General features: G+C 40.6%; 1 protein-coding gene across 3 annotated transcripts; it reads right to left on the bottom strand.

The window, feature by feature from the left end:
- Nucleotides 1-103,245: 103,245 nt before the first annotated feature.
- Nucleotides 103,246-141,420, bottom strand: NSUN3 (NOP2/Sun RNA methyltransferase 3). 3 transcript variants are annotated; one of them, XM_072885182.1, is made up of 7 exons: nucleotides 141,297-141,420; nucleotides 139,717-139,826; nucleotides 137,785-138,128; nucleotides 135,980-136,134; nucleotides 135,327-135,448; nucleotides 120,546-120,624; nucleotides 103,246-104,530 (listed from the first exon to the last, which is right to left on the bottom strand). In XM_072885182.1, the coding sequence occupies exons 1-7, from the start codon at nucleotides 141,393-141,395 to the stop codon at nucleotides 104,450-104,452; spliced, it is 990 nt and encodes a 329-aa protein (XP_072741283.1). In that variant the 5' UTR covers nucleotides 141,396-141,420; the 3' UTR covers nucleotides 103,246-104,449. The 3 variants fall into 3 exon arrangements, with proteins under 3 accessions (XP_072741283.1, XP_072741291.1, XP_072741274.1); XM_072885190.1 differs by lacking the exon at nucleotides 103,246-104,530 and adding an exon at nucleotides 118,042-118,888; XM_072885173.1 differs by lacking the exon at nucleotides 103,246-104,530 and having other exon boundaries at nucleotides 119,958-120,624.
- Nucleotides 141,421-144,179: the final 2,759 nt, after the last annotated feature.

The following is a 144,179-nucleotide window of genomic DNA, read 5'->3' as shown; positions in this document are numbered from 1 at the left end:
GATTTTCTAAGTAGGAAATGCTCTCTATTGATCTATCATTAAAATTAAATTGATACCATTTTGAGTTCAGTAGCACTATTCTACTACAGCTTGGCTAGTTAAGCAGAGGAAGGCTGGGTTTCAAGAGAGAAGCACATGCTTAACTTTTTAAGCATTTCACATTTTGAAAAAAGTTTTATCTATGAGCTCCATGCATAACTGAATTCTAATCTAAAGCATCCATAATTCAGCTAGCATTCCTCTTCTCATCTCCACTATAGGAGGTGGAATGAGGATTACATGAGATTAACATATTTCCCCTCTGCGCTTGATTAATATCATTTTAACTGAGTCTTGTTAGCAATTAAAAAGAAAAAAATCTTTGAGGAGCAAGGTCCTCAAAGGTGAAAGTCTATCAAACTGTTGTGCCATCTACTGTTGCACTGTATCCTTGCTACCCTTCTGTAACCCTTCATAACTTGCACATGGCAGAGAAGCAATTGTTGCTAGACTGCATTAAGTTCAAATAAGTGAGTACCATTCTTCAAGTGTCAAAGGCGCAGAGCAAGGGGCATGAGGTGAAAACAGAAGCACTGGCAGAAAGGCCATAAGTGATGCAGAACATTTGCAGGGACTACAGACCAAGAAATATGTTCCTTAGTCTTTCAAGCAGACACTTCCCACAACAGTTTATTCTATTTCACCACCATTGTAATTGCTTGTTGCAATTGTGAATTGTCCAAACAGTATCAGAAAAAGCAACGTAAATAATAAAGTTTTATCTCCTATTTAACACCCATCAACTAATTCCTGATTTCATTCTTCTAATCAAGGCTGCCAGCCAAAATCTGCTTTTATTTGCTGTTAGCAAAAAGTGATTCATAGGGTAATTCAGATTGGAGATCTCTAGTCCAACCTCCCGCTGAGACCAGGATCAGCCATAGGATCAGAGCAGGTGGCTCAGGGCTTGATTAATTTTTATCTTGAAATCCTCCAATGCTGGAGACTGCAGAACTGCTCTGGGCAACTGCTCCAACACCTCGCTGTCCTCATGGGGAAAAAGTTTCTCCTTATATCCAGTCTGACCTTCTTGTTTCAGGTTGTGTCCATTGCCTCTCATCTTCCCACTACGATGCACTGCTGTGAAGTCTGGCTCCATCTTCTATATGGCCTCCACATAGGTAGGGGAAGGCTGCCACTATATACACCCCAAAGTCATCTCTCCCCCATGCTTAACGAGTCCAAGTCCCTCAGCCTCTCCTACAGGAAAATTACTCCAGCCATTTTGGTGGCTGTCTGCTGAACTCATTCCAGTAGCTGAGTTACACTAAGTTACACTGCTGCACAAAGCTGTGAATAAAGTATTTCAAGTTGAGAGACACACTTGAGTTTAGATAGATTGGGAGCACTTCAGAGATTTAACAGACCAAAAAAAAAACCCAAATTACAAAGAAAATTTCAACCCCCTACACTTGTTCTATGCAAGTGGTATAAAATGTTTAATGATCAGATCTCAAAGACGACATATGGTAATGCATTTCCCATTGTTAGTCCTATAGCTACTTGATGTGAGGTGAATGGATAGGAGGAGGGAGGGAAGATGCAAAAGGAAGGGAGAGAGCAAGCGCTATCAGTAACAGACACTATGGCTAAGGGACAAACCTGATGTTGATTCATGACTGGACTATGGTGCAGTATTATTGTATTTGATGACCTACCACAATGCACTTGGGGGCTCTGAATGTTATGCTCCATATTTCTCCGATTATCTGAAAGAAGGCTCTCATCTGTTAATGTTTCTCAGAAAGACCTGTAACTTCTGAGCAAATCCAGAAAAAATATGCATAGTTGTGCTGCCTCCTGTTGCACAGATAGCTGGATTTGACAAGTCACTGGTCTCAGAACCACACACAGAAGGAAGTAGGTAATAACCTTTTTTCCCAACAATTTTGTTAGAAAAATCCTGAAGATAAGTGTCTTTAACAGCAGATTGATCCACCTGCCATAAACATGGGGAGGTGAGGAGAGAGGGAAGGGAGGCTTCTGTTTCAGGCCCCAGGAGTCAAAACAAGCACACTATTTTTACTTTGGTCAGTGAAACATCAGCCTCATAATAAAACCTTGAGTAACACTGCATTTCTGCAAATAAAGGCCATTTGATAAGAACTCTGTTCAGGAGCAACTGGGTATAACTAGAATTGAAATTCATTCTAAACCCTAAAAAATTAGGCAGTCGGTTCAATACAAGAGTTTTGCCTAACTACACAAGCTCAGTCTTTGATCTGAACTGGGCGGGAAATGGTGAAACAAAGGGGAGATAAGTATAAGGATTCTTAGCCCCTAATCACTTAGCAGATACCCTCTCGGACTAGAAGTAAACTTTTGCTCACATATCCATTCCATAACCTTTTCATCAATGCTGGATGAGTCAGTCACAACAGCTATCTATAGATAAAGTATGCCCCAAATTCTAGCATGAATACAGTAGCCTCACGTAAGCATACTAGGTATTAAATGTAAACTTTAACAAGCAATAATAGGAGTCAAAAACTGATCCCTGCAGCAGCTGAAACATCAGATCATGATTTCATTTCCTCCCTAGCACAACAGCAATGGCTACTGGGGAGAGTGAGGGGAGGAATAAGTAGGAAAAAAACCTGAAGGAACATTTTTAAACTGCTCTTTTTAAAGAAAAATAGTAAGGGGTGGTGGGGAATCACTATAGCCAATAATTACAGACCACAATAGGATGTTCTTTCCTAGCTCTCTATAACAGAGAAAGTCTGAATGCAGACAGTTTTCATTCCTGAGTACAGCTTCTGTTCAGGAAGAATTAATGCAAAAGCGAAGATTATCATCACTTGTTCTAAAAGGCAAGCTTATTAAAGTTAAATGTGTAGGACAAAACATAAATATATATATACACACACACACAAAACAGCAAGACAGATTTGCTGAAAGGCAACTGAAAATTTCACAGACACCATCTAGTAATTTAAGCTTGACTAGAGAGAACAAACAGGGCAGTTTTATAATAAAATTAGGATGTCCATTTTGTAATCCAACTTTAAAGTAGTTATTAAAAGCAACTTCTTCATGGGATGACTGTGTGTATATATGCAGCAAAGCTATTACAATAACTACAGTAAGTTCTACTGCACACGCTACAACTCCTGCCTGTACACTTGTCAAAGACAAGCCAACACCTCTGCAGCTACTAGAGCTCTGCAAAGCAAAGCCAGAGAGATAAGAAAACATTCAGATTTCAGAGATTCATATTCTGAAGTTAGAAAGAGACAGAAAACTGAAGGATACCTTTAAACTCTAGAGCCTGCCCTATCCCTTCTAAACCCCTTTCTAGCTCTCTTTTCTGCCTCCTTGAAGTTCCCATCTATTTCCCCTTTCTCACCTTCACCTTTCCACCCTAGCTTCTCACTCTTGCTTCCAAGCCAGGCGTCATTTGGAAATGGTGCATACTCATGCATAAGTTGAACACAAGCCAGCATGGTTGCTAGAGGACACGCCCACCTGCGCAGTGGGGAGAACCACTTCCAGAATTCAGGCAACTAGGTCATGAGTCTATGCAAACAAAGCATTTTGCCAGATCACACAGCTTTCTGTTCCTGAAGAACTGAAAGGAATTTCTTCTTCCACAGAATTCCAGTATCCTGCTTCAGTCTTCACAAACACACAGCTGAAACAGTTGCATGAATTCCCTAAGATGGGGGGGAAATCCTTTTCTCTCTCATTCCAAAAATATTTTAACCATTTCAACCCAACCTTTCCAAATACCACCAGCTGTGGCAGACAGCATGACCAATAAGAGAAAACTGCTTTGGGGAAAGGGAGAACTGCACTTTCCACGGCTGAAGTTCTAATTTCTGTGCTTCTGTGCCGCGCTCATAACATGCATCTTGTGAAACTCAAAGCCAGACTATTTTGGAAAATGTTTTCCCTGTTTTCTGGTATGCGTAAACTACTATTGCTACGCTCTGCATGGAACAAATAATAAAGGAAGAGTATGTTGCTCAGTACAGTACTTGTGGTCAGTCCTAGAAGACATGCTAACATGCAGCTGCAGTAACCTTACATGCTTATAGTAAGCCCAGTTACCACCTTCAAGAAATTAACTGCTTGCTAGATCACAAGTGGAAGTTCCTCTTCCAACCACCTTGACAAATTTCACTTGCCTTCACAGGACATATAAGATTTTCTGTGGTTCCAAACAGAGAGACACCATTTAGTAAGTACAGCTCCAATGAGCCATAACTTCTTCCTTTAGTGATGATTTATTACATGATGTTCCCACTACCACTCAGTTTTTTTAGACCATGACTGTGCAGCCAAGATCCCCTAAATTGGAATCTATTTATTCATATAAGAGAGTGGAGTGAAGGTACACATGGTCCAGCTATACTGAATTTTTTTTTGTGAAGAGAAATCAGGGATGATAAAATTCACCCTCAGACACTTCACGCTAGTCATGAATAACTGGGCAGTCATGATGGGTGGAGTGGGGTAAGCTGTGTAGGAGCACTAACAAAAATGTTAATAAAAGCATCATTGTTCCCCAGCCCACCAAGATTTAAGACATGTCCACAACTAATTTTTAGACTATAAGTGTGGCGCTGTGCTCCACCCCCCCCCAGCTCCCTGCACAAGCAGCAACCATCAGTGGGAGTCATCCTGATAGCTGCATCCAGCCTATGCTGGACCTTGAGGATGATTGGCAACAAAGTAGCCAAGGGCTGCCTGAAGCAGGGATCTAAACCTCTTGCTAATATGCAAATATGACCATAAGTCAATCATCTTACTCCTTAAATAGTGGACAGCCCAGGGCCCTTTGAGCTCTCCTGCACAGCAGCAGGCTGCACGCCAGGATCTCCCCTTGAGCAGGGACGCCTCTCAAGGTTACTCCTCGAGGTTGAGAGATTCCTTGCCGCAACAGATCCTCGGTAAGTGACTAATAGCATGCTAAACTTTGAAATCTTAGCTAAGTGATATAAAGGATTGATTGTGCATATATAATCCTTTAGACATAAACCGTTGACCAAGTCTGGGACTAGGACTGGATCTAGCCGCACCTAGACTCCTCTCTGAGAAGGAGTTTAGAAAGCAAGGGGATCCTTTCCGAACCTCATGACTCAACAGGAGGGTCTCCCTGACAGTTCGGTCTGACCCTGTCCTCTATGCAGTAAATAATCAAGTGTGCCTCGCCATCGAATCTTGTTAAAACACTGTCGCATTGAACTTTGTTAACTCCCTATTCTGTATCAATAGACTATATTTTTACTTCTCTCTTACGAGTGAAGTGCACCCTCACTCCATCCGCGACAAACTGGCGTAGTCAGCAGGATGGCAAGTAGTATCACTGATTATTTACGGAGGCATGGAGTGAATCCGAGTCCCAAATTCTCAGCAGAATGGACTCGTGACAATTGGCATAATTGGGAAGCCATTGAAGAACACCTAAAAGTAACTAGAGGCCACACAAAAGATGGAAAAGGGAAAGGAATTATCTGCAAGATGCTAGGTGCCTGTTTAGAAGCTGCACATCAGGAAAGAGACAACAGAAATAAAAAGGAGCAGGACCTAGAGAAGGAAATAGAAGGTAGAAAGGCAACTGAGTTGTTACTATCTTTTAAAATTGAACAACTGCAGAAACAGTTACAGGACGAAAAGGAAAAAAGACAAAAGTTGGGAGAAAAGGTCGAGATGATGCTTATACAGGCTCCCCGCCCCCCCAACATCGTACAGATTAGGAAACTAATAGTATCCCCTGAAGATTGGGATGGAGACATCTGGGGTGATCCCGATGATAGTGAGCCAGAAGATGACAACCCTTTGTTCCCCACAAATCCTCCTGAGTACAAACCCAGACCCATTGTTAAAACAGAAAGAACTGTGGGTCCTCGGGGTGGTCATCTGCGACATACTACAGGAACCATCCCCTGGGATCCACTGCAATTGACAAATTTGCAAGAGAGATATAGCAGAAAACCAGGTGAAACTGAAACGGAATACCTGTGGCAAGTATGCCTCAGTGGCAGTGACCGAATAATGTTGAGTGAGGACGAAGCAAGCGGCTATTGGGGTCCGGGAGTTTTCTTAAATTTAGGGCCTGACCCGACAAATACACCTCATTCTATCACCAGCCGAGTAGCTTATTGGGCTGGAGGAATAGACAGCATGGAGCGAGGTGAACCCTCCATAATTCCCATTAAATCTTTAAGTGAGCTCTCTACAGCCGTCACAAAAGCCGCCTGTATACAAGCCATGCACAAACGAGGGTCCCATGATGTCCCACTGTCTGCTACAGTAGATTTTGCAATGTTAAAACCACTGATTAGAGGAGCCCTGGCAATTCTTAAATCCCATTTAAGAATTAATAAAATCCCAGTTGCAAAACGAGATGAGATCAAGAAAGACACAGAACACAATGAGGGACTAGGTGACAATGCTCAAAATGCCCACAAGCAGCTCCCTACCTGGGCAGAATTGATGCACGGCATTGTTAACTACAGCCGTGAGATGGGCTGGGACGATGCACCAGCTGCAAAACAAAACCTGAAGCCCCGGGGAGGAGATCACAAAGTAAGACCCATAAAACGGGGAACAGAAACTAGATCGAAGGGAAACAAATTTAAAAACCCCCAAACAGAATCTCGAGAACAGAGGAATGAATTGTGGAGGAATGCATTAGCTTTAGGCATTCCCAGAGCTGCGATTCAAGGTCAACCTACTGGCATTATTTTAAGTCTAATTGAAGCATTCCAGAAACGAGATAATGGTGAAAGGAAGGACCATATTTCAACTCCTCCTGCACCAGACCCCAGAAGGGGAGATAACCCCTTCCTCCCCATAAGGGAGGAACTGCAGAACACGAAGTCAAAAAACGAGTAGTGTCCGGAAGGCAATTGGGCCTGCCTGTCCAGAAAGTGGAGGCTTATCGGTGGATAAATGATAACGGCCCAAACATTTTAATTCCAGTTGGTCCTCAAGGACAATTGGTAAAGTTTTTAATAGATACGGGAGCACAAATTTCACTATTAACACAACAAGATGCCGAGAAGCTGGGTGTACAACCCAGACGGCAAAGAGTTAAAATTACTGGCGTGAACGGAGTGAGTGTTCAGTGCCAAACTGCCAAGGTCAATTTGCGGCTCCCGGGCGAGAAGCGCATGTCGAGTACTCGCTTTGCAATTAAAGATCACCATGAAAATATTTTAGGTTTCGATGTTTTAAACGGACGAACCTGGCGCCTGCCAAATGGCAGCGTGTGGTCCTTCGGCTCGAACATCGATCCCGACCCCAGCAGAAGCCGGGAGGCTGCAGTGCGGGCACTGCGCGCAGCCCCTGCGCTCCCCGAGTCAAAAATCACTAACGTACCGTAATATCCCATTTCTGCTGCGGCACGAAATGGAATTTCTGAAGTCATAGCTGATTTGGAGAAACGACAAATTATCTCCAGAACGCACTCCCCATATAACTCACCTGTCTGGCCCGTCCGCAAACCAGACAGGAGGTGGCGTTTAACAGTTGATTATCGGCGCCTGAACACCAATACAGCCCCACTCACAGCTGCTGTGCCAAGCATTGCCAACTCAACAGCTACTTTGCAAGCAGCTGCACACCCGTGGATGGCAGCCCTAGATGTGAAAGATATGTTCTTTATGGTTCCCTTAAAGGAGGAAGATAAAGAGAAGTTTGCTTTCACTTGGGAGGGAATACCATACACCTTTAACAGACTCCCACAGGGTTATAAACATTCACCCACGATTGCTCATGCTGCGCTTGCTGAACTTTTACAGACAGTCTCACTCCCCCAAGAAGTGAAACTGTACCAATATAGATGATATTCTGATTGGAGGAACTTCCCCTGAAAAGGTTGGGGAAGCAGCAGCAGCAGTATGGCAAGCACTAAATAAAGCAGAAATTGAGATTCCACCTGGAAAATGTCAGGGACCAAGCAAAGAAGTAAAATTTTTAGGTACTTGGTGGATAGCAGGGAGTGCAGTGATTCCTCCAGATACCTTAAGAAAAATTGAAGAGCTGTAAATGCCCCAATCAAGGAAGGAGTTACAACAATTAATGGGAACTTTAGGATATCGGAGGAAACATGTGCCTGGATTTTCTATCATTTCCCGTCCCTTATACTCACTCTTACGGAAAGGCAAACCCTGGGAGTGGAAATTAGAACATAAAGAGGCAGTCAAAACTCTAACTGAAGAGTTAAAAACATATCAGTCACTGGGACCAGTGCACCCCCACGACCCTATTATAGCTGAATGGAGTTTCGCCGAACATGCTACTTACTGTAACCTGTTCCAAACTGGGCCCGATGGGCCAAAAAGACCTTTATTGTTTAGCTCAACCGCATTTAAAGAAACAGAACAACGATACTCTGAATGGGAAAAGGGACTTTTATCTTTAGTCCGAGCAGTTAAACAAGTTGAGAAAATACATCAGGGACAACCTGTGCAAACTAGAGGACCATTTAATTTACTAGAAGCAATCCTAAAGGGGACTGCTCCGCCAGAAGAAGTTGCACAAAAACCCACTGTCCGAAAATGGTATGCCTACCTAACAGGAGTTGCAGAAAATATGCAACTAACTGAAGGACACACTAAGGTTTCCAAATTGCCGATGCCCATAAACACAGACCCTTTAGCATTACAACAACCTTTTAAACCTTCACCCATTCTGGATGCACCACCCCTCACTGAGGGTACACCAACAGAAAACATTTGGTTTACAGATGCTTCAGCAAAAAGGGTAAATGGTAAATGGCAATATAAGGCTGTTGCATTAGACATTACCACCGGCAAACAAGTAGTAGAAGAAGGTGAAGGCAGTGCACAAGTAGGAGAAATAAGAGCAGTTGTTTTGGCAGCACAGAATGGAGCAAAAATCATATATGTAGACTCCTATGCTGTGTGGGCCGGTGCCACACAGTGGCTCTGTCAATGGGAAACCTTGAATTGGGAAGTAAATAGATCCCCAGTTTGGAGAAACAAAGATTGGCAATTATTACTAGATATAGCCAGGAAAACACCTTTCAAGATGGGATGGGTAAAAGCTCATGCTAAAGAATCAACCAGCCACAAAGTGGAATCAAAAGGTAGATGAGCTAACTAAAATTAGGAAAATCACCTTAAATCCTGAGTGGTATCGACTGGGAGAATAGTTACATCAAAACCTAGGCCACACAGGTAAAGAAGCACTTTACTTTGCTGCACAGAGTAAAGGCTGGCCTATAAATAGAAAAACTTGTGAAACTATTCTTAGAGAATGTCCTCAGTGTAGACTGAAATTACAAGCAGATCATCCTGCTAAAGCACCACCTTTACATATCAATGAAGGGAAAACTTTATGGTCTACATGGCAAATTGATTATATCGGACCATTCAAATCCTCTGCAGGATATCGATACATCCTTACAGGAGTGGAAGTAGTCTCCGGCTTGCTTATGGCGACTAAATGTCGGAAAGCCAATGGGCGAAATACAGTGCGAGGGCTATCATTTTGGTTCTCAAATCTACCTACTCCTGATGTTATCCAGAGTGATAATGGCTCACACTTTTTGTGTAAGGAAGTGCAAGATTGGGCAAAACAAGAGGGAATTAGATGGATATTCAACACCCCATACTACCCTCAATCAAATGGGATGGTAGAAAGAGCTAATGGCTTGTTGAAAAGGAGTCTCAAACCACAGGAAACTCAATGGGATATGAGACTTCCCAAAGTACTCCATCAATTAAACAATCGGTATGGGCCTACTGGAAGCCCTGTAAGCCGAGCATTCTTTGTAAAAACTGAGCTTAGCGCTCCACCTACTAGGAAAAGAGAATATCCAATGACATTACAGCCAGGACAGCCTGTGATGGTCAATTTACCATCTATCGGTACTGTGCCTATGACTTTAACTAAACCTCGTGGCCCACTTGCCTGGGAAGCTACTGATAGCAGTGGTGCAAAACACAGAATTAGTTCACGATGGATTTTTCCTTCTTCTTAATGGGGTAACCTGTTCGGACTCTCCCCACCGAAACAAGTCTCTATTTTCTCTTACAGCACCCCACAGGATGGCAGACGGAAATGCTGTGTTCATGTTACTATTCCAAACCCTAACAATGCTGCTCTTCTTAGCCTGTGGTCAAAGAACCCTAGAATGGCCATGGTCCCAAGCTCGTGTTAAGTACACTGGAAGTATTGGAATACACTCTAGTAAGGGAGATTTAAAGCTTTCCACCGTGGTCATGCACGAAACTGAAACATACTTAGAAAACGAATGGAGTTGGGATAAAGATGAAGCTGATGATAGAGTTCCCCAGCTCCGAGGAACAGCAGGGAAAGAAATTAAAATAGGATGCCAGATGATCAATGGGTCTACCCATGAGAAGGCATCTCAGATTTCTGTGTACAACATTACATCAAAACCAATAGCCAAAGATACGAAACTTTGCGCCTTTGAAAGACTGGACTGTTGGTACAATTTTACCTTAGTACAACCTGTTTTTGTAGTCTGCCTCTGGGCTCACCATTGTGTGGGATTATCCTTTAAATTTAAAATAGACATTATCGAGCCTAGCACAACATCCGCCCTGACTGTAAAGGATGAGACAATTCTATCCCCACCAGGTTTCTGAAGTTGGACCATATGTGATCAAAAATACAGGCCAACAACAAGTGTTATTTAATCCATCACGGTCTCTTAAATGATTAGAACTACTGATGCAAATTAATATGTCTGCAATCAAACCGACCTGTTCACCATTCCTAGGTACGTCCTATGCAGGATGGTTAGCATGGTTACATGGGCAAACCCTCACCTCTCCAAGACGAACAAGGAGAGATGTGACCGGTATCATAGGGACAGGATTGGGAGTCTTAAATAGTATCGATGCCGAAGTCTCTATTAGCATTGGGAACTAACCAATGGCTCTTATCTGATATATTACCTCATTGGAAAAGAATTAATGAAAGGGACCACCAACTGATTGTGGATGCACTTGGTGTAGCCCAAACCAATGTTTCTCTAGCTCTTAGTTGTATCCAAGCTCAACTGTGGATGCAATCTATGGTGGCAGCAATTATAAGAGAAGGTGAAGAGGGCACCTTACCCACTGAAATTCAAAAGGTAATTTGGGATAATGCAACTACATTTGAGAAAGAATTCCAGTCCTGGTGGTATTTAGTCAATTTCACTTATGACCCCATTAGCAATAAGGCCACAGCTTTTGTCTTAACAATACACAATGCTTCGGTATACACCATATACCCAATCATTGCGTTGGGATTAAATCACAATGGAACTGTACTCTATCCATTAGAACATAGAGTATGGGCCCACCAAAATGGAAACAAATGGCAAACTGTTGATGTTAATGCATGCATTGTACGGGAACAACAAGGATTTATTTGTGAGAGTAACACCCTCAAAGCCCAAGACATCTGTCTTGACACTGAACAAAATGTTTGTCATTTTGAAATACGACCTGATGAAGCCCCTGAAACTGTACTTGTGTATACTGGAAAAGGATGTGTTTGTATGAGAACCCTTTGTGATTTTATATTTGTAGATAACATTACTGTAGATACAAGCAATCGCTCAAATATTTGTGTTTGTAACTTTACAAAACTTGTGGGATGTGACTTCAATTATTCAGCTCCTGTTAAGTCTTATCAATTGTTACAATCTAACTATACATTGAGTCAAGATTTATTGCCTACCCCCATCAGAATGAATCTTACATTGGTGAAGAAACTACTACAACATGATGACCTGTGTCAACTGCTAGGACGCATCCGAAACAATGGACACAAAACTCTGATCACCGTTCATCATGATGCAGAAGAGATACACCATGACTTGGAAAGAGTGAAGAAGGATGGAGAACACCATTGGTGGGAAACTCTTCTTGGATGGTCACTGACAGCAACAGGAGTGTTTAATCTTATGCTTCACCCAGTTGTCATTTTACTAACTCTAACATTAGTGTGTCTATTGCTTATAATTATATTGTATATAAAGGTTTGGCACATGATAAAACAGATAACCCAACTTCAACCACCCAAAACATACAAATTAACGCATAACAAACAGCAGTGCTTCACTGTATACTTACCATGGATCTATAAGCGTACAAGCTATCAATATACTATTTATGGCACAGAGGCAAGAGGTGACCGTACCACCACTCTGTGAAGGTAAGATGAATTGACTATAGTCATGGGGCGGAGTGTGGCGGTGTGCTCCCCCCCCCCCCCCAGCTCCCTGCACAAGCAGTAACCATCAGTGGGAGTCATCCTGATAGCTGCATCCAGCCTATGCTGGACCTTGAGGATGATTGGCAACAAAGTAGCCAAGGGCTGCCTGAAGCAGGGATCTAAACCTCTTGCTGATATGCAAATATGACCATAAGTCAATCATCTTACTCCTTAAATAGTGGACAGCCCAGGGCCCTTTGAGCTCTCCTGCACAGCAGCGGGCTGCACGCCAGGATCTCCCCTTGAGCAGGGACGCCTCTCAAGGTTACTCCTCGAGGTTGAGAGATTCCTTGCCGCAACAGATCCTCGGTAAGTGACTAATAGCATGCTAAACTTTGAAATCTTAGCTAAGTGATATAAAGGATTGATTGTGCATATATAATCCTTTAGACATAAACCGTTGACCAAGTCTGGGACTAGGACTGGATCTAGCTGCACCTAGACTCCTCTCTGAGAAGGAGTTTAGAAAGCAAGGGGATCCTTTCCGAACCTCATGACTCAACAGGAGGGTCTCCCTGACAGTTCGGTCTGACCCTGTCCTCTATGCAGTAAATAATCAAGTGTGCCTCGCCATCGAATCTTGTTAAAACACTGTCGCATTGAACTTTGTTAACTCCCTATTCTGTATCAATAGACTATATTTTTACTTCTCTCTTACGAGTGAAGTGCACCCTCACTCCATCCGCGACAATAGGTTAGAAGCACAGCTATTGATGATCCTTCTTCCGACAAACAGGAGGAACATATTAGAACTATTTGAACTGTGGCTCTTCACCCAAGCACTCGCTACCAGAGGATGGCTCTAAGCACATTCCTATAACATAAAAGGACTTTGGAAAGGATTCAGAGACTATGATTCCTTCATTTGCTCTCTGCGTGATTGTAAAACAACAACAGAAAAATTACTACCAGGTTACTTTTTTTTCCCCTCCCTCCTTTCTTTAGCACATCAGATAGCATATTTGCTGACATTACATGGCCTGTCTTCTACACTTAAAAGTGAAACCATTTTTTGAATCGGGTATTATATCACTGGATCTATAACAAGAAAACGTTCTAGCTGTCCAGTATACAATATGTCTGCAATATTTGCAAGAGTGAATAAAGCAAGTAAAAAATTATTTGACACTTTGTAGTTGTTCTTGCATACTTGGACAATAAAACTTGAACCTCCAAAGATGCAAACGTACCACTTTCCCTCCTTGACTGTAGAAAATTAAGAAATGGGTACCAACACACATTAGTCTCAATGAAATAGAATGCAATTACTTGGGAACTTTCTACATATTAAATTTCTCATTGCTGAGACATTTCTCATATCTGATTTTACACGTCTACTACATGAGGAGTACCTCACTGCTATGCCATCTCCCACTTGTAACCACAAACAGAAGGGGAAAAAAGGGGGGGAGGGGTGAGCCTGTGACCATTTATTATCCTTGTACAAAGAAAATGAACTCACTAACATGTGCATCCTAAAATACTGCTCTAAACACCTTAGAGAAACAGAGGAGTACACCTGCAGACACCAATTCCCTGCTGTGCCTCAGGAAGCTATTAATGCTATCTTACCCAACATCACCTACTCTAAAAAGACTACAGAGGTCTAAAAATTGCCTCTGTATAGGAATTACTGGTAGTATGCACCTTTTCCCTTTGAAGCCCATAAGAAGCAGAATTTTTACTAACTTTCCCCTTTACTGTTCATTTCCTATTTAGGGTGGGAAGCTTCATAGGCTTTCATTAGTCACAAACTTCTTTCAGATTTGGAAACACTCTGCTTTTGGTTCAAACCTAGATTTTACACCTACCAAGCTTTCAAGTTTATAATTTAGGTTCTATTCTCTGTAATACTAACTAAAACATAGCTATCGTATAGTACTTTTATCACATGTTTCTCTCATATATTAAGCATTTAGAAAGTAAGTATATAGATACAGAAAACTACAATTAGGGATTGAAGAATGCATCCAATGTTTAGAAGTTTATCAGTTTTCAAACCAGCTTTCCACAGCCTCTACAGTTTTCTTCAGTTGCACAGGGCTCAATTCCAGACTGGCGGTGTTAGAGGGAGCTTTTTCAGTAACCCTAATGTACTGGTAGTATCTGCAAAGGCCCCTGATAATTAAGCAACATAGATGTGAGTTTCCTAGTCACACAAAGTTCCCAGCAGAGCCAAACCCTTAAAACTCTCAACAGCAGAATACAGAACATCGCGCAGAGCCTCCAGCTGGCTTTGCTCTCTACCAGCTTCTGAGACAGCACAATGCACTAAAAACATTCTCTACCGCTCTATGTTTTCTCCTCCATGTCCCTTCCTGAAAGGAGAGGACTGACTACTCAGTGCGCAAAGTAGCCATTTATTGCTGTCATTGGAGATCTTTAAACAAAGCAAGAGTGAAAGGAAAACATAAGTACATTCAACACCTCTAAAATCTAGTACACAATTCAAATATTTGGGATTTTTCAGGCTTGAGATTAGATGAAGGGTTTTTTTAAGGGATACCAGGAAGCAAAAAGGACAACTTAGTCAAAAAAAAATGAAAATACAGACAATTCAGAGCAATACAAGCTAATGAACTGAATAAATCACAACAACTTCATTCTCCAGACACCACCACAGATGAGCAAATAGAAAACATCATTCAGGTCACCTGGTAAGAACAGGGCTTTAGCCAACAAAATTTAGCATTAAATCAAAACACACAACCCACCCTAGAAACATGGTTTTAGCCAAATAAGAGATGACATCTGGAGCACCTCTACAACTATTTGCTTTTACTGAGTTCCACTAAATTCTTCACTTAACCTGCCCATAATCCTACTTCACTCCAACAGCTACTCTTAAGACTCAGCTACCATATCCTCTCTGCACCAGCAGCTCTTCACATAGCCAAATACTGATTCCCTCAGGACTGGTATCACGCAGGCACAGAACAGCTTCCCTGTGCTAGAGGTAAGTAGCAAAACCCCCATAGATTCCCTCAGCAGTGCCAGGCAGAACACACATTTGACCCCATCAGCCACATCTTTGCTCTTACCTTGGACCTGGCACTGCTCTGTCTCTCTCCAGTTCTAGAAGGCAAGTCGCTGCCTGTATCTCTCTGCTTCTGTAGGGGACTCTCACAGCTCTCTCCCTAGATATTTCCCTTCCCGATCACAGCTCAACAACTTCTGTGAGCCTTTCTTTTCTATTTATAGAGGATGGTGCAGCACCTGCCACTACTCAGCTGTAGTTTAGGCACGCCTGGTCCATCACCCTATGGTAGGATACTTTACTTTGTGTTGCATAAATCTGAAACCACACAGAGCAAACAATTAGTACATGTTTGTAATGTTTCACCTGAATAAAAAAAAAAAACAACACACAAACAAAACAGCTAATACCACCTAGAGCGAGACAAATATGCAGTATTTTGGTAGTCTTGGATGCTATTTTTTGTATTGGCATAAAAAAGAGCAACTGAAGACACTAGAGATTCCTAGATAGCACAAATGAAATCAAAACCTTTTCTTTGTAAGTCCTATAGACCTCAGATTAACAAAACAGTTAATTCAAGTCAGCATGAATCCGGGATAGATTTGTCTCTGTCCTTTAAAATACAATTCTACAATTAGTTTGAAGAAAAGAAAAGGAGTCTGTCTTTCTTGGCTTTCAACTCATTTGCCACTAGGAACAAAAGGTAGTCAGACTCCCTTGTGACACTCCGTAACTCCAACTCCTAGCATGGCTAAAGGCTGAAAGGTTGAGGAAGATGCATAAAGGAACATAAATAAAACAAAAAAGCAGAAGTTAAACAGTGAAAGAAAGAACATCTTAAAGAAGTATAATTGCTGAAGACTCTGTAATACTTTGTAAATACCCTACCACTTTCTCTGTGTCTTTTTGACAACAGAAAAGCAGAGTGGCAACCTAATGATGGGGTTACATTAGTCTTAGTATTGATAAATCTCTTTGCAACAAAGAAAGCACCTGTTCTTAGGTTTTCAGCTGTATAAACCCTGAGGGGACAGACTTCATAATGTTTGGCTGAATTTTTGTCATGGTTTAGCCCCAGCTGGCAACTAAGCACCACGCAGCCGCTCGCTTACTCCCCCCTGGTGGGATGGGGGAGAGAATCGGAAGAGCAAAAGTAAGAAAACTCGAGGGTTGAGATAAAACAGTTCAATAGGTAAAGCAAAAGCCGCGCACGCAAGCAAAGCAAAGCAAGGAATTCATTCACTGCTTCCCATGGGCAGGCAGGTGTTCAGCCATCTCCAGGAAAGCAGGGCTCCATCACGTGTAGTGGTTACTTGGGAAGACAAACGCCATCACTCCAAATGTACCCCCCTTCCTTCTTCTTCCCCAGCTTTATATACTGAGCATGACATCATGTGGTACGGAATAGCCCTTTGGTCAGTTTGGATCAACTATTCTGGCTGTGTCCCCTCCCAGCTTCTTCTGCACCTGGCAGAGCATGGGAAGCTGAAAAGTCCTTGACTAGTGCAGCAACAACTAAAACATCTCTGTACTATCAACACTGTTCTCAGCACAAATCCAAAACATAGCCCCATACCAGCCACTATAAAGAAAATTAACTCTATCTCATCTGAAACCAGGACAATTTTCTTAGGTAACTTTCCCTTTAGTAAAAACATAACTTGCAGACTAATTCAGTAGAGGGAAATAAGAGGAAGAGGGGAGACGTCCCTGCTTTGCTAGGTACAAACGACACGAGGGGTGGGAGTTCTTCCTTCTGCCTTTTTCACCTGCACCCAATTTTGTTCTCACCTAGGGATGCTTGTGCCTGCCCTGTAAGAAGCTGCATGGAAAGCCAGGTCAGCTTCAGACTGTGAGAAATGTGATGCTAAACATGCATAAATCTCCAAACCAGGATCTCTTAACAACACTGAAGAGAAGCAAATTGCCTGTAGATTTCTTAAATGTTTGAAGAAGCTTGCTGAATGCACGTTATATTAGGAGTGATCATGTGGAAAGATTACCACATTTTTATGATGAAAAAGTTGCTTGTCTGGTGCATGCACGATATAAGTGCTCCAGGAGTACACCATGAACTCTCTCTCTATTCAAACTTCTGTAGAGTCATGGTTGCCACCAAAGTGCCTAAAACCACTGTATTTGTGCAAGAGTCCCCAGTTAGCTCAAACAGGAGTTAACAGATGATCAGTATAGATAAAGGAGGGTAATGGAAAGGTGGAGACATGAGTAGAGCACCACCCAGCAGCTAGAAAGAAGTCAGCAGCACAGGAATGAAGAGGCTAAGGCAGAGTTGCCTGACATGTCCTAATATAATGATGACCAGTAACAACAGTCACACTGACAGGCTGCATTTTTTGGAATTTTATTGAAGTTAAAAGCAACACGTCTTAGGAAAACTGACAGAAGAGTAGAGTCAACGACATCTTTTAACATCCATTTTCTACTAACTTAAAACAGAGAAAGGGAGAAAAAAAATTCCTTTGCCTTCACAGAACAGTATCTCTGAACAAAACAGACATGAAGCAGCCAGTTGTCTGTCTGACTGCTGTCATCCTGGGCATTGATTTGCTACAGATGACACCCTATCTGGCAGATAGCTGCAGAGAACTGGGGCTTCAGCCACTGCCAGACACTATGAAACACACACTGTTCTTGAAGGTGTTTAAAGTGCACTGCAGTCTTACTTCCCATGCTTGTTAACAAAGTCATGGGTGGCAAAGCATCTGACTTCAGGATACTGTGTACCTGTGAGATAGCATATTATGCTTAAAAAGAGACGATCTCCCTCAGGACACAAGGAATCATGAGATTATGGACCTTTACAGCCTTTAGCTTGAAGACTCCAAGTAAGTTTCAGGCCAGAAGCCAGGTATTGCAGTCCCTCTGAAGGCTGCAGATGCTGGATTTATGCCTACCTTACGTCACCACAATAGCCACTAACAGCTGTAAGGTACCAGTGAATTTGGTCTTGAAGAGTTGTTTAATGTACTTACTTCCTAAATCATAGCAAAATGTGGGGTAAAGGAAATCTTGCAAGTTCCCCCAGCCCCTACCATACTATCCCCAGTTATTTGGTATATCTGGAAAGAAGTAAATGTCAAAAAAAACCCCAAAAATCACAGGGCAAATTTCCTCCTCCTTCACTACCATTTACACCTCTTCGTAGTAACTATATCCTGGATGTCCATGTGATTTTGCAGTGTTTGTATGCAACTATAAATCAGATTGCATTTACTACTGGGAACGAGAAAGGCAGAGGAGAAGTGAGCATTCAGATATAGAAGAAGCCATCCATTTTAATAATAAAGGCAATTACACCAAATTTTCTAAGAACAACAATATACAGCACCTTCTGTTCAGGTACTCTATTGACTTACATCCTGCTTAATAGGTACCGCAAATACTTTGCTTAGTGGAGTATGCCCCAGCAGCATCTGATATTTCTGCATTCATCTTATTCGCATTTCATTAAGATGATTGCCTAATCTGCCTCTTGTAATAATGGCAGCACATCACACATGACATGGAAGACCAGTCTTTGAAATGAAAACAAGGCTGCGGGATATTTGTTAGTTTCGATTTACCCTTCCTGCCTGTAAAGACAATTTAAGGTTAGTTCAATGTAGGTAGGAACTTCTGAAACGTCTGATAATGTGTTGGAACTTCCTAATTTTCTAGCAATAAATGATAAATTATTTTTAATTGAACACATGCCTACAGCAAAAGAAACCTTTTAAATATTCCTAAGTAATATTTTGTTTCAAGGGTATCTTGTTAATTATGAAGACAAAGAGAAAAACATAGCACTGGACAAAAGCTTTATATTTATTCTCAGTAAAGCAGAGCTTTGAAGATGGTATAATCTTCCACTCGAATTGTCTCTGTGTTTTTGACAGAAAAACATAAATTATTACATCAACATCAGCACTCTCTAATATCAGAACTGAGCCACTCTCTAGATACAACTCACAGGACTACTCAGATTGCATGTATTTCTTGCACCTGCTTTAAAGTCCACTGAAAGAAATCATGCTTCAAGTGATTTCATTGGGTTTAAGATCAGACTTTAAACTTTTCATCTCAATTAAGACAACACGTGCAGGAAGCAAACCAAACTGATGTACTTACTTCAATGGCATGCACCACACTCCCAACAGACAGTGGGCTGAACTTATCAACTCAGTTCCACACCACGTCCTGTACAACCAACAGAGTAAAGACTATTGATCTTTGCCAGCTTGGGCCTGATTTAAATTGATGGCCTAGAGCTTACAGACTCTGCATTCTTTAACATATTTCATGGTGCAGATAAATGTTTACATATGCATGTGAGAGTAAATGACTAATTTGATGAAGATACTGTCTTACCCCCTGCTGATGTTGATTCCTTCAACTATGCAGAAGGAATTCTGTTGCCTGCTCATGAAAGATAATATATAAACCAACAGAAGAAAGAAAAAAAAAATCCCATTGGCACAGACTCTCAACTCACCGCATGGTGCTTTATGGTCACAAATCATATTAGCATTAATCAAAGTAAGATGATGGGCTTTCTAACATGTTTGGTCTGGAAGACAGAACCCACACAAATCTGAGAATTGGAACTTCACAGAGCAGGGAAAGGGAAGGAGGGTGGGTGAAGACCTCCCCTATCTACCAAAATACTGATCCACATGGCATAATGAGGGAAAGATTGGAGGGCTAATTTCCTATACCGACTTCCCTAAAGAACTGCACACTAATAAGCAGCTGTCACCAAGGTGGGTAGAGCAATAAAATCCCAACAGTCAAGCTGAACTGATACAGTCCATTACCTATTGAATCATGCCCATACACGTCTCTCAATTGAATGATTACAGCAGTACCAATGGGCTGTGCACTGCAGTGTTGTATTACAGCTCTGGTTCATAAAATTTTACAATGTATAAGTAATAAATTAAATGCTACTGAAGACATAAGCATTGCTCTTTCATACGTGCACCAGACATATCCAACGATGGCTGAGGTTTAAAATGTATACATGATGAATTTCTAGGAAACTGACCAAAATCTAACACAATATGGCCACATGGATCTCCTAAACAGACATCCAGCAAAAGTCTTGCTTTTGAGTATTTGCAGCTGATATTACAATTATATGGCTATCACTGAACTACTGTTTATCCTTATTCTTTATTTTGGAAATAGTTCAATGAGCTTATTGGCAGATGAGCCAGAACCAAAATACATGCTTGCTGGCATATATTTTGAGGCAATCAACTTTAAAAAGAATATTCCAGCCAGAGCTGCATAACTGGAAAACTATACAGTATATCTAATTCTGAATGTGCACAAAATCTAAATGCCTGCCTTATTGACACACTATATCTTTTCTGAAAACTACACTTTTGTTCAAATAATATCATTGATTTTTAGAGCTGCTCAAATAGTATTCTCCAAATACTGATTCTGGTAAATTTGGGTATGCTTTTGTGTTGTGAAATATTCACAGACCATCCCCATTATTTGCACATCTTCTTGGAAATACGTGAAGACAATTACAAGCAAACAGTCTTATCTGTTGACTATGCACAAAGTATTGAGCAGTGGTATTTGCTCCTTGACACGCAAGGCTCAAAATCAGTTATGTGATTAATCTGCCTGCTAAAATAAGCACACCATATCAAAATACCTAGATTTGTTCAGTTTATGCTCTTTAGTCTTGAGGCTTTTTTTGAAAGAGCAAGCATGGTCAAATAACATCGCACCTCTACCCTTGTTGTGGTATTTATGCTTTCCTACCATTAGGCAGCAATGCTAGGCCAGTTTTGTAAAATGAACTTCAGCATATACCCGTATTTGCTCATCATGGCAAATCCCAGACCAGATTTCCTGCCGTTATAAGTGGGCTTAACCTAACAATTTTCACTCATTTATATCAGCAGATAATTTGGGCTGTGGCATGCACAAAAACCATGAATGTACACTTAAAACTGATTTCTGGAAGTGTTCCCGTTGAGAAGAACATTTACCAAATGTTGAGATCCCACTGAAATTTCTGAAGTCAGTGAGATTTAAGCACCTGCTTTAATCAACTGATCCTTTGAACAACAAGGAATTAATTGATAACTTTTGCTGAACAGGATGATGATGATGATGACAACAACAACAATAATAATAATATTCAAAATTTAATAAACTCTAATTCCATCATCATTATTATTGTTATTATTATTATGGCCTTATACCAGTAATAAATAGTGATATTAACCAATTAATTTTCTGTTGTTGTATCTACATAAATGTAAAACAAGAGCTGGGCAATAAGAAATCATACTCCTGAAAATTAAACAAGCATCTACTCTTGTATCAATCCTGTTGCTAGGTTGTAATACCCAGATATGCATATAACAATTGAATTATTATGATCAAACATTTTCTAACTGCCACAAAACTTATTGGGAATAGACGGATCAGTTCTCGCTTCACCTAAATACCCTTGCCCTAGTTCATTAAACCAGCTGTACTTGAAAGCGACAGTCTGCACAGACTTCAGAATATGCTGTAAGCAACCAAGCTGTGTAAACTAAGTCTTACAAAGAGGCAAACTCTGTAGCTACAACTTTAGTCAATTGTTCTCCGAGTCTAAGAAACCCAGCTACAGCTTTTTGGCAGTTTTGGCAGGATGCTGACACTTGCACCCTCTTCAAGTCTTTCCATACACTGCTGGAAATGGTGTTCCTGTTTGTCCTCAAGTTTTCAAACTATGGGAATCTCTGACCACTTTGGATAAAGTCGCTTCACACACAAAAGCAAATATTCACTCCAAAATAAGTTGTGTTCATCACTCATAGACTGCACACGTTTATTCCTAATATCTTCTGAGTACATTACCTGTATGTCCTTATGTAATTTCACTGCCTTTATGGCTTACACCAGTTCAGGGCAGAAGTGCTGTTGACTTAATTCTGCTTGAACTGGTATCAGTTGTGGAAATTCAGCATTAGCCTATGGTTAATTCCATATGAAAGTCAGGCTATAATTGTTTAGAAACTGTTTCAGAAACTACTTTGCATTAAAAAAATTAAAAGCTGTAGCCACTTACAACTGAACCATTTGTTTCTGCTTTTTTAACACTCTATTTAAACTTAGTAAATGGTACACATGACCAACAAGGAAGTAAATATAAATGTTGACAAATAAATATATGACAAGGGATCGTCAAGTAAGGAAAATATCTCATTCAATACAGTGATCACCAATTCAATAGCTTTAATAAAAAGACACAGACTTTCTATCTCTGGGTCCAAAGAATTCAGGAAATCTTACTAGCACTTACCGGGCCTTAAGAAGTTTGGAGGCCTCTATTATATAAACATCCATGTCACTGGACAGATATACTGCTGCTTGTTTTCAAAATTGTCTGCTCAAATTCCAGCCCTACAAAACACAAAATCAACAGAAAGCACTGGGAGAAAATTAGGGACAGAGTGACTAGTGATTTTTCACATGCTTGCATCCATGCAGACAGGTCCTTGCTTTTACAACTGCTTTCAGTCACTCAGTGATTTTCTGAGGTGCAGCAAACTCTAACCAGTCCCCTCTGGTTCCATTGGAGCCAGGACTAAAGTCAGATGAAAAGAAAGAAATGCAGCAGGTTTCAGCACACTGTTCTGGCACAAGTAGTCCTGACTAGACGGGAACAAAAATAACAAAACCAGAACAAAAGCACAATTGAAACAGGCTGACAGTTGTCTGATAGGACTAAACTGTCTATGTAAATGTAGAAACAACACCGAACAGCTGTGTTTCCAGAGAAGTACCTGCAAGGACTGCTCTAATACTAATTAACTTTATCAGTAGTGACTTTCTTTTCTTCTGGATCACTGATAACAAACTTGGCAAAGGAGAAAGATTGTGAATAGATACTGAGAAGGTGAAGACAGGATTCACAGTAACTGAGATTGCTTTGTAAACTGGGACACAACCAAAGGGTATGTTACAGCAAAACGTCAGGTTAAATATCTGGGTACTAAGAGAAAGCCTTTTACGAGGCTACCTTTAGCTTAGGAGACTACTGCACACTTTACTTCTACAGCTAGCAGAGGAAGATACTTCCACAGAGGAGGATTCAGAATAACTGCGCAGCCTACCTAAAGCTAAATTGACCTATGCTACATCTTAGTTTCACATATATGCTAAACTATTACTGATATTTGTATTCTATACTTTATGGTTCTCATGCACTACTTCCTATATAATCCTACATATATAAGCATTCTGAAAGAGTTGGGATTAAATGGTAGGTCAACTGTCATCACGCCTTCAAGAAGGATGATGAAAAACTGGAGGAGGTTCAGAGCGCCATGAAAAGAAACATACATTAAAAAGATGAGGATAGGTTAATTCAATTTATTTTGCTTTTCAAAGAGAAAGTTAGAAGCAGAGATGATTACAGTAACTTTTATGTTACTATTACCTAATCTGATAGCACAGTCCTCTTCAGTCTAAAAGACAAAAGGATGAACAATGTCCAAGGCTTTGAGTTCAAACCAGATAAATATAGATCAGAAATAAGGCTCAAATCTCAAGCTGCAAGCAAAATCAATCACAACAAATTACTCTTTAAAGCAGCTTCTCTTTCATTGCAAATCTTTGAATCAATATCAGGTTTTTCAGGTTTTGAGGGGGCTCTGTTATTTTTTGTCGTTTTTTGGTTTGTTTTTAAAGATCACCTAATTTAGCCACAGTTCCTAGGCTCAAAGCAGGCCACAAGACTTCAATGACTTCAGTTGCTAAGGTACAGAGAAAGTCAGACCAGCTAGTTTTGGGAAACTTGAAATATATAAACCTACCAATGTGCTGGCTATGTATTCTGCTTATGGTGATAGACCCCCCCAAGCAAGATCAGAGCCATACCTGGTAATCTGCATAAACTTTGGAAAGAAAGCCCCTGTCTCAAACAACTTACTATCTCCACAGATAAAACAGGTTTCATGTTGCAGGGAGGAAGATGCACAGATGAGAGATGACTTTGACCAAGGTGAGTCCCAGCTTTCCCAAAGACACAATCTGCCCCAAAATATGAATCAATTCACTGTTAACACTGGTGTCGCATTAACTCTTATTTTATCAGAACTAATTAGACGACCTTTGGTTGTGGTTAACTGAATCAATGCTGTGCAAGGACAACAGAACCTTCAATGTCCCTTTTGTATCAAAGCCTTACCTATACAGCAAAGAAGAAAAGAAACCAACACATGCTACATACAGCACACACATAGAAAGAATTCCCTTCAACTCAGATTTTTGGTCTATGTGTTAGTAGCTGAAGTTTTTCCCAAATGCTCGTATTGCAACAGCTATCGTTTTCAGACATCACGTTCCAGAAGCTTTCCCAGAATTCAACTGACAATACTGAAATATGCTACATGCATCCACTTTACTGTCTGGACAATTAAAAATACAAAAAAACCAAAAAACCCCACACACCTTTTTACAGAGCTCTACAATTTTTGAGCCTCAGTTCAGAAAACCCATATCCAATATTTTAAAAAGTAGAATTAATTGAACATAAAGTATAGTTTTAGAAGTATCTTTTAACCAATAATCCTAAACTGTCACAAGTCTTATCTCCACCCTTCTGCAGGGACTAGAACAGTCTGCAAATATCATTTGAGATATCCTGTTGCACTGGGATGTCAAAGGACAGTGGATCAATTGTCTTTTAGGCCAAGAGTCTACATATTTCCTACTCTTGAGTCAAGAGTCAAGAAATTCATTATTTATTTCTCTTCCAAAGCATTTTTTTTCACAGTCAAGGAAATAAGATTTGTGGTGCCAAAATCCCAATAGCATAGTATAAATATATTTATATGTTCTTGTAATTATATTTATACTATACCTGAGGGATTCCAACTCTGCAAGTAAATCTTGTTATTTTCTACACTATGCAAACAAACATTCTATAGTAGAAATAAATCATCACTACAGAATCCTTTTCCTCAAAAACAGTAAATTATTCTACCAATACCAATGGCCTGTCAGCCAGCAATGGTCAAGTCCCACCTAACTGTGGCAAGTTGTAGCTTCCCGTTAGCTGGTTACCGTAGCTTACTGCAGGGAGAAAGAACAGGAAAAGAAAAAGCACCCAGTGAGCAGTGGGACTGGTGAGCTGCGCGTACGCTCATTAACAGTAGTCTGCTGGGACATGCACAGGGAATTGCCAACATTGTGCACTGCAGCTTACGAACCCTGCAGCTGACTCTGCCCAGGCTGGTTTTCCTCCACTGCACAGTGAAAATTCATCCCTGCTCCTGAAGGAACAAGACATACAGCATCATATCTGTAGCTAAACAGAGGAGGGGTAAACAAGGCAGTTTACCTCTACCTGAATTTGGGGGCAAACAAGTTTGGGAAGTGTTGATTTTCTGCTACACAGTATTAATCTTAATAAATTCAGCAAGGCAACTCTCAATTTAAACATATATAACTGTGAGAAGAATTAATACTGAGTTTAATTTAGTTTACTTTCTTTAGCGGCATCACTTCAATAGCATTCGGGCATCCTGCATTATTTAATTGCATTTATCCTCACAACAGCCTTGCGAAGAGGAAAACACTATTATAGCTGTTTGACAAGTGGGGATCTGAAGCACAGAGAAACTAAATGACCTATTCAAGGTCACAAAGAAGTCTGTTTCAGCATAAGCACTAAATCCCAGATTTGCTGAGTCCTTTGACAGCACAATCCAATAGGACTACCTGCCTGTGTCGTCTGCTTACTGGTACTGGTGATTCTTCCTGAAAGGACAAACAGTATTTGCCTTATAATTGCCATAAACTATTTATTTGTAGACAAAAGAAATCAGGCAAATGGGACAAATAAAAAATAGACTAGAAAAAGAATGTGACCTGGGATATTCTACCTAGGACTATAGATACAAACAAAAATGAAAAGAAATCACTTTTCTACTTCATAAAGGCAGTATTTTCTTCTTTCAAAATATAAACTTCCTGATGACAGCAGTGCAGCATAAACAAAGAGATAAAACACAGCATGCCTCACATACTGAAGAAAAAGGATTTCCTCCCTTTGCTTTTTTTTCTTTACACATATTTCATCTTCCCTCTCCTTGCTTCTCCTCTTCCTTTCATTAAGGAAGATAAGTCACAGCAATGAAGTTACAGACACCTGTTTCCCAGTTAATTGCTAGTAAAGGCATTTTTACCATTTCCCTAAGGATGACGCAGCTTAGACTAAAAATATTTCATGCTCAAATAGGTAAGCCTAGCTCTAGAGCTGCTGGGACATGCTTTGCTCAGAGCTAACCTGTCTTCAGAAGGATCTCTGTTCACAAAGTAGTATGGACTCAAGGGAGGATTCTGGGAGACACCTGAATTACACATTTTAGGAAAAATAATGTGAATAGCAAAGAAGGTAATTGAAAAAGTAACCAGATACGTGTCTCAGGGAAGGCAAACACATACAGAGGTAAGTTAATTTACTGAAAGGTCAGAACAGAATCAGACTTTTGCTCTCCTTGTGCTTGCACAAGGAGAGCAGGTACTGGGAGAAACATACAATGCCAAGCAAATAATTTGCATGATAACTGCCATAAAGAATTGGCAACTTGTACAAAAATGGCTGCAAAGGGAGCACGGAGGGCAAAGGCGAGATGTGAGTTAATGAATGAAGCATCAATTTGAACTGAGGAGCTAGAGACTATATGCTAGTTTGCCAATGCCCGTCAAGCTATTCTGAACACATTGTTTCCCTCCCATCCTTCAATTTTCCTACTTGTAAAATTCAGCACAATTATTATCAATGCAATCACAAAATAATAATGACGGCATGGCTGTGGAGCTCCATGCTGTGGAGCACTTGGATTTCTGTCAGCAAAAAAGCTAAATATTATTACTTATGAAGGAATATCTCTAGACATCTTAAATTTCACTCTAATGGCAGAGAAGAAAAAATCTGTTGAAGAATAAGAAAGTCAGTAACTCCCCCTTTAATGCTGCATAATTAGCGCTCCTGCTTTCTATGACCCTTGCATATCCCAACACCATAAAGTCAGTGTGCTTTTGCTGCAGCACGAGACATTGGTTTTATACAGACCCTCCCTAGGAAGGGAGTTTCTGAGCATGAACCCCATAGCAGAGCAGGTGCAGCTTGAAAACTAGCTTCAAATCCCTGCTTCAGCCCAGGTTTGTCATCAACTGTCAAGGCTGCAGCCACAACCCAAGTTCACTCAGCCAGCTGTCTTTTGACAAATGGCCTCTTCAGGACAACTGGCAGCTGCTACTGCTTAGCATTTTGGGACTGCTCTAGTCACTAAGGTCACTGCTCAAAGAATTGGCCATAGGGTCAGAAAGCTGCAGCCTGTTCTCCAACTTCCCCAGCAGGGGCCAGGATACAATGGAAAATGGTATCTTACTGGGTAGCGCGTATTTTTCTGAAGACATTTCAAACTGCTGTAACACAGAGGTCGGTTACAAAATTGCCTGTTTCATTCAACAGAGAGAATGCTCAGTTTAGCAAGATTAGGGAAAAGGTCTGACAGTTTATAAGTTTTTACTATGATACTCTAAGTATCAAATGATGTTCTGTAGTCTAGGAGTACCTTACAGAGTGACAGCCCATCTGCAACAGCTCAGGTCAGTCCTCCTCAATCTTTTTTCAATGCCTAATCACTTTTAGTGCAACTGTACAAATCTCCCCTACCAGTTCTTCTGATCTCAGTAGCATCCCTCACATAAGTAGGGCCCACAAATGCTGCATCTTCATATGGGCTACAATGGATGACTTTCTTGACATTACTGAGCACTACAGGCCATCTAAAACCAGCTGAAACAGAGGTATTGCCTACACCACCTTATGATCTTGGTCAGTAATGACCAAGGCTTTTTGATTTTCAGACTTCTAAAAGTTTTCTGGTAGAGGTATGAAACCAGAATAGTGGATTTCAACTTTCTGTCTAAAAACTAAATCTGCCTGATTTGCTATACCTCTTTTGTGAATGGCTTTGAAATAGCTCACAGAATTGAGGAATCCATAAATAACAGATTTAAAAATTAAGAAATCCTAAAACACACCCCCACAGTATCTAGATTAGCTTTATTAGAAGAGTAGAGCAAATAATCTTTCCCAAGGTCATTGCTACAAATTAAACTGGCAATTTGTTAGAATGATTAAACTCCCCAAGGGAAGAATATAAATCTCTCCAGTATACGGGACATCCATGTTAGCTCATTTCACACTGCATATTTTCATTAGCTGGCACTGTGGAATGCACTCCCTGTCTCCACATGCTCCAATTTTCAAACTGTCTGCAGATTTATGCAACTTTGGCAGGTGAGCGAGTCAGACCCAAATTTGGCAAATCTTCCCCCTAATGTGACATCTTGGTGTCAATTCTTCTTCATTGCTTTTGCCAGCAGACGTCCCTCTGGGGCCAACAGGAGACCACCCTGCTGTTGCATAACACCGTGGGATGTGATTTTTACCTTAAATTGTGTAGAAGCCAGTTTATGCATAGGTGAGAATATTACAGTTGTTATTGCATTCATCTTTGTGTTGACCTTTAAGCTTCTCTTGTTGCAGTATGCACACTATGCTCACTGAGCCTTCCTTTTGAATCAAGAGGTGAAACCTTATGATAGAGGTTGCCTATGTATGGCAGCTTTTGTGAAAAGAAAACATAACTTTTATTTTTTGTATTGAAGCAATGCACTTGGGAAACGGCCGTCACGCTCTTTAAGTATGAAATTCCTTTTTCCCAAAATTGCTGTTGCTGCTCTCCAACATACACTCATTTTCTTATGGGGTTTCTTTCCAGATCCTGCTGGAAGGATAACTGAACTGTGCTTGCAAAAAAAGAAACCTAACCCAACAAGGAGTAGCAAATGCTGCTTAATAAGAAAAACAGCTGATCAGGTAAAATGGTACAGAAGAACTTTTCTTTCTAAGCCTGAAAAGAATGCCAAACAATTAAAAGAGCAGGCAATAATAAATGTTTTGTGATCTAATTTTTATGAATCAAAATTATGATGGACAAAGTACATTTGAGGGAAAAAAAGAGACAGAACAATATAGATGCCAGGTCATGGTATCTTTCACTTTAAAATTGGTAATCCAGACCAAAACCGGGTAATTACATTTAATTTTAAGCTAATTCTTAGAATAACACTCCATTTAATAGACAGGAATGACCAAGCTTGATTAGCCTATGGGTCAATCAGGGAAGAGGAAGCTCAGCAGTAAGTCAACAGAATACGTGAGAGGCCCCACCAGCAGGGACCACATGGAAAGGGCAGCACTTACACATGGATTGGTCGCTGTCAGGAGTTAACCACAGTTCCAGGGCTGAAAGCCACTTAACAGGGCCTTGTCAAGAATTGGCCACTGAAATATCTTTGTTAGAAATCTGACTAGAGCAAAAACATTGTCTATTTCTACTTTGCTTTGAAATCACACATTTTTGCAAAGGGGGAGTAAAAAATCTTGCCAGCACTACCTTTCGCACCAGATGTACCTTACTAGCTTGCAACACGAAGTGAATTTGTAAAAATCTATCCATTTGTGAGTTATGAGTGAAACAGTTGGAACTCATTTATGTTTTCTTGTTGTTTTTGGTTGGCTGAGGGCAGATGGGGAGAGGTGTCATTTTATCCCTTCAAAGCCTTGAATGTCTTTGATCCATTCCTGTGCAGTACAGTTTTCCAGTAAAGTAAGACTGTATGGCACAGGATGTAGGATTAGTTTCCCACAAAAATCTAGGAACATATTAGCATAAAGCAATGCTGCATTAGAAGAGTCTGGTGCTAAAGAAACAAAAAAGCTTTTCCAAAATCCCACAATATCACATGGGGCTTAAAAACTTCTGAAGGGAGAGACTGGCGCATCTCTCTTTCAGTAGCACTGATGTTTCCCCACCCAAATACCAGGGAAGCAGCCTCCAGGACACTGAGCTTACTCCTTACAAGGTTATCTCTTCATTTCTGGTACTTTCTCTGCTAAATTCAGGCGAAAGCTGGATCAATCTAACCACCAATTCCATAAGTAACAGATGCCACAGCTTCTCTTCACATATGATGTGGATGCCCTCAATCATCCTGAAGCTAAGGGAAGGGGACGGAACTTGTACACTCCCAGGGTGTTCCAGTATCCAGCCTCAGCAATTTGCAGTACAGGACACTGGTTGGCAGCATGTGCTTTCAGTTACTTCACCTAATGTTTTTACATTGAGGCAGGGATTCTTGTTCTTCCAAGCTCTTCACTGCTAACATTAGTTTGATGTCAATATTCATCATGTGCTCCATATATAACTTTCTCAATACAATTCTCCAATTGTTATTTGGACAGGCAAAAGGGGGGGGGGGGGGGGCACAGAAAAGATGGCAGAAAAGCAACTAACAAAACGCCAGAATCTGGCTGGCACCTTATTAATGCCTCCTTCAAGTAGCCAAATGCATGTCTCAATAAATCTCATCCGTTCTGGAGTACAGTATTTTTCAGCCTTATTATATCCAATATTTTGCCTGTCATTTCTGAACGGTTTCTCAGAAATAAAAGCTTGTCCTTGAAAAGGAAGAAAAAGTTACTATCTTTTCAGTTTGAATCACCTCATAATATAAGCACTGAAATGCTAGGAATAATGTAAACTCTACAGTAAAATACAATGATATAGTATACCTAGGCATACCTCAGCTTAATAGGTGTTGTGCCATTAACAGTGAATTTTATGGAAGCTAGTAGATGTAAATCTGTCAGGTAGACAATGATTTACAGTAATATCCCCAGCAGTGGACGATTTTCATCATGTTTAGGACTGTCAGGCAACTAGCGTGTTTTCTTCAGTCCCTTTAGGCATGAAGGCCCTTTCATTTTATTTAAAGGCTGGTACTTTCACCTTCAGACATTCTGCACTGACCACGGAAGCTCTCCAATGCCCTATCCCTTTTTATAGCTATAACCCAGAGCTCAGGTGACTTCGCACATTCATGCCACTCTTTTGCAGAGAAAAGACATATCGTATGCATTGGATAATAGACAGGCAAGACCCAAATCCATGGCATATGCATTTACAAGGTTAAAGCAACGTTTGCAGTAGAGTGTCCGCATATTCCCAGGAAGCTGAGTGAACGAGCTCTCCTTTTCTCCCAGGCATCTCCCAGGGGGTACAGCGGTGGGGTAAGGGGCCTGAAAACCTTTTTGGCAGCTAAGAAATGAGTCTGGAAAGTACGTATCCACACGGGCTGCATAGCTGGCCGTGAGGGTGATAGAGGGAACAAGCACTTAAGAGGCAGTACACGCTTTTGAAATGCAAATAGTAAAACATATGTCATATCCATTACTGTTTTCCTTTAAAAAAAAAAAATCACAGACTTTTAAAACGTAAGTTCAAAAAAAAATTTCATACAAATTCAAGGCTTGCATGAAACAAACGTTATGAATTTGAATCAGACATAACAGTGAAGGTAAACAAGTAAAAGACTAAACTCAACCCAGTAGTGTGACTAAACACACACAGTGCTAGAGGCAAAGGCAGGCTATGTGACACTGCAGGCAGTCCGAGGGGTTGTTTTGATTTAGCTACATATTTTCTTTTACCTTTCCTACGTGCTCAAAGATTTGTTTCAGGCTTCCGTGGGAGTGCTGCTAACACCAGAGAAGAGGCTTCGGCATTACGGACAGGAAAGGGTTTACAGAAACACGGGGTAAGGGTGCGGGTGCCGAGGCGCTGGCAGGCGGCTGCGGGGCGGCCTCTGTGAGGAGCGGCCGGGGCTGCCCCGTGCCGGACACAGCCGGTTCCAGCCGGCTCCAACCGACCCGGCGCAGGGCACGGCCGAGCCCCGCAGCCACGATGGTGGCGCCTCGGTGTGACTGACTGAAAGGCCCCTGCGATGGGGGAAGGCTCGGAGGAGCAGGGCAAGGGCGATGTGCCGGGGTGCTCAGGGGATAACGCAGGCTGGGACTAACCGCAGCTGTTGCGAAGAAGATTTTACCTCCACCGAGAGTGCCGGAGAGTGGACTTTGTTTTAAATGGACAGCTATCAATAGCTGAGTAGATCAACTGGTGGTGTAAATGTTTCTCCCTGAGTTCATTAAAAGAGGGTGACTGTCTCTCCCGTCAGCCAGACCGGCATGAGGGTGGGGGGGGGGGGAATACCTGGCTCAGAGTATAAAAATTGGGCAACTAGCAAAAGTATTTTGAAGAGAGCAAGGGGCTTGAGCTGGCCTCAACCCACGTGTGCCTCCCTGGTGCTTGGGGTGCCCCACATCTTGACAGTGAGTATATTAGAGAGACCGGTAATGGGAATCATCTTGGTGGTGGGACTGAACTCTATACTCCAGTTGCTGTGTTTTGCTAAGGGTAACTTACATTTCTGTGGTGTTACGCAGTACATTTTGTATCACTCTGGTAAATCAGAAATCCCGTGTAACATCAACTGTCTTCAAATAAGTAAATTCAACATTAAACAGTACACCCTCCACACGTGGAATAGCTAAAGGAAGCTGGTCAGAGAGAATTGCACTCTGGCACCCTAGGAAAGCGTACTTAAGAAAAGGCAAAATACTGCCCGGCAGTAAGGGGAAGAAAATCTGTGAGGAACAGCCCCGCAAGCACGAAGGAGAAGACAGAGGAGAGGAGATGCGCCAGTGCCTGGGCACAGATCCCCCTGTAAGCCTCTGGAGAGACCACGCTGGAGCAGGAATCCACACTGCAGCCATGGAGGACCCCACACCTAAGCAGGTGGATGTGCCCTGAAGGAGCTGTGGAGAGCCCATGCCAGAGCAGGGGGCAGAGAGGAGCTGTTACGGATGGACCACAACCTGCGTTCTCCATCCCCTGCACCGCTTGAGGAGAGGAGGTAGAGCGGTCTGTAACGAAGGCATGAAGTTGAGTCTGGAAAGAAGGGGCAGGGGTGGAGGTGTTTTATGTTTGCCTTTGTTTCTCACCATCCAAATCTATTTTTAATTGGCAACAAAATAAATTAAGGGTTTGGGCCACATCTGCAATAAAGACAGTTCCTTAAAAGTTTCCTGACAATACACAGGTCTCCAAAGTGAGTATGGAAAAAAAAAAAAAACAAACCATCAACAAAACCCTTAAAAAGAAAAAAAAGACCTTAAGTGGTTGCATTTCTGAGAACAATGATCAGCTTCATACCTTAACATTTATTATGTTCCTTTATTCAGGAACTGGCCCATGTCTGCCATGCAGCCAGTCTTCATCACAGCCAGAAACAGAGGTAGCTGGGACCCTACCATTTTAAACTTGATTTTATGGGAGAAGAAATTGATGAAAAAGACAACGCTATTGAAAGGTTTAATTCCTTCTGTGGTGGCACACCTTTTACCCAAGTATCCATATAAACGCATCAGAATTTTTGAAGCTTTCTCAAGCACAGTGAGAGATGCTCTTCCTGTGATGAAAGAGAAGTTTCACAGGAATCAAACTAGAATAACAAAGCATACTGTACTTTAATTATATCTTACTATTTCTGCTCTCTTACCTGTCATCAGTGCTACAAGAGCACAATTATATGATACACCATAGGCAACCTAACTATTCGGTACTCGCAGTGCGTATTCCAAAAGATGAAGACCTCTGGCAATCACTGCTAAACACAGAGCCTAGCTGTGCTAATAACTGAGGTAAAATATCTTCGTACCACAACACTCCAAATGCAGGAAATCTTGAGCCAACAAACTCCTCAAAAGCTGAGCAATTACAAGCTTAAATCTACTTCTGATCAAGAACTCCAAAAGCACCTGATATCCAAAAGGAAGCTTGCCGTTTACTTCCTGCAGAGAACCCCTTATCTTCTTCAGTTCTAATTAATCTTTCAAGCTGCTTCATTTCCAGCTGGAAAAAACAACAGCAGCAAAATACCTGCATCTTACAGGCTTATTCATGAAACAGCATTTTCCCAAACCAGTCAGCATTGCTGCCATTCCTACAAACTCAGAGTTTTGGCAGAAAAGCCCATAAATTATTCCCTAGCAACACATCCTAAAAAATGCTTACCAATTACCAGTGAAACATATAGCACATTCAATTGTATCCTGTGGTACTGAAACTAATAACTGTGCAATTTCCTTGTTAAAACTTATCTGGAAGATAAATTCGAATACATGGAAGCAGTAGCATTTAAAGTAAATTAAAATACTTTGCAGTTCTACTTTTCACCACACACTCTAATGTGCATTCCATTTAAAGGCTTTTTCTCTATTAAAGTTTCACTATTTAAAATTCTGCTTTGACCACAGTCTGTCAGGTGTCTCCTGTCACCTTCACAGTGTGTTTCAATGGTATTAAGCTAGGACTTACAGATTGCAAGACCAGAAGAGTTCATTACAATCTTTAGTCTTACTTTCTGCACAAGATGGCTGAATGTAAAGACAACAAATGACAACAGCTCTGCCACATCCCTAGATGGGTAGCTCCAGTAGTTAATTACATTTACAATTAAAAGTCTGTCCTTTATTTTGATTTTTCTAAGTGTCCTAATTGCATTGCTAGAATCCTGTAATGTCTGTGTCATCCAACAGGCTTCCGGAGAAGGGCAGCTTCTTTTTATAGCCTTACCAACTTTGCTTCCTCTTTCTTCCCTGAAAATAGTTTTATGAAAATGTTGACAATGGGAAATGGAGCCCTCCGACTCCTTCACTTTTGAAGGTACAGTGGCTCAGGAAGCTTTAGTTCCCTTTCCACTGTTTTGCATGTTTATTTTGTTCCATGTATAGTGAATAACAATTTTTCAATTAATACTTTGTCAAATATATTCACAATTACACACACAAATTAGATTGATTCCCTAACTCTGACTGGCTCCTATCTGTATTTAAAAACCTGTTTGGACAAATAGTTTGTGATTCTTCTTGCAAACTCTTGTGGGAGGAATTAGCAAATAAAAATTTCCCCATTTTTCTTGCTTCAGGAACACAATTCCAAATGCAGCATCAGATGTCCTAGAAAATAACTGTATAGCATGTATTTGAGATTTCCTGGAGTAGTGGGATTCATTACAAAAGGAAGAATTTTTTGACACATGCTTATATGACAGAGGCAATTGGGGTCACTTACCCAAATCAATGAAAAAATACATAGCTACTCAAAAACAATCAAACATGGATATTCCATAACCATTATTCACATTCTATGTCCATTCTTCAGCATTTTTCCTGGGATGCTGTTTAAAGCCTCCTGAGATGGAATATTTTTGCAATTAGGGCCATTTTATTGCTAGGAAAAGGACACCAAAATATGAATAAGACTATCCGGTAACTAAAAACTTTTCTTAGAGCCTTTTGAAATAAAATCAGATCAGGAATAAAGCAAAGATAGGACATTTCATTTCAACTATAAAGGAGACTGTTTCCAAGGGCTTTAGAGAAAACCTCTGAAGACAGAATTACAGTAATATTCCCTACATAGGGCCAGAAATCCACACTGAGCTTTGCTTTCCATAACAGCACCACTGAAATCAGCAGATCCATCCATAATTAAGGTGCAGATCCAAGATTAAGCCCCAGTGGGATGAACTGGTAGTCAGCATTTTCTGAACTATATGTATTTTTTAAAAAATTTTTTTTAATGTCTTTGAAAAGTAATATATAAATTAATTTGAAGTTGTGCACTACAAGTTCTGCTCACTATCCATCTCCACACATCTGCAATATTTTATATGACCCTGCCTGGATTTCCACACAATATGTAGGTGTGGAATCCCCTCAACTCTGTATATTTATTTGCAGAATCTGTTCCTGCAGGTATTGATGTCACGTAACAATTTCCTGAACTGCAGTGTACTTAAATTGCTTGCTTTATTGCTCTGAAAAACTCCTACAGATGTGGGGAAAAGAAAGCAGGCACAAGGAAACCATAAGGAAAAAACCCAGCCCATTCTACACCTCTGTATTAACCGCTCATAGAAATAAAGGCTGTTGCTCTGTTAAGGCTGAACTTTGCAGGGAAACTTCTCTTAAGGAATTTTCTTCTGTGATTATATCCCCTGGAGCATAAATTACAGAGTAAATACAGGGTAGCTGCTGGGATTTCGCATCATTTGTTGTGCTGACTGGGTGGCTCAGTCCGTTGGAAAACTACAGCAACATGTCGCCCTGTGTACTGCCCTTCAGGAATTGCAATTTCACAGTTTGATTCCCAGCACTGCCTTGCAGGGCTGCTACCGTAATGAGTTTCTGGATCTTCACACACCATGTGAAAGACTCTCTTTGCTGTAGTTTCCCAATAGGGAGTGCAGAAAACACTAGCAGAAAAGGTAGTTAAGGCAAAGTATATCAACACCGGGAAGACAGGAGAAAGCACTCTGAACACTTCACCAGAGACAAACGTGGACTTGTCTTTTTTTCTGCTGCGCTGTCATTGTCTTTTTCTCATCTGTGTTCTTATTTCAAAGCACCGACACAGTTGCTCTTACACAGCTGAAGTGCAGGGATCACCTGGGGAAATGGGGAATGTTGTCTTTTTGCATGGGTCGTGAGTACTAATTGCAAACCGTGACTTTATGCACGAGGAAGAGCAACTAAATTGGAAGAACCAGGGATAAGTGAACCAGGAAATTTCAGCTCAGGAAAAAAAAAACAATTTCATACACACAAGCTTTACAATAACTTTGTTATAAAACCATTCATATTTCTTTTCAGAGCACTCCAAACACTATTCCTATCACTGTCTTTTGGTAAGAGAAAGAAACTTCATACTTGGTGCAACCTCTTTCATTAACTACTTGTCTTTTACATAACTGAGTTTGTGGATGTTAGAGTGACACCTTAATAAAGCTGGGCTGTAAACCTCAGTCACCTTTCTCAATGGCTACTAAAATCTCAAGAGCATTTGTCCAGGACAGCTACATTTTTATGTAGGCAGGAGTAAGAATATAGCTGTATATTTGGCTTCAAATCATATACTTTCCAGGGGAAAAAAAAAAAAAAATAAAGAAAAATAAACCTATGGATAAACATAAGGAAGATGGTGGTGGCCATTTCATTCTTATACTCTGAGATTTGCTGTAAGCTGCTGTTTCAAAAGCACTTTCATTATTTTGGGAAAGAAAAATCCATTTTAGGACTTGTCTACAAATGACAGCTGAAGAGCATGAGCAATTCAATACTGTTAAAATATAAAGGTGGATCCACAAAAGGGTGAATGCAGTTACAGCATGCAAAACTGCCTGCAAAAGATTCCTCACACACAGGAAAGGCAGAATATTAGCACAAGGCATGTTATAATCATATCTCCAGTAGGGATTATTATAAAAACAGTTCAACTGTTCTGCTATGACTTGAACAGGTGGGAGAGAAGAGGATCACACTCCTCACAGAAATAACGATACCAGTAGAAAACACATACGTAGATCCAGATTAAGATCCCAAACCAAAACACTCTTCCCAGGGAACGTTTTTGGAAATGGAATTTAAAAAAAAAAAAAAAACAAACCACAACAAAAGAACTTCAAAAAAGACTGGGTTCAAAGTGTGCCCTGCACAATTACTGCAGTCTTTTAGAGAGTAAAATGATAAAACAAATGTCATATATTTGAAAGGGAGGCCAGGATGGGAAAATAGAGGTCTAAGCCAATCTTAATAACTGGAAAATTCCAGAAATATGGATGTATGTAGACTATACAGTGTATGTATAGTATGTATGTATGTAACTGTACAATGTATGTAGACTATCCAGAAGTATCCAAATGAAGAGAGATGCATTTCTAACCCAGTTGCTGGCTCTGTCAAGCAGAAACAAAAGCAAAAGAAGAACTAACAGCCAGGATAGGGAATGAGCATATAAACCTGCTACAGCCAGGATTTTTCCTCATATCCAACTGAAGCTTCCCATGTTACAACTTGTGCTACTGCCTCTTGTGCTATCACTGTACACCAGGCTGGCTCTGTCTCCCCCACACCCTCCCAGCAGGCAGCTGCAGGCAGCAATAAGGGCTCCCTCCCTTCAGCCTTCCCTTCTCCAGCCTGATCAAGCCCAGCTCTTGCAGCCTCTCCTCATACACCCTGTGCTCCAGCCCTGACCAGCACAGTGGCCCACTGCTGGGCTCCATGCAGTACCTCAGTGGCTCTTTTGTACTGGAGAGCCCCAAACTGGGCACAGTGCTCCAGATGCGGTCTCACCGGTGCCAAATAAAGGGAAAGATAATAGCCTGGTGGCTCTACTCCTGCTGACAGCCCAGGATGTGACTGGCCTTTGCAGAAAGTCATGCTTGCCCTTGCTGAGCTCCAGGAGGCTCCTGCCAGCCCATTCCAGCTTGTTCAGGCCCCTCCAAAAGGCTGCCCTGCCATCCTGCATGTCAAACAGTCCCGTAGTTTAGTATCCTACATGTATGTGCTGAGTGAACCGTATCTCATCATCCAGGTTGCAAATAAAGAGGTTAACAATATTGGCATCAGTATTGATCCTTTAGGGAAACCACTCGTACCCAGCAACTATTTCAACTTCAGGTGACTGATCACCACCCTTTGAGCCTGATGATACAGCCACATTTCACCCACTTCACTATCTACTTGTCCAGCCCATATCTCACCAATTTAGCTACAGTGGTACTATGGGAGACCATCTCAGTTCATTGCAAGAGGTACTTGGTGCAGACATGATTTGCCTTGGTAAATCTGCACTGGCTGTTTCTAGTTACCTTCTCATTCTTCATATGCCTGGAAATGGCTTCCAAGAGGATTTGCTCCATAATCTTCTCAGTGCCTGAAGAGAGGGTGACCAGCCTGTAGCTCCCCAGATCCTCCTTCTTCTTGCCCTTTCTGACAACAGGTATGAAGTTTACTTTCCTCCAGCAAACTCCCAATCACCATGATCATCCCAAGATAATAAACAGCATCCTCGCAGTGACATTGGCCAGCTCCCTCAGCAAGCCTGAATACATCCCTTTTGTGCCCAGGCGCTTGTGTATGACCAATATTCTCCTCATAGGTATCACTATTAGGACAGTAGATAGCACCTCCAGAGGAAGAGGGGTCTGCAGTGTGAGCTAATCTTCCACCACTGGCCATTCTGGAAAACAACTGAGCTGTCCTGGAAGTGAAGTATCACCATCTTTCTTTAAATTGCTCTTCAGTTTGTTCAAATTGATAGAGCAGGGCAGGTAAATGGGGACAACGCAGAATGGATTAAATTCTTCACTTAGCCAGAAAAGCAATTACATTTATTTCTCCCTGAATTTGTTGTGAAGAAGATCCAGAGGACTTGAAGCTAACACTGCCACTTTAGAAACATTGGTGTGCCAAAATAAAGGCATGAAGAGCTCCCTAAGGAATATATTAGGGTCTTGTTCAAAACCTGGATTTCCATTGCTCTGCTTCTTCAAAGGATCATCTCATTCCCACTCCAACCTCCAACAAGAGCAACAGATTTGGGATTCAAAACAGTGGGAACAGCACTGGGGTGGGGGGAAAGATAGGGAAGAAAATGGTGAAAATAGAGCTGTTCTCCCACTACACGCAGGTTAACACTCTGCCACCTTCTCCAACCATAATGTCATATAAACAGCATTCTGAATTCACTTCAGACATTTTTAATTCTGATTTCAAATTAAACCTCCTCTAAATGCCCACCTGAAGAAAGACATTTAATTAGTTCCCTGAATATATATTTGAAGAGACATGACAGCCACCCCTTTAAGGATAGGTAGTAAGTGTGCTGTCCAAAAGAGGAGACTAGGGGAAAACAAAACAATAGGGATGTTAAAGCCTATTTTGTGGCTACTTTGTGTCATCTGAGGTGAACAAAGCAGCTAAGAATGAAACTGTTCCATCAGCTTTAATGGCTGTTAAGGGATCACCATATTTTGTTTTCTCTTAATATCACTCCTAACTGTCTCAGTGTCTCTGAAATTCACAATTCTATTCACAGTAATGCTATTTTTACCAATGTTTCCAACTTCACAGGGAAGATTCCTGATTTTCTTTAGCCCAAAACCCAGAACTAGATAGAAGTTTTGGAAAAGTTTTGGTATTACAAGAGGCCAAACGAAGAAATCTCCAGGCATCTGGACACCTTCAGCACATCCCTTGCATTTGAAGGACATGTCATTTGCCAGACCAGTCTGGACATCAGTCTTGAGCATAAGAAATCCTACCTGCCTAATTCTGGGCATCACATAACTCACACTCTGCAGTTCACTGTTGCTTAATTTTTCACATCTGATCTGGATTTTGCTACTCCAGAACCATTAAAGCACCTCATTAATATGCAAAGGATCACTAAGCCATCATTCTACAGTAGGAGCCAAAACTGCATTTACTTTCTTTTCTTTAATCTCCCAGACCTTAATTGCCATATTGACAAAAAAGAAACAGTTGTTTACCTTCTAAAGTCTCAGGAGTGCCTGCCAAATTAATCCTTTTAAGCAGTGTTTCTTCAGCTCCAGAAACAACTAAGTAGCATGCAAAGCAGCGAGATACTCCCTTAAGAGGCAGTAAACATACACACTGCTTCAAAATTAACCTTGACTATTATAACTTGTCAAAGATTTGTTCTTTCATATTTCATATAGTCCAGAGGTTCCAAAAGGTGGGTGGTTTCTTAAAGCAGTCAGGAGACTTTGAAACTCTTACTCAAAAGAGTTTTGTTACCTAGATGTGTGCAGTGGCCAAAACACCCACGGGTGGTGGTGGAGCAGTGTTATCTAAAGAATGAGCTCGCAGAAACTTAAAGCACAAAGCAATCAAAATTATTTGGAATCAGACTCCTGGCAAACATGAAAGTGGCCTGCACATTGCAAAGCCAAGCAATGCTCTGAAGGCTATGAAATAGTGCATAATACTAATAAAGTCTGTGACACTATGTCCTAAAGTCAGTACTGTACATTTTAGAGCATAATTATTTTTCCTCCCCAAGACTGACTTGTCACCCACTCTGTTGATAAATTGGAAAGAGTTGGAATTTTGTATATGAACTGATTCTTGTCTTATAACTGAAACATTAAAAAAAGAATTGTTTCATCTTAGATGATGCTTACACTTCAGTTGCAAAGGAAATGAAATCTGCTGCAAAAACCGGGACAAGTGATTCATGTTTCAGTACCAAACCAGGAGCATGTTGATGGGCTTTAGTTACAATCAGCAGTACGACTGAAGTACCCTGAATGATTTGCAACTGTTCTCCTCACATTGCCCTCTACCTGCTCTGAGGTAAGCCCAGGTTCCCTTGAGACAGTCTTTCCCATTGTGTTTGCAGCAGGAAATACACCCAAAATAGTTCTGCCAGAACTGAAACAGCTGGTTAATGGAAGGAAGTTTAAATCAAGAAGCAGCTGCATGTTTAGATGCAATTCAGCATATGGGATGTAATACAGCCACTTTCTTTGTATCTCAAGGCCTCACCTTTTTTTAAGGATCTCAACGGAGCCTTTATATGGTCCCCTACTGCCACCTCTAAATCTCACTGACTCCCAGTTGTTCTCCCCAGCATGACTTCAGTCTAGGAAATTTAAGAGCTTGTTTGCTATAAGGAGGCTGTAACCAAGGCAAAAGGAAAACAAATCTGAGAGGAAGTACGTGAGAAAGGAGGCTCTTGGTGCTACCTAAGTTCTGAGCAAGATCAATGGGAATAAAAGGATGCCAGACTGATATTTTTTCCCAAGTGCCACAAGATTTTACATAGTTGCAGCCAACACAACAGAGTTTCTGCTCAGTTCCAGTAATACTGCTGCCCTTTTGTTACTGGTATTAGGGTTATTAAACAATGCTAAACATAGCATTGGTTTAGGCCTCGCAGGAGCACTTGCAGCAGAAGTGAAATCAGGAGTGCAAAAGGACACATTTTGTCAGTGCCCTGCTTTGTTTAGATATATATACTCGGGCACAGATTATGCTATTGAACGGCTGGAAGGCAGCCTTCCCATAATTCTCAACCCAATATTTGAAAGCTTCTTAAAATACACAAGAATATGCAACACTGAACTTACAAAAGGAGTCTCATATTCTTCTCACAATGAAAATCTAAGCAACATCTTACCTATATATCTCTTCAGGCAGGTAATAGTACAGAAGGTTGCTACAACCTCACTGTTTAGGATAGAGTGCCAAAGGAACAGGGTTCTTTTCATTTTGCCAATTCATTATGTCACTCCTCAAGATTATTAAAAGAAAAATGAGCTGTTTTTGAAAAACAATTTAGGATAGTCTTTCACTTCAGATCTGCTCTCTAGCCATTAATTGGTCATTCCATTATGAAAAAGGTTGACATTTTTACCCCACTACTCAAGATTGATCTTTACTTGAGGGACAATCTGTCTGTTGGCAAACAGTAGCGTTTGTCCCATTAGTTCTACTTTGGATGCACCAGTGTTTACAAGGAGATTGTCTAACTGTATTAATATAAAAATATCAGCAGTAGCCAAAAGCCTGTGTGCTTCAAATATTGTAACAGCAAATAGGTTGAACATGGGGCAGTAACGAAGGGAAAAATTTCTAAAACTCTTCAGTGAGGACAGACACCAGAGGGATGGTACGATTTCCCCCCTGGAATGTTACTATTTTCTGTCTTTATAGACTTCTGCAGCTTCAGAGTGCACACAGCTATTTGCATTCTAACCCAGCAAGCAATAAGCTAAAAATAGTGTTGAAAATCCACTCTGTGGATACTGAACAGTGCTCTAGGAACTTTACATTTAAGCCTATTTTTTTCCTAGCAATTATAGGCAGTGTTGCAGAAAAAAAAAAACCCCAAGGCTTATCACTCTTTGCAGAGGAGGTGTTTCTGTTTGCAAGAGAAACCATGTGTCTTTCATACATATTAATGCAGCAGCATGTCTGTACATGTTCACTTCAGATTCTTGGTAGCCTTCTTGCCTTGATGTATATCCCTTCACTGGGGCTGGAAACAAAAGAATATACAGAAAGTGGAACTGCATTTGCCTTCCAGACACCATCAGTGAAGATTGTTCTTCAGCATTTCTAAAGTCCCAGGCATCACAACTTTTAAATTTGATTCCTTGTACAACAACCCCTGCTCTGCATAGTCCACTGTGCTAACTATGCATTGAGAAGTCTGTTTTAGATAAGCACTGAGAAATCTACAGGCCTGAGTGCAAGGTGTAGACCAACAAAAGATAAGGTCAGATTGGCAAAAAATTGCTAATACTGGAAAGTCTACCAGAAAGCAAGATGGGCATGGAAGCTAGTGACACCAGTCAGAACTGAGGACTACTCAGAGAGTGGGCTCTTCAGGTGACTGGTGCTCATTAGAAATACTTATATTTTAATGTACGGGGCAAAATGGTGGCTAGAGCACACTGTGGCATAGCAGTTATGGATAAGCTCTCTGACAGAAATCAGAAATATTCCCTCATTCATTCATTCATTCTTTTTTTCTTTTCAGTGCATCCCACTGACCCCTGAAAATAAGGCTGGTCTCCCCACCAGCTGTCGAAACAGGAGTGCTTTCCGAGGAGATCAAGATCCATGCCACAACAGGCCATTTACATCTCCCATCACACATACAGAGGAACACAACACTGAGGATACCATCAACACAGCTCTGTGGTAAAGGAGCTGCTGTTGAAAGTGTGGGTCCTACAGAGAGTCAGTTTCTTTCACCGGGAGTTTTTGTTTCTAATTATTGAGAGGGAGAAAAATACATGTTAGAGAAAAGCTTTTAAGGAAAGGTTTCCACTCAGCTTTTCAAAAAGAAGCCTTCTGGTTGGAGGCTTTGAGCAATGCAGAGGATCCCTGATGAGTTCCCAGGCTGTGGGAGCCTTCATGGGATTTGTCTGCCAAACTTGGGCTACCCAAGTATTAGCTTGATAAAATATATGACTCCCACCAAAAAATATGTTTAGACCCCAGCTCCCACGCACCCCCAGCTACTACTGTCTTTCTTACAGAAAAACAAAAGCGGGAAACCCTCAACTCGGGAGTCAGCAGCAGCAAAGTGCAGCTTTTGTTTGTTTCGCTGGATCCTGCTTCCAGGGAACCTGAGGAGGACAACCTCCCACCATTACTGTGGCAGAGGCTGACAAGGCAAGCGGCTCTCACAGTCTCCGAGTTTCAGAGCAGATCATAGGAAGTACCTTACCTCACAGAAAGAAGAGGTGCTTTTGTATCGCTTACTGAACGCTTTCAAAAGGTCAGTTAGAAGCAAAATCAACAAACAAAACCAGAAAACCCTCACATCATTATGGTACCAGCCAGACAATAGCTAGGGCTAGTTCGCATTGCATGCAACTGAAGGAGCAACAGCCACATCACACCAGCTAGAAGATCCTATGATGGTCTCTGTAAAAAGCAATGAAGAGTGTGGACACCCTGACGGCAGAACCAGTTTGAGTAGTACAGCTGTTCAAAATTGTGTTTTGTGCAATTTTCTGTACAGGAGAAGTTTTGTTTGACCACCTGGATGCTACTCTACAGGCACTTAACTAGCTGCTCTGTAAATGCTTTGGATTTGCAAGCCTCAGGCACCAAATGCAAGCCTCAGGCACCAAAAGCACTTGACCAACCCAATTATTATTCCATCCATAGCCTGTTATTCTGCACCACCACACTGCTGTATCACCATATTCCTACCTTTGGCTGTGCTTCCAAAAACCAACTCCCTCGCAAGACTCGTTCTGTACCTAGCTATGTCAAAGAAGCCATCTGCTTTACCCAGACTATTGCATTTCCAGCTCAACAGTTAAGTTCACTTTCAGCAACCTGGCATCCGTTCTCTCTACCTTTTCATCATAAAGTGTTAGAAAAAAACAACAAAAACCCCAAACATCCAAAAAGCAAACAAAAAAACCCAACCCCAAACAACCCCCACACCCACATGCCCTCAAAATGCCTTTTCCCATTTCCTGATCCATTGAGTGTGCTGCTCTTACCCTCTCCTTTTCAAAAGGAAAGCAACCATTTATGAGCACATTGTTAGATCTATTGCCTCGCAAACAATCAAGCCCCTCATAGCCGACAGTTCTCCTTTGGAAAGTTTGTTGCTAATGTCATTCGAACAACAGTGCAATATTTGGTTCAAAAATACTGCCCTTTTCTGAGATTTGACACCTATTCTGATTTCAGTGACCCTCTAAGTCAAGCCATCATACCAGCACTGAAATGTTTCTCTTTTCTGTAGCTCTTGGCTATAAACATTGTTGTAGTTACTTTTATTTAAATACATTATTAAACCTGATTGCAAACTGACTGAGAGGATAAAAAAAAAAAAGAATTCTTAAGAAAAAAACTATATAAGCTAATCAGTGGACTTTATACTGGAGGTCTTCTCTCCTGGGAAGGTTGGTTCAGGTATGTCAAAGTGGAGACTGACATACCGCTGTACCCCTTTCCAACCTGACCAAGTTACCATGTTAGCATCTCTTCTGAGTGGTACTAGCTTTCCGCTAAACAGCTGATAGTGATAAAATCCTCAGGACTAGTTGGACTGCTAGTTCCAATGATCATCAGTTTTTCTTGCTGTGCGTTTTCCCTCTGTAGCAGCTGAATCCGTGTACCTCAGCTGAACATTTAAAGTTATGGGCAGCAAACCCACTAAGTATGTCAAGTTGCCAGTGCTAGCACAAAGTACTAACATAGTGCCACAAGAGTCATTCTTGCAGTGAAAAAAGAGAACTGTGGTAGAAGAAGGCTTGTTTGGTCTTTTTCTTCCATGCTGGCTATTTTTTAACCTACCTGCTACTGACACTAAATAGAAATGTCTTAGCTCTTTCCGAGAAGAAGAACGATGTCTATACCAGTGTCCTGAGTTGTGCCATAAAGAACACAACAATAGGAGATGTCTACAATACATGGGATATGTCAGCAATACATGAAATATCATGCCTTTGTTTTCTGCATGCTCCGAAGTTACACCTCTAGGATTTTTGTCACCAACAGTGACAGGCAGCCACTTCATTTCTTTTCATCTCCACTGGGATTTGTACTATACTATTTTCTCCAAAGTCTTGCCTACCTTTGGTAACAGCAGGGCAAAAGCATGCAAAGAGAATAAACAAGTTGTGTCTCCTTGAATCTCTTGAAAAAGATTTATGCCCCAACTAGGATGAAGGTATGCAAGACCCAAAGAGTAAGGTAAGGAGGGAGTCAAGCTCAACAAATACAATTTCATGAAGACTGGCTTCAGGTTTTGCCTGTGTGCTATAAGCCATTTCCAGAATCAGGAAGGAGGGCACGTGGCCATGAAGGCAAAATAGAAATTTCCCCACAAAAGAAACATTAATATGAGAGAGGAGGTGTTATGCAAATTAACAGCTGCATAACTGATTTCCTAACATGAGTCCCATCAAACTGTGCAAACTTGCAGTTTTGTAACTGTTTGTACCAAAATCAGCAGGCTAAGAGACCACACACAAGAGCACTTTTTAGAGTAGCATAACTTAGTTCACTGATCTTGACTGAAATAATTAAAATCTTCATTAAGCTATAGGCACTCAGCTAACCCTGCAAATTTGAGACAACTAATTTAGAAGACTTGCAGATACCTGGCAAATCATACTGTTTGATTAGCTCATCTGTCATAACCTGATGATCTTTAGAAAAGCAGAAGTACAGCATGTAATGATTTTGCTTTGAATCTGTCTCACTAGAAACTGTTGCCATATAAACTATTTGATGTAAAATAAAATGTAGTTTATTGTGGCCTTTTATTCCTCTGTCCACACAGTCCACAAGTCACTTTTAAAGTGGTCCCCTATCAGAAACATACTCTGCCTATGTTTTGATCAGAAGAGATTTAAAAAAAAAAGGAGCTAAGAAATTCCTTTTCTTTTTAAAAGCAGGGTGGCAGTTGTATAAGCATTCCCAACAACAGTTTTTCTGCAAACCAGAATAAAAAAGAGCAAAGCTATAAACACTCAAACAGCATGTATAGCATTAATGTCTTCCTCTGTCCTTGTAAAGATTTATTGTCTTTGAAGATAGTGCCTCTCAACAGTTCACCACAATAATGCTGCATAATGCTGACAACCCAGCCAAGGCTCACAGGAGAAATAAATAATGAGAGTAAGTTCTTGAAACAGAGTTGACATGAACCAAGTTTCCCTTGACTTTACAGTTCCTCCACCTGAGTCCTTATTTCTCTGCCTGTAAGTAGTGAGATGTTGGAACACGTTGTTGGACCTGTTAACTGACTGACCTGTGGCCACTGCAATGGATATATCTCCTTGTTCCACTTATTATGCAATTCATGAGCTTGCTGGTCCAAACATTCCCACACATCAAACATTCCACTAGATAATTAAGAGCAAAGTACTGTTGCATTACACCTCTTCTTAAAAGGATAATCTTAATTTTGATAGATTGTTATATTTCAAGTTATTAAAATTGTCGGAATTAAGACAGCTTGTAATATCAGTATGAAATAACTTTCTGCTGAAAACACATTGTGAAGGTGGCAACATTGGAACAGGCAAGAGGACCAACTGTCAGTAAGGCATTGCTTCTTCCACTTACAATACGATTAAGGAAGTGGTATTTGTATTCCCTGTTCCAAAACATTCCAAAATCCAAACCAGATCTCCAGGGGGATTGAAGTGTGTTACTGGTGCTTCAATATCGAGCTAATTTTGTCCTAAAATATTCAAGGCATCTGGGTAAGAAATGGAAAATGAAGCAAAGAAGCATGCATGCCTGAAAGACAGAAATACTAACCCAGCCTACATCCCAAATGGGACTTCCAGGCAAGGTTTTTGCTCCCCCAGTTTTTTTTCCTACATGTGTTCCTGAAAAGTTAGATGGAAAAATCAGAATGCAAGAACAACCTCCTAACGGAATAAAAATATTAGCTACTTCCCAATACTTTCCCCCGGCTTCACTGCTGCACGTAGAATACCAGAATAGGATTGATTTTGTGGCTAAAGGTATCTCTTCAGTCTTTTCTCAGGTCTGCCACAGACTTTCTCTTTGACCTAGAAGAAGATACAGTTAGTAGGACAGATCACCTGCTGTATGCTCCAGTTCCTCAAGAAAAGGAAAAAAAAAAAAAGGGAGGGGGGGGGCAAGGGGAGAGAAACTGATTATATACCTATGATATGAAGGAAATTTGAAGCTGAATCAAGCAATATTTGTTTATAAGGCACTCTGGAAATCTCTGGAATAAAAATTCTTAATATAAGAAAAACTCCAGATGAATCGTTGCTTAGGCAGGTGTTAAAATCAATAGCATCTGCACAGTACCCATTGGAAAAAATTATACTACACAGATACAGGAAAAAGCAGTAGTATAATGGCTTGTGAGGGAGATAGGGGGAGAGAGAAATAAATATTGAAGTGGCTACCACAACTGGCTCAAGATCTTCCTTTCGTCTTTTGTCCTCAGAGGTCTCAGGGGGTTGACCAATGCTTTTCCCAGAGGTGTCCGCTTCTGGGAAGTAAACAGTATGGTAGCAGGCTGTGCTGGTTTTGGCTGGGGTAGAGTTAATTTTCTTCACAGTAGCTAGTATGGGGCTATGTTTTGGATTTGTGCTGAAAACAGTGTTGATAATACAGGGATGTTTTTGTTACTGCTGAGCAGTGCCTACACAGAGTCAAGGCCTTTTCTGCTTCTCACCCCACCCCACCAGCGAGGAGGCTGGGGGTGCACAAGGAGCTGGGAGGGGGCACAGCTGGGACAGCTGACCCCAACTGACCAAAGGGCTATTCCATACCATATGGCGTCATGCTCAGCATGTAAAGCTGGGGAAGAAGGAGGAAGTGGGGGAATGTTTGGAGTGATGGTGTTTCTCTTCCCAAGTAACCATTACGTGTGATGGAGCCCTGCTTTCCTGGAGATGGCAGAACACCTGCCTGCCCATGGGAAGGAGTGAATGAGTTCCTTGTTTTGCTTTGCTTGCATGCGTGGCTTTTGCTTTCCCTACTAAACTGTCTTTATCTCAACCCACGAGTTTTCTCACTTCTACCCTTCTGATTCTCTCCCCCATCCCACCGGGGAGCAGTGAGCGAGCGGCTGGGTGGGGTTAAGTTGCCAGCTGGGGTTAAACCACAACACAGGCCCTCTTACACGCTCTTCAGCCTATGGCATGTAAGTGCAATGACATATTACAAACAATGTAAAGAAAGGTTTTTGGTCAGCATGTGCTAGTTCATAAGCAAGAGCAGGTGGGGTACCTGAGCTGCGGAGGACCAGCCTTCCTGAACAAAAAGAGGGGAAGGGCAGAACAACACTCTGAAAATTAGTTGAATGTCTTAACTAATTCACAAGGAAAATTTTAGCTGGCTTTGTAATGTTTCTCAAAGTCTTAATTGGCCTGCTGCAACTTCATTTAGGAAAGAATAAATGATGCATACTCTGCCTTTGTGCTAATGGGGGGGGGAACAAACAAACAAACAAAACCAAGCAAAGGATCACCAGTAGAGTGGAATGATTAAGGGGAGCAGCAATGAGGAGGAAAAAAATTTCCTTGGATACAACCTTGCTTGCAACTGCCTGCACATATTTTTGGAAAGACTATCCCCAGTTTATCTTACCTTCACTTAAGAATAAGGTGATTCACATTTATTACAGGCAAAAAGCCTACATGCAATAAGTTAACTTACAATAGCTTCTGCCATTCTAGCTTACCTCAGTAGCAATCAGTTCATGTAGCCATGTCCTTAAATACATTTCATTATTATCACCATCCAAGGCAGCACAGCATTGCAAAATTTCTTTGACTGTAATTAAACAGATCATTTCCTTTTATTTAATACTGAAAAGTAATAAGATGTTATTAGCAGGTGGAAGTTTTAATGCCAGTTTATTAGTAGCACTGACTTGGTGCCTGCTGATAGTTACTGTGAAGGCCAAAAGGTTAACAAGAGTTGGCTGGGACCAAGCATCTTGCCAGGTGTTTTCCTTGGGGTTGATGGAGTAAAGCCAATTGAAATTATCAGTTTAAAGACTAGCCACTAGCAGCGCTTCATTTCAACATGGAAACATCATTTGCATGAAAAAAAAATTAAAAAAAAAATTTTTTCCTGTCTGTTGCTGCAACAACTGTCACATAATTTGTAATAATTACAGCCAGCAGCAGCCAGCTTTCGATTTGACTTCAACAGCTTCCTCACAAAACAGAAGTGCAAAGAAAGCGTAGCGCTTTAAAATAATAATGATCTGTTTGGTAAAATAAAGTTTCACAGCTTTCTGAATTTTGTAAGCAATATTTAAGGCACAGAACAGGTGTTAAAAATTTTCCAGAGGACTTTTAATTACCTAATTCATATCTGTAAAGAGTTGTAATAAAATAACAAAAATATGATTAAATATGAGGCAGGCAGCGTGGATAATAAAAGAAATGCACACTGTTGTTTTGGACCGAATACACAAGTATTCGGTCCAAAATAAAGCAGATGGCAAACCAGACACGTAAGCATCCACTTTATCTTGCGGATCCTGCGGTTCTCTGATTACTTTTATTTATTTGGGGTATTTCAGCACGTCTGTAAAATTAGGCAGATAAAAGACAGAGTTGACAGATTCATGTTCCACAAATTCATTGTCAGAGGAAAAAAAAACCCCAAAATTATCATATGCACAGCAGTGCCCTTAAAAACACATCCATCAAAAACAAGTAAATTATATTACTTGAGTAACCAGGTTATTCCCTTGTACTTCCTCCTATTTAGGACTATACCCTAACCAGAGAGTTCACCAAAGCATGCCTCCAGTCTTTTAGGGCTGTCCTTTTGAACATGTATGTGTATATACATCTGTATGTGCATGTGGGCATGCACGTATCTATGTACACATAGCATATACACACAGATACACATTTTCATCAGTCTTTAGCATCAAAGGCCTTTTGCCATGAAGACATAAACATGAAAAAGACATAATTATGGTATGTTTTGATTGTTTATATCTTCAGTTCATTTTTTAAAGTATTTCAAAGGGTCCCAAAAGCCAGAGTGAAGTTCTCACTATACTGATACCAAAAGCAGCTTTGACGAAGTCAGGATTTTACACTCAGATAGCTAACTCCAAACAGAAAGAATAACCATTGTGTGCAGGGAGAACAGGGGGATTTCTGTGCAATAGAAGCATTTGAAAACTATTTTCCAGATGAATTCTGCTTCCCAAGGAGAGGCTTGTGTCTTTAGGGGCTTGCCTTGCCAGAGTTGTAAAGCATTTCAGGAAATTTATTGGAAAATCCTTATATTAAACTGCTCAGCCTCATTCCCTGCCTGTCCATTGTACTGCATTTTCTGTTCAGAGCCCTATCATTCTCATAGTGCTGCTAATGACAACAAAACACTCGGTTCCCTGTAGAAATTTTGGAAAGATAAAATTGAAGTATCCTGCAAGGACAAAGTGTACATTAGAATAAGCCTTCTAGTATATGATAATCATGACGTGAAGAAAGCAACCTTTCTGGGCAACTTGTTCCAGTGTTTGTCCTTCTTCACGAAAAAAAATTCCTTAATATCAAGTTTGAGTTGTCCACCTTCTGTCCATTGTCCTTCATCCCATCACCGTGCCCCTCTGAAGAGAGTTTGTGGCTCTGTCTCCCCCACAGCCTCCCAGCAGGCAGCTGCAGGCAGCAATAAGGGCTCCCTCCCTTCAGCCTTCCCTTCTCCAGCCTGATCAAGCCCAGCTCTTGCAGCCTCTCCTCATACACCCTGTGCTCCAGCCCTGACCAGCACAGTGGCCCACTGCTGGGCTCCATGCAGTACCTCAGTGGCTCTTTTGTACTGGAGAGCCCCAAACTGGGCACAGTGCTCCAGGTGTGGTCTCACCAGTGCCAAATAGAGGGGAAGGATCACTGCCCCCAGCCTGGTGGCTGCACTCCTGCTAACAGCCCAGGATGTGGTGGTTGTTTTTTTGCTGCAAGGGCACACTGCTAACGTGTTAACTTGCTGTCCATTGGGACCCCAGGTCTTTTTCTCCAAAGCTGTTTTCTCTGCTGTGGGCCCAGCCCATGCTTTAGCACAGGGTCACCCCAGCACAGGGGCTGAACTCCTTGTGCTGAACTCCTGGAGGTATCAGTCAGCCCAATTATCCAGCCTGTTGAGGTCCCTCGGAAAGGCAGCCCTACCCTCCAGCACAGCAAACGCTCCCTCCAACTTAGTATCATACATTTGCTGAGAGTTCACTGTATCTCATCATCCAGGCTGTAAATAGAGAGGTTAAAGAGCATTAGCATCAGTGTCAACCTCTGAGATGCCACTAGCAATCAGTCATCCATTTGTGTCATTGATCACAGTATTTTGAGTCCAGCAGTCCTTCTGGTTTTCATCCACCTTATCATCCACTTGTGCAGTCCATATCTCACCAGTTTATTCACAACAACAATACTACCAGAGACTGTGCCAAAGACCTTGCTAATAAGGTAAACAATGCAACCACTCATCTCACTGTAGCAGGCAATCAGAACATACATGATTTGCCCTGGTAAATCTGCACTGGCTGTTTCCAGTCACCTTCTTGATGTGCCTGGAAATGGCTTCCAGAAGGATTTGCTCCATTATCTACCCAGGGTCTGAAGTGAAGCTGAGCAGCCTGTAGCTCCCCAAATCCTCCTTCTTCTTGCCCTTCCTGACAACAGATGTGAAGTTTGCTTTCCTCCAGCAAACAGTAACCTCCCCTGATCCATGACCTTTCCAAGATGATAGACAGCATCCTTGCAATGACATTGACCAGCTCCCCCAGCAACCTTGGATGCAATCTGTCTGGTCCTATGGACTTCTGCATAACCAGTTGGCTTGTGTTCCCTAGCTCTGTCTTCTCCTGGACATAATACTTCTTTCCAGCACACTAGCAGGCTCTGTGAGCTGAGAAAGCAGAGGGCAAACCTTACCAGTAAAAATGGATGCAAAAAAACCCCTCATATTTTTCCCCTGTCCTTCATCACTAGGTCTTCTGCCCCACTGAGCAGTGGGTTTGTGTTTTCTTTCCTTCACCTTCCTTTTGCAGCCACTGCAGTTATACCACCCTGTCCTGTTGCCCTTCACATCCCTTACTAGTTTCAGCTGCAGCTAAACTTGGGCTTTCCTAGATCTTGTCCTTGCACTCTTCAGGCAGCATCTCTGTATTCCTCCTGGGCAGCCCATCCCCACTTCTACCTTGTGTACACTGCCTTTGTGCATTTTTGCTCAGTGAGGAGTTACCTGTTCACTCACGATGACCTTCTGCCATGCCTACTTGAATTCCTGCCCGTTGCAGAGGACTGTTCTGCTTCAAGGACATCGTCCTTGACAATTCTTTTTGCAAACCAAGACACCATGTCTTCTAGTCTGCTTAAGTGACTTTGGAGGTTATATTTGCATTCTTAGGTGCAATTTAGGCACCATGAATCCTAATTTCCATTGATTACAAATTTCCATTGAGGAAACTGAAATCCCCCCAATGCCAAAAATCTTTTTCAGAGTTTCCTCTTGCTATTTAGGTCTGGTAGTAAATTTAAGTACTGTCCATACCTAAGTACTGTCCATACCATACTTTAAGTCAAGAGGTAATTGCCTCCTAAATGCTTAACTCACCCCTAAAATCAGTAAAGCTTTTGTAATGTTTCTTTCTGTTTAGCAAATATAAGCAAGGCCCAGTCCATTGCCATCATAATTACTATCATATATCCATCTTCTGAAGGAACCCCTCTTGTTCCTCAGTAAGCAACTTTTTGTTATTAAATTGTTTGAAATTCAGCAATAGCACTATACAATGCATTTTTATTAGCGCGCAAGCCAAGAAATGATTCAAGAACATAACAGCTTTTCTGAACTGGATTTAAATTACCATCAATCATTCAATAAACTATAACAAAATTTCCCCTTCCTGCACATTTTGTCAAACACCACTGCATGTTTTCCTGACTAAGGCTTATGGTGGCCAAGAGGCATCTCTGAGAAGACTACACTGTCGAACTTGGATATGCAGGACACAGTATATACTTTAAAAGACAAGATTGTGTTTGGAGTTTATCCCCCTCTCCCATTATTTCATTTTTCTTCAACATTGCAGTCTTCACAAGAATCGCATATCATCATTTTTCAAAATGTGTTTTGACACACTGCTCAAGTAATCACAGCAACCAGTTTTAGCAATTTACTGGCATATATATTTATTTTTCTCACTATTCCTATGTGTTCCTCTGCTCAGTTTTATCCATGGCTTTTTGCTTTTCCCTTTAATGTAATCCAGCCCCATAACAGCCTTCTTTCCATGCATATACAATTTTTGTTTGAATTGTCCAGGAATACAATTGGCTGAGCAGGAATCCTACAGTTACTTGACAGAGACACACCACTCTTCCCTAGCTAATCCAGAAAGCATTCTGGTGCCATAAAATGATCAATATCCAAAGCACAGCTAAATGTGGTTTGCAACAGCCTCACTTCAGGTAGATACTAAAATGGCCAAGCCTGTACCTATTCTGCAGCTAAGCAGAGGGCAGTGCAGTCCAAGACAGCTAGTCTGCAGCCTTTGACAAGGATTATCCTGATTTAAAGTAATTCTAGCTAATCTTAATATAATGTCAAGTCAGGACAAATGCAGTAATCCTACTGTGTCATTTCAGGGCAAGGTACAGTCTTGTTTCATCCTCTTCACGTGAAAAAATGAAAAGCAAATAATTTATCATTTGGAATTATTCATGATCATATTATCACAACTTGAGATTTTAAGTATATATAATTCACTCAGTTTCCCTGGGTATTTAAATTTAGCACATGGACCTGTTTCTATTTGACAATAATCAAGTAATGCTTCCAGCTTAGTACAGACTCACAAAGTAACAGAAATGATGCTAAATAATATGGTACAAGTCATCGAGGCTAGAAGAATGCTTTCCAAAAAGTAACATTTGTGTATTTATGTCCTTTGACTAGAAGCTGTCCAACTACTTCATGTGTAAGCAGCTACACAAAGGCAGAGTCCTGGTCATATCAGTGAAGGAAATCTTCTCTGTTCCCAGGTCAGTAGGAGGCTGTACTTTGTTTTAGTGCATTTTGGGGTTTGGCTGTGCCATTCAACTTACCAGATGTCTGCTGGACATACAATACAGCAGAGAAGAAACAGTCCAGGAGGCTCCTGGAGTGTGTGGCAGATAACTCCCTGACACAGCTGGTGAGTGAGCCAACTAGGGAAGGCGCCCGCTGGACCTCTTGTTTGTGAACAGAGAAGGACTTGTGGGCGATGTGACAGTTGGAGGCCATCTTGGGCAGAGTGATCACAAAATGACAGAGCTTTTGATTCTTGGAGGAGTAAGGAGGGGGGTCCGCAGAACTGCTACCATGGACTTCTGGAGGGCAGACTTTGGCCTGTTTAGGAGCCTGGTTGACAGAGTCCCTTGGGAGGCAGTCCTGAAGGGCAAAGGAGTCCAGGAAGGCTGGACATTCTTCAGGAAGGAAATCTTAAAGGCGCAGGAGCAGGCCGTCCCCATGTGCCAAAACATGAGCCAGCAGGGAAAAAGGCTGGCCTGGCTGGACAGAGAGTTTTGGCTGGAACTCAGGAAAAAAAGGAGAGTTTATGACCTTTGGAAGAAAGGGCAGGCAACTCAGGAGGACTACAAGGATGTCATGAGGTTATGCAGGGACAAAATGAGAAGGGCCAAAGCCCAGCTAGAATTTAATCTGGCTACTACTGTAAAAGACAATAAAAAATGTTTCTATAACTACATTAGCAACGAAAGGAGGGCTAAGAAAAAAACATAGTGGCAAAGGATGAGGAAAAGGCTGAGGTACTTAATGCCGCCTTTGCCTCAGTTTTTAATAGTAAGACCAGTTGTTCTCTGGGTACCCAGCCCCTTGAGCTGGAAGACAGGCACAGGCAGCAGAATGAAGCCCCTTTAATCCAACGGGAAATGGTTACGACCTGCTGCACCACTTAGACACACACAAGATGGGATGGGATCCACCCAAGGGTACTGAGGGAGCTGACATAAGTGCACACCAAGCTGCTTTCAATCCTTTGCCAGCAGTCCTGGCTAACTGGGGAGGTCCCAGCTGACTGGAAGTTAGCAAGTGTGACGCCCATCCACAAGAAGGGCTGGAAGAAGGATCTAGGGACCTACAGGCCTGTCAGTCTGGCCTTAGTGACAGGGAAGGTTATGGAGCAGATCATCTTGAGTGCCATCACGCAGAACATACAGGACAACCAGGGGATCAGGCCCAGTCAGCATGGGTTTATGAAAGGCAGGTCCTGCTTGACCAACCTGATCTCCTTCTGTGACAAGGTGACCCACCTAGTGGATGAGGGAAAGGCTGTGGATGTTGTCTGTCTACACTTTAGTAAAGCCTTTGACACGGTTTCCCACAGCATTCTCCTGGAGAAACTGGCTGCTCAGGACTTGGACGGGCGTATGCTTTGCTGGGTAAAGAACTGGCTGGATGGCTGAGCCCAAAGAGTGGTGGTGAATGGAGTTAACTCCAGTTGGTGGCTGGTCACAAGTGGTGTTCCCCAGGGCTCAGGATTGGGGCCAGTTCTGTTTGATATCTTTATCAATGATTTGGATGAGGGGATGGAGTGCACCCTCAGTAAGTTTGCAGATGACACCAAATTGGGTGGGAGTGTTGATCTGCTTGAGGGTAGGAAGGCTCTGCAGAAGGATCTGGACAGGCTGGATCGATGGGCCCAGGCCAGCTGTATGAGGTTCAACAAGGCCAAGTGCTGGGTCCTGCACTTGGGTCACAACAACCCCATGCAACGCTACAGGCCTGGGGAAGAGTGGCTGGAAAGCTGCCTGGCAGAAAAGGACCTGGGAGTGTTGGTCGGTACCTGGCTGAATATGAGCCAGCAGTGTGCCCAGGTGGCCAAGGCGGCCAATAGCATCCTGGCTTGTATCAGGAATAGCATGGCCAGCAGGAGTAGGGAAGTGATCATCCCCCTGTACTCAGCACTGGGGAGGCCGCACCTCTAATACTGCATTCAGTTTTGGGCCCCTCGGCACCAGAAGGACATTGAGGTGCTGGAGCTTGTCCAAAGAAGAGCAATGAAGCTGGTGAAGGGTCTAGAGCACAAGTCTGATGAGGAGCGGCTGAGGGAACTGCGGTTGTTTAGCCTGGAGAAAAGGAAGCTCAAGGGGAGATGTTATTGCTCTCTCCAACTACCTGAAAGGAGGTTGTAGTGAGGTGGGTGTCGGTCTCTTCTCCCAAGTAACAAGCGATAGGACAAGAGGAAATGGCCTCAAGTTGCACCAAAGGAGGTTTAGATTGGATAGTAGGAAAAAATTCTTCACTGAAAGGGTTGTCAAGCATTGGAACAGGCTGCCCAGGGAAGTGGTGGAGTCACCGTCCCTGGAGGTGTTTAAAAGATGTGTAGATGTGGTGCTTAAGGACATGGTTCAGTGGTGGACTTGGCAGTGCTAGGTTAACGATTGGACTTGATGATCTTAAAGGTTTTTTCCAACCTAAACAGTTCTATGATTCTGTGATTCAGGCATGTTATGCACAATTTTTAGTCTAGTCAGCCTTCCTTGAAAGGGGCTAATTACACAGAGGCATTGGTTTGACTGTGGACATTTTAATTTCCAGCTCTGATGTGGTTCTCCTCAGTGTCTGGACACTGCACATTCTCATTGCATCTTCCAAGACAGTCAGGACTGGACATGAACAACTTGAAGGCAATGTGGTAGGCAGGTCAAACACTGCCTGAGTAAGGAGCAGAGCACATGCCAGTAGAGCTCATTCAGCTCCAAGAGCTTGGGGAGAACCCAAGATTCCCAAGTCAGAGATACTGCAGCAAACAATATCACGGGACCATGTAACTGAACATTGTGTCATAATATACATGGGGTACAGGGAAACAAATTAAGCTTTTATACAGGGCCTTGATGTAGGGATTTCCAGGATTGTGGCTTTAGAGCCCCAATGTTCTTTTAACATGTTTGTTAGTATCTGCATGTACATGAGCATATATGCACAAAGTTTCTCTATGTGATAAAAAGTACTTTTAAAAAATATCTTATTAAGGCGTGTCTCTTTTTTTTTTTTAACATATTTGTATCACTGTACAACCAGTCAAATGCAAAAGCAGTGAACAGAATACTCTACTCATCTCGAAATAAGAGGTCTAAGTTTGCTTTTATTAAAATTCGTGGCACTGGTCTCCCAGAGAAAATAGTTAGACCAGTTAGCTGAGTGATTTAAAATCCCTTCCCTGCAGGACACAGGGAACCATCAACAGTAGCAAGGATGAGTCAGTTGAAAAGAAAAGAAAATATTTACAGACAAGCCCAATTACAATTGTGAAAACATTACAAAGTAAGGAATGGGAGGGAAAGTAGCAGATTCAATACAGTTGGATCTAAGTAAAGAATTTGACAGACTGCTTCACAAGTATGTTACATAGGAGAACTCATTCAAGTAAGCTTGAGTATGGATGCTGAGGTACAGAAAGCCAACTAAAAGAGTGTGGTCCAAAGGCAATAATAAAGTGTCATGGGGAATTTCCTGGACAGCTTCATTTTTTCAATATTGTCTAAACTTTGCCAGCAAAAACTGAGGTTTAAATCTGTTTGACAGCACAGGTAAAGATGATGAAAGTGGAAAGGGCTGAGCAAGATCCAGAATCAACATGGCAGATCAACCATGCAAGAAAATTAAGCAGCACACAGGGTCTGTAGAGCTCTATAAAGATGCAACTGTCATTTATATCATTCTGCTCCTTGTCTTTTCTGTTTGTCTCCTTCAACTGGTACAGCTTGTATTTTAGACAGTCTTGTCTTCAGTACAAGACTTGTTATTTTGCTATGTGCTTTATTCAGTTCCTAACAAAATAGGTTCCCGAATGGCTGAGATTCCTCATGGTATTACTTCAATATAAATGTTAAACAACAATATTATTGTTATGCTATATAGCTGATCCACATCAAGGGATTTGGAGTTGATTCATTCATCATTGTCAAGCAGGCAGTTTAAATTCCATTCGAACCCATATGCAACAACCCAAGAATAATGTGATCACTTTTTAAGGGTATGAAGGGAAAAGGAGTCTTGGGAACAATTTGAAATGAAGGAAGTTCACTTAATAACTGAAGTCAAACTGGAACTCAACAATTTAATCCATATTACTGTACCTTATTGGCTGCATCTGTGGGTTAGTCTGCGGCTCCATGAGACTTGTCTGCAGGACCATCATCAAGCTGGTGTAGCGCATGTGTCTGGCATTCCCAGGAGTGAAACACGGGGACAGTGCACCCTGTGGTCTCCTGGACCTACTGCCACATGCCTAGGTCATGATGCCATGGACTGGTTCTAGGCAAAAGAGATGAGAGTCCTTCCCAAAGGGACATAGTGCTTCTTACCACAGCAGTCAGTGAGATTTTGTAGGCAGCTGGTGCTTGCAGACATTAGGTGTTGGATTTTGGATTCTTCACAGCCTGCTCCTGAGACCTTCTTGCCTTGCAACTCAGCAACAGCCAGCAGGCCCAACACAGCAACAGAAGTATTGCCTTGCCAGAGAGGACATCAGGAGACAACATCTAATTCAAACATATCTGTCTGGGAAACAAAATATTGAGCTCTGTAGCGGAATCCCTGATTCCTCAGCCATGCGGCAGATTAAAACTGAAAGATTTCATAGAGCACTTCCTAGAGACCAAAGACTTTCTTTGGTGCATGGATGTCCTTTCTACACTCGCAGTAAAGCTTCTGTGCTTTTCTGATCTCAGCACTCCCTTTCCTCCCCTGTAAGAATGTGTATAACTAAACTTTTCTTTTGCTTCTTTGTATCATTTCCAACTCAAGTAATCTTTCAGGAAGTCCTTCTGCTTTACCAAGTCATCGTACTTCTATCTGAAGTGGCATGCCTACAATCAATATCAAATGCATCTAACTGCATTAGGCTCCAACACAACCACCAGACCTGAAATGGAATTACAGGTTACAGGTAATCTGAAGCAAAAACACAGAACTTGATCTGGCTCCAATTTCACTCAGGGCCTCTTACCTATATATTCATTATGGCACACAAGCAACACAATGCAAACCTCAGAATATATTACCCAATGACAACCACCACAGTGAATCTTAGTTCCTCTCCTTGACAGCGTACTTCAAAAAGGGTATGAGAGAGAAGCAAATTAGGAATATATCTTTTCTTTGGATACAGATTAGTGGAGTACCTTTGTATGGCAGTCAGGAACCCAAGACAGTTTAATTGGATAAGATACAAACCAAGGTCTTGACCATCTGTGTTCAGTGAAAAACCCAAGGGATTTTTGCAAGTCTGAGCATTTAGCCTGTGTTTTCTCTTAATGGCAAATTAGATGGAATTCTGAGCATCTGATTTGCACCGCGCTTCTCATTTGGAAAACTGTGTTGACTGTATTCCAGGCCAAAAAATAACTATGCAAAAGCTGGTGGATTGTTTATGAAATTCTTCACGAGGTAATTCTTCACAAGGAAAGGCATGACGAATACAGCTTGAGATACCACTAGGAGTTAGGATGTCATTTTCAAAATTCATTTTTTAATGATAGTTTACTATAAAAGATACAGCTAAAAAAGTTACATTTAAAAGCATGAGTTAAAAATGCAGTGTTTTCTCTGGATGGTACAATGAATTTGATGTCGTAAAGCATTTTTGCCTCTTAAAAAAAAAAAAAAAGAATTCTCCTGTCTCTACAGAGAGTTTCATCACTCTTTTTTCCATTTTAACTAACAGCTGTGGGGTCAACAAACATTCCCCACAGAAAAATATTTCCTTTTATTTCTAATTGCTGTACTTGCTCGCTAGTTGCCTTCACTTAGGAAAGTGCAGCAGCTAAGCACTCAGCAGTCTGTGAACTCCTGCATCTTTCACATTGCGTGCCAGGGTACCCAAGGGCAGGAAAGCAACCCTCTCAAATGCCTAACAAATGCACTCAACTTGAAAGAGACACGGGTGTTGTCATTGGCCTCTGGAGCAGCTTGCCAGCAATGGGGGCGGGAGGAGGAGAAGAGAGAAAAGCACAAGGAAAGGGAGAGAGAGGGAGGCAGAACATGCTGTACCATAACTCAGTGTCACAAGAAATGCAACTGCACTGTGTTTGTTTACTAACAAAGATGTCAAATGCTTGTTTGATGCTTGGGAATTTTCATATTCACTTCAGGGATCTGGCTGCGTTTTGTCTTGTGAGTGAGGAGTTTGCTGAGGGCTTAAGGGTGCGGGTTTTTCTTTTTTTTTCTTTTTTTTTTTTTTGGTTTGTCTTTCATTTTGCTGACATGCTTAAAGCCAGAAGTACACCCACAAAATTATTGTTAATAAAGGCACAATATCTTTCAAAGTGGCCTGACAGACTTCTCCTGACAGCTATGCACAACCTCTGCATGTTTCAGATGGCAATACAGAAACTGAGCCCCCACAAGACAGGCAGTGGGGCTGGGATATCACCCTCCTTCCCCATTACAAGGAGTGCACTGGAAGGGAAGTGGTTCAATCGTTCTGCTGAGGCACGCATTTAGGGCAGGGTTTTAAAGCTATTTGGTGATGAGGGGAGGTGGAGAACAACAATATTAAGATAATCCATTCCCAGCAGTTAGCCTAACCTTTGAAAATCTCTGTCCAAATCTTTATTCAGATTCATGTGTCCTTCCTTATCTTTTTTCAGCCAGGTACCACTTACCACAGAGGAACTCTGAATGGAAAAAGGAGTGCTACCTTGGAGTCACTGCTGCAAATGTCCTGACAACTATTTTCTATACTCCTTTCATTATCCTTAGTATTTGCATCATAGTAAAATGCAAGAGCCCACAGAGGTTTCTACAGCCCCTGCATTTATTTTCTACATCCCCATGGATGTTTGGTCTTTAACTCAAATGCTGCATATGTTTATGCAGCATTGCTACATGGGCTGCTGGTCTTTCGCTGCTCCCATTAGAATTAATATGAAATATACTTCCACATTTTCCGTTCAACTGGGAGTTCTCCTTCATGCAAGTTGTGCTAAAAAAAAGGACATTAACTGGTGAGAGCTATGGTACCAACAAGCTTTTGCTGTTTTATTAGTAATTATAGGTAGTAGAAATAAATGCAGGATGCAGGAACTAACACCACTGAAACTGTAATAAAGTATAAATTTCATAGTAACTTCTGAGGCTGGTTTTCATTAAACACTATTTGACTTATTGATAACATGCTAGACCACTTTGATCCTATAGTACACTTAGGTGTTTTCACCAGCCATCTCCCTATCACTGGGGAGGCAAAGACCATTATTTACTAGAAGACCATTTGCCAAAAAAATTCCCCCACCTCACAAAGGAAGTACCACACATCGTTTCTTTTCTATATCCTGGAAAAATAAAAAGGCTTTCCTGATTCCTAGGTGTTTACTGATCCTTTGAAGAGAAACCCAAAACAACGCAAAACAATGCAACCAGAAAAAGAACAGTTTTCTTGCTATCAGCCCCTTTTAAAGGCTGACTTTTTTGCCAGACATGCTTTTCACTCCTGCTTCAGACCCTTTTTTTTCTTTTTTTTTTTTGCAGTATTTTTTCAGCTTGTGGCTGAAACACCACCACTGTCCCTCACTGTAATCACGGTAAATTGCAGATCAAAACAGCAGCTAGGGAGGATAAACCCTGACCACCACAGCCCTGAACAGGAGCCTTAATTCCTCTCCATTCGCAGGAGTTCCTCGGATAGTATTATAATGTTCATTTGACTGATGTGTGCCATCATGTGGCCAAACGCAGTAACACCCAAACATCAAAAACCTTCGTTCCGTTCTGCAATTTTAAACACGAGATGGAAGTGAGATAGAAAGAGAGCTGACTGCAGAAATGCATTCATTCGGGCCTGTCTCTCCAGCAAGAGCTCAGGATTCCTCAAGTGACATTGCCCTTCCTATTCCTTCATGGCTGCTAGCAAGCTGAATAAGGTTATAATCTTTGTACCCCTGGTAAGTATATTGCTGCCACAAAAATAAAACCTTAATGCGTCTTCAGAAAGTTCTGCATTTCTAGTAGATGCCATTATATCCTCGCAAATCAGAGAAGAGCTCAATCCTGCTTTACTGCTGCAGAGAAGGTGCTGACTGACCACCCCACCGAATGAATCAAGCTGATTAGCTGTCTGGAGCAAACTGCCAAGGGCCCAACACAGAGCGGTCACCTTTACACATAACAGCACAAGAAAATTACCATTTCAAAAACATTTAGACACTTACTTACACTAAAATAGCAAATCCAGTCATTTTCATGAGTGTTGCTTAACACAATTTCATGGCCTCGCAGCCTTGCTGAGTGGCATTTTCTGCTCCTTTCTCTGGGCAAGGCTAAGGTGAGTGATTAAAGCTGGCAGAGCTGACTCCCCCTAAACACAGGGGGTTGGGCTGCATGGTACTTAAAGGCACAGCACTGGGTGTTACTAAACACTGACGGGCACAAGTCACTCCTTGAGCAGGCAGTCACAGGTCAGGCTGGCCCGATCACAAACACAAACCACACCGTGGTTCGGGGATGAGCAACTGCAGAGTCACCTCTCCTCAATTCATGTATATAAATATTGGAGGCTGTAAAGTAAGGCTTGTACGAGAGAATAAAATGAAATACAAACAGCCTATCATACCCTACAGAATGAAGGAGCCGAGCTTAACTTCAACATTTATTCATAGAGCTTAAAGGCAGACAAGACCATTACAATCATTTTGAATGACCTCCTGTGTACCACACGCCACTAAGTTTTACCCAGTTACCAATGAAACAAACCCAATAACTTTTGTACAGCTAAAGGATGTCTTCCAGAGAGACACTGAGTCTTGCTTTCAAAAAACAGCAACTCAGAGCCCAATTGCTTCCCCTGTGAGATTGTACCAGTGACGTTACAACACACACTTAAAACTGCGTCTCATGACTACGTTCGAGTTTGTCTGGTGTCAGCTTCCAGCCACTGATCTGCTGTGTCTTTCTATGTTGGTTTGAAGAGCCCATTACTACCCAGTATTTTCTCTCCTCAAAGGCACTTACATTTTGCAATCAAGTCATCTCAAAGTCATCTTTTTGATACCTACACAGACTGAACTGGTTTTGCATTTCTCATTGCTAAAAGTCTCCTCCAGTCTCTGGATGGCTTTGGAGCCTGCTTTCTACGCTGGCCATAATTTTTAACATCGTATCGTAAAATACAGTTTTTCTGGAACTAAGGAAAGTGGTTCGACAGAGTTTTGCCAATACACTACATAGAGATAAAATCCTTTTTTTCCTCCTTCTCCTTAATTCCTTATCAACAGCCCCAGATCTCAGCAGGCCTTTTTGACACAACCTTGCATCGAAGGCTTAAGATTCTTGTCTAATGCCAACACCCAAGCCCTTTCCTACTTATGAGGATATAATTCCCCATTTCAAAGCTACCACCTCCATCTACAGTTTCTAAATCTGTGGTACTGTACACTTGACGGAATCGAAATCCATATTGTTTGAATGTGACTTTTGTGTGTGTGGAGCCCAGCTTGTCAGTGCTCTAGATCTGCAAGGCTGCCATTTGTCCTCGACATTATTTAACATTTTAATGCCCTTTGTGTCAGCTACAAGTTTTATGAGCCTTAAGGTGCATTTACATCCAAATGATGGGGGGGGTTGAATACCATGGACCTTGTATGGGCCATTAAGATGCACCAGTAGTGCCACTCTGGTTTTGGGTAATGGCATTGACAACTACTTCCACATCTGGCAAGTTCCCAATAAATTAAAGGCACGTTGACAAACCCAAAGGGTGCTACATCTTTAAGCAACCATGATATTACATCAGACTCTATATCAATGTCTAAGTCTATTATATCTTCATGGATATCAATGAAGTCCTTAATCAAAAAGCCATAAATCTGACTGACATTCTTAAAAAACTCACCTCTACTAGCATTTACTTTTATTTAAATCTGTCAATTCTCTATTAAATCAAGTCTGGATCATTTGCCTGATACTGAGTTGGAGACAGACATCATGCTAACATGAATTTTACTTGTCCATATCACCAAATTCATCTTGAAATAGGAATTCTGCAATTTCCCCAGTAATCCAAAACATACAGAGAATAGAAAATATGATTTCATTTAACTCCTTTGCATCCTTGATAAAAGGCACCTTAAATCACCCAGCCTGGGTGTTAATCTTGCAGATAAACTGTTCAACAACTTCCTCAAAATTACCATCATGGCTGCAGGGCTCAGCCGTGTTCTGCGCCGGGTCGGTTGGAGCCGGCTGGAACCGGCTGGAACCGGCTGTGTCTGGCACGGGGCAGCCCCGGCCGCTCCTCACAGAGGCCGCCCCACAGCCGCCTGCCAGCGCCTCGGCACCCGGCACAACAGGTCTCTACCGTTTCCCTAATTTTATTTCTGACAGTCTTTAAATATCTGTAGACGTTAACCTGTAAAACACTTTTGTCATGGCATGGATTTCTCCTGGGAAGCACTTTCCCATCTTTTCCACTTCTTAACGTCTTTGATTGCTTTGACCGCCATGTCTCCTTCTTCCATCTGTTCTACATTAGTAATTCCTCTTATTCCAGAATGGGCTTTTGCCTGAAATTATTATGTTTTATTGTAGAATTGAGGGATCTTAACTGTTTAAGAAAGTCTTTTTAACAGCACGTGTTGATTCACGGTTTTCTATTACATTTTCCTTTCAAATTTCCATCTATTTCTCCTCAGCTTCGGGAAATCAGCCCTCTCGGAAGGCCAGGGCAGATGCTACCATTCAAACAGCTCCTCTTCCCTTTCTGAGTTTCCATAGGCAATAATTAGTAGTGCCTATGTATTCACCATCTAACAGGCTAAAGATTAATATTTCTTAATGTATCATCCTGAAGTACAAAAATGCAGTTACTGGGTCCTGAGTGCAATACATATGATATAGGAAAATTTAAAATTCTAGTATTTCAGAAATTCTTACAAAATTTCACTACTGGCTGCATGAAACAGTCAGTATATCTCTCAAATTGAAGTTCCCCATAAACTGTCTGTATTGCAGAAAGATGCTTAGATGGTCATGCATGGTACTCTGTGACATGACTTAGTAACCTGAAGGGGAGAATATCCTCTTCCTCATTTCAGATTTTGCTAGTGAGAACACTGGTGAATAAGCATTCAAGAAGACTACAATTCCAGCTTATCAGCCACACTACAAAAATTACATCAACTCCATACTATTTCTGAACAGGCCATAGTCAGTCATTTTAACATGCATTATCCCAGTTTTCAGCAATGCTGGATAGATCAGATTCCAGTTCCCACTTATTACACACCATCAGGGCTTCAACAACTGGGCACAGCAAATATAAACCACACCTAACAGCAGCAGTCCAGGACTTTGGGTTTAGCTCAGCTGCAGTAAGTCCCCAGAGGAAGACAAGGTGTGGTTTATGCACCCTCTCCAACATTCAGACCTTTGAAGCTGCTCTGAGTTACGGTTGTAGCTTGTCTCTCCTGACTGCCTGTGCTCCAGGCATTCCTGAGACCCAGTGACATAAAACAGCTGGATGGATTCTAGTGCCTGAAGTTTCCTCCATCTGAGAGGACCTTGAGCCAGGCAGTTAGACAGCCTTTACAGCCTCCTCCCACCTCTACTGGAGGATAGAGACCACGCCAACATCACAGAGAATTTATCTCCCCTAGCACATAAACCCTTTTTCTCACATACAAAAAATAAAATCTACACAAACCACTGACCAACAGGGCTATGAGCCATACAGCACTGGCCACCAGATATAGACTTGGTCAAAAGAAAGTGAGATTCAGAGAAAAGGAATTCCAGAGCTGGAGACTTTATCTTCCCAATGAAAATCCATGCAAACCTCAGCTGAGCTCAGTTGTTGAAGTGGTGCATGGCAAGGCAAACTGCTTCTGCTCAGTGAAAACCCAAGATGTTTTGTAAAATATTGACTTGCTATCTTGAATTTCTTCTAAAAGCGATTTGTAATTTGATGCTGTTGTCAGAGACAAGATACAATATGATCCTTGGGATTAGCATTAACAAGCTGCTGAAAATTGGCAGAAAGTGCATGTCTTACATTATTTTCAAGAAAAGTACTTTGAGAGGGGATAATAACAATTAATTCTGCAGGTCAAATAATAATAATAAATCACCAACAGCCATTGATTTACCAGATACAGAATTAAAAACAAACAAACAATAAACAATAAATAAGCATTTAGTGAACCAGACTATGCTTAAGGAGCAGCTGGAGAACCCAACCATAGCTCAGTCACAAGCTCCTTGGACGAGATGAGTAAAATTGCCTCAACTTTATCTTTAAACTACCCTATCCTTTCATTCTCTTCAAAAAAATCACTCACCTGCCCCCAAAATTTAAACAACATCTAAGTGGAATGATAAGAAGGGGGAAGAACTGAACTGATGCCATTGTTGTTCCAACCATGTTTGACAGAAATGATCTATACCACAGCACCAGAGAGACCTATCCCAGAGCCATCTGGGACATCAACAATAAAACAAATGCTGGATTTACATGGAGAGGAAAGAACAGCATCAGTTTAAGGAAAGAATCTGCCTAACCCACACTGAGTTTGAAAGCAGCACATAAAAATAAGAACATGCTAACCAAGAAATATGCCCTGCCCATAAGTAACTGTAAGCAATACTTCAACTACAGAGAAAGGGCTACAAAACTCAGGGACTACAATTAATGTGTACTACTTTTGTTTTATTCAAGTGCTCCTAAAAAAATGGCAGGTTGCCACCAGATTAATGTACTGCAAAAGAATAAAAGGTGGCCTCACAAGGAAGGACTTGTTATCTATTCAGTGAAGGAGCAGAACGTTACCTCACATGGAGAAAAATGCAACTGGTAGCAAATTTAATATGTGCCCAGCTCCAATGGCGGCACAGGTTTATAGAACAATATAGCTAGAAGGGACCTTCAGAAGTCATTGACTCCATCCCTCCCAGTCCCAACATAGGACCATTATATTTAGGCCATTCATGACAGACTTTCCAAACTGTTTTTTACAAACCTCCTACCATGGAAGAGTGAAAACCTCCTTATACATTTTGCTCCATACATAAACCTCATCATTAAAAAAATAACAATGCCCCCCCAGTCCCCCAAAGAACAACCCACACAAACAAGCTTTGGCCTAGTGTGTAAATCAATCTTTCTTGATGCAGTATAAATCCCATCACTTCCTGTGCTATCCACCATGAGTAAAAAGAACAGACTACTACTTTCCTCTTCATAGATGCTTTTTATGTATTTGAAGACTTAATGTGGCCCCACCCTTTCCTCTTCACTTTCCTTTCTTTAAGATAAAGAAACTTAGCACCATTCCATGACAGGGTAACATTCAAGCTTTTGTTTAAGTTCTGTTCTAAATAAAGATGCTGTTGCAACCTGGGCTTAAGAGAGGCAAGCATCCAACTTCTACCCTGAAGATCAAAACTTGAAATATCTCCAAAACCTCAGGGAATGAAACACGAAAGCCAGGAAGATTATACTATGTTTATTGCAGTATTGAGTCTGATCTGCCGTCACATATTTAACCAGTCAGTTCCTGCTGCTGTTACCTTCCATACAAAGTCACAGAAACCAATCTTTCAATCAGAAAAGTCTAACACAATGAAGACTCATCCTACACTTAATTGGATCAACTACCTGGAAACTTGTCTTAGACTGAAGAAAAAATTATTTTGCATTTCTGTTAAGCTTCAGCATAGCAGGTTACAATACGCTCACAATATATCCCATTTTGAGTGTGATTTTTGTCCATGAACTATCCTATATTTGTAATCTGTCACAGGTCATTTAGCTCAGACAGTATGATAATAATAGGAGGAAGATGCAGAGAAAAAGAACGCTTACAAGTTATCATGTTGACAGTGAAGGACAGAATACATGTTGTTTTGTTTCATCTTTTACCATAAGGTACTTCTCCAGACTTTGTGCTTTGTGAGGTTTAGGATATTTCAGTGCACTTTCCTTACAGATAGGGGAGGTGGCACCATGGCTATTCCCACACCATATTCCCCTCAAGTTTATATCATATATAGCTATGCCTGACCACTGAATCTATATAAAACTTATTCATAAAAATAATGGACAGCCTTCTCCATGCTCTAGTACATTTAATCTTATAAAGGAATACATTTCAAATTGTTATGTACAAATATTGAGTGTTTAATCTGATTTATTGTGAAGCATTAAGACTTAAAAGAAAGCAGTGAACCGTAAATGAGGAGTCTCCAAGAACAGAACTCTGTAGCATTTGTATTTTCTATTTTCCTTTTCTGTAACTATTTTTTGTCTCTAGATCCCCTTTCTAGGCAATCAGTAAAAGGCTTTCATATATGTTTTAATGTCTTCCTCCAAACTTTATAGTGTGTATTACCTTACAGTATGCTGTTGTCTGCATTATTGTCATAACTTACTCTGCTTTAGTAGATGGCAAATTATCCCTCAATGTCTTGTGTGAAGAATTGAAAAAACTGATCAACTACCAATGAGTAGCTCTCCTGTACCTGGGGAGGAATTTCCTGCAAGTGGGGAGGAACAACCCCATGCACCAGCTTATGCTGGGGGCCAACCAACTGGAAAGCAGCTTGGCAGAAAAGAACCTGGGGGTCCTGGTGGACACCAAATTGAACATGAGCCAGCAACATGCCCTTGAAGCAAAGAAAGCTAATGATATCCTGGGCTGCATTAGGAAGAGTGTTGTCAGCAGGTTGAGGGAGGTGATCCTTCCCCTCTACTCAGCACTGGTGAGGCCGCACCTGGAGTACTGTGTCCAGTGCGGGGCTCTCCAGTACAAGAGAGATATGGAGCGACTGGAGAGAGTCCAGTGAAGGTCCACTAAGATGATTAAGGGACTGGAGCATCTGGAGCATTATGACAAAAAGCTGAGAGATCTGGAACTGCCCAACCTGGAGAAGAGAAGGCTCAGGGGAGATCTTATCAATGTATATAAATACTTGAATCATAGAATCATTTAGGTTGGAAAAGACCTTTAAGACCATCAAGTCCAAACGTTAACCTAACACTGTCAAGTCCACTACTAAACCATGACTCTAAGTGCCACGTCTTTTAAATACCTCTAGGGATGGTAACTCCACCACTTCCCTGGGCAGCCTGTTCCAATGATTGATAACCCTTTCAGTGAAGAAATTTTTCCTAACATCCAATCTAAACCTCCCCTGGTACAACTTGAGGCCATTTCCTCTTGTCCTATAGCTTGCTGTTTACACCACCCTGAAGGGAGGATGTAAACAAGACCGAGCCAGGCTCTTGTTAGTGGTGCCCAGGGACAGGACAAGAGGCGATGCGCACAAAGTGAAACACAGGAGGTACTGTCTGAACATCAGGAAACACCTTTTTACTGAGAAGGTGACCAAGCACTGGCACAGGTTGCCCAAAGAGGTTGTGGAGCGTCCCACCTTGGAGACATTCAACAGGCACCTGGACATGGTTCTGGGCAGCCTGCTATAGGTGGTCCTGCTTGAGCAGGGGCATTGAACTAGATGACCTTCAGAGGTCCCTTCCAACCTCAACCATTCTGAGCTAATGTTCTTTTATTGCTGAATTATTTGGAATGCCATGGCAGTCCTTTTATAAAAGGGCAGAAAGCTGCTAACTCTGGTAACTGTCCTGTAACAATCAGCAGAGTGTGGATGTTGATGTTCTAGTTGAAATAATAACAACACAAGCCTAGAGATCCAAGGAGATAACAAGACGACCATTTCCAGCTAAATCAGGAAGCACAATATTTGATTCACCTCACTGGGTGTGTCACTATAATCTCCCATCTTGCTTAGGAGCTGAGTGCAGGAACAATTGTCAGGACAAAAGTATTGCCCTAGTAGCAGAACTGCCGTATCAGACCCATACCTCATCTCTGAAGACAGTCACTCCCAAAAGGCACAAAAAGTTCCATAACAAACATAATTTTGCAATACTATAAACCTGTGGGAACATTTCTTCCTAAACACAGGCTGTTGCAAATTGACTTATGATCTAAAGTATGAGGGTTTATATCCTTTATAGTCCTACCTCACTGCAAACTGTTGCCCTTTCTTGTCAATGATGAGGCCAGAATAGAGCCTCAAGTCAATTAGCAGACTCCCTCCACCTGGTTGCTGGATTCAGCATGCATTATTTTTGGAAAATACAAAAGATATATACAAATGGAGATGCTTGTGCATCTTCGTCAGCTCTGCATGTCTGGGGACATGTACCTTTTCTGATACAAGTCTAAGCAAAGAGAAGCAAAGCATTGGCTGGTATTATTTCAAAATTGCCAAGACTCTCCCTTATCTTAATCCTTGGTTTTATACTGCAATTTCCATGACTGGGATCAACTCCCATGCATATTTATATACGCATATATTTTATTAATCTTTTTTCTCATTGAATGATCAGTGATATTTTAAGAACTACTTCAGTTAAGAGTATAGCTACTTTGCCTGTTGTAAAGCTGTTGAGATATTTGTTTTGGTTGTCAAAATTGGCCAGCTTTACAGGTTACCTCATACAGAGCATTTTGAGGTAAGGGTAAGAACTAGCCTGTATGAATCCCTTAAGGTCTTACACTAAGTCATATCTGACATCCCATTTGTCATCCTGAAATCCTGAGAACAGAAGACAAATGGCCCTCAAAGTTGAAGGGAATCCTTCAGACAGAAATCACTTAAAAAGTAATAAGTTAATAAAGCGTAGAGATGCTTATGCAGAGTAGTCATCAGGCTCATGGGCTGGGATTTTGCTCAGACCTCTTTAAATAACTTCTTAGATAAAGAAGAGAATTTAATTTTCCTGATAAAATTAGACCGATTAATCAGACAGCACAGCAAAGGATATATTTCCCTTCTATAAGGGGAAAACCAGCTAAGTTATGATAAAGAATTTATTAGCAAGAAGAGTTCTCCTTAGACTTCCTTGGGAAATGAAGGGCAAGCCAATAGTAAAATATTTTAAAGCTCATTGTGGGCTTTTGGAGCACTGGTGAAATGTGCACCATCTATCAAGATTATTAAGATGAAACTATTAACCCTCTGACAGTTTAATAACCATTCTTTATGTTATAATAACACAGGGCCCCTTTGGGATCAGAGTTCCAATTTTAGAGGCAGTGTCCATCATTTGTCAAGGAAATTGAACCTTTGTGTTGAGCAACAGGACCAGCCTCCTCCACCTTTTCCTCCCTAAACTATACAACCTTGTAGCTTCAGGTCCAGGCTTCTCTCTTTTTATAGGCCTTTTCCCATAAATAGAGCCATTTGGTCTGCACACTTCTTGGGCAATGTGCTGGTTTTGGCTGGGGTAGAGTTAATTTTCTTTATAGTAGCTAGTATGGGGCTATATTTTGGATTTCTGCTGGAAACAGTGTTGATAATACAGGGATGTTTTAGTTACTTCTGAGCAGTGCCTACACAGAGTCAAGGCCTTTTCTGCTTCTCACCCCACCCCACCAGCGAGGAGGCTGGGGGTGCACAAGAAGCTGGGAGGGGACACAGCTGGGACAGCTGACCCCAACTGACCAAAGGGATATTCCATGCCATATGGCATCATGCTCAGCATAGAAAGCTGGGGAAGAAGAAGGAAGGGGGGGATGTTTGGAGTGATGGCATTTCTCTTCCCAAGTAACCGCTACGCATGATGGAGCCCTGCTTTCCTGGAGATGGCTGAACACCTGCCTGCCCATGGGAAGCAGTGAGTGAATACCTTGTTTTGCTTTGCTTGCGCGTGCGGCTTTTGCTTTCCCTACTAAACTGTCTTTATCTCAACCCACAAGTTTTCTCACTTTACCCTTCTGATTCTCTCCCCCATCTCACCAGGGAGCAGTGAATGAGCGGCTGGGTGGGGCTTCGTTGCTGGCTGGGGTTAAACCACGACAGGGATCACAAATCACTGAACTATAGGAACAAATCAGAAAATAGGATTAATGAAGTTTGGTCTCACAAATCTGAACACTCCTGCAGCTCGTGAGGCTTTAGACCTTTTATAGCATTGACATGTTACAGTACCAGACAAATGCCAAATCCCAGGTGACTTGTATCAGTTAACCTTTTCAGTTACCCCATAACCAGGTACGGCATGCAAAACAACACCTTAGTGCAGCAGGTGGAAAAAGAACTTGCACCTCCCTTCACACACACTTTATGTAAAAAGTAGAAACTAGGAGTATTACTATTCATACCAAGCATAGCTAGTGGTGCGCATACTTTTGTTCCTAATCCATCAGATTTAACGTTCACACACTTGCTGGCACACACTGATGTTCTGGAGTTTATAGGAAAACACTTTTTTAATCTTTACTAGGCAGCACTACAGCCCAGCGCTCAGCACAGAGGACTAGAAGCCCCAAGCACTGCAGATGCTAGTGTAAGTGGTTACCTAGGGAGAAACCTGTCTGAGTTCTTTTTCTTTCCTCATGATTTTCCAGCTGTCCACTTCCAATAACCTTACCTCCATGGACTTACTCCTACATCACATATAACGAATCCTCACCTTTAGAATGCTGACTATCGACTCCCTAAAGGAAAAGGAGCGAGAGCTCTGTAGATGAGGACAAAAATCACAATACAACTCTGTCAAGTAATATTGGAGCAAATAACTGAGGAACCTATGCCCCACTCATACATACAGCAAAAGCGCAAACACAGTCCATCTTATGTACATACATATAACCCTGACCAAATAACTTACTCGAATTGGAAATGGAAGGGAAATTGGAGACAGGACAGGCTTGGAGAACGTGACAAGAGGACCGGTGGAACACTCTACGACAGGATACTTGACAAGACAACAAGGCCTGTGAGCATCCTCATATGCTACTGCCATTGAACTGTAGCCCAGGAAAGGGGCAGGGGTAAAGATCCAGGGAGTGGGAGGGCTGGCAGGTAACTGTGCGTACATGAAACTTTCACCAAGTACCTTATTTGCTGCAGATTTGCTCAATTCTAAACAATAAGGGTCAAGAGAAGTTCTTGGTTCATCCAGCACAGCCGTCTCCAGAGTATGGGAGTATGCCAGTACTCCCCAAAACCTTGCTATCATATAACGCAGAGGAAAACAATTCCTCCAGAAAGTAACTAATCCTGACATAATAAGAACATTCCACATAAATCTCTCTTACAATCTCATTCTTGTCTTTTATAGCTATTCCACACCCATATTATATTCTATATTGTTTGCATTATCCTTGTGAGTATCAAGGTTCATAATGTAGCCAAGAATTCTGCTTCCCTAAGAAATGGCAATGCATGATTGCTCAGGAAGGAATCTTTTGTAGAAATATCATTGTAGCCATGTCAAAGGTTTTAGCTAGATTTAATTCCAAGCTGTTCACGTAGTAAAGCGAAGTGCTTTCTGGTCAGCATGGTTTCCTTATCCAATTCATCCTCTGCTGTCATACCCCAGCATTTCTCATATAACATTTTAAAGGGACAATGGCTCAGATTCTTCTTGGATTTGGATCTGAGGTTTACCAGAGCTCACAATAAAGACAGTGTTCAGTTCTGAAGGCTGTGCCATATACCTTGCTTCCCCAAAACGTGCAGATGCTCAGATCTGGGTTTTGGGTCACGCCCATCTCTAGCTCCATACACTTCTGCGGTGATGAATTGCAGTGCTGTAAACAACTGACCATATCACCAAGCTAAGGTTAATTAGTGAGGAGGAACAGGTTAGATCATGCTGTTTTAGTTTCAAAGACTATTTCAAACACAGTCTGAGGACTGAGACAAGGAGAAAGAAAAAAAAAAAACAAACCAAAAAAACCCCCCCATAACAAAAACACCTGTAGTTTTGCTCAAAGACTATACTCCAGCATTTAGATCATAGCTTTGTTTTTCTCTTACCTCTTCGGATTTCATTTTCTGTGTCACATTGTACCAGGGAGCAGGTTGATTTATTTGTTTGTCCATTCAATGTTCCATAAAGGTCTGTTCTTGAAACACTTTCTGCCCCATTTTGCAAACCAGCCGGCAGGTTCTGCCCCATTTTGAAAACCAGCCGGCAAACCAGTTCCTAGACAGGCAGGTTTTCAGCTGGTATAAGAAAATACTACCATGCACTGAAGTCAGTGTAGCAATGGACAAAGTAAGAATACCCCCTGTATTTTTTAATACATTAGCAACTTTTAGGTGTTTTCCCAATCTCAATCACCAAAATTCACCAGCAAGCTATCAGCAAAGCCTGTACTAGCAGTCAGGAAAAAAGGAAGACAAATAGTGAGAAACAAAATAAATCATGCCCACAGACTGAGTACTCCTGAATACAGAAAATGGAGGGGGAGAGGACACACACAACACACACACAGGGGAGGAGGGATAAAATCAGACAGTATCCTAAAAACAGAGGTTCCAATAAACAGAGGTGATTATATTCACTGTTTGCTGGAGACACCTAATCAACATAGCCCTCAATACGTACCATTTTTTTTCTCCTGTAAATTTTGCTGACTTGGTGTATGCTTAAATTCAGAAATTATACAAACTTTTATAAGCGTTTGTGCATACCAGTGTTTCTAACATGTACTTTTGGCCCTATGCCTAATTTGATGTAGTTCACATCTGTAACCTTGTTACTTTTTGAGAATTCAACTCCGACCTCCATCTATTCCTTCTCCAGTGCAGCTCAATTTTCTGTCCTACCCTACACTTGGCAAAATTACCATCGTGTTACTGACTGACAGTCCTACCAGATGTCTTTGGGTGACCTCGGTACCCTTCTACAACTGTCAACTCTTCCCAAGTTTCTAATTTAAAACATCTCCCCCAAATCTCATCAGTGTTTTGTGTCAGCAGTCTAAGAAAAAAAAAAAAAAAAAAGGGACTCATTTGCATAACCTTTCCCTTCTACAAGTATCCAAGTGCCTAATAAGACACGTTTAGGCAAGGTCAAGCTGAGCTTTCCTACTGAACTGGAACCATTTCAAAGAAAGGTACTGATGTTTCCTCTCCTCCCTTCCACCCCTGGGAATTAAGTGCAGCTCCCCAAAACCCTCACTGTCTCCCCAGCTCACCTCACTAATTCTAGTCAGGGTTCCTTAGGATCCTTGCAAATGTAGGGATTTTTTTTCTCACTGTAATTATTGAAATCACTCACAGAAAAATACCATATCCCAAACTTGATGTCATGTGGGAAGTCATCTACATCACCTAACTAGTTTCCTCAATGTTTTCATATTTAATTTGAATATTAATTTTGTGAGCTTTTGAAGACTGCTGTATTTTGATCTGAATCATTAGGCTTCAACCAAAGAACACAAACGTAAAACATGTGCCATTGCATCCCACATTGGATGATGATGCTAAAAAACCCCTCCCTGTGCAGTCCTATGCTTCCTTACATCAGAAGCAAAGTAATCTGTTGCAATCACTGCCTCTCTCACACGAGCCTTTTCTTCTCTTCCAGTCCTTGAGAATATTTGGTGTTTTGCCCCCAGGATGTCTAATCCTCCTAAGGAAGGAAAGTTTTCTAGTGTTTAAAACTTTGACAGTGCTAGTTGTTTTTGTAATTCTTTTCTTCAGCATGGTCTCTAAGAGTTCGTGCTTTGTGCTATTCTCATTAACCAGCTTGCTCTCAGTTAAGCTGCATGAGAGCTTTGACTGTGAGGAACTCGGGTACTTATTTCAAATTTCTTTCTATTCAAAGCTTTTAAGAACATGTTTAACTTCAGGCATGCATTTAAGTCGCACGAAACTCAATGGCTCTTAAGAACATACTTTGTTGAATACAAAAGGATTTGAAGGCATGTTTAATTATTCTGATGAAATTGGAGCTGGAAAGAACATATTATGTTACTTTAATCTGCAGTCCTCCAAGTGCATTTGTAATTAGCAGAGTGTACATTTTCCATGAGAGGCACAGAAAAAACTGCAGAATCCCTTAACATTTGCTATCATAGTGTCTTTTAAACTGTCATGGTGTAAGAAGTATTCTTGGAATAGAAATATAGAAATGGCTTTTAGAAAGGAAAAAATTTATTTTGCAGAGTACAAAACATTAGGGCAAGAAGCAGCATACACTTAATAAAGACACCATGAGTCAGAGTGCAAACAATTCATTTTCATTATTAGTTAAGTGCTGGCAATGGCTATAGTCAAGAGTCACAAAGTGATACCATGTTAAAAGTGCTTCCTTGGTCACTTACAACTTACTGCAAATTTATGTTCTCGTTTTAGGACTATGCTGAAAACCTGGCATTTCCATGAAGCTTGGGAAAATTATTTCCAGCCTTTTTGAGAATAAGGACAGAGAAAGATGGGGGCTGGCAGCAGAAGAAAATTGCACATACCAAACAGATCAAGGGCCTAAGTTTTGTCTACTTAATGGGTTCTTACCAACCCCTGGAATGCCATAGTTCCAAATTAACAGTTTATTCTTACAGCATCACTCTGAGAAAAAGACAAACAGCTTCCCTGTCTCTTCAGTCAATGGATGACTAAAGCACTCATGTTCAGACAGAAAATCAGCAGATGAAGTTGCAGCTAGATTGTCTGAGTCCTAAATCTATGCTCTGTGGACTAGGCCAACCTTCTTCTCCTTAGACAAACAGCTAGTATTAGGCAGTAAGATAGTCTTATAGTGATAAATAACCTTTTCAGTGTCCCAACAAAAAATTACTGCTTATGAGCTGGCTATAGAGGAAAAGATGGACAACTAGCATCTAAGAAGCAGAACAGTGGTCAAGAAACCAGCAGGAGGGAGGTAGCCAGGAATAGAGTGCAGGCAGAAGGACACCATGGGCACAAATGAGAACACGTGCAACAGTCAAGAGCATTAAGCTTTGGTCAGGAGAACTAAAGGCTAACATACCATTTCCTCCAGGGAGGAGCAGGCCAGAAGGATATCCCAGGGTCACAAAGACAGCTATCATCAAACTGGCTTGCCCCTTCTTGCACCTGTACTAGACTAAACCAAATATGCTGCCGACAGCACCAGGCCTCCAGCAAGGTATGTGTACCTTTCCCTCTGTCACGATCAAGTATTCAGTTGCGGTAACACACACATCTTTGTACAAACCCACTGAAGCCTCAATCTGGGGGGGCTGTCTGAAGTATCTACAGTACTTTTATACTGTATCACGGTGCAGGGATTTCACCAACAAACCCTAGTTTAATCACATCACTGACAAAGCAATGCCACACAAAAGTGTTGCTGTTATACCATTTCATGTACTGTGTTTTCCTTAAAAAACAAAAGATTCACACCCACCCACCTAGCTTCAAGAACAATAATTCCAAGTTGGCATGTTGGCCTCTGGATTATGCACATCCTGACTCTCCACAGCTGTTTGAATGAACATTTGAAAAAGAAATGTTGCAGCTATGGAGAATTTCTGTCATGCTTTTCTGAAATGTGTGTAATACTTTTAATCTTACTTTCCTTTTTAGACAATTTCAAAGTCTGACTTCTTTCCAAAGATATTCACTGGTCAAAGGGGGACAAGCACCTAGAAGACCTGGCATATGTACATGCATCTGAGTGAATGAAACATGCATCTACAATTGAGCTAGGTAAACTGAGTATCAAGAATTTGTATAGGTCCATCTGGACTGTGCAACTGATACTCTTAACACATACACACACTTCACAAGAAAATTACCAGCTCTTCTCATAAATCCTTGCAAGAAATTGGAATGTTACTAACAGGTGAACATTTGAAGCCCAATGAGAAAAGTTTAAAATGAAAGTTCCCTTAAACAAAACACACACACACACAAAGAAAGAAGCCTCACAAAAACACAGGAGATAAGAGAGAGGGAGAAGGTCTTGGCCACCAGTTTTCTGATGAAACTTTGGGTTGTTGGGGGGTCTGCTCAAGGTGAGAGAAGACAAACCATGAGCTGCCTGGACACAGACGAATTTTGAAAGGTAAGCTGTGGTAAAAAATGAAGGGCATTGCTTTAGTTGATTTGTTTTAGGCTTTTTTCTTAAGCCTATATTCTCTTGTGCTTTGAACTAAGGTATAATGTTGTATTATGAATTCAGAGCATCCATATGATTTCTAAAACTTTAATCTACAGATCTAAAGACTGGAAACAGGAATGTGTCATAGAGGCGAGACAATCCTTGGACTGGTAAGAGAACTATCAAGACCAACCTCTGAATTACTTAGAAGCAGATAAGATGCTGCTTTTGGAAAAGGAGAGGGGCACATTAAATCTGTTTGGAGCCCCACAAAGACTCCAAAAAGCTATAAAAGTTACCATACCGTGTTCCTTCTCTCTGAGAAATGCAACCTGAGACATAAAGTACATGAGAAAAGACAATCTCTAGCAAGTTTTATTACAACACTACTTACAACAAGTGAAAGGGATACATGGAAGGAAAGAAAACATTTTTTTATTTAATTTTAGCATAAGTAGATTTAGCACATTTTCTTTTTTCACTTCTTTACCCAAGTCTTCCATGACTACTAGTAACATATCATCTCTTTTGGCTGTTGTAAATACAGACTTTTACCAGCTTACATTATAAATAACATGAAGGTAACTGTATAAAGTGAAGGTAACCAAATAACATCCAAGCAACCCTTGCCCAGGTGTGGAGAATCTCACACTCCTCTAGTACCTCAGTTGTCAGAAGTGCACAGCTTCCCAGCACATTCTCCAGTGCATTCTAGGCTAAGAGGATACATCCAAATGAAATTGTGTTGACTAGACTGAAAGGTAATCACAAAGAGTGAGGAGGAAAAGAACCATCCTTCAGTAGCCAGCAGCAATAACCTGGAAAACTTTCTGGAATGCAGCAAAGTAGTCAGAAGACCACCTGAATCAGAGGATTAAGCAGATTTGGCCATGCTTCTTTTGCCCTCATGCTCTCTGTTTAACTGCAGGGAGTCAGCGTATCCTTTTCATACTATTTCTCTGGCTTCCTGCTGCAGATTAAAAGATATTGTATATATGCATCCTGGGATGTGGAAAAAAAAATAATCCACCCCTTTTTAAAAAAATACTCAGAAGTTTACTGTATATAGTTCATAAAAAGGAATAAGAGAGGCAAATTGAATAGAACAGGCAAAGATCTGAAATTAGCAGTCTAAAAAGAAGACTGTCAAAATTAGCCTGATTTTATAAAACTGTGTTTTGCAGCAAACTCCATCAAACCATTTCATTTCCTGTGGAAACTTTCAGATAGCCTAAAGGCATTCTTTGACCAGTTGTACAATGTATCAGCTAAATGTCCTCTGAGTGAATAGATTCCCACAGCAGAGGCACCTGCAGGATGTGTAACAACACACTTCCACTTCACGTTTTTGTTCAAGGCAACCATGCAGTTCCACTGGCTCATCATTTACATTCACGATGGACATCTGGCATCATCTAAATGAAACATTAAACTTGCTTGTGCTGTCATTAAATAAATAAATAAATTAAAAACCCACCAGAAAACAAGAACAACAAAAACAACAAAACGGAAAGGAATGTCTTCAAAAGTTCTTTCAGATTCTGAAATGTTTAATTGCACTTTCAACTGCCAACCAATCAAAATATGCTGCTTTTCATGTATGATGAGCACTAAGGAAACAAAAAATAATCCCCCAGAATACTGATAGATCAGCTTGCCAAATCAGGGAGTTTGGAAAAGGAACTATAATTATCGCAAGTGTCTGCTTCATTAACAGACCACAATCCAACAGAAAAGTTAACCATATGTTGCACTTTACCAAGGGAATGGAGAGAACAAAACAGAAAGCCTTGTAGTTAAGCCTTCTAACAACATATGCATCTGCTGAGTTCTGCAGGGTAAAATCCTATCCTTGCTTATGTTAGCTGAAACATTTCCACTGATTTTAGATGTAGCCCTGGACTTGTGACAACCCAGGTCATGGTCTCCTGTCTAAGCTTACCCAATTACAATGGTTCAGATTCCATGGATCCCCATTTTTTTAAAGTTCTGTTAGCCTGTGAGACTTCACATTGATATGATAATTTTCATCATCCTCACTGGCAAATCTATTGGGCACAGAAATTCTGTTTCTTCACAAAATGGCTTTGTGATTCAACTGCCTCTAGCCCCTCAAAAGTTGAGCACATTGTTCCCCAAAGTCATGGTCACTGTGTTTTACCTCATCAGGCTGCGGTGAAGCCACTGCTCTACCAGGGAAGTGGAGTCGGGTGCTAAGAGCAAACCAAGGGCCCAGGCCCACAGTAGCCTAACAAGAAGAGCAGAGCAGGTCCAGCAGCTGTAACCAGGATCAGCTGAGTCAGGTTATTAACAGGCAAGTCTGTAGTGATAAGGCAAGCCCAAGGTCAAGCTGGAACGTCAAGTCAACAAGGCAAGGTTGGGATAAGCGAAGTACATGGCTAGACACAGACATACCTATAATGTAGCTCAGGCAAGGGCAAGAGCCCAAGTTAAATGCAGCTCCCAGGCAAGGTACAGGAGGCCCCTTACAATGCCTTTCCCAGCTGTCTCCCAACTCTTTGCACCTGAGCATAGCTCAACTACTCTTCCTTCATAAAGCTCAAGAAACAGCCACAGTCAGGTAGGATTACCACAACACCTGAACACCCTTCTCTGTCTTAGGTTTCCCACAGTTCTTGCAAATCTGGGATTTGGAGTGCTTTGTGGTACACCTCTTCTACATTGCACTTCTCAGTTTCTCTCTCCAGTCCCCTCAGAGCTTATAGCCAGCTGGCCCGACTCCCTGCCTGCTGAGAGGAGTTCTCAACCAGCAAGCTTCTGATCGACCCATTTTGGTGGTCATCATCCTCCACAATGCTCAGCTACCAACCCACCAGAGCAGTCAAAGTCTTCTGGGCAGGTCTTTGGAGAGAGGGCCCCTTAGCTTAATCAACTTTTTTGTTAATCCTGAACTTACTACCCTGAATGAGTGAACTGGAGATGAAAAGATGGCTGGGAAGTCTGCCTTCACCATCATAGAGATTTTGTGAGTCTGAGGCAGGTATGTTATGAAATTCTTTAGTAGCACATATACATGACAAACTAATAATTTGGAGAATTATATACAAATGGGATGTGAGAAGTCCCACTAGTTCCAGTGTCATCACTTCCAGGGCTCACTTTACAATAAGAAAATTTGCAGCAAGAGGGATCTCAGTCAGCAGTTCTGACTTATCTCGAGTCATTTCTTTTCTGCCAGACAACTGCTGCCTGACAAATTTCAACTCTAAACCTTCTGGAGTGATTTTGATGTTGTAGAATATTTCTCAAGTGGGAAGCATCAGAGAGTTCTTTAGGAGGTCTCCAAGGATGAATCTTCATTTCTGTAGTAAATTAGGTCTCCTATATGTAAGATACTCCTTTGTATCTTACATACTCTTTTGTGTGTTCAAAAACGCTCTTTTGAATGTTCAAAAAATAAGAATGGCCAAATTTTGAACAATAGAATACGCAGCTTGAGTAAATTTAGCATTAAACATAGGTTCTAAAAAAGGTCATTTACAATTTGCAGTGCAAACATTAGTTTATCTATCATGCCTACACATAATTTTGCTGCTCTGTGTTGAAAGAGCTGCCATAACAGGATACCTTAGTTTGCCACTCCACTAAATTCCTTCTTTGCCTTTGTGCCAATAAAAAGAAAAAAACTTTTCTCCAAGATACTGTGACGGAAGAATGCCATATGAATATAAAGCATTGTACAAGCTTAATTGATTACACAAGCAATGCAGCTTTCATACAGTGGAGATATTATCATTCTCTTTGATGGAGAGGGACAGGGAAACATCAAGAGATTTAAAAGACTTGCTTGAAGTTACGCATTCATTTTGAGAAATAAGGAGGAGAAAAATGACCCTTGAACCCATGAATTCCATAACTGCTTTTACTAGTTTATCTTTCACACAACTGTGATGGTATTGCATGTGATTTGGATATTGATCCTCAAAGAAATGGACTCAAGCTTCTTAATGCTGGAGTGGATGATGAGCAATGGGGAGCTTATCCAGTGGATTTACTGCTTTGATGTTTCTGTTGTTCAGAGTGACTCTATAAATTTTGTCTCTGCTCAGCATTATAGATCACACCTATTTCGAAAACCCATCACAATACACGACCTCCCTCAGAACTATTTCTTAGTTATTCATTCAGACGTTTAATATTCTCACTGTATGAATAGTAGCCCAAATCATGGAATGACTTAACTGGATGAGTGTGCAAGAGAAAGCATCCTTAAATAGGTGGCCTGACAAAATGCATAATCACATCCATAGTGAACCCAGGACACAGTCAAACTAGTTCTTGTTCAGGTGTTTCCAGTGCTTTTATTTTTCTTACCTTTTTGCTATAACACTTTAAATGCAGAAGTGAATCAAAGAGGAAAGTGAATCTACAATCTTATTCAAATAAATATTTGTGAACATTTCTTGCTGTATTTCCCTTGCTTTGCTCATTATTATTTGATAGCTCTTCACTAGGCCACTTTTAGTGATCTGAGCTTGACTTGAATCTAGAACTTGGAGCTAAACGCTGTTTTGTTCTCCAATACTGATCCCTTGAACCTCATATTTACCCCTCTGACCTAAAGCACATCAAAAACAATGAGGGAGGGGGATGCGGGAAACAGGACTGAGTCTAACATTTAAGAATAACTACTGAAGGCAAGCTTAGCGATATGATGCTCTCAGGAAAAAAGGAAACTTCACCTTTTTTTTTTTTAACTTCTGACAAGGTTTTTTTTAAGCACCTTTGGAATTAGTGAGAGGCACATACTGGAAATATTTAACAGCCTAGTGATAGTTATACTTCTTTGCTCTGAATTTTCAATGGAGTATAGAATCTAAATCCATTTTGTGTCTTGAATACAAACCTCTTCAGTATTATTCAATATGCTGAGATCAGTGGAAATCTTTGTGCCTTCTTTCTTTCACCTCTTATGACTACATTTGTCAGTGGGTAAACAGACTTGTGGTTGCATGGAACCAGCAATTGTCAGTCAGTTAATGCAAATGTTATTTCTTGATATTGTGAAGAACTGCTAATTGTTATTATCTTTCCCTTTGGTGCTGTTAACAAAAGGTTTAAACTGTTTTAAACTTCTGGACTAGTGAATCTCTTTTAAAAGCCACTTATTTAATCCTGGAAACATCAGGGAATGCTACCAGTGATAAAGTCCTGCTGTTAAAATAAATATTGTATTACAGTTTGCATCTGTATTTATTTTTAATGCAAACTGCTAAGGACTTGTTCAACAGTGGGAGTCTATTTATCTGCACAATGCATACTCTTGTTTACACATTATCACTTGTTAAGTGTTATGTCTGCATAAACAGACAAAAGAATAAGCTGGACTGAAACTGCATGGATCTAACAGGGGAACACTCTTGACAGAACAGACTACAGGTTATGGGTTTTTAACACATCATTTTATGAATTGCCAAGTGACAACAATCGTCAGAATTTTAATAAGGTGTATAACAGGGTCTGCTGCACTCTGCTTTTAATAAATATGGTGCAATTGTTTGCATAAATAATACAGAATCCTAGACAGGTTAATTCTCAGAATAATTCAGTTAGGCCAGAAGAGAGAGAGAAAAACTGGAGCTCCCCTCCAGTAAGAGAGGAACCACTGCAAATAAAGAACACATTTTAACAGGAATTGCTAAACCCTTGTCAACCCTTTCTTGGTCATCACATTTTTGGGATAGGGTTTCCTAACATGTGTACTATTGACATGCTGCTTTTGAAATCCCTGTTCAACTTGTTTGACTCAGCCAACATTTCACCCATATTCAACAACATACTTTTTAATTTCTCTGGAGGCCACTTATACCCGGATGCAGGCACAGTGCCATCATTACCTTTCATCCCTGTGATACTGATTCATTCCACTGGCACCTTTAACTGGATGATTGTGGTGACTTCTAGTAAGGTGTAATTCCTCATTTCATACAAATTGCACAGCTAAAATTCTGGCTTAAGATTAAAGATCTGATCTTGAGCTCAAAGGAAGAAATTTAATTGATGACAGTTCTTCTGCAGCTGGAAAACAGACATTTTAATGCATATATAGCATCAGTTTTCATCATGTATTCTACATAATGTATTGCTGTGTTATTTAGGCAGTCCAGCAAACCAAAAACCATAGGATTAAATACTCTGTTAGGCTTTGCTGATCATATGGTAAACACTGATTGTCCCTTTTCATGCATGATTTTTTCATCACCACTAAAACCAAACCCAAGTCTGAAATGAGCAGTAGTGAAATTTCTTTTTAATTAGCTAACACTGTTTCAAATTTTACATAAAATACAGATTTATTTTTTTTTTTACTTTTTATGTGTAGCTTTTTTTTTTATATTGCAATAAGTCTGAAAACAAGTCTTCTGTTTGCCAATAGGATTTTTTTACTATGCCAGGGAAAAATATACATAATCTTCTGATCTTGCTCTAAGCAAGAACTATGTAGCCCAGTTTTGTATGATACAGTAAATATATCTTGAAAGAAGCATCTGAATGAATTTGTATAAATGGCCAGCCTCACCATGAACTGTAATGTGACAGGGTTATGATCTTCAAATCTTGTACTTCCTTTCCTTCAAGCACTGCTAGCCTGAGCTCCTTGTCATGTCCGAAGTGATAGATAGAGCTGGAAAACAAGACCAGAGTAATTTCTGCATCAGCTATCCCATTTAACATAGAAAGAGACTCTCTTATATGACAAAGAAAGAAATGTGTATCAAATTTATGTCCCTCAGATACTAGTTCAGTCAATGACATCTAGTAGACTCTTTCTGTATATATGGGGAGGGCATTTACTATTTTAAGCTATTCTTAGAGGAGGCTGGAGTCTGTTAAACAGCAGATCTTTTGCTTTCTGCCTTAAAAAACCAACAACCATGCTTTGTTGAAAATCATCACTATTTATTTTTTGGTCAGTTCTCCCAGAGGATTTATTAATAAGTGGATTTATTTCTGTGTAGAAATCCTATGTTAACAATTACATCATGTTAAGCAGATAAGTGCCTATTAAAAACAACTACCACCATCCTGCGGTCATTGGCCCATCCATTACAGTTTTCAGCTGTGTTAATACAGCATTACAGCACATTACCGTAGAGCAGAACATTTCTGTGTAAGGGAGCAGATGGGAGCTCAGTGCCGCGTATTTTCTGTTCTCAAGTGGATTTTTAAAATTGATCTGCTATCTCTGGGGGAAATCGACAAATGGCCTGTATAAATGCAAAGCCTGTACCCAGCAGGACTCTGTGCCAAGAACAGAGGCTGGAGGGGCTGATCTTCCCTCCTCAACTTTCAAGCTCCCTGCAGATAAGATAGATGCTTTTAGTTCTCCAACGTGGAGCCTTGGTGGGTGCTCTCCCGACCTCCTGTGTCAGCACTCCTCACCACCTAATGAGCTGAGCTTTACATGCTGTTACTCTTTTCTCTCCTGTATTGGGTGGACTAGCTTTGGTTGCCAGGGGAGAGAAATGATGAAGATCTGCTAGTTGCTACACTCCCAGACTGCCTTAGGTATTTTCATCATTTTCATTTTCTTCCCTCATAAGCAGATCTGATCCTAATCTCTTCCAATGCTGATCTCTCCATAGAACAAAGAGCAGGGAAACATCTAGCAAAGTCTCCATCTCACCTAATAACCACTTTCTCCCTAACTTTAGCAACATATGAACCAGTGATGCTGAAATGAAAAACTTGTCATTCTTCTCAATTCATCCCACATTCCTAGATTCTTTGCCAGTTTTATTAATTGAAAAGATTTTTTGATTTGGATTAACTGGAAGATATGTTTGCTTTACTGTTTCTTCTGCCTTGATTAGCATTTGGGAGACATTTGATGATAAAGTATTATTATATCCATCACAGAAAATTCAAAATCTGGCATTTTCTAGATCGTCAATGAGATGGGAATTAACTTTGGAGTATATTGTAATAGACAATGTATTGTCATATCTAATGTTAACATGATATGCCTGTATATACAAGATCCCCTTCTGGCACAGATCTGTATACCTCTCGTGATGCCAGTGAAGTAACCTGAATTTAACCAGCCCAAAATTTGTCCTTTACCAGATATCTGATTAAGGAGGCAAGAGCCGAGGCTCTTTCCAGACTGCCATTTCAAGTATGGAAAGCGTGCTCAGGCCATCCCCTCACACCTCCCTGGCACTGTGCTTCATGTGTGCAGCGGGTTGCCACCACCTCGCTGCCTTCCGTGGTTCCCTGTGTGCAGAGACAGCTGGTCTGCTCACCTGTGACCAAATAGGCACCCTGCCCCAAGGACACAAAGGACTGAAACAGGCAGCAGCTAGAAGTCCCAATTCCCAAAGAAGAGCCTAGCTATACACAAGGGCTCTGCGAGGTCTGAGGACCTTGCACAGCCTGCAAATCCACACCAAGCAGAGCTTGCGTAGCTCTTACCCTCTTGCAGAACGTGGCTATGAACATTTCAAGTATTCCTGCTGTCTGCAGTGCCCTTGAACAGCATCCCAAGATGGCAGTGAAACTCGTCTGCTTTGTGTTTCAGTCTCTGCTTTAAGAATTGCCAGTGGACTTCACACCTGCTTTTTCTCTATAAATATTTTACTTCCAGGAAAGCCAAGCTGTTTGTTTTTCTTGATTATAGCAGTGTTCTTCTAGTACCTTGTTGAGCAAAAATACATAGTTACAGAAAGCTACTTTGGATGATCACAGCAATATAAATATTATCGATTCAGAAAAGCTATGCAAGAAATGCTAGTGCAATGCTTTGCTGGATCATGCAAGTGTGCTCTATCAGTTGTTTGTATCTTTTATGCTTTAAAAAACCACTACAGATAAAAATAAGTCAGTGCAAACACAAAAAGCATTAAAGCAGTTACCATAGCAGAGAACAAAGGAAAAGCAAAAAAGCAATTATCAGGTTGTTTGTTTTGGCACATGTTTGAGAAATGTCTAATGCCATCACATCTCAAAATTACAAGTAGCAAAACCCTACACCAAATGAAAACACCAGAAATATGTAGCATCAGTTCCAATAACTGCTGTTGCTGTGCAAACATGTATATACAGAAGCACACAAATTATTTAAGCATCATTACCTTTGAGTTTAAGATGTTCTTATTTCTCATCCCACAAGACTGATGTCATTAAATATCCCGCACCTATCAATTCCTTCTTACCAGTTGGGCAGTTTCTTGAACCCGTGTTATGTAGGCAGCCTTCATTTTGAGGGCGCTACTCATTTCTGCCTTATGATTTTATGTTTCTGCCTATACATGAGCAGCAAAAAATCTTCCACCATAAACTGTGCTTACTCCACACTGGACAAACATAGTACTTCCCTCTTCTACAGGTCAAAATTTTGTTTATTTTATTATTTAACATATATGCTGGTGGTAGTTTAAGATATCATTTTAGTCCTAAAGTTGCTTCTACAGTTGAAAACTGTTACATTGGTGCTAAAAATTCATGAAACAGCAGCTACAGAATTGACTACAATAAATGCAGAAGCCAATGGCACTTTAATTACGTTCATGAATTATCTGTATATGCCTTGTGATTATTTTTTTTTATATGCAGATTCTCTAAATCTGTTATGCTACACATTTGGGACTGGAAAGTTGATACACATATTTGAACTCTGCCAAAGCACTCTGGCAAACCAAATGAGAATTAATAGTAACTAGCTTCCAAGCACCCAAAGTCACTGGGCTCAGTTGGCAGGATTCCCCTGCCTCTGCCTCTTTTCCACACTTGCTAGGTAGTCTCCAGAGGAAAACAAAGACAGCCAAGAAAGGGCAAGCACTAAAACATTACAGTTACGAATTACTCCTCCAATCCTGCTTCTTCTGCTTTCTGTAAACTACAGAGGAATGGGACACAGGCTGGATAGTAGGAGTAGTCAAAAATCAGGACTGAGGGGAAAGAGATGGAGAAAGATGGGAAGTCCAAATATGTAAGAATAGAATCAAGTAATAATTAAAGAAGAATCAAGCAATTAAGAGCATGGGAAGGTTTTACATATATTTATCTCATTTATTATAGATCAATCATACTGAAGAAAAAGTGCCAGGAAAAAACCCCAAACATCAGTGACCACCTTTAAAACTGACAACATGTGAAAGTGCACAGAATTACCAAGTTTGTACAAATTCTTCTTAAAAATATGTCCATGAACAAGCCAAAGTGGATCGCTATTTGGTGATCACTGTATTTATAGATAATATAGGGAATTCTTCAAGTTTCTCATTTACCTGTGAGGAAAAAAGGAAATCTACCAAATGAAATGCCAGCATAAATGAATGTCATGGTCCTTTCATTACTCCTTGTCCTGAGCTATGTAGAGAAAACAGGCAGACCATCTCTTCTATGTATATACTGAGGAAAAAATGGAAAAGGAGTATCCGACAGAAAGTGCTACCAAAAGATGGAAAGTACTGGTAGCAGACCTGTTCGTTTGGGGAGTGCCTGAGGATGGCACTGCAGGCTTAGGCGAATATTTAAATACATAGGTATTAAAAAATAATGCAACTGCGTTGAGGCTCTGGTCAGTAGTATTTTAAAAGGACTTAAAATTCACCAGGTTATACACCCACAACCTTCACCAGCTTGCCTAGAGTTGCCCAGGACCCACAATTTTTCCATGGATTGTTTCCAGAAGCATTTTTCCAAATGCTGCAGACTACGTATGTATCCATTCTTGTCATCTTAGAAGTTTTGGAGTTCCTCTACCTTGATCCCAAGTGAGCAATTTCAACAGAACAATCTAAATTTCTAATGATTAATTCCTGACCTTTCTTTGGCAGGAATAAAGGCAACATGATGAAAAAAAAAAACCACAAACCCACACCCCAACAGCCAGTGGCATTAGTTGCACCACTAACTAATGGAAGAGACAAACCTGAAACACTCCTGAAGATTGATAGGGCTACCACAAACCTGCAGAACATTTCTCTTGTTCTCTTTTTGTCCAAGAACACATTGCTCCCACTCCCCAGGAGTCTCGGAGCCATTGAACAGGGTGAAAAGGAGAAAAAAAAATAAAATTAGGCAGTGTTGTATAAAACAATGAATGGAATTTCAGACTTTTGTGTCTAACAATGCTATATGTCTTTCCATGTTCTTAAGAAATGCTTTTAGGTAGCAATTGAAGTTATAGGTTTTATTGAAATAGCTTGCTTGGTTCCTAAATAGAAAGGGCTCTGAGAATGTAAAATTAGCCTTCACTTGATCTCAAACAGCCAAAGCACTCTATGGAAACATGGCAATGAAGCCATTGCTCACAAGCATAACATTTAGCGTCAGGCAAAAGCTGCTATGCCTGGAAGTTTAAGTTTGCAAGATCAGGAACGAGTTCTTTGAAAAAGTCCCTACTGATTTAAAAAAAAAAAAAAAAAAAAAAAGTAGTGATAAAATCAAGTCAGTGATAATCCCTTATAAGTTAAAGGGAAAAAAACCCTAAAACATTTTGAAAGATTTACTGCTATATATAATTAGAAATGGATGTTAGATACAGCTTTAGGCCTTGAGGCCTTGCAGCTCACACACTAACCTTGGCCAAATCACTTCATTCCTTTCTTCCTCAATTTGTTTAAGTAGGAAATAAGAATAAAGACTCTCCCTTCTCAACAGCTTAGTCAAAAGGTTTACAAAGTGTTTGGAGATCTCAGGGGATAAGTCAGCACGTAAAAGCATAATATTTTTATTGCAACAGACAGGTATATTTTATCACCAGCTGGATGAGTCAGAGTGCAGAGGATTAAAGAAAGTGCATCAAAAGAAGAGTCTTCATGTCCATAAGCTGCAGTCTATGTAAATATATCAAGCCACAGTCTCCTCACGCCTCAGCTACTTAATAAAAGGTACGCAACCAAGCCACCACTCTGAGCTGAATGCCTTTAACTTATTAATTCCTCATGGACAAGATAAGGAGATAGGAAACCTCTGAAGCATGTAAATTCCATTGTTTTAAAGTGTAAGCTGTTTTAAAGTGTAAGGTCTTTTAACCCTGCATAGTCATGCCAGACATTTGAAGCACTCTGTCAACTTCTGAATGTCAGACAGCTGTCTCCTAATTTTGTTGTTTTATTTCAATTCAATTTGTCTTGAGCTGAGGAACAGCTCCCCTCAGAGTCAGCTAAACAACTTGGTGGTGAAGAAAGAGAAGAAAACACACTTCAGTAATGAGAAAACTGGAAAGAGAAACTGGAAAGAGCAGTGGGCAGGAAAGAGCTGTGAGTAACAGGACAGGGATTTAGAATAATGAGACCATTTTAACCTTTGCCAGAAACAAGCATGCAAAGGCACCCAGCTTTCAGAATTAACTGGAAGTGGAGGGTGTCTGTGATCCCGTTACCAGCAACCTGTTTCCAAAGGTACACTGGAGCCCTCTCCAAGGCAGGAGAAACTGTTCCTTTCCCCCCACACAATATCTTCAGAGAAACTCCAACAGTCTGAGGCAATCTCTATCTCAACAAAGCTTGCTAATTAGAAAGGTATGGAAAGAAATTCTCGTCTAAGTTGCAGCTCAATTCTGAGGACTTATATGACAGAACTCCAGAAACAACAGAAGATTTGTTTCCCTGAGCAATTTTACCTGGATACTTCTCTCTCTGGGCTTTACCTAAAGCAGCATCCAACCCACTCATAGATTATAAGTACGGGAGCAGGAATTCATCCAGAAATAGGAATTTGTTGCTGACAGCCAAAAAGACTGTGTAACAGGCAGAATTCTTTCCTTATGTGCACTGGTATTACACAACTCAAGAAACAAGTTCAGTGAAACAGTTTCTGATTTACAGCAACTGGGAACAGAACCGGGAAAACATATTTACAGGGTACCCCACAGACCACTAAGTGCAGTTAACAGAGCAGCTTGGCTGTACAGAAGCAAAGCAGGGATAAATCATACTCAGGTTCTGGATCTCAACAGAAAAACATCCTGCTCTGCTCCATGACTTCTACCCATTGGGTGCAGATGTAGATGAATTCCACTGATACTCACCAACTCCCGTGCGCTGCTCCATGTAAAGGTAATGCCAATTCTTTGAGAGTTGCTGCATTTTTTTTTTCAGATTAGCTCCTTATGTCTCCCTACTTTTCAGCAGCAGCTACCTTAGCAGTTCAACCGCTACTGCTAAGACGAAGGGGTGGTTGAGTAGAGAGACTGAAGAGGAAATAGGTGTACTGCTTACCAAAATGCAAGCAGTTCTAGTGAATCAATGCTACCAAAATAAAATATTGAGTTGTTACTAGACAGTCTTGCTTCAGAATGGCAGATCAAGATTATGCTTTTTAGGTTCATTGTTTGGATAATCAGACCATTTTAACTTGTGCCAGAAGTGAGTATATAAAGCCACTCACCTGCCAGAATTAACTCAAAGTGGAGGGGATGTGAAACCTGACTGAAATCCCCTCACTATAAACAGCCAAATTCGTAAGTGTATTACAGTCCCCAGAAAGGAAGGGAAAGGGCTAGAAAGGGAAAACAACGCATGTTTCCAGGCACACCATAAGTTGTTGAAAACATAATAATGCTTCTCTGATACCACTGCATCCTGGAAGGATTTGGTATTTCTATCGTTCAGTCAAATACGAATCAAATGCTCACCTTGTTTTGGTGTAAAACACAGTTCAGTGCTCCAATAGGCAAAATTTTAATATAGAAAAATTCAGTAAAAACACAGATGAATACAGAGAAGGAAGCAGCTGCTTGACAAGATAACTAAAGGGTGCCAAAACATAGACAAAGTCTTGCGGACAGAGTAACTGGGGCACATATTGAATAAGCTCTTCAGTGGATTTTTGTCAGCATAGCTTCACTAGTCTTACCTTCCAGCTGCACAGTCCCATCCGCCAGCTGATCATCGGTTTCGTGTAATTGTGAGAGCCAGAGGTTACTGATTCAGCTGTCACATTCTCAGAACAGACATCTTTCTTTCCCATAAGTGGGGGATATGTGAATACTTAAAAATAGGTAGCAGAATGACATACCATTGCATATGGCCTTTCTTCAAGCAACATTTCCCTCTGTAGATGAAACATAAGGGAAACAGCAGTATCTTTTGTCTTACAGGAAGCATCCTGTAAGTTTCACTTTCTAAAGTTTTTTAAGTTTCACGTAAAAAAAAGCCAGGTCTCTTAAACAGCAAAGCTACTTTTGGAAAGCTAGCCTTTTACATCTTGTAAGTATTATTTAAAAAAAAAAAGAAAAAGAAAAAAGCAGCTAGCATCTTATTGTAGGGAAATTATATATATACAACTTATATAGAAGTGTGAGAGTGCAGGCAGGGTCAGCAGAGAACAATATTGGAAAGCTTTCTGAAATCAGACAGAGCAGATGTTGCAACAGGAGAAATTCACAAAACAGAACCCAGAAAGACTATCAGGAGCCTCAGGACTATTCTCCCTACCAAATATTCACTGCCACGGGTGATGAAAGCCACACAGCCTGCTTTCTCTGCTGAGTAAAAGAGTCCAAGAGGTCAAGGAGCACCCCAAAAGAGACTGAAGCAATACTCTCCAGCTCCCAAGTTGTTCCCGCTGATAAGGCCCAAGTACTCAGTGTGAACACAGCATCTTTAAATCTTTTTTTGCTGGTACAGTATAAATGTCTGAACCCTCTTCTTTGCTTGTGTCCTAAAGATGAACCTGACCAGGATAATTGACTCTCAATCTTCCTGATATAGCTACTGAAAATAACTTCATCTAATGTAATCTCTTTATTACTACTGTAAAACACTTTCCTCTTTCTTCAGGTCACAGGCAGAAGGGTAAGCTCTTTGAATGCCTAAGATGGTCCTAGGAACACAAAACTCCAGCAAACATTATTAGAGCTTCATATATAATCAGCACTGTTCTCAGCTGCAAGGAAATCTGATTTACATCAGACTACCACTGCAGCAAAGCCATGAAAGGTCCTGCAGAGATGCATAGCTCCAATAAATTCAGAAGCCATTTCAGAAATTAAACTGAGGGTCACATTCTGCTCCTGGTTATGCTGGAGTAATGGCCCTGCAATCAACAGAGTTTTTCTTGATTTATATCATACCTGGTAGCACAGTCTGGCCATCAGCCTCCAGAACCAGGCTCCATTCTCTAGAGAACTTTGAAATATTTCTAAGCTTGTTATTTTTAAACTTGCAGTAACAAACAACAGAATGCAGGCTTTTGGAAGCAAAATATTTCCTCCTCCCTAATGAGGGTGTTAAAAGCACATCTCCCTTGTGTGGTTCTCAAGAACATCCAAAAGCATGCTGAAAATAAGGAAACAAAAGCAAAATCTCCAGAAGTTTGAAGGGTCATAAACCATCCCTTTTCAGATAATTAGACAACCTTGATTACTGAAGTTAGGAGAAAAAAAAAAAGCAACAAAAAACCCCCACAAACCAAAAAAACCACACACTTTCTATATCAGTTTATCACCAACACAGACACTTTGGAGTGTTTATGAAGTGTCCAGGGTCAAAGGAGCGTAAGGAGACGGAATACTGGAGTATCTGAAATGCTGATCTAATCTTGTACTTTAATTCCTACACTCATTTTATAGTCTGAAGTAACAAAGGAGAGTTGCATACAAAAATACCAAGACTCATCTCTTCTCTAGCAGCAACACTCTGTTGGTTGCCTTCTGTCTGTTTATTACAATAGCTAGCACCTTACAAACAGATTAGTTAGATTCAGGTAAATCACTAGGCACGGCTATTTAAAAAAACCCAAACAAACACAAAGCAAAAAACCCCTGTCTAACCTATACTTCCTTGTGGAACATGCAAAACAAAAGAAGAAAACCAGATTGCTGTCTGGAGAGCAGTGGCATAGAGAAGAGGAGTTTTTATGTCAGCATCCCAGCCTGACCTCATGCTTTCCAGGAAAAGCGAGACAGGTATGTTTTCTCCACTGGTCCTGAGAACTGAAACAATCTCACAGGATCTGCCTGCAGCAAAACAAGGTGAAGTTGCATTAAGATTGATTCAGGCCATTTTGACTATTTAACTGGTACAACCACTTCTTGTTTCTTAGCTTGAGCCAAGCTAAAAGAGCCATTACAGGTTGCTCTGGTTACATCCATCCCTTCGTTGGAAAGACAAACCTCCTTGTCTTCAGCCACTGTAATCTGCTAAATTCTACCCTGAGGGGTTACCCATCTTTAGACCTTTAGGGTTTATGACTGTAAGCTCTACTTTCTAATCATAGATAAAACAATCACAAAGTCAAACAAACAAGCAAGCAAACACCACCACCTCCTCTGAGGTCAGAGCTCTTCAAATACACAAGGAGAAAGAAAGCCACAGAAAGAGTTACTCATTTTATGTTGACTTTTCTAGTCCAGTGCATATCTACAGGTGATGTTGGACTGTATCTAATATTGATTTGTGCTGGATATTTTGATCTTACCCCATTACTCAGTGGAACAAATGCCTACATTTCTTTCAGAGACTGCAGAGCAAGAGACCTCCATTTGCATGTGGGCTTTAAAGCAATGCTGTGTTACAAATCGTGCTGCAATTAAAAATGATTCATCGTAAGTGACCATCAGGATTTCATTGCAGAAGACTGCAAAGAAAAAAATAGAACTACCTACACGCAGGCACTAGAAAATTGCTGTGCCAGGACACGCACACTTCAGACAGTAGTGTGCTTTAATCAATATTTAATATTAACATTTTTATGGTAAATACGCATTATGAAAATCTAGGCCTAGTGCTGAGAAGAGATATATGAAACCCACTAGATACTACAGCAGGGGTTCAAACAGAAAGGGACAAAGCTCATACTAAACATCTTTATTCCTATAATAAGACATTAGTAGATGCCATATAAAGCAAAAGAAAATTCAACGTATTCAAAATACAGACTGCATGTAGAGTGAAAAAGCAAAGACCTAGGTATACTCTAAAAGAAATGAAAAAAATTTATCCTAAAGACATCCCCACCACAACAACAACAACCCCAACCCAAACCAAACCAACAAAAAAAAGCAATGATGAAACAAAGCATGGGACAATAAAGCCATAAAGCAAGATCAATTATAATGGCTGTAGCCTGAAATAATAGTCTAAGAAAGATCATCCAGGAGAATCACGTCCTGACAATGGCACTTTCGCAGGGGATATACCCCAAAAGACTAAACGGCAAATTTGGGCTTTAGTGACCAGCTTTATGCACCAGTACAGATTGAAAGTGACAAGACTGACTCCTTTGCAGTTGTTCTGCATTTACCACCATGTAAATGGAGGCAAAGCCTAAGCCCTACAGAACAGGGTTTCTTTTCAGGTGCTGTGGAAAGGAGGAAGTGCTATTTCTTGGAAGCCCTCTCTTGTGACAGAACAGTGCAAAGGCAGGAATGAGAGCCTAATGGATCCCTTGTCGTAAGGGTGAAAAGAGTAGGAAAATTATTAAACTACAGGCTAATTCTAATGAGGAAACAGACTGTTAGAGATTTTTTTCACTTCCACAAAACAGATGCAAATGGGGAAGAGATGGATACTTCAGCTGACATTCAGTAAAATCTGTCTTCCCACTTTTATGTTCCCAATTCCAAGGAGATTACTGCAAAAATATCAGTAACTCTGAGCATGCCCAGATGTGCTGGCTGGTAAAAACAAAAAGATTTTAGAACCAAGCAACTGTGCTATAATTGGTCATTAACAAAACATGAAGAGAGAAAGTGGCTACAGACTGAAAATGAAAACAATACAAAAGAAGAAAGATAGATAAAAACCAGGAGTAGAGAATATCAAAAGAAAACCTAATAGGAAAACTACCTGTGTGGGTAGAAATCTTCTCTCACTTCAACAATCAGGTTTCAAGAACCACCTGGCATCTGCAAATGGGAACCTCTCCAACCACAGAGTTTCAAGGACAAAGAAGTACCATCATGATGCCAAACCTGTCTTTTATTATCTTAATAATATCCAATATCTTAATCCATCTAAGGTAATCAGATATGAACACATGACCTTATATTGATCCACACAAGGCAAAATTTATGTTTATTGGCTACCTGGCTGACAAGCTCTTTCTTCTGACCTTTTTGTTCATGGAAAGGTACAACTGTCTCTCACATCCAGTATTTCCTTATCCTGCAACTTCCACATAGCCTACAGATAAATTGATTTAAGATGCCTAAACCAGTTGCTTATAGCAACCAAGCTACTACTTATAATCTTATGCCTTCTCTTCCCACTGAAAGAGTTAGGATTAAATGGGGGGAGTCATTGATGCTAAGTAAGTTTCTCCTTACCACGTTGGAGATTATAAACTGCATGGAACCCTTTCAAACCAATCTGTCAGAGTGCAATAGGCATGGATTTTATTTCCCTCCAGCACGTAAGTACTTGCTGTACTTACAGCCATCTGTCTTATGTTCCTTGCAGAAGCAATTTCCCCATTCTGCCTTTGAAAACAGTATAGGGAGCTCATGTCAGCATTGGGGTGACATTGTCCTATGGGCTTGAGACAAGCAGTTTTTCTGCAGTTATTTCTTTGAGCAGCAGTGTGCAGTCTTACACTACACTAAGACTTTGTACAGGAAAAGTGAGGGAGCATTGAAAACCAGCAGATGTTAATGGGAAGAACGGGTTAAATAAGAGTGGCAGGGAGCATGAGGTTTAGGAAAGGAGCAATGAGTAATTTGCGAAAGAACACTGTAAGTGTTGGTGAGGGACGTAGCCACCTGACCTCGAAGGAGAAGGTAAATTTTCCACAGGTGACCATAAGAGAAGACAAGGTCACAGGCAGAGGGGATACAGACAAGAGAAGGAAGAGCACTGGGAAGACTGCTAGGCTGTGTGGGGCAAAATGCCCATGGTAATTCCTCTACTCCAGCTCCTGCCCTTGCGCATCTCTTTCAGAGCAGAGCTGTAGCCAGCAGGGGAAGAGAGGAGGACATCATGTTGCTCCCTTCTCACAGGCTCCAGGAGGCAATTACAGGTACTTGGTATTCCAATTACTATTAAAGTGAATCTAGTTCAGTGCAAGTGAGGCTACTATCTCCCGATTTGGATTTAGTCCAATGTTTCTAAGACAGAAAGCAGATGGTTTTTAGCTTAATTCTCTGACAAAAGCAGAACCTTTAAAATGATGCTGTGTAAGAGTCCTGCAAGACATTTGTTTATAAGCACTTTCCTAAATAGCACCGCTTACTGTTTGAAGAAAACAGCATTTGTGGACTGTTCTCACCTTTCAAAGATAGGGCATGTACTTCAGTCAAGATTCTGATTATTATTGTTTCATTATTTCTGCAGACATAGGACAGAACGTTGACTAGTAGACTATGAAGCATCATACATAATTAAAGATATGCTAACACTGACAGAAAAGAGAAACAGAATATGTTTACTGAAGTGGTAGCCATCTTTGTAAAATGGTTTACTTGCTAGTGCACAAAATTCATTAATGTACACGTTTTTTCATTCACCACTGCAAATCGGCACAGACTTATTGTTCTGATGAAGGGAATGAAAATCACGGAGTACCAAAAGGCAAAGGAAAAGTTTTTATTTTCAAAAGTGCCAAACCCCCACATTTATACATTTAAGTAGATGCCTAAAGTCAATGTAGTTGTTTCCTTGATTCAGCCATTTCTGGATCACACATTATGTGTTTGATTTTCCAAAAGGCAAAGCACATATGTTTAATCACAGATTGTATATGAAGCATATACATATGTATATATAAAATGAAGTGAAGAGCTTCAGCTCAGATAGAAATCATATCTCCAGTTGTGGTCTGTATATGTGATGCAACACATTCAAAATACAGTTAATTATACAGAATAACTAGTTGTAAAGATTCATGAGGTAAGATCTATAACTTGTATTGCAAATTCCTATATTAAAGGGTGATTCCTTCAGTGACGGACTTTTCTACCATTTTGAATGTTTCCATTTACACATTTATGCTCAGGAGTTTTAAAAGCAGGATGTGCACACATATCTTTCATTAGACATACATGACTGCTTTCATTGTCTTTTGACTTCATGGCCTCAATTTACAAATTTTCTGACAAGATGTTTCAGTAGTAAAATCTTATTCTAGTTTAGCAAATGAATTATCCATTATCACACTTGAGTACAGCAGACTGAGATCGAAAATACCTAAAAGCCTGTAAGCAACTCTTCCTCAAAACTAATTATCCTGTTTCCTAATTTGGTTTTTCATGGTTAGTTCATAATACAGTAGAAAATTACATGCAAGAGATCTTGATGTGGGGAATAGCTATGCATATTCATGCTCTCTCCATTTCATGCCATGGACACTGTACTAAAAATCTGTGTTCATAAGCTTTTGTGGTCAGTTTACAAAATTGGAGTCTCAGAGAAAAGCAACAGCTATTCTAAGTGATCACACAGAACACCATTTTCCATAGTTCTTGCTATAAAATATAGACCAGGGGGCCTCTTTGTCTTCTCCTTTATGTCAGGGTGGATCAAGAACAATGCACTATGAACTGTTGGATTACCTTGACGTAGAATTAGTGGAAAGCGTGAGCTGAGCCAAGGGACATTAATGACTACACACCATTAAATATCTTCCAACATCAGTTACCAAGACACATAAGGTTTAGTCGTTGGAATGAATTTTGCAGTATCTCCATATCCTTTAGTTAGTGGTACACGTAACAATCCAACAGACTCACGTGGTTCAGGCCAGTTGGCAGCCCCAGAAAGAGGATGGGATTCTTGCTGGAAATGTTCTTTAAAGGGACTGTATATTTATGTATGTTCCAATGTAATAGTTACCCTTTGGGTTTTCTAAAGTATGCTCTCCTTAAAAAAAAACAAACAAAAACCAAACCAACACCCCCTCTTCCCCAAAAAAACAACCAAACAAAACCAACAAAAAACCCAAACCAACAGCTAAAGGACTAAAACAGCCTCACAGACTCCATGTTTATGCCAATTACCAGAAACGTCACCTATCCTTTATTGATAATGTGCCTAAGCATTGGTTTTCAAGAGCATGTGAAATAAGCTGCAGAACTGAAGTGTATTCATCATACTGCTATTAAACTTTAATTTGTTACCTATGTAAAATCAATTGTTCAAATCTCTAGGAGGTGTGTGGGGAGGGAAAAAAGGTTAATTCTTTCTATGCCCTTACTTAAAAGGCTTCCCTATATTTAGAGAACAACCATTTAGCTAATTACTTTCATCATCTTAAACTTGAAGGATCAGAGATCCACAGAAAATGCTGGTGGAATTTGTATTAGAACAAGTGCAGTGTAAAGCTTGAAAACATGAACTTTGAAGATCTGAAAATCCACCAAGAAACCAATATTCAAGTGTTTTTTTATAAAACATGTAAGAAGGCTTAACTCACTCTTTTCTTTTTGAAGTCCAACTAACTCAAAATACTGACAGCTTGAGGCTAAGGAAGGGAGCAAAGGGCAGGCAGAAGTGAACTGAGATTACGCAGTTGGGAAGACCAGGCAGTCTGCCTGCCACCTAGCAGAGTTTAGCACTGCTAAACTCATCCAGCATGGGGTGGCTTTTCATTAAATGGAAGGAGGATCACACAATAGCTGTCTTTCTCAGCCGCTCGGTTCCCTGTGTATTCATGGGCTAGGTATGAAATGCACGTACATTAGTATTTTGCTTTGGATCAGGATCGTGCTTTTGGAGCAACTCTGTCTCACTTACCACACTTTTGTTTCACATTATGGGGTGGTTTTGGAGTGTGAAAACTGTATTCCTTTTGGATAAAACTCAACCAGATGGTGCGTTCCAAGAGTCCACCTAATGTTCTCTGCTGCAGCTCCATATCGGATTGGAATCCATCCACCCACCCAACCGTATTTATGACGCCAAAGGTTCAAAGCCTGTGCATCAGCAGAGAGCTCTAGTTTCCCAGAACACTTCAAGTTTTCTTTTCCCTGACACACAGAAGTGCTGCACGGCATCATATAATAGGGTGAGACCCTCTGGCTTGCTAAGTCACAAAATCTGTAGAAGAGTCTCGCACTATGCCACAAAAGCCTAAGACATGATCCTACCTCAAGGGAAGGTAGAATGCAGCCATTTGCATGAGTCTCTCCTAAAACAGTGTCTCTTTCCCAAAAAGATTTTACCTTATGGTCTTGACTTATGATAGGACAGGCTACTTGAATAAAAATGGTGGGGAAGATAAGGTAAGGTGGAGAAAAATACACTGCTCCTAGGAATAAGCTGGAGATACCAGTTTGAAGCCTGCCTATTTCTGTTAAGCCTTGCATCATCAACAACAAACTCAACGACAATGTGTCAACCCATTATACAACAGGTCTGGCTTATGGCTAACAGCTGTAAAAAGGACAAGGATATTTAATCAAAGCCATAGATGTGCAGAACTGGGCATGGGAGAAACTTTATCCTTTACAAGGCAGAATGGACAGTCTTGCAGATAAATATTTCTTTAGCATGACAAATTATACACCTTAGTCTGCATTTTTCCATTTTTGGAGTCATAATCTGTATTAGGTCATTCTCTCAAGATTAAAATTCTACTTGCTCTCTGCTCTCTTAAATGGAAATTCTCATCTCTCTTTCCTTGTTTATCCTCTTGCTGCTCAAAACTCTTCCCTACCTCTCACAGTAGCTTTTAACTGCAAGGTCATCTCTTCCTTGTCTCAATCCTAACGACTGGACTCCAAATTCTCCTATTTTTACCCCTTGCTGAAGCTCCTTTCTAACACCTTTTGCACTTGCTTGATGTAGACAAAATATTTAAAATGGAAACAACAAATCAAATATTCATGAAAATGTGTGTTACTTCAAGTGTTGGCAAATGGCCTTTCTTGTGCGGGAAGTCAGATCAGACTACCGTAATGGTTTCTTTCTGGCCTTTGAACATAACAGAAAACATTTGGTTCTTTCCTACTCACCCATGTAATTAGGAAGCAGAGCATCAATCAGTAGCTTATACATATAGAGGGCTTGGTGTTCAACAGAAGCTGAGTTCCTAGCTGTGCTGAATTCAGATATGCCTAGAAGAAAGCATGATTTTAAGCCACATCAAAAAAAACCTTTATTAAAAAAATAACTTTATGAAATCACACCTTGCTTTGAGCTTCAAAACCTGTTTCATATATTCAGAATTTAAAATCCTGGAAGGCTCTCCTTTCCTTTAGGAAAAATAATAGCACCACCTTTGAAAGGAAAGGGAAATCTATTAGGCTGATGGTTGCCACAGTATGAAAAATTGCCTTGTCTAACTGAAATCTGATTCAAATGGCTTGGATATCAGGATTTGATATGTTGCATTCTTAACTACAGGCATAAAGAATTTTTTCTACGCAAATTCACCTGAGCAATGTGATTGTTTGGGTGCTGATTCAAGAAAAAAAAATGAAGCTGGTTACAGCAATGCTCACCTAGCTCCACGTTAACATGAATCTATTATGTGTATTTCACTACATGTATATTTCACAATATATATTTAGGTGTGTAGCTGTGGACCAGAACCTGATGATGTTAGACCTTGCAGAAACAAAAGAAAAGGAGAACAAGATAGTTATTGCCATAGAAAGCCCTCTGTACAGTAAATGGTTTGACCTCAAAACCTGCTTGCTCACACTGAAGAGTACACAATTTTACTAGGTATGAAGGTTTTCAGGTGCTGCAGCCTCCCATGGGAATACAAAGGCAGCTATCCTTTTGTATGGAGAAAGCAGAATGGTTTTCCTCAACACTGCAACACATCCAGACTGTCCTGTGGGCTGCACTGACTTCACTTCATGCCCTGTAGTTTTATCCTGTGCAGTCTTCGATGCCATAATCTAGGCTACAGAATGCCTCTCCCCGACCCTGCTTGGATTGCTTGCCTGATAAACCTGAGCCAGGATGGAAGATGGAAATCTGTAGCCATTTTGTGGTCAGTCATCGCAGCAAGAGAATGAGAACAATGAAATACATCTCAGGAAATAAGGCAGATAAACCATATCTGAGTGCTTGGGTTTTCCCCCACACCGCCACCTCTAACTCTCCTCTATGTATCTCTATGTTCGTATGTCGGAGAACTTGCGTTGAACCTGAAAGGAGCTTACCTGGGACTGAGGCTCAACATGTTTCCAGATTTTCGCCGGTGTTTCCCTTTTGGCTTAGATTTATTAACAGCCCCTTTGCTGCAAAATTCTTGGATGATGGTAAATAATGCTATTACTCAAAATACTCTGCACAGCAATCTGCTGTGAAAAAAAATTGTGGATTTCTGATGTAAAGAGTGAATGTAATAATAACGATTTTTATTTTTTTATTCATATCCAGAATGCACAAGAGTTTTTATAACTTTAGTGAACAGAATTCACAAACATGAGAAGATAGAAAAGAGACTACAGAAATTCAGCACCAATAGCAATTTTGTATTAAAATGAAGACTGTTACAGGTTAACCACTGAGTTAGAAAAAATCCAGTTCACATGTCTCAGCCTCGTCAAAACAAATAAACACCAACAATAAACAGCACATCTCTGACCCTCTACACCTTTCAGATTTCTCTAATTAGTGCCATTTTGTACCGATCAATATATTGGTATTATCTGACAAGCAGGCCTACTATAATTACAGAAAACAACCTGTGCCACCAAAAATACTACATCACTGTATATTCATTTGTGAGTGTAAATACCAATTCAAGCACTGCTTATATTACATTGGCCTAATCATTACTGGAGGAATCTATTAAAAGTACGCTGTCAGTCACAGAGATTTGTTTTGGCCAAGTAAATCAGAATCACACATCATTTCACCTGTTCAAAATAAACAAACAAACAAATAATAAAAAATAAATTGATCTGGTCAACAAATAAACCTTGTGGTCAACAAATAAAAGAGCCAGTAGCAAGTCATCTGATCTGCCATCCCCTCCAGAGCCCGTTACTCACCTTTCCTTCCACAGCAGATGGAAGGAAAAAATCCCGAGAAATGGTGTTGAAATTTTATGGTCAAGCAAGAGGTCAGCTCTTCAGAAAAATTGCTCTCTTGCCAGTAAGTTCTGAACCTAGTATCCACAGATATAATGCAGTGAGTAATGTCACCATCACCGGAAAAACCCCTCAAGACCTCGTGGCCATGTGAATGATGAAGCGTACCAGAAGGGCTCCAGACTAGTGAGAACAGAAATGGAGTGAAACGAAGTGGAGATAATGCAATGCCCCAAGATCTGCCAACTCTCCCGCTGGCCCATGCTCCTCCAAAAATAGACAGGAGAGTGAGAGAAGAGGAAAAAGATTTGTGAATTAGCAGCAGTAGTCTCACTAAAAAGAACTCACAGCACTCATCGACTTTCCCATCGCTCCATTTCACCATGCTTTCTTTTTTGAAGCTCAAACCCACTAGTAGGCTGTACATCATTACCCTCTTGATGTTTTTAGCGACAGACCAGGAAAGGCATTCAACATACAAATACCATAACCAGTAGAAGAGCTTTCTTGAATTAATATGCACACGTGATCTTTTCACTTAATCAGCAACGCTCAATAAACACAGACCTGTTCTTGTCAAGAGCATATTACTTTTGCATTTTATACCACAGGTTGCTCTAGGACTTCAGCAAACCACAAGTAGAAGATACTGTACTTCTTTATGGGAAGGTTTTGTGCAACCTAAAAAAAAAAAGAATAATTGAAACAATAAAATGCCATAGAAATGCCATGGATTTATACAGAAATTATTGTGAAAACCTGTGGAATTTGTTAGATAGAATCTTGTTTTAAAATTGTGTTAAAGTATCCTATAGAAATTAATGTCACAGATAACATTTTTTTAAACACTACAGCATGGTCTAATTTAAGATTGGAGCTTTTCCATTAATAAGACTCCTCCAGAAGACTTACCTGCAGTTGTCCTAGACCATATGCATGCCATATGCAATATTATATTTTTTACTCATATATTTAACATATATAATATATTATAATTTTTTATGATATATATGCACTAAATAATGTTTATATTTCTATTCCCATATTTTGGGCTGTTTTACAACACAATGTCCAACAGCAACTACCACTATGCAAACAGCTTTAAATCAGAAAACAACAGGTAATTAAACTATTACCTACAGCAGCTGAAACAGTATTGAACAGTCATAAATTTTGGCTGATTCAAAGCACACTGGGGAAAGAAAAAAAAAAAAAAAAAAAAAAAAGGAATCCCTATTCTAGGAAAAGCTACAGCAATTTGAGGTTCCAGTCTGTGATACAGATTGACATCCAGAGACCAGTAGGAAGGTGGAAAGGAGGTAAGAGTGAGGAACATTATCATCAATGGCAGAGAGAACAAACAGCAACAGTAAAGCATTGAATCGTATCTGAAGAAATAAATCAAAACCTCTTAAATAGTAATGAAAAAATACAGAAATACAGTACCAGAACTTAAACAAAGTCATTTATAAGAGAATATTTGTAGCATATTTCCAACCTACTGCAGTAGGAAAATTCATGAATAATATTAGTGGCATTTATGTGATCCACTTTCTTCCTGTACAGTGTTTGTCTAATGTAATGAGATCTGGAATGGTGGAATATAATACAAATTTTAGAGTGTTATACCTGAACCTGATCATGCATGTTAGGAGGAGGGGAGGAAAAAAAAAAAAAAAAAGGCAAATGGAGCATTTTTTTTAATGCATATAAATACTGTGTGTTAATATTGACACTCAGCTGCACTAATATAGGAGGTTATAGCTACTGAATGAACAATGCTCACAAATTAACAGCCCTAGAAGCCCCACAGATTACACGGGCATCTTCTATATAAATATTTTTTTTTATTCTTGTTTCTATTCAGGTCAAGGCCATGACATTCTAATTTCGTTTGAACAATTCAAATCCCATTCTCTGAGGCAGACAATGTGGGAGAAGTATGACCGACAGAAGATGGATTTGCTTTATTCTCTGAAATTGAAGTGAAAATTACTTTTGTGTCACTACATTTTAAAACACTCTTCCCAGGAATATACATACCAGTAGACATATATCTATCTATCTATCTATATATATAGATGCAACTTATTACCATTCTAGACACTAAAAGTTGAGTCTCATCTACAGCTCCAGGAATTCAAATAGGACTAGACAGAAAACTTTCATTTTTGTTTGCAAGCGCTGCATAAACTACGTATGTTTTCACCAAGCAGATAGTATGCAAGTCTCTTCTACTCTGAGAATAAAGCCAGAAAATTTTAGGTAGGATAGGACAGGGCTTGCCTACAGTATAAGTTAGAGAGAACTCTATGTTTAAAAAGAGAAGCAAGTCAGTAGCTTGTTAATTGTGGTCTTATGTCTCTCTTCCTTTCTTTGAGCCCTGTTTTCCAGGTTCTTACTTTTTGTGTACTACCATTCCAGCCACCTTTTGAATACCCAGACAAATCCATAGTAGCTACAATCCCTAGTAGTTCATGTCTTCAGAAAGTTTACGTTTGTGAGGGAAGCCAAGGGACACCACTCCCTTTCCTCTGAGAACGAAGCGACCTTCAGAATCTTTTTTTGGTTGAAAGCACACTGCTTACTTGATTAGGCTTGCACCCCCAGACCATCTAGGGATTATAGTCCTAAACTAATTGCTAAGCCAAGGCGATGTGAAAGCCTGGATCTTGCAAGTGAGAACTTCCAGAAAGCCTTTCCCTCTCAACAGATGGAGCAGATTCCTAGCTGGTATTGCCTACCACTGCTCTGCTGAAACTGTGAGAATTTACACCAGTGGAGCATCTGTCCCCAGAGACAATTTATACCTATTAAGGATTTGCTCCAGAGTTTTGCTGTCATGTCAGGGTCCCAGTGGCTACAATCCCAGGAAGGCTTGTCTCTCTTAACATATAAACGAGCTATGTATTTTCCTCCATTTTTCAAGCACTGCCTTTATGCCATCTCCTTTGTAACAGGAAAACTGCAGCTGACTTGTTTATATTTCCATCAGACACAAGGGTCTCAAGATAATTTCTTAACAAGTCCTTTATAAGCCTGCAAGCATACCTGCCAACCTTGATAGGGGAAATATGGCACGCAAAGTACCATGGGTCTGTAGAGAAAGAATACAGAGCAAAGGACGTCCTGACACAGACAGGAGATAATGTTTTCAGTGTGTAGATTCAGAACAACAGGGACTGCTACAAGGTAAGAGCAGTTAGGAAGTCTTTAAGTCTAACATATGTATTGACATCCTTTAATGGAGTAGGTTTGTGAGATAAATGTGTTATAATATTGGTCCTGGGAAATAGCTACGCGTTGAAATGAGTTGACAGGCCTGTATGCAAGACTCAACAGACTCATCCTTCTTGGAATTACAAAAGTGAAACTGAGATTAGAGCTGACTCTATATCCAAATGTGATAATAGCCAAGACAGCTCTTCTACAGCAAAGGTTGCAATAGCTCAGATCCAATATAAATTAAGCCAATGAACTGATGCCTAACTTCACTTTTACGCCAGTTTGCATGGATTCTTGAAAGAAAACAACCACTTTTACTGTTTTCCCACCCTCTGGCAAACTTACTAGATTGGCATTCATTATAGACTTTGCATTTTAGTGTAAGCATAACCAGACCTTTTGGAAGAGGTGAGAAAATCAGTTGTTCAACTGAATAATATTTAGATATTACAGAAGAGAAAAATACTCCTACCTGAAGCCCCTGAGAGACAAAATGTTAACATTGATTATGCATGTCCCGATCTGAGTACGAGAGCAAAAGTTCAAAGAAATCATCATAGACTTGTCATTACAGAATATGAGTTAAAGACAAAAAGGGGAAAGAATCGGATCTCACTCTCACATCATTAGGCTCACTGAACCAACCTACTGCATAAATGTTAGGAGGCATTAACACAGTGATATTCTAGTATCACTTGTTACATTTGTTAATTTCTTCCTCCAGGATAGGCCACTGCCAAACTGGCTGTGCTTAGGGCTGGCTTTTTCAGATTTATCAATGCTCTAAAACAATTATTTCAAAAAGGGAGTACACCAAAGAAAGAAGAGCAAAGACCAGGTATACATTTTGCTGATTTGGAAGTACCATTGACATTGGTAATTTTGAAGGAAAATCTTCACATTTACTGCTTACAGAAATTTGAAAACCAAAAGCAGCCTGTGATCGTGATATTACTATGAACTCAGTAATAAGACTAGTTTATAAGGATCATTTCATTTTCTTTAAATACTACCTTTTTTGGGGGGGGGAGCTTGTGAAGTGAGCCATCCCACTGAGAACTCCTAAAGCCAGCCATATGTTATCAGACCAGACACATAGCTGGTCCAATACCTTGGCCCCCAGTACAGCAAAAAAATGACTGCTGGGAGAGAAACTGCAAGAGAGATCCACTTAATATGCTTTCCAGCTTCCCTAAAGTCATAGGAGTAATCCTTGCCAGTGCTTCTGATTGAATGAATTTATTTTGGATACTAATGTAACTGCCTTAAGCACTCATTCTCTCCTCCCTCCCACCAAACCATCCTGCTCACCTCCATCCAGAGTTGCTTTTGCCTCTCCTACAGTTCTTACAGGTTTACTTTTTACCTCCTCTAAAACTTCGGGTAGAAACAAACGAAACAGTTCTCTTTACAAACGCGGAGGGTACTGTACAAGAGCAAAGTCCTGCAGTGCAGTAGGATGCAGCAGCAAAGGGAGCGAGGTGACTCAGGACAGCGGAGCTTCCCCATGTGCTCACCCAGGGAGAGCAGTGGAGATGCCCTGGAGGAGGGAGTGACCATTCTGCTGGGCTGCGCTTCGCTTGGCAGCAGAGCACAAGGAGAAAGTTGCTATCCAAACGGATGGGGCTTTTCTTACGGATCTTACATTCTTTTGAAGGTGAAATCTATTTGTGTGCCTGTATGGGCTTAGCTGCACCCAGGCCTAAACATTAATCTTCTTGGGGAGTGGGCTGTCAGGGTCCAAAAACATTTTGGAGCCTGAATGCAGAAATCAACTGGATTATTTGAAACATACTTAGCCCAAGCAATGGTTTGCGTTCTGAAATTATCTTTGTTACACCAACATCAGGCATTTGCATGCTGTCCTCTCTTCCTAAAGGTATCCTCTTTGCAACACCCTGTCACATAATTTGAGTTAAACATGGACATACAGGCTGTTAGAGATGAGCTGGTATGATGGCGTTTCTAAGTTCTGCCCGTACCACCATTGCTACTGCAAAATTTCACACCCATTCATGCCTGTTCCTGCTTTATTCATCATAACAATGATCAATTAAATGGTGTAAACCAGTTGCAGGTATTCCAACAAAACTTCACCTTTTCTTTTCCAAAACAAGTCTACACAATGTTTTCATTAAAATCTCCTATGGCAGATCAAACGCACTTTCCCATTCACCATCAGCAATAGCAGTTGTGTACCTGAAGTAACCAAGATAGCAGGAGGAAGAGCTGCCTTATAGGACTACCTGAAATTCTGTCCATTTTGAGCTTTAAGTTAACATTTTCAAAGTGCTGAAATGATTTTGAAAGCCTAAGTGTCCATGGAAGTGAATATGACTTTGACACATAGGTCACTTAGCCACTGATAACGTTACTCTATTTCAGACAGACTAAAGGTATCATGTAAGGAGTGAAAGAGTTCTTGTTTTCCTTTTAATGTGGGATTCAACAGAGGATGTGCTTTCTTAGAAAGCTTTTTATATTCTCCTTGTTTTATAGCCTATTTCAGAAATAGCAATTTTGCCACCCTCTTTTCTTTAACAAAAAAAAAAAAAAGTGAAAGAAGAAACTTTGGAAGGCTTAAGATTTTTAAGACATTTCTCCCTAGCATGAGGTGGTTTTTTTTCCTTCTAAATGTTCTGCTCATTCAAAATATATTAAAAAAATCAATAATCCAACAGGCTCAATAAAACAGACAAAACAAAACACACCCCAATGCATTTAATCAGCTTTCACTTCCTTATCTCTGATCCCATGATCTTAATCACACTCTAGCTATTTGTAAGTATCTTTCAGGCAGAAGAGTCTAAACTAAAAGGCTCTGCATGTGTGTATGTGTTATGTAGGGGGAAGCTTTTTTTTTTTTAAAATACTTTTTGAACCATTTTTCACAGAAACACATATATTTCCTTCTGGCATCAAACAAAGCCTATATAGTCCAATCTTGAATCTCTACAAAGAGTCACTGTCAAATGCTTCAGAGGAAAACATGGATCTGTTCAGTAGAGCTGGCAAAGAGCAACTCTGCCATGTCATCTTCCATACAGCTCTCCAAGAGACTGCCCAACACATGAGGTTAAAACAACTCATCCAAAATTGGTCACCAGTAATGATAATTTTGTCTGTTCTGAGTCACAGCTTATTATGCCTTCAATCTCAGAAACATCTTGTGAAAATGAGCTTCCAGTTGAAACGCAGGCATTGCATTTCAACTTCCTGAACCTGGAGTTTCACAAGTTTTAATGATAAAGATCTTGCTGCTTGCATAGTACGAGAAGCTCCATATCTACAAATTTATGCAAACCAGACCATAGAAAGGGGACAAACACAGCAGTTCAGAGTTCTGTTTCGTTCCTGAGACTCTTTTTTTCACTTTAAGCCAGTGAGTCAAGTTTTCTGTCACTTGAAAACACCTGGAAATAACTGACAAATTGGTATTCCAGTCATTATGATAATTATCTTAATTTTCTTTTTACTCGTTCTTCCAAGTAGCTGGTGCACTCTACAGTATTTTGGTTCCAGCATGGGAAATTTGGGGCTCAAAATCCATCTTATACATATTTTTCTGTTTACCAGTATGTGTAATACTCATTCCAATCATAGCCCCTGTGTACTTCTTTAACTATAGTAATTAAATCTAGCATAAAGTCTAGTAACTTTATTTTTCTCTTTAGTTCAACACATCCCTTCTTGTCAGAACCAGTATTTATTTCTCCCTTCCAAAAAACCACTTCTGCTTCAAATCAACTCCAAAAGCCACAAAACGTTGCGTTCCTTTAAGCAGCAGAGTAGCCTTCAGAGAGTGAACTTTGATAATGTCCCCTTTCGACATCCCCTGCCTTTGCAACCCCACAACTGTAAATGCTTTTCCAAAACACTTTCTCTTCTGCATTGGGAGCCAATTTGTATGATGCAACTTCAAGAAAAATAAAACATGCCCTTTGTGTTTCTTGGGTCAAGCATCAATAATTTAAAAAAGCAGCCACATATCTCAGACTAAAGCAAAGCTGAGTTCAGAACTTAGAGCATTTTGTATTCTGCAAAAAGAAAATGTAAGGGAGACAGGCTTTGTCAGAAGCCCAGACATTTATGGTTTTTTGTCTAAGAAAGAACATTTTATACCTTTTTTGTTTAACAACCTTCACTTATTTTAAACTTTGACATCTCTGGAGTTCACAGTATACTGCCAACTGCCACTGCGACATCTGCTAGGGAGGGCAGAAATAATTTGCAGGCTACCAACAGCTGCTGTGGGTTGCAAGACTGTCTTTTAAGAGAGAACATGGGAAGAAAATTTGTGGCAAAAAGCTTTCCTCATCCCCACCCTCTGCTATTAAAGCATTGTACACTCTCAGCAAAAATAATGAATCCTCTCATTAAAAAGTAGCCTCATATTTTAAAAATTAAATTCCCAGGTTAGTCAGCTTCTGGAAATTGGTGGAGTCAGTCAGACCTTTACAAAGTAACCAAGTGCTACTCGGCCAAGCTTGGCTTTTGTTGCTCTGTGTGGCTGACACGTATCCGTGAATTTATCCTCGCATCATTTCTAGAAGTAAAACACATAATTCTCAGCAGACAGATGGAACAATGAGACCTGGAGACTTTGAGGACAAAATAGCAATTGTGCTTCAATAAGTCTTAACTCTGTTTTCAGATAAGTCAATAGGAATTTTTTATTTTGATAGCAGAGTTAGGCCTACACTAAGTGCTTCTAAAAATCACATCAGAAGCAAATTGCCCAAAGGAAAGCAATAGAAAAACTAGGACCTCCTGAACTTCAGGCTAGTGCAACAGCCACAACGCCGTCCTCTCCAGAAAGCCATAGTGGTGGTTTATAGGTGCTTTACAATGAATGGCATTATGGTGCACAGTTCAGCACTTGAGACATAGCTCTAGGTGAAACTGTTTTCAGCACTTACTCTGTGTTTTCAGCACTTTAATTCAAGGTCTGCATTCTCTTGAGAACCACATAGGAATATAAATCCCAGGCTAACAGTTCAAATCAACTTTGTATCTATAATTTAAAAAAAAAACCAAAAACTTACATATTAAAAAAAACCCCAAACAAACCTCTGAAAATACCAAGATGATGAAAACCAGCCAACCAAAATCAGTTAATTCATATGTGTCTTAGATAACTACTGTTTTCCAAGAGGGGCTGTAAGAGACTGGATGCAAGTGGACTCCTTGTACATTTAGATGATACTAATGTTCTCCAGAATGGTGGTGTTTGCCTGTTCAATTACTGTCACCCCAACACAGCACAGCTACTTAAATCAACACATTCATAAAGAGATACTCTTCAATATCATGGCACTAACTAAAGGCAAGCATACTTCAACAAGCTGGATATACTCTTGCGTACATCCAGTCAAGGAAAAAGGTCATAAGTCTTTGTATAATCCAATTCCAGGACCTGTGGCTGCAGCAAGCACTAAGTGGAAGAGTGTCTTGTACAGTACGGCCTGGTGATCCATCACCTGCAGTGTAGTCTGCTGAATTCTTTAGTTTCTACTGGTACATAACTCACAACTATATTCTAATAGTTTTAGTTAAACTGCAAACTTCCTATTTAAATCCCACAAACCCTGTCTTCTCTTTAAGCCGGGAATGTGACTGCTCTCCAGCATACATTACTGTGAAGAAAGGAGGCTTTTCAAGTGAAGACATCAGCCTGTCAAGCAATTCCATTTCCAGTATGCACATGCTGAATGCTGCAATGAATCAGATCTTTCAATGCCTAACCAACAGGGTTTACAGCTACTAAAATATGGCTCATACATTGTACATTTTCTTTAAATAGGGTCAAGGATGATGGCTTCTGGAGGGAACAGACACCTTACCACTGTTTAAAATGTTTCTCAATAAGAACACTAGCTAAAATATCCAAAGAATCCATAGTTAAAAATGGTTTTTTGGTTTGTACCTTGCTAATTGAGTGAGTCGCTATCCAAGCAGATGCATTCCAAAAGGGACCTTTCTTAGCCTCTGGTGCTGCAGATTGCTGTGTAATGTACTAACCCACTGATACATGCTACCTTCAATTTTCTTTGATGCTTCCTATTTTTCAAACATTGAAGCATAATGTTAACCTTGCAAGTGTAACATCTATTTCTAACGTAGTTACCTCCTGCAATTTATTCTGGGCAAATTTTCCAAAGACAGTACTTTACACATGGAGACCTTCTTTGTGCATACCGTGCCTAAAATAAACAAACAAACAAATAGATAGATAAATAAATGTCAACCTTTAAATCTTGTTTAGAAGACAGATCACGTTATCTCATCAGATGGAGACTACATCAATGGTTGTGACTTAGCTGCTTTATAAAACATTATCTGAACCTCAGATGAGAGGCACGTTATACACGAAAAATAGTGTGTGCAGGAAATATACATTGTATATCTACAAAATGGGCCATATCCCACTGCCATTAAAATTGATGGGAGTTTTGCCATTCACTTCAATGGGATCAGCAGCAGTATATAAAGATGAATTGGCTATAAGCGCACACACTGGCGCTTTATGGGCGTGACAATATAAAAGCCCTGTGTGAAGTAATGAAATGAATTATAACAGTGCTGGGTATGTCAATCTTCCTTCTTCTACCTTCAGTTGCTGTATCAGGAACATTAAACATTTCCCTGGTTAGCCATAGAATCATAAAAATTAGAGATAAAAAAGTACTACTAAGTCTACTTCCTGCCAACACAAAATTATTCCTCCCTGTACCTTTTCTAATCCTCTCTGCAGTCCAGTTTTACACCACTCAAATGTTCTGGCATCTTCTCCTCCCTGTAAAGAATTATTCCATCAGCTACGTAATCACACACTCAGCCAAGCTAGATTTTTCCTAGAAAATAAATCAACAAAACAAAAAAACCCTACCCAAAACCCATGATATATAGCTCTGAATTTCCTCTTATTGTCTTATTTCATGTTGGGACAATTAGGAAAATACTTTTTGCGAACTCTATCAGTTACATATTTCCCTGCTTTTCATAACCCACAACATCCAAATGCAGGCAGTAGTAGCTGCTCATTTGTTACTGGTGTGATGGTGAACACCAGAAGCAGGCAGGGAGGTGAACTGATCATTTAGTTCTCTGAATTTTGAGTAACATAATTCCAGAACTGCGTTCCAGTGGAAACAAGAAAGCTGAAATCTTTGAGGTAAAGTTTTAGCAGTTTATGGCAGGCATATTGGAGACCTACCAAGCGGGGAACTGGAACTGGCGATACAGGAGACCCTTTTCAATCCTATGTTCATAAGGCACACATAATGCCAGTCCCTTGGTACAGGCACTCCTTATTTTGTCAGCCAGACTGAATGAAGAGTTTGGGGCCACAGTTATTTCTGGGCAAAATCTAATGAAATGTTCAGTCTAGAAACCACCATTTAATTCTCAGTAATACACACATGCTTGTCTCACAGTTCTCAAGAAGGCTGAAATCATTAAAAAAATGAAGCTATCATTCTGTTGTTACTTTCATGTTGCTCCTGCCCATCCACTACTCCCTACACTTCTGGGCTTTACCCTGTTTTAGTTAGGGCAGAGAGCACCAGCCTCCTTCCTCTTTTAGGGTAGGATGTTTAATAAGGATTGATAATAAGGATGTTTAATAAGGATGATTAACAAGGATATTTAAATAGGATGTTTAATAGGATGTTTAATGTATTAAAGAAAGGGAAAAAGTGCATCTAAAATATATGCTACTTTTTTATGCACCTTCAAATCAAGGGACCTCGAGCAGGTTAAGATGCTACAAGAACACCTATTCAGAGATGGAAGGTTTGCCTTATTAGTCTGTGCCATACTAAAGTACATGGAAAGATGGTTTGAAAGCCATTCATTCACAGATTCTCACTGAAGCAAGACTTCTCACTGAAGCCTCCAGGGATCTCCCCCATAGCAAAGAAAGTTACTTGATACAAAGTGAGAACCAGGAGGAGCTGTGTCAGGGCCCATACCTGACGCAGGTGCTGCTATACAGGTATTACACCAGAATAGCATGGGGGGCTGAGACACGGCAATAGTTAACCCAAATCTCTTTTGGATTGCTGTGAGAGCTACTCTGATGCTGCACGTAAACCAGCCTCTTGCCTATTTTGACTGCTTTATTTGATTAGCTTTGTCAGCAGTAAGGTCAGGCCAAGCTGTTATGGTTATTAAAGATGAAAGCCATACATCAGAGAAGCATCATTTTGTAAAGAACAAGGTAAGAATGTCACTAATCAGCTGAAGTGCTAGCCTCGTTCAAATTTGGGTAGATGTGCTGCCTTCTAGTGCTTCTGTCTTCTTTAACAAAAGACTTGGTTCTGCAACAACTTTTGGAGCACTTCTTACTATAGAATTATTGCCTGTGATTTTAGGGTAGCAGATCTGTTTCCTTTTCCTCTGTGACCATGAAGGGTTACATCACCATGACACACTGGAAAGTGACCCCAGTACTGCCATGTCCATACTGCCATGCTATCACCAAGTGAAACAGCGAGGAAGCATTTATGTAAGTGACCACCTTTAACACAGCTGTAGGGAGTGGAAATTCTTCAGTGAAATACAAAGACTGGCACAAAACCTAGGTTTATGTTCCCTTTCTCTCAAGAGTAGCTGTGAATTTTTGATCGAGGCATTTTATTTTGGTACCACCTGAAACATTTTTTAAATGGAGCCATGAGAGCTTTATGATGCTTGCCTCTGTTGAAAACTATGTACAACTACTAAGAAAATAAAACCTTCCAAGGCCATTAGGCCTTGACCTCAAATCTCAGGAGGCAGCCAGGAGGATCAGCCAATGAAAGCATTTTCTGACAAATGTTTCATGATTGCTATGATCTGTCTTATAAAAACCTATCTTTAGTAAAAAATCATGTGGTGGGGACACAGCTGCACCATCTAAAAGCTAAGACTAGTGATTGCATATGCCCTGTGCTCTCTGATCCAAGTTTGACAAACTGATAACTTAAAGTTTCACTTTTACCTGAGTTTTTACCTCGAAGTTAAAAGACTACACCAATATGTGCTGTTCAAGCTTCCCCTGGAGGAAAGAGTCTCACTTATAGCCAATACTGAATAAAGTTAAATCAGCTTACCAGCAGGCCATATTCTATGACAGAACAGACTTAAATTAAGACTGTTAATTTCTGTCTGACAGAACAGGCTTAAATTAAGCCAGATCAGATTCTCAAAATTTCCTCCCACCAAACCAACTTTTCTGATAGGGGAACACTGCACTGATACAGCCATTCATTTGGCAAGAAACAGGTGGCCATGCTCTATTTAAGTGCTCATAGCTAATTTAAAGACCCCGCAAATTTCAAGCAAGCCCCCCGCAGTTTTCATGATTGATGTCCTCAAAAGACATTTTTCTTCTAAGACAGCTAGATGAACTAAGGGGATCCTCCCACCCCAGCACAGGTAACTGTGGCTCTCCCCAGACTCTCCCCCAAAGGAACTCCCCTCTTCCCACCACCCAGACACTCACAGACCTTTTCCTGTGCAGGGTGCAGCATTGCTGCTCTTCCGTGCTAAAAGCCATGGCATCTCTTCTCCAGTATTTCACATTTTCCTTCCACTGCTGTAGTCTTGATCTTTTAATTTTACCCCTCCTTCTGTGTGCTTCACCTTCTCTTTGCACATCTTACTAAGAAAGCCAAGAGTTCGTTAGTCCCCTAGTTGACTGTAACAGTCCACAGCCATTTGTGTATAACCGGTTTTTCCACTCTGTTCCACAGTGGAGAATGCTTTTGACAAGACATAATTGAATTGTGTCAGATGTCACTGAATAAAAGATAAAATTTGGCAAATGCTGAAGTCGCCTTTATACAAGGCCTTCATTTCTTATTGTGCCAACCTCCTCTGAAACTAACAGGGAAATTACTTTGTGTATGTTTGAAAAGCGAATGGCAGAAAAGCATGATAGTATTTGAGCTCCAGTTAGCTCTGCTGCCTCTGAGGTATACTGGCACTGATGTGTGCTATGCGTAATATGATTGTGAGTAGTTGCACAAACACTCTCTTAATTGCCTTCATTGGAGATTATGCAGATTTCTCTGGCTACTCCACAATACAACAAAAATGGTCATTTTCTTGCCCTCATCTTGCTCACCTGCCTTTTTCCTGCAGCTGCAATTTTCTCTAAGTTAGAGAGGCTGACTTGTTTGCTACCCCATTTCCATCAGTGTTGTTCGTGAAAGAGGAGGCAGGACGCAGTAGAGGAATTAAATTACAATTCCCTGGGAAAAAGTGGTAAGGAGGGAAAATGTTGCAACCTTGTCCTGAAGGTGAGCAGAAGTCATCTGAGGACATCAGAAGTATCTAAGAGGTACCTGAATGGACACGAAACTTTTTCAACAAGTACCCTTCAGTGGAAGCTGCTTTCCCACATGTGCAAACCTTGCCCATTACCACCACAGGCATGCCTCCCATCCTTTCTGCTTTTCCCCTCTCACCCCCTCTCCCTCCACATGTGCTTTCCAAATCCCTGTCACCAGCCAGAACTGATTAGAACAGAACAAAAAAACTCCACAGCACTCTGGACTAGCATTCATCTGCTATGAAGCAAAATAAGTAACACTTACTAATTAGCCTCGGTATTTCCTCCCTTTTTGGTGCATTTTCAGACTAGTTGAAAAGAAACTTTAGGAAATCAGCAAAGGGTTATGCATAACTCAGTGCAGCTTTTACATACATCAGGAGGCCTTGCTGCAGAATTTAGGTCTAACGCAATGCAGTTCACAGGGACTCACCCATATGCTGAGATTGAACAAAGTTCAGTTTTCAAGGATCCCTTTGTTCTTTCTGTGATTACCTAGCCCATGTTCTCCTCAACCATTCAGTTTAACCACATATTTTAATTCCATCCCTCAGTAAGTTACATTCTTGGCTTTCCATTTCAATTTCCACAGGGCAAATAAAACTGATGGAAAGCGTTTTGACAAGGGTATTGTTATTGCATCCAGTAGCCTGAGATGACTCCAAATCTGGATATTACATTTAATGTTTCTGGGACAGATGCTGTTAGGTCTTTTCATAGGAACACAGTATCATCTGCATACATTAGTAACTTCTGTGCCTCAAGTTGCATACGCTTTATATCCTCTTAAGTTTTCAGAGACACTGCTGACAATTTAATACTACAGGGGCACCTCAAACATTTTTCATCACAAAGTAGTGGGAAGGATAACTGTGGAAGCTCATGCACCAAAGGGGCAGAGTACCTTATGCATTTATTTCCTTCAGCAGAAGGTGTAGCAGTGAGACGCTATTCTGAGGGCAAACTGCCCAACCCATCCTCCTCTTAGTCACAGAAGCCTGAAGAACCAAAGCTACCGCTCATGATCAACATCTGCTTTCAGGCAACTAAGATTTTCTTCAGTTCTGGTGCCGTGGTTCTGAACACTGCCCTCTCACTGCTCTAGATACTATGGACAGGACCTTCCCAGCAGCCACGATGCTCAGAGCGGGGACGAATGTTGAGTGCTCCATGACCATGGGTGTGCTGACAGAGAATTGGTGTGAATGCAGAGTCGAGGCTCATCAGTGTAACAAGGTGAGCAGAGAATAAAGGTAGTGAAAAGTCAACTCAATTTTCCAGAGACAAAAGGCAGTTCAGGTACAGTTGTAACAAGTATTTCTGAGCTCACAGCAACAGAAGGACTGGAGAATCTCATGTAGAACTACTGCATTTCCAGCATGGTTACATGGAGCTCCTTACAGAAGACCTCAGGCAATCAACTGTATTCCTGCCTTTTTTAACAAGCTGCAGAATCACCAATTTGGTAGTCTTCCCAGTATTTACAAGTTGATATTCTTTTGTATTCAGAAAAAAAATAACATCTGCATTAACAAGTCATGTTTGTGATTGCAAAAAACTTGTAATTACATATATACACAGATATGCACACACAAAACATATGAAATACATAAATGTACACAGTCTCACACACACATTTCCACACGAGCAACTCATCTACCAGAAAAAAAATCTCTGTTCTTTAAAACACCATTCCTTAAAAAGCAATTATTATAAGCTTCAATCAGGGAAAGGACTCCTCTTTGCTTGGAGAGGGATGAAAGGGCTCCATTCTACTTTAAGACAAGCATTCGACCTAATATATACACCGTTACAGGATCCACTCACAGGCATAATTCAAGCACTGCTGGGTCAGAAGTTTTTACACCTAACCCACAGGCAGTACATAGGAAGACACAGTTTGCATGTGCGTACCCATGAACATGTTCACGTAGGTCTTTACATTTATCCAATAGCATTGTGGAGCAGAATTGAGGGAACCTAAAGACAGCATCGATACATATTCTCACTGGGACCCTCTTTCCTTACACACCACAGATATGACATCACGAATTCATGTAACATTTCTTAACTTGGTGGATAAGCCACTTCTGCAGATTGTCTGTTTTGCTCGTCATGACTGTAATTATATAAGAAAACTCTCTGAATACTGTGCCATTATTGCAGTTATTAATCATTCTGCTTCTGTTTCAAATATGTGCTCTAGAGCCTGCTGGATATACTGCATTATGCCACAAACTGAGTACCAAAGCTAAACACATCTAAATCTACTGTTTTAAGGACATTTCAACATAATTTACTCTTTCAGTTTATATTTTTGTAAGCTGAAAAATATAAAAAAAATGAAAACAGAAAAAGCTGGTGTTGATATAGCTGCTGACCTTTGCCACTGTAAACAAAAGACAGTTTTTAACCAGTAAACAACTTGGCAAATATGAAACCTGTTTTGCCAGTGCTTGGAATAGTCGGCGCTTAAGATGACAGACTCTGCATACAAATCAGTTCTTACAGGAAAACAGATCTCTAGATGTGTTTGAGAGAGAATGCAGTATTTCCATGACTTCGGACCATTGAAACCATTTATTTTAAAATATGCGGTATTAAAACCAAATTAGTAAATAAAACAAACAAACCAACCAACCAAAAAATAGTGCAAAAACCCACCGCGTTAGGCCTCTATTCTAGGATACAAATCCATTTAAGAGCATCACCTTGAAATAATACAAAGCTCCCTTGACTTTCTAAGGACTTCACAGAGGCCCACAAGTCCCCATTAGAAGGCACATTCTGTATTTTCAGCTAAACTAAGTTAAGTGTCTAGCTTCCTGTTTATTAGGCAGCAGCTGATACAAAACTGCAATGCTCTAAGTTCAGTTGCCTTGGACATGTTCATATACACATACTATGTTAGAAATAAATATTAATTTATCACATATCCCTTATAAAAAAAAATAACAGAGATCCAATGGACTACATTTTCTTTAATTTAGCTACGTACATTGGACCCCACGCTCTCCCTTTCTCCGGGAGAACCAGAAGTTCGTGCTGTTGCATACCACTGAGAAAAGTGAATTCCTGAGAAACAGCTTTGGCCATTTCACTTATGTCTACAGGCATAACATTACTGCAGGAATTTAGAATGAGATTTATTACATTGCTGTTTTCTGCCTTTGAGAGAGTGCATGTAGAATACACCAAGGATCCACCAGGACGCAATGCTTTAATAGCAGACCTGCAAATAACGAAAAAAAATTTCAACACAAGAAGTGACATACTGGGGGTGGGGGAACATGTAAAGACTTACAAATCTGGAGTTATAAATAGGTATAAATAAATATGAGAAAAATAACATCATGAAAACGTCTTAACAGTATATAACTGACAGTTCAGGAAACTACCTGCAACACAGTTTTGCTTTCTCATTTATTAATGTATTCTCAGTTAACTGAAGGTTTTTAATACAACAGTGACAAGTAGAAAGCAGCATCCATTCAGAGTTGCAGAATATACTTCAAACATTTATATGTGCAGCACAACTGTGAAAATGCTGCAACCGTGCATACAAAATGGGCTACACCACATCAAAAGTGCTAGTTAGATACTTAGCTAGCTGCTTGCATGAACAAATATCAGAATGTGCAGTTGCAGTAATAGCCTGAACTAATTACTGGGCTGTAATTTTACAAACATTTCTGCAAAGTCTGCAACTTATTTAGCCGGTAGGAGGACTCACGGGTTTCACTGAGCCACTACTTTTCAACCTGATTTTCTAAGGAAATAGGACTTATCGGATCATATTGTCTGTTTATGTGCCCTTCACCTATTAACCTGTTGACAAATTTTGACTCAACAAAGGCAAAATAGCGGCTTAAGAGTTCAAGTATCCTGAAAGCTTCATGACTACTGGTAGATGGACAGAACAGAGCTTTTTTCGCTTCCCCACTGAAACTGAGTTTAAACAGACTGTTTACTTTCCATTAAAGCAGATCTGCAAGGTCCTTTTTCAGACAGATGAAATATAACCTATGAGAGTACACAAATGAGATATGCAATCTATATTCACCTATTGCAAATTAAAAGAATAAGGAGAAAAACCCCAAATCTTGCACCACAGAAGAGCATTCTTCAAATCTGGTGCCACTACATAACTGAAAGAGGAAGCTACACTAAAAGCTCATTTGCTATTAAAATGCTCTCTTAAGGTAATCCCTTTTAATCATACACGTCGGAGCCTTCAAGGACATAATGGCTCAAAGACTGAGTTTTAAGTTAGTATTCAAACAGATCACCTCACTGCTTCTGGAAAACAGATATGATTGGGCTGAAGCAAATACCACATTAAAATACAATTGTTCCCTAAACAAAACTTATTTTGTTTAAAAACAAGAGAATCTGAAGAGGTGAATGCTGTTACTCCACTTACGAATATCAGACAGACAACAAGGTAGGTGCTCAGGGGACTCCAAGTGTCTCACTGGGAATTTAGCAGGTGCACATGGGCAGGGCAGATACTGGAAGCATGGACTCGTAGAGCACAATAACCCACAGAGCCATGCTGTATGGGAAGACACTGAATAATCTTAGATTGGTAGATATTACTGACAATACTGCACTGACTTCCCCCCCCAGATCTACAGGGAAAAATAAAAAGAAGAAAAAACCCCAAGAAAAAAACTCATATCCTCAAACCAGATGAGGTGAGCAGCCCCCAAATGCAGTGAGCCTGATCCCAAGCCCAGATAAACAAACACAATGCCATTGAAACAGCAATTCCTCCAGAGACAAGCTGAGGACTTGCTAAGGGTGATAACTGAACAGAAACAGTTGAGAAAGGAAAGAAGAAAATATAAGGGGAAAAAGACAAGTCCTTTTAACGGGATTGGGTCTTTTCAGGAAAAGAATTGATAAAGAAAAGCCTCATCACAAGCAGGATCAAAGCAGATCACAGATCAAAGCTACTCTGAAAGTCCTGTCTGAAATAAGGAAGCACGAGGACAAATGACTGTTTCAGACATAGATAATACAACTCTGGTCCCCTTCCCAGGTGAAAACTCCTGCATATTATACCCAATCTCTTTCTCTGGGCAGTGTACATGTTATCTTGCTCATCTCTTCTGTGAGTCTTGGTTATGTTAATCAGCAAACCAAGTACATATTTTTACTGGAGTCTATACTACTCCAATTTTAGTTAGCATAAAAGAACAGAGCTCTCTCAACTGAAGATGCTCAAAGAAAAATCAGTGGTTAATGCCATTGTTGTATCAGTCTTCAGTAAAAAGATGGAGAGTGAGCAGATGGCTAGCACATTTAGCCTGAGTGAGCAGTTCAAGTTCAGCCTGTTATAGGTAAAGAACAGGTTACAGCATACTTAGGTAGTCTAAATACTTTCAAATTAACTGGGCCTGATGGACTCATTCTAGGATACTTCCAAAACTAGCTAAAGCTATCACAAAACGGCAAGCTTATCTCACACCTCCGAGTAGCTTTTCAGAGTCTGCAAAAATATTTAAGAATGTTTTAGACACAGGCTGATGCAGGACGACATTTACAACGCCACCTTGAGACAGTAAAACAGAGCAGGTGTCATCCCAACGTCCCTTTGAGATCTTATTTTCTAAAATTCTGCAGTTACCAGCATGCATTTGAACTGCCCAGCTCCAGATATTCATCCTTCTAGCCCTCTGCATCCCAACACACATATGCTCCTTAGTAGGCTACAAAAGCACCAGTAGTGGACCCGAGGCCCTAAGCCGTCTCCACTGTCTCTCCAGCTACCTTCCTTGCTTGTAGCCATCCTGCCGTAGCTGCAGCTGTGCATTTAAAAGGGCAGGGCTTATGCTGCTGCTCTCTGGCCTGGCTAAGCAACCACAGTGCGCCCAGATGTACGGAACGTAAGTACCATAAAGCAGAGCAGGAATGTACAGCCTTCCCTTCTCATGAACAACAAGCCAGCAAGAGAACCACACACTGATCCATTATCTCCTTGGCCTCATACCAGTTCTGGAAAACATAAAAGGATTTTCCCCCATGTAAGAGTTGCTTGCTTTCTAGCTTTCACATTAGGACTCAAAGAGAACAGGGCTGAAGTCTAAATGGGCTCTCAAAGTTGAACAGATCTTCACAGTACTATTAGAAACCACCTACTTTACTCATTTTCACAGAATTTTCCCCTCCAGCTACATCTTTTCCATGCATACAGGAATGCCAAGCCATGAGAGGGCAGCTAGTTGGCTTGGAAATGTGAAAGTGTTTTTTGCATGACAATCAAGATGTACTTTTAGCATACCTGATAACTTTACTCATAGAAGCAGATAACAGCAACTGCTTTCCTACCTATAAGATGCATATTACATGAACATTTAAACAAGTGAGAAAATATTTTTACCATGTAAAGGCAGAAAAGGTAAAAGGTAAAGGTAAATACCAAAGGTAAAGGTAAATACCAAAAAAGTAGATAAGCTACAGCTTACAGGGTTAAAAGCCTGGACACTTGCTAACCGTCCTTTTCTTACCATATATAAGGTAACCCATTCAAGACAACACTTTCAAAGGCACCATGCTCCTACAACTGAGTCACTGGGACAGTGATTCAGAGGGAAGAGCAGCACAGGCTTCTGCACAAAATCCTGACAATCTCACATCAACCCCCCCCTAACTCTAAGCCTCCTCAGCTTGGGAATCTTCACTAGCCCATGACCCAAAAAGGTCACGCTGCTCAGTGCGGTTATCTTTATTCTGAACCTAAGTCATGAATTAAAGTATCTAAGGAGGATTACGTTACACTGCAAGGTTAATCAATGTATCTATCCATCTTGACAAGTTCAGCAACAATTGTTTCAGTGGCTCTGTTCAAAGTCAACCGACCGCCATCCCCGATTAAGCCGTGCTTGGCTTTTGATAAACCTGCACTGAGCTGCAAAATTCAAAGTGAAGAAGTGCCGGGCTCAAAGTCACAGGGTGATACTGTGCTGGGCTAAGCAGATTCAGGGAGTTTGGTCCCCTCGTCATCAGTGTGACAGAGAATTCATTCATAAGAAAATTTCTTCAAATAAATTTAAGAAACTACTTTTCCTCTATAATCAATGGAGGGAAACAAGCTTATCCAAGGGATAGGTCAGAGCTGGAGCATAACTCAGACATCTGGCAGAACCCCCACTGCTACTATGACTCCACCATCTAAGAATGTAAGATTCCTCCTACGTTAGGCATCTTGATTATCCCCCAAATCCTTACCGAAAGCTCAACTCTTAGCTGAAGGAATTTGGTGCCTGTTATAAGGTACTTTGTAACTTCCAAAAATGGGCTCCAAATCTGGAATGATTAAAAAGGATGCTAGGGCAGAAGACCCTAAAATATTTTTTCACCACCTTCTTATTGTAATACATTGTTAAAAAATAAAATACATTACTTAAAGGTGATTAATCTGCAGTTATTTTTCTCTTAGTGGTACAGATGACCTTCATGTTTATTAAAGAACTAAAACTTTCAGTTTAAATATAGATCTAGTTATACTTAATTTCGTAATTTTAAATTCAGATATATACATTTACCATAATGAATTTTACATGTTACAGGCACTAATACTGCAAAGTGTCAAGCTTCATATGGAGAAACATAAGAATACACATTAAAAGCACAGGAAACTTTTCCTGGAGCCTCATGACTTGTTCACCTTTCCCTACAGACATTTTTGGTTTAATAACATGACAACCCCTTAGTACTTGCAATTAAGACCCTCAAGAAGAAGCACCACTGTTGCAGGCGATGTGTAACTCCAGCTTTTACGTTGCATGCTATCATACCACACCACTGCAGAAGTGTGAGGTTATTGTTTTAGTACCATAAGATAGTCAAGGCATAGCAGAAAAGACTAAAATTGGTGAAATGCACAACAATCCATTAACGTGCCCTATTTACCATGTAAGGCCTGTATACAAGATCGCCAAGGTTAGTTCTTCCAGGAGATGATATAAAAACAGTATGAAAAAGAAGTAATTACATTCTAGAACTGCAAGTACTATTGCATGTTTGTTACAAGACGACATACATGCTAAACTAAAGAAAAAAAAAGTCAGCTCTTTTCTGGGGTTCTGAACACAACTTTAGTACATATCAGCATATCACAATTTAGGAGACTTTAGTGATATCAAATAGTCCAAAATTTTAATGATATTTTCAAATCATCAATAGCTTGGAATTACAATAGCTGGAAAACTGCAGGATACAGTGAGATCCGCTGGCACATCATTCTGTAGAAACTTGCCTGATGCTTCTCCACACTTGCTTTAAACTCCTGACATTATCACTTTATAGCCACTGAATCAGCACTTAAATCTTTCTGGCACTTAAGTGCAAGACACATCTGTAATCCAAACAAAAGAGTGGTTGATGTCCATCCCATTCAGGAAGTACTCTAAAACAATTTAACACATGCAGATTGCTCCCCTCCTCATTCTAAATGAATTAGGTTTTTTTTTTTAAAAAAATAATTTTAGAAAGTATTAGCAATACTTCATATTTTTGCAGGATCTGTCTTTGGATACAGGTTCAATAGCATGTATTGTACTATGGAAGTAAGAGGTACAGAAGATGCATTAATCTATCCTAACCCCTCGTATTACAGGAGTATTGGATAAGATTTTTTTTAAAGAAATATATTATTTCAAAGCAGTTTTATTTAGTTTATTTCTCTAGATTTACTTTAAATCTAACAATGGAGAAGACGTTAACAATAAATTAGGGAAAACATAGCAGTATTATTATTTAATATCTCAAGAAAAAAAGACCGCTCTAGAGCCACATGACAACTCTAAAACTAAAAAACTCTTACATGCAACTAAAACGTAGTTAGCCAGAACCCAAAAAGAGGATTTTTCACACTTATAGAAAATTAAACATGATAGGCTGACATTTTGTTCATTCTAAAAATCTTAGTGTCTCAAACATCCTTTAAAAATAGGCAGACAATAAATATATATTTCATACTATAGGTAGCACCTGCATGTCCAGCCTACTCCTCCTGTGCTTGGGTTTAGGTTGCATGCCATTGGAAGGGTCAGCATTAATTATGTTAAACATTCAACCATTTTCAGTATTAAAGTAAAAAGATTACATATATTTTAGGGCAATTTTAAAATAATACAACACTTCAACAGTGCCATCTTTTGGCAACTGGGACGTATTTCTGCTCAATATGCAAGATAATGTTTAATCAGAATAAAAACTGCCAATCCTTTTACAATCTATTCAAGAAACAAAGCATCTCAAGATGCATTTGCTTTTATCCTCAATCCTATTCTTTTATTGACTAAAGTTATCACATATTTCCTTCTTTCTCTTACAAGACTTCAGATACATTGTGGTAATATGGCCTACATGTTAAAGGTTTTTTTTCTTTTTTTTTTCCCCCCCTCCAAACCGAGTCAAAATGATAAGGAAATTTGTCCTGCGTCAAAATACCATTTTTTTTAATACTTAATGATGGGCAGTGACAAAGGTGCACAGGAGACAGAGACACTAGTTCAAGTATTTCTCTCCATACCCCAAGCATGTACCTCTGCTCCTCTCTAAGTAAGCTTTGTTACTGTGGAGAGACACAGCAGTTCAATACGGTAGCAACAGGAGAAACGTGACGTGAACTGCTTTTTTTCAGCATTAGATTGAACTATAAATAAAAGTAGACACAGCCACCAAAAAACCACCCCAACAACCAAACACCACAAACCCGAAAACCCCACCCTGTTCTGCTCTAGCAAAAAATTTGTCCCGACAATTCTGATAAATAAATTTCTATAGCAAACAATTTTAAATTCTTCTAAAGCAAAGACTGAACCTTCAGTTTAACATTATTGAGCTTTCTCCTCTAATGCACGTTGACTTCTGAAATACTCATCCTGTTAACAGAGGGCTATGAGATATCCTTCGCAATACCAGAACTGCAGTGCCCTTGTAATGGTAACAGATTGGTTTATTTCCCATTCTCAGATTTAAGAGACACAAGTGCCAATGCAAGGCTCGAGCATTTTGCTTCCACTCTCAATGTGCAGCTGCCTTGCACGCTCACATGCGGGGTTTCCACATGCTCAGCATCACTAACAGCAAGGTGGTTTCTAGCTGGTAGTCCACTTCTGCTGTGACAAACCATCAATCCTTCCACCGTTTTAGTCACCCCAGAATTACCTTCTTACCTTATACACTCAGAGGTCCATCCCTCTTCCCAACTTAAACGTATTATTTACAAGAAGAAAAACATATATAGCCCAAGCAAAACCTTCTCAGATAGAGAACGAAAGACCTTTGAAGCCCACTACAGACTTTGCCACACAGCTTTAGAGTTAGTGTTTTTCCTTACAGCTTATGAAACGCACACACACATAGAAAGGACTGAAGGTGGAATTAAAGCAAAATTTGTGTCTGAATTTAAATCTGTGATCCCAAAACAACTTCCTAGCAGCTGGGTAGCTTAGTTGTTTATTCATGCAGTTATTTATTAATTCAATAAAATTTGTTTTGCAACGTATCATAAGGGACTTGATCTGTAAGCTACTCACAGTGCACTGCCAAAGGCTTAAGGAACCAGGCAGTACTTAAAATCCGAAGCTATTTATTTTAACATCTCTGATGGAAGACAACATGGAGCCACAACAATGGCCCCAGCACTCGCTCTTTGTGAAGAAATTCAAACTAACCATGAGTCTAAAGAACTCAGTAAAATGACTCATACCTCCAGCAATTTAACCAACAGTGTTTTGGGGAATGGCACAGCACAAACATGCCACATTTAAGCATAAGAAATTAGAACAAAAAATAAAGGCTCGCTGTCCGGTCAGCAGCTGTCTCACCATTTTCATCCCGAGCGGCAAGGATGCACAGAGTGGGAACACGGTTTGCACAGCAAGACACCCTGAACAGCATGCCCAATTTGGAGCCTGGGGGCAGCAGTCTATATAAACTATTCAGCTTTTCAGAGATGGAAAATGGTTAAAGAAGGAACCATCCCCAAAACCCACAGAAGATTTGTTGGTCCAACAGTTGCAATTTAACAAATTCCCACCGGAGCTAACTGACTAGATGGTTATGGATAACGAGTGGATTAAATGGTCAGCTACAGAGGAGCAAGAGGAAAAATTCCAGGGAAAGAGATGAAAACAGTCCAGAGAAGCAACCCTCAGTGCAGTTTTCCCATCCTTCCAAGGTGTTCTTGCCCTTCCCCACGGAAAACGGCACCCACTTCACTTCCTCCCTCAGCTCACCTCTCCCCCTCCGGTGCCGTGGTTCAGAACTCCCTCAGGTCACTCCAAAATGTCCCTGAGGGAGCTCCTGCGCAGGAGTCCAGCACACGCTGACACGGAAATCTGTGGCACAAGACGGCTGCCGTATTTGTTAAGAGACTCCCTTGTGCTTCTCCTTCCCCCACGACATTCAGCCTTGCCATCCTTTTAATGCCTGACACCAAAACTCAAGCAACTTCTACAATGGTAAATTTTTTTAAAGGCTCAAGTCACTGGCTCTCCTTGCCTTTGCAATGAACATTAAAAGCTGAGATTTTTTTCATCAGTAGCAAATCACAAACAAAACTGTATCACTTTGCCTGGACAGGACAACTAGCTAATTGCAGGTATCTTCCTTTTTACTTCATCATTACATGCCCATGTGCTATAAAGGCTTTTGTCTTAATCAAAGCAGAAATGGTACAGTGGTAACATATGCTAAATATATGATGGTATATTTATAAAAAACAATTTTTGCCTTCACTCTACAACAACAAAAAACCCCCACAATTAAGAGCACACAATTCCTCTTCTAGGTACATGTGGAAAACTACATTTCAGTGAAAACACAGAGGCGACACTGAATGCAGGAGGAGGAGTATCAGGATTTTTCCACTACATCACAGTATTTACTACACACCATGTGAAAAAGACCCACCATCTTCTTCAACAAATAAATGTATGACTATATGTATTCTATGAAACCATGTCACTAATTTTCACATACCAGAGAAGACAGAGCAGCTTGTAACTTAAGGTTTGTTTTATCTGTGTCCTATGTTTTCACCAAAAGCTTTAATATTCATTCAAGTTTAACATTCATTCATTTAACATTCAAGTAAGATACATCTTCAAAGGTCTGGACTGGAGAAAATAAAGCAGGTCCTGTGGCATGTAGATTAGCCTTCAGAGACTTACGTTGCCAATTCTACCTGATGACTTAAGGGAAAATGTCAATCTCATTTTACTTCCCATGTGTGCAGATTGGTAAACCACCATACAAAGTGGCTGTGTGATCAGCAGTGTCTGCTCTGGGACTGAAGCAGCAAGACAAACACAGATCAAGAGCTTTATGAAGCCACTTGCACAACACCTGGTTACTTACATATGACATTAACTAATGGTTTAAGTACCCTTTAATTCAGAAAAATAGGTTCAGAATATTTGGGTTGAGGGTTTTTTTAATTTTTCCTTATTTGTAAAAGCATATACACAACCCTCCTACCTCCCAAACTATTCAATAAGAAAGAAAAAAAACCCAAACAAACCCTCAAAGCTTCTGGTAACCTTTTCTGGAAAAAGTTCAGCAATTTCAAATATCATGTTAAGATTGATATCCAAAGCAAAAAAGTTCTTTGTACAGAAGGAAACATTCATTTTATCTCACTATTGTGCTCGACTTCCGTAGGGTTTGTAAGAGGAGATACATATGTTATACAGAACCAGACACAGTTCCTTAAAAATCATATTTAAAAGCAAAATAGGGGTTCAAACATTTCATTAACTAGGAAGAATAAAGGCTTTTCTGGATTTCTCAAGCCAAGTTTAATGCTTCATCCTGAGTTCTGAAAAATGAGAATACATACAACTCAAAAGAGATCAACTAGGAAAATGAGCATTTTGTATGGCTTATTTTGCCACCAGTAATCCAAAGCACACTTCAAACTTCTCATGCACCCTGAATTCCCCAAACCTCTTAACTTCGCATGTGTGTGTCTTAGGTATTCAAAACAATCTCCCTTGTAGCTAACTATTAGGGAGAAAAAGAGGTGAAAAAGGAATTAGTCAGCCAATATGTGTCTTTTAAAGTTAGTCTGAGCTCCTGTGGACCAGAACTCTATTAAACACCAATTAGAGCTGTTTAATTACTGAGAGATGTTGCATGTAGAAGAGTTACAGTAGTCTGAATGCCTTTACCGCATTTTCTAAATTGTATCTTGTAGGGTTTATTTTCAGCTGAACCCTAACGCAGTTTCTTTCAGCTGCAGCAACTGGTCTAGGAATAATTACAACATCCCTAACAGTTTCACCATTAAGTTATTATGCACTCGAGCTTAACCCAAAATTTAATTTCTATCTGAGAACTGATAACATTAGTAAATTCACTTACGGGAACCACTGCATTGTGCGCTAGCATTCCGTATCAGGAAATGAACATTCCTTCCTCACTTTGCAATTTGTTTTCTGCATGAACACTCCAAATAATAACAAGATTTGCAGTGTGTTCTTGTATTATAGCACTCAGCAGGGATGCTTTGGTTTTGGTATTAACAATCATTACAATCTCAATTTCCTTCAAATCAGTGGTGCTCTCACTGCTTATAAAATTTGCTGTTCAGCATTTATGCCACTTATTTACATTTCAGATTTTTATTCAGACTGGAGTAGGAAGATCATTGCATCAGTTTCAACACTTCTTCCAGATCTTCAATTCTCTGAAGCCTCTATGTACTTCATAAATTACACTGTACTGCAAAAAATACTTTTCGTTCTTCACTTCCTCTCTGATGTCCCCAGCTTCTCCCCAAGCGGATCTGCTAAAAAAAACCCCCAAAAACCAAAAAAAAAACCAAACAAAAAAACCCAAAACCCAAGATGACCAAACCCAGAAACTTACAGGATTACAGGAGGATCATTTCCTTAATTAAGAAAGAGAGAATCTCAAATTTTGGGCTCAGTGTCACTTGATAGAAATGAAAATAGAACTCCACTTTGCATTTCATTCTTCTCATTTGTGTGTTATCCTTATACTTAATACTACTGCTAAACTGAAATAATGCTTGGTCCTTGTAGTTTAAGCTTCATCTTCAAATCACACAATATTTCTTACACTACTCTCAACAAAATTGCTGGGATACAGCTTTACACTTGTTTTTGTTTTACAGATACAGGAACCAAGGTGAGAAACCCCGACGAGCATAAAGCACCAGGTAATCGGAATAGATAAGCCAGAGGTAGCTCTGCATGAGCTGAGTCACATAAGATGTAGTACAGCTGGATTAATGTAGGTTCAGCCTTCCTGAATATTACTAGAAGTATCAGAGATGGGATTCGAACTCGATTTTTTATTTATAATTATGCACCCTAGCCATAAAACAAAGGCTTGAATAGGGTAGCATTCCACAATTTTAGTTTCACTAAACTTCTAATGCACTTGCATGAATCATTTAGCCTTTCCTGGTGTCATTTTATAATTTCCTTTTTCCTTTTCACACGGGATCCGAGACGCCTTTATTATTGGAAATTCATTCTAAAGTGATCAGATAAAAGGAAGAATAAAAATACAGTGGACAGCTATACCATTTACTAAGCATATGTCAAATATTTTACCCAATAACGCTTGTAATCTCTAACTCTTGAGTCTAACAATTTATTTCATATGCTCCAAAATCTTTTAAAAGACAAAAAAAACTCCAGTGCACATAACAATAGATTGGTCAATCTACAGAACTACTCAGACCTATGTTGAGCAATGAAATTGAAATTACCATCCTTTTATTTCAATTTACATATCAAAAGTATTTTTTCCTTACAAATCTAATTCTTAGTGCTGTTGCTATAGTAAAGCATACTTTCAACAGACGCAAAGTTCTCTTCTTGATTTAGGAATAATTCAATTAAATCTTATTTGGGCTGACAGGAATGTCTCCTTTTTTAAAAAACAAGGTTCCTGCTGTCATGAGTTCTCCACTTCAGGATTACAATCTGGAGTGATTTATGCAAATTCTCAAAATTTCTCTGCATGATATATGCTTTCTTTTGGTAGGGGTTCATAAATTGGATTTTATATGTCAAATATTGAAAAGGGAGAACTGAAACAGGTCAGTGTTTTAAATGTGATTGATTTCTTCAAAGGAAATGGGTGACATGATGCATTACTGCAATAAGATACTCATATTTCTGTTATAAATCATAGGCTTCTGCTAGGCCTTTTTCAACTGGAAGTCATGCAAAACTATCTTGAACTGCCGCAGTGGGAACTTTCCATAAAAAACTTTCTTTTTCTTTTTTATAATATGTTATTTTCCCCTCAATTTGCTTTGACAGATGGACTTCAGGCATGACTGTTACTTTGCAAAAAACACTCAAGTCTAGAAGGTATTATTGGGAAGTCACTTTTTTTTTTGCCCAGTAAGAAAAACTGTAGAGTTTGAAATGCTTCACAAATGCTAGCCTATAGCTGGTATCATTAAAAAGTGTAATACATGATAACCTTGATTTGGATTATTGTGTGGATGTTCTTGAAAAATAAACAAACAAGCAAGCCTCTCTCCCCCACCAAACCCCACATTCTTTTCCCTTTTTACCCTATCAATTATGATCAGTAGTCTTTCTGTGCTACAAATAGTCAAATGGGTATTAAATTCAAGCAGCATGTAAGAATGTGCAATAGTGGACTCAATCTCTTCATATAAACAGCCCAGAAAGCAAATTCTGAAGCAGCATTAACTAATGACCTAAGTGATGGTTGGTAACCAGTCCTGACTTACAGCTCAGTTATCAAAAAGACTGTAACAAAGCACTGTAAGGGACAATTCTGTGAAACAACAACAACAAGAGTTTGGGGAAGAATGCCCAGCTTGGCAGGTTTATAGACTACTTTCACAGATAGTTAAAAAAAACACTATTAAAAATTGTATGTGTGTTTTTGCTTCAGTTTTTGCTTGCTAAAGGACTATATCTGAAACCATTTTAGCTGTGCCCACCAAAAATATTTTGATATGGTACCAGACTGTTCCGAGTCATCTGAAAATGGACATATATGCGAATAAGCAAGTTAAGAGGATTGTACAGCAGTATGGTAGTACAGGACCTAGGCCTCACTGCTTATATTACCCCATATAAATTTCCATATTCACATTAACCTAGATCAACTGTTTATTCTAAATAGCACTGCAACAACATATTCTTCATATTCTTTTCACATGGTTGGAAGGGATGAGCCCCAAATGGCTGTACTGTGAGCCCCGAGAGCCATAATGGAGTGAATGAATTCCTTGTTTTGCTTTACCTATTTGGACTGTCTCTATCTCAACCCATGAGTTTTCTCGCTTTTACTCTTCCGATTCTCTCCCAAATCCCACCGGGCGGCGGGGGAGTGAGCAAGCGGCTGGGTGGTGCTTAGTTGCCGGCTGGGGTTAAACCACATCTCTTGATGGGTTGAATAGTCGTCTTGTATACTCGCATACTTGCTAATCAGCCAAAGGGGAACATGCAGGCCTCATTAATCACTAACCTTCAAAGAAGAAACTACAGCAAAGAACTTCAAGGACTGATAAAAAGGAAACATCTTGTTATAAGGGAGGTTGCCGGGCTGGAAGGATATGGCATTACAAGATTTACAGAAACCAGGGGAAAGGTTAAGACGGCAGGGGAAGATCATGATCGCCAACTCAATTAAAGACCAGAGAAAGCTACCCCCCCCACTTCCTGCAAGCATGCACAGAATATTAAAGCTTTAATAGTAGCTTTAAGTTGAAATAAGAGAAATGTAGAGCAATAGAAAACCGCTTTGTGTAATTACTTATGCATATGTATAACTGGACCGTATAACTGCCTGACTGAACTGTGTGCTAGCTTTGTGGAATGACCACCTAGCACTCATCTCTGTGCAGACATGAAATGAAATGCCTCTGCCCTGCATGTATATTGGCATCTTGCACACCAGGTAAACAACCTCATGCTTGTGGGATAACAGTATTGGTGACCCAGATGGGACTGCGCTGACAGCCTTGTCCAGTTCATCTTGCTGCATCTGACAGGGACAAGAGAACTGAGTGGACTCCAGCGTGTGCTGACACGGGGACTGGGGACTCCTTCAGCTCCTGTCCCGCAGTCGGGCAGTAAGTGACACAACGGTGCAACGCTACTAAAAAGAGGTGTCTCAACCACTCCTGAGGCCGGAAAGAAAGAAGATTCCAGAAGCCCAGGGCTGGGGTCAATAAAGAGGGGCACGCCTAGGGGCTGCTTCTACACTGAACACCCCCGTTGGCAGGACCAACGCTGGATCCAGGACTGGTGATATTTCTACCCCAATCTCTTTCCCTCTTTATCTTTCTCTCCCCCTTTTCTCTCAGGGTTTGTTACCAAAAGGCCTACCTTACTTTCAGCAAAGGTGCACAGCTCAGGCCGATATAATCGTGCGATAACCAACAGTTATAGAATATTGTTCATAGAGGAGTTTCTCATTCTTAGTAAAGCTGATGTTTGTTTATGGACCTTGAGTGTCGTTTCACCTTAATCCACAGCAAGGGGATTTGCGAGTCTGAGTCTCTCCCAAGTGGGGTTGAGAGGGATCTGGCAGGCAGATCCTGACTGTGCTGTCTACCCTTATCGTCCTCGTAACCCTTAGACATAAACCATTGACCAAGTCTGAGACTAAGACTGCATCCAGCCGCACCTAGACTCCTCATTAAGAAGGAGATTAGAAAGCAAGGGGGTCCTTTCTGAACCTTGTGACTCAACGCGAGGGCCACCTCTTCTCCCTTAGCCACACGCCAGACACACGTCCTTAACGTGACATATTTTACTTCCCCCTCCCCACAGGTGGGACGTGACAATGGTGAAACCTGGTCTTGGTTATTAAACATAACAGATCTTGCCCCCATGTCGTTTTTATTAATTATGAAAAGCTCCTTTAATAGCTTTCCATTGCACTTCTCACCTTAGCAGCTGGAATTGTAGAGACGATAACTCCTTCCTTTGTATTAGCCTAAGTGTAGCTTGCTGAATATCAGAAGAGAATAGCCAGCTTCTGTCATTTGAACAAGGAGCATCAACCAGTACCTATACAATAAATAAGAGCAAATAAGACAATTCACAATAAAGATATTCACTTTCTGAACACTGCGTGCCAAAAACCTGCTCAACTCACTTTTGCGAACACTTAGAACACCCCTTTTATTTTCCATTTTAGGGGCAGAAATAATCTACTATTTTGAGATGTTTTTACAGAGTCATCGGGAGGGGGTGGGGGGATAAGAAATTACTGCTGCAAAAGTACCCTCTACCTGAACAGCTCTCACTTGTTCCCTCTTTCCTAATTACACACCATGCAAAGAACTCAGCTACAAGGTCTTTAGAATTCACTACCAAGGCTAAATGGGTAACATCATCTAACACATGAATAAAGGCACAGCAGGCTTCATAAAGAGAGTCCTGAGGCTCTGCAAATCCTGTATATGACCTTGGTTCCCCTTGATAGGTCAGATATTTTTGTGGGGGCCAGAAAAAAAAAAAAAATTAAAAAGAGAGCAGCACAGGAATAAAAAGAAGCAGAATGCAGAAATATCATTTGCTAGTAAGTAATAACATTACCTTGTCATATAATTCAGGCTTAAGATCTCCAATCTGTCTACCATCCAGGTTAGAGACCATTATTAAGTTAATCAAAGGATCTGGGATGAAGGATTCTATTGTCTGTTTCAACCATCTTGACCTCAAATCATCATATTCATTACAGTGAAACTGACCTTAGAAAATTAAAAAAAAATGAAGTAAACACCCTAAAATAAGTCTTTATGTTTTTTCTGCTTTGTTTTTTTACAAATAGAAGAAGTTACACCAATTTCAGAAGTTCGACTGTTTTGCCATGACTGCCATAGTTTTTACACCTTATGTGCTTATGTTATTGCACATTTTATAACACTGCTGAATGCTTATAAACCCGAGTAAATTTCAACATGCTCCTACAGAGCAATCCATAAATATTTACTAGCAAATACTTACTGTAGCAATAGACTTCCCCAGTAAAACAAACTTTAAACATGATCCATATCCAAAGACAAGTGCTAAGTGAGTGCCTTTCTGGGCTCCTTGACCCATTGTCTAAATGAAGTACATGCCCTTTATTAATTAATTGCCTTTTAAATAAATAAAACATCAGTTTTGTGTATCCTAAGCCAAGCAGTCTAACCCCTTATTTATTTGAAATTTAAGCTAGAAGTGTTTTAACAAAAGCCTTTTGGTTGCACTTACTTTTAACAATGTAGCCAGAGTAGTTATCCCTTCAGAAGAAACACTGCTGTTGCTGGTACCCAGACCAGAAACACAGCATGGTATTTTTTCCTCTTAGTCCTGTTTTCTAATTTAATAAAATTTCTATTTTCATGTCTCCACAGGTTGTCCTACACCATGTTTGCCACACACAATACGGTACATCTTAGCATTCACTGAGGTATATTAAGAATCAACTTTCTTACATCCTATGTTCTCAGCAACAATTTGGTATCTTCAGAAGCAGCCATGGGATAAAGGTGTTTTGCTTTGGTTTTTTTTCCCAAACCTTTTGAAAGGGCAATCCATATTTAGTTTATCTCATTGGCATCACCTCATTCCTCTAGAAGAGGGAGGGAGAACCAGCTGTAATCAGCAGGTGCAGTTGTTTATAGTAATGGTCTAATCAGTAAGAACATAAGGTTCTGTGAACATTTTGAGACAATTACTACCCAAGCTAACATATAAACTTGGAAACAGCAATCACAGCTTGCTTTAACTCCCTGGCCTGGCAGAACCAGGCTGCTGCTTGCTGTTGCCTTCTGAACACTGTGATTATCTTAGTGCCCTTCTGCAACATCTAAGTGGATTGAGACACAGAGCTTATTAAATACTGATATAGACCAATTCCTCATCATAAGCTTTCTCCCTCTGCCTAGATATTGCACATTTAATTTGTTATGCTCCATTTTACATCAGTACACTTAAATTTACTTATACTATTTGCACAGCATTGGCCAGAGAGGTAGCAGAGGAAAAGAACAAAAGTACAAGTATTCTAAGATTGTAGACTACTTACCTCCCTGTGCCAACAAATCTACACGATTTTAAGTAACTTCTTGAGAATTAACAATAAGGGAACCAGTGGAGTAAGAAAAACATAGAGCTACTCCACTTTTGTCCATCAGTCTGCAGTAAGTATATTTAAATAACTACTGCATTTTTCATCCTCTTTTAGGTAAAGAGACTTCATAAAAACCTTACTAAACAGCACGGAACGACTTGGAATATGAATTGTTGTTTGTTTTTTTGCCCCCAATCCAAATCTTGTACAGAACACAGGCTCAACTGAAATAGCCCAGGCACAGAGCCAGGGACCTGCTTCTAACAGCACCTCAATACATTACCTGGATAGGCACACTGCAGTATAGCTACTGATTTACCCCCTGGTGCAGCACAGAGATCCAAAACGTCTTCCCCATCTTTCACTTCTAACGCCAGCACTGGCAACAGCGAAGCAGCATTCAGCAGATAATACTCTTTCAGTTTACCAGCCTGGTGCTTTTGTGCAGGGAATCTCTCAGGAGTTCTCCTGATGTAACACGTCAGTGACGCCGGAAGATAGGGCAAAGGTCCTTGAAAGGCAGGATGATACCCCTTCGCACGCAAGGTGTCCTCCAGTTCAGCAGACTGGCTGAACTTGTTAAGCAGGACGGCGTACTGCCAGCACAATGGGTATGTGAGTGCATCTCTAGATTGAAAAAAGGAAAAGCTTTTTAATAACTTGGCAAACAAAATGAGCTTTCCAAAGTGTAGGAAGCCTTTTCTTATATAAGGATAACAATCTCACCATTGGATGACTCTAGTACAGTCAAAAAGGAATAATTTTTATTAGATACAATTAAGAAACGTACGCAGGATAATAATTTTAATAGGAAATCAAGCCACCCATTTCTCTAATTATTGTATTTAGAACACTAAATTCTTCGGAAACAAGATGTTCTCTATTTTTCCTAATTCTTTAACAAATGACTGTAGTAGTTATAAATTACGAAGCATAATGCTCTTTCTGACTATAAAGTACTTCCCTAGGGACAAAGAACAACTGTAATATTAGTTGTAAATACCACAACAAAAAGAATCACATTGGCTTTGCAACGGCTATTCCAGCCAACACTGTAAAATGCAGTTTTTACAAGTGTTCTTTTCTAAATTTCCTTTTATGTTCTGCAAACACTGGGCCAGAAAAAACTTAAACCAATAGATATTCCTGGAAGACAGTAAAATAGCAGTGCTTATATGGTATGAACACGCTTGTCTGTATTTCAGTTCACTTTTTCAGACCTTTCTTACATGGGTTTCCCCCATTTCTATTTGAATTTCTCTCATATTTTTTCATTTAGTCTCAAAAAATACTCCTCAGGAATATTCGCTGCTCAGAAGAAAAACACACATTGATCCAACCTAAAAGAGTTTTTAAGTTGATTCACTTAAACTAATGCTATACATCTATGCTTTTTTTTTTTTTTAAACAATGGAGACACTTAAACTACTTTTTAATCCAAACAGGCTAAACCAAAGAGGTCACTCAGAGGAATCACATGGTTTCTAAGACCCTGATCATGTAAGATGCTTCTCCCTTCAAAGTAATGTGGCACTGATCATGGGAGCACTCCTCACGCACCTTAGGTCAAAGTCAACTGCTTTTGTTCAAATTCCTGTTGAAAAGTATATAAGCCAAGCAGTGAACTTCTCCAGAAGGGCTCTTCTGCTGGCTTTCCTATGAGTGACAACCATCAGCTAGCAGGGAAGGGAAAATGTCTTCTCTCAATACCACAGACAGTTCTTTAGCAGCTGTGTGATCAAGGCCCAAATTAAGTGATAGCCTTTTCTGTACATGTTGTTAATATTAAATTTCTTCTAATGAAGGAAATCAGGGGAGGTACTTCTCTCCTAACATCTTTGTCTCAGTCTCTCAAGATACTATAAAGCTGTAGAGAAAAAACCCCTAACAGCAGCTGTTAAGTATAAAGGGATACTTTTTGGACCACGTTTTTACAAAACAGTCAACAAACACATAAGATGGCAGCCTCCTTGCAGTGCATATGCATACAGGAGAACAGAAACTTCATCATGTCCAAAACAATCACGTCAAGGAAAAAAATAAAAAATTTCAAGTTTTAGTCTTCTGTTATTTAACACTTTTACGCTAGTTCTAAACTGAAGATAAAATGAAGCAGTTGTTACAGTCCGTTACTCTTTTCAAAGTTATTTTATGAAGCACTTAAAAAATAACAGAACCTCTCCTCTCCCTCCCCCCTCTCCCCAAAACAACAGACCTGACACTGGTCCATGTATCTCCCAGTTCCTTTGTGTACTGTTTCTCAAAATGATCCAGAACGACTTGACAAATCTGCTTTTGAAGTTTCCCTTTTGTTTTATTTTCCAGCTTCAGAGAAAGGAGAGAAAAAGAAAAGCAGTAAAAACAAACAAATGAAACCCTCCCTAGTCCTCCCTAGAATTATTAAAATAACTTTTTATCAGTTTAAATCAACTCAGTATCAGTGATATTAGGATGCTCACATATCAAGGTCACATCACACGTGATCAAGACGTAACAGACATTTCAGAGAACAAACAAGTTAAGCTAGCGCACTCTCTTCTTCCCTGCCTGTGAAGAGGTCATTCAAAGCTTGCTGATAATATTCCTCCATATCCACTATGCTAATAACACAGTGGTTCCCGGGACTCTAATATACCAGCAGCAAAATAAGCAAGGCGCGATTATGATCCTGCACTATGATCACCTCTGCCAAGACGTACACATGTGCTTAACTAAAATAAAGAAATTAATTTGAATAATTGTGGAAGTCCGCTGGAGTTGAGCCACAAAGCACTGCAATAACTAATTTTATTCCAGGGATTAGGAAAAAAAAATCGGCTATATTTTTTGGTTGGTTTTTTTAGCCTATGAAAATTTTATATTTTATTTAGGGGGGAAGGGGAAGAACTTTTGGCTTCTAAGCAAACTTGTGCTATTCAGAAGGAAAACCCCAAAGAGAAACACTAAATGTTGCTGGATTTCCCTCCCTAAGGACATGCAGCAGCCCTCCCCTCCAACCACCCTACTATCCCTCCTCCTGCTTCCCTTTCCTGCCAAACACCGGCCCCCTCCGAACAGAAACAATTAACAGAAGCTAGAACCTGAAGGAGCTGCTAAGCTCCCAGTTACTTCTGTTGTCTGTTCATTTCTTAATTAAACATCGCGGTGCATTTGTGGGTCCCATTTTTCTATCTATCTCCAGCAGTACGCGATCCCGGTACGCGAGGGCTGCCCTGCCTCACGGAGGGAGCTGCCGCCGCCCCGCAGCCAGACGCGGACGGGCGCGGCACTGAAGGCAGAACTGGACACGAGGGCTTTCGGTACAGAGTGCGAACACCAGAGATGTACGCGCCTGTTCAGAGAAGGGCCAAGGGCACTATAACCGGGGTTTAACCGTTGCGGAGCGGGACCCTGACTGGCCACGAAACGGTATCGGGGCGCTTCCTGCAGCTACAAACGCCCGCAGGAGCCTTGAAACACCCCAAACCGCCAACGCCGCCGTTTCAAACTGGGAAGCGTCGCTCTCAACGGACGGCCCCCCGCGCTGCCCCTCCGGCAGGCAGGCGGGCGGGCAGGCGGGCGGGCGGGCGCCGCGGCCGCTCTCGGGCAGAGGAGAGGAGGGGCCGCCGCCCCAGGCCGCTCCCGCAGGCGCGGGCAGGGCCCAGCGGCGGCGGACACCACCCCCGCGGCGCTGTACGGGCCCGAGCCCGCCGCAGGGCACCCTCCCCGGGACGCGCAGGAAGGGGCCGAGCGCCCCTCCCGCCCGCTTCCGGCTGCCGAGCCCGAGCCGCGCCGCTCCCCCCGCCAGCGCCTCACCTGCTCCGCGGCCCGGGCGGCCGCTCGCCGCGGCGGGAGGGCGGCCCCGGCCCGGCGGAGCGGTGGCAGCAGCCGGGCCGCCGCGCACGGCAGCCGCATGGCGGGAGGCGGGCGGGGCGGCGGGGCCGGGGCGCCCCCGGCGGCCGAGGGGGGCAGCTCCGCCGCCCGGCCCCGCCGCTGCCGCCGCCCGCCTTGTGTCCCGGGGTCGGTTGGTTTGGCTTGGTGGGGTTTTTTGGTTTGTTTCTGTTTTACCGTGGGAGGCTGTGCTGTCCTCCAGCCCCTTCTGCCTCGCCAGGAGAGAAGCCAGGATTATGCAGTGGCTGGACCCTCGATTAATCGACTTACAAAACCGGTCCTCAGCCCAGACCCTGCTGAAGCCGCTGCTGCCGTCCACGCCAGCACCGTCAGACCTCTGCTAATGGCTTTTCACCGGTCCTTAGCTCCTGGCTGGTCCAGGAGTATGCAGACTTTGCAACTCCTATTCAGCTGCTTATCCTCCAAACCAGACGGGAGATCAGCTCTAGCTTAACCTGCTGCTACTGCAAAGAAATATCGATAGGAACCTGGCAATTACTCACGCAAACATCTTACGCACATTTTCAGATAACCCATTCTCTGGGAACAGTAACCAGGAGAACCACCAGAACCCAGTTCGCCAACTGTAACTGGTTTAGCAGCACTAAAATCGGAGGCTGCCAAAATGCTCGGGCAGTTGCTCTTCTGACTGCTTCATTTGAACAGAGCCATGGAGACCTGCAAACTCCTCCTACGACAAAGGGCATCTTGCTTTGTTGGCCACCTCTTGCTGCAATCGATGTGGCCTAGCAAAACAAAGTCACCACATACCCTCTCTCTCTCAAACGCTCGCTTGTCCATCAGCATTTGCCTACTCCTTCAGTAAGAGCAACCCCTGCGGAAACGGCAAGTTTGTTTAACGGTAGTTTTGATTAATGGCTGCCCACACAGCTTCTGCACACCGAAACCAGCCTCTGAAATCCAGGCTGAAAGGGGTGCAAAGGGTAAAGGCAGGAGTACTATCATACAGATAAATATTTGAGTTTCGGGCACTGACTAATGAAGACTAAGAACACTTATGCAAACCTCATGCAAATTACCATCAAACTTCAAAGCTTATTTAAAATGTTTCAATCAGGATCCTGACAAAGAGCCAGTAGACAAAATGGAGACCTCCTACATATCAAATGTGAAAGGAAGCCAGAAAGGCTTTTTCATACATGAGTTGTACCAACAGATACAGAACAAAACTGATGTAAACAGTTCTCTGCAGTTGTAATTCTGCCAAGACCAGTAACATACAAGAAAATACATACAATAATTGAATTTTACTCTACCAATAAAACAAAAAAGTACAATGAATGAGTCACCTTCCCCTAAATCTAGGGCTATACTCCACTGTAGACGGTGCTGTTGGTGTGGCTTAATGTGTCTGAAACCAGTAAGATCTGCAACATGTCTGAAGCAAAGAAAGGGCTTCCATTAAACAGTTTGTTCACTAGCAACACCACCATCACAGACAAACTGCAACAGAACAGTAAAAATGCTACTGCAACTTGTATCTCTCACGTGCTACTGAAGAGATGGATTGACTCTGGGGGAATTAACTTCAGTACATTTTGAAAGGCAGGCTACTGTTGCTCTTAACAAAAAGCAATCCAAAACTATGTGATTTCTGTCACCTAGGCAAGTACACTTGCCACTGTAAGTGACCATGTGCGTGCCTGGATGCCCTGTTAAACCACAAACAACAAGCTGCATCTCATTTCTGCAAAATCCATTGTATCTCCACAACTCCATTATAACCTCAGTCCACAATTCTCTTAAGCTAACTCATTTCCTTTAAACATAAATTACCTTATTTCAAACTTATGTTTTCTAAGCATGTCCTTGCATTCAGGAAAGCAAAGGAAGAGGACACAGTGTATGCCCTATTGTCCCCTGATACTTTCAGAGAGTGGAGGATGGATGAAATGTCTTTAAATTAGCGAGTCAATATTCAGAAATACTCCCACCAGCACATCAACAGCCTCCAAGCCTAGCAAACAGAAAAGACAGGCCATTACTGTGACTTTCACTGCTCAGTTTCAGGTGTCCACAGCTTCCTGGAGCAAGCACAAATTGAGTCTTCAACTTATTATATAGTAATTTAGAAATACACAAGCAAACAATATTCTCCTTGTTTGTTATATTAGGACAGACTTAGCAAAAGCTTGCTAGGTTTTATGGAGATCAAAGTCATGGATGGCATGACTTCTAGGATAAAAAATATGTAGATTAGAAGATAATGTAAATTAATGCTATTGGGATGTAGTACTCTCTGAGAAACTTTTTTAAGACTGTATTTTTCTGCATGATAACTTTTAGGACACTGTTTTTTGCAGTAGCAAATGGAAACATGGTGGGAAGACTGACTAAGCATCTGTTTGAGGTCTGCAAAATCTACTACTTTCTGAAGAAAATTTTTAAGTGTATGTATACACTTCACAATCCTGAGTCTCCTGTTCTTCCTCAGTCCTTCAGTCTATTATCTAGTTGCTTAGCAGTGATTCATTATTTCAGTAGCATGGCTACCTTATTCAGGCTCACCTGGCTTTGTTGGTCTTCACAAGTTTAACCCACATACTTGGCTTGATGCAAGGACTCTATTTCTTGTTACTCATCCTCACTCAACTTTTCCCCTCTCTCAATCTTTCCCCTAGCCCAGCAGAAAGAGTATTTGAAGTGATATTAAATTCATATTCACTGGGGAGTATACATAGATTGCTAACCATTTCATGGTCCACTTTCCTAAAATCTTCTGGAAAGCACAGATTTTGTTACCATAGAGCAGTTGCCAGAGCAATCCTAAGTAAGAAAATACAGCTT

The sequence above is a fragment of the Ciconia boyciana genome, chromosome 1, assembly GCF_034638445.1.
Source record: "Ciconia boyciana chromosome 1, ASM3463844v1, whole genome shotgun sequence".
Lineage (NCBI taxonomy): Eukaryota > Metazoa > Chordata > Aves > Ciconiiformes > Ciconiidae > Ciconia > Ciconia boyciana.
The sequence above is the reverse complement of the archived record's forward strand: the minus strand, read 5'-3'. Positions and strand labels throughout refer to the sequence as shown.

Excerpts from the sequence above, each read along its gene's own strand:
- NSUN3 (XM_072885173.1), bottom strand. The coding sequence starts at position 141,395 with ATGCGGCTGCCGTGCGCGGCGGCCCGGCTGCTGCCACCGCTCCGCCGG. Across the intron at positions 136,135-137,784 it reads ACTGCAGTGTGCCTATCCAG|GTCAGTTTCACTGTAATGAA; the intron begins GTAATGTATTGA and ends TAATTTTCTAAG. Across the intron at positions 120,625-135,326 it reads CTACAATTCCAGCTGCTAAG|GTCTGCTATTAAAGCATTGC; the intron begins GTGAGAAGTGCA and ends CGTTATTTGCAG.